The 144,179-nt window shown below is 42.1% G+C and overlaps 4 protein-coding genes and 1 pseudogene across 5 annotated transcripts; 4 read left to right on the top strand and 1 right to left on the bottom strand.

The window, feature by feature from the left end:
- Positions 1–15,355: 15,355 nt before the first annotated feature.
- On the bottom strand, positions 15,356–25,720 carry LOC119816439 (cytochrome P450 4A14). The gene is made up of 12 exons (XM_038333088.1): positions 25,484–25,720; positions 23,970–24,102; positions 23,040–23,084; positions 22,458–22,585; positions 21,570–21,694; positions 21,077–21,231; positions 20,583–20,689; positions 20,311–20,501; positions 18,885–19,018; positions 18,008–18,072; positions 17,811–17,887; positions 15,356–16,303 (listed from the first exon to the last, which is right to left on the bottom strand). Exons 1-12 carry the CDS (start codon positions 25,676–25,678, stop codon positions 16,135–16,137), a joined length of 1,524 nt encoding a protein of 507 aa, XP_038189016.1. The 5' UTR covers positions 25,679–25,720; the 3' UTR covers positions 15,356–16,134.
- A 7,550-nt stretch (positions 25,721–33,270) lies between these two features.
- Positions 33,271–44,072, top strand: LOC119816440 (small ubiquitin-related modifier 2-like). 2 transcript variants are annotated; one of them, XM_038333089.1, is made up of 2 exons: positions 33,271–33,467; positions 43,052–44,072. In XM_038333089.1, exon 2 carries the CDS (start codon positions 43,476–43,478, stop codon positions 43,761–43,763), a length of 288 nt encoding a protein of 95 aa, XP_038189017.1. In that variant the 5' UTR covers positions 33,271–33,467; positions 43,052–43,475; the 3' UTR covers positions 43,764–44,072. The 2 variants fall into 2 exon arrangements, with proteins under 2 accessions (XP_038189017.1, XP_038189018.1); XM_038333090.1 differs by lacking the exon at positions 33,271–33,467 and adding an exon at positions 33,985–34,195.
- A 7,187-nt stretch (positions 44,073–51,259) lies between these two features.
- On the top strand, positions 51,260–62,439 carry LOC119816441 (cytochrome P450 4A10-like). Its single transcript, XM_038333091.1, has 13 exons — positions 51,260–51,842; positions 53,355–53,499; positions 54,166–54,210; positions 54,635–54,762; positions 55,631–55,755; positions 56,121–56,275; positions 56,689–56,795; positions 56,895–57,085; positions 57,182–57,315; positions 59,051–59,115; positions 59,258–59,334; positions 61,670–61,843; positions 62,187–62,439. The coding sequence occupies exons 1-12, from the start codon at positions 51,654–51,656 to the stop codon at positions 61,836–61,838; spliced, it is 1,530 nt and encodes a 509-aa protein (XP_038189019.1). The 5' UTR covers positions 51,260–51,653; the 3' UTR covers positions 61,839–61,843; positions 62,187–62,439.
- Positions 62,440–76,159: 13,720 nt separating this feature from the next.
- On the top strand, positions 76,160–130,065 carry LOC119817231 (cytochrome P450 4A10-like). The gene is made up of 13 exons (XM_042055298.1): positions 76,160–76,348; positions 77,540–77,684; positions 78,309–78,353; positions 78,768–78,895; positions 79,751–79,875; positions 80,251–80,405; positions 80,825–80,931; positions 81,031–81,221; positions 81,318–81,451; positions 94,110–94,174; positions 94,317–94,393; positions 96,609–96,782; positions 129,647–130,065. The coding sequence occupies exons 1-12, from the start codon at positions 76,160–76,162 to the stop codon at positions 96,775–96,777; spliced, it is 1,530 nt and encodes a 509-aa protein (XP_041911232.1). The 3' UTR covers positions 96,778–96,782; positions 129,647–130,065.
- LOC119816436 lies at positions 119,021–130,065 on the top strand (annotated as a pseudogene).
- Positions 130,066–144,179: the final 14,114 nt, after the last annotated feature.

The following is a 144,179-nucleotide window of genomic DNA, read 5'->3' as shown; positions in this document are numbered from 1 at the left end:
TGTTTTGTTACATGTAATTTTACTATGTTAAAGTTAAAGCCTTTCTTTTTTGTTTAAACAGAAAAAGGGGAAATGATGGAGGAGTGTTTATGTGTTACTTTCATTATTAATAAAGAAAACTGCCTTGGCCCTTTAAGAGAAAATTAGGTAGGTGGAGTAGACAGAACAGAATTGTGGGAACAAGGAAGTAGAGTGGGGGAGACGCTTCAGGCATTCGCCATAGTGAGTCTCCATGCTGCTCCTCTCCGAGATGGACGCAGGTTAAGATCTCTCCTGGTAAGCCACACCTCGTGGTGCTACCCAAATTACTAAATATGGGTTAAAGGAAGATGTGAGAGTTAACCAATAAGAGGCTGAAACTATGGGCCAGGCAGTGTTTTAAAAGAATACAGTTTCCGTGCAATTATTTCGGATAAAGCTAGCCGGTTGCTGGGAACTGGGCGGCGGGAACTCAGCCACGCTGCTCCTTCACACTACATACGTCCAATTCCCTCCACCTTTTGTTGGAATCTCCTGCATACCTAGATTCTAACTACTTCCTCTCTCTACCCAGAATCCAGCCTATCCCTGCTGCCTAGCTAGTGGCCATTCAGCTCTTTATTAAATCAGTCATAGCGAATGTATCTTTACACAGTGTACAAATATCCCACAGCAACCAGCACCATCTGTTGAAGATGCTCTGCTTTTTGCATTGTATATTTCTGGGTTCTTAATCAAAACTCAGGTGTTTATAGGTGTGTGAATTTACATCTGGGTCTTCAATTTGGTTCCATTTATCAACCTGTTTGTTTTTATGCCAACACCATGTGGGCTTTATTATATAGCTCTGCAATACATATTGAAATCAGGGTTGGTATACATCTAATAGTTCTTTTGTTGTTCAGGATTGTTTTAGCTATTCTGGATTTCTATTTTTCTATATGAGGTTAAATATTGTTCTTTCAAGATATGCAAAGAATTATGTTGGAATTTCGATGGGGATTCCACTGAATCTGTAGGTTGCTTTTGGTAAGATGGTCATTTTTATTATGCTTACTCTACAATTTCATGAACATGGGACATCTATCCACCTTCTGATAAATTCTTTAATTTCTTTCTTCAAAGACTCAAGTTTTTTTTTTTTGGTTTTTTTCGAGACAGGGTTTCCCTATAGTTTCTAGAGCCTGTCCTGGAACTAGCTCTTGTAGACCAGGCTGGCCTCGAACTCAGAGATCTGCCTACCTCTGCCTCACAAGTACAAAGACTCGAGTTTTTGTCATACAAGTCCTTCACTTTCTTGATTGAAGTTATCCTCAAATATATTATATTATTTGTGCCTGTTGTGAAGGGTGTCGTTTTCACGATTTCTTTCTCAGCCCATTTGCTATTTGTATATAGACAGAGTACTGAGTGTTTGAGGTAATTTTGTGTCCAGCCACCTCACTGAAGGTGTTTATCAACTGTAGGAGTTTCCTGGTAGAATTTTTGGGATCATCTATGTATACTATCATATTATCAACAAATAGTAATACTTTGACTTCTTCCTTTTCAGTTTATATACCATTGATCTCCCTTAGTTGTCTTATTGCTCTATCTGGAGCTTCAAATACTATATTGAATAGATATAGAGGGTAGACAGCCTTGTCTTCTTCCTGATTTTAGTGGAATTGCTTTGAGTTTCTCTCCATTTAATTTGATGTTGGCTATGGGCTTGTTGTAAAATGCCATTATTGTGTTTAAATATGTCCCTTACATCCCTGATCACTCTAAGAATTTTATCATGAAAGAGTGTTGGATTTTGTCAAAGCTTTTTTAGCATCTAATGAGATGATCATTTGGGTTTTTTCTTTCAGTTTTCTTATATGGTTAATTACATTGACTAGTTTTCATATGCTGAATCATCCCTGCATCTCTAGGGTGAAGCCTACTTCACAATGGTGAATTACCTTTTTGATGTGTTCTTGGAATCTGTTTGTTCGTCTTTTGTTAAGTATTTAGCATCTATGTTTATGAGGGAAATTGTCTATAATTCCCTTTCTTTGTTGGATCTTTGTATGTTTGGGTGTCAGTGTGACTGTGGCCTCATAAAACGAATTGGGCAATGTTCCTTCTGTTTCTATTTTGGGATGCACGATTAAAAACTCAGAGATATAAATTTAGGTTCAATCTGAAGACCAGAAAAGCAAAGTAGCCAGCCACTAGCTCTTACCTTGACTTCAGTCCAAAATGGCGATCCTGCCTCCAGGAATCTTAGAATTAGACTGAGACTGAGAGCTGTCTCCTCCTGTTTTAAAATCCTCTCTAGGGCTGGAATTAAAGACATGCCCCACTGGGATTGAAGGCATGCTCTGCCTGGTTTCTATGGCTACTAGGATTAAAAGTGTGTGTTAACACTGCCTGATATGTGAGGCTAACCAGTGGCTCTGTTTTTTCTTCTTCTTTTTCCACCACCTTTTAAAATAGATATTTATTGAGCTCTACATTTTTGTCTGCTCCCCTCCCTGCCTCTTTCCTCTCTCCATCAATCCTCCCCCAATGTCCCCATGCTTCCAATTTACTCAGAAGAATCTTGTTTTTTCCACTTTCTATGTAGATTAGATCTCTTAGTGTCCTCATTGTTGTCTAAATTCTCTGGGATTTTGTTTTGTAGGCTTTTTTTGCTTTATGTTTTAAAAACCAACTGTGAGTGAGTATATTTGATAATTGTCTTTCTGTGTCTAGGTTACCTCACTCAAAATAATGTTTTCTAGCTCCATCCATTTTCCTGCAAAATTCAAGATGTCATTTTTTTTTCTGCTGTGTAGTACTCCATTGTGTAAATGTACGACATTTTCCTTGTCTGTTCTTCAGTTGAAGGGCATTTAGGTTGTTTCCAGGTTCTGGCTATGGACAAACAATGCTGCTATGAACATAGTTGAGTACATGCTGTTTTACTCTCTGATCATCAGGCAAGCTTTATTTATTAAAATAAAAAGTGAAATGCCACTAAAATTTTTGGGATAATTTGACCAGTATTGGCATTAACTCTTCTTTAAAAGTCTGGTACACTTCTGTGCTAAAACTGTCTGGTCCTGGGCTTCTTTTGATTGGAAGATACTTTTTAAATTTTATTTTATTTATTGATTTTAATTGAGCTATACATTTCCCCACTTCCCTTCCTTCTCTCTCCCCTTATACCCTCCCCCATGCCCTCACGCTCCCAATTATTCAGGAGATCTTGTCTTTTTTTTCTTCCTAGATAGGTCCATGTATTTATCTCTTAGGGTCTTTTTTATTGTTTAGGCTCTCTGGGGTTGATGACTATAGGCTGGTCAGTTTTGGAGAAAGTTCTGTGAAGTGCTCAGAAGGTAATTTCTTTTGAGTATCTGTTAGGTCCATTTGGTTCATAACATCTATTAGCTCCAGCATTTCTCTGTTTATTTTTTATCTAGATGACCTGTTCAATGGTGAGAGTGGAGTATTGAAGTTTCCCACAATATCAGTGTGGGAAGGTCGATATGTGATTTAAGCTTCAGCAATGTTTCTTTTACAAATGTGGGTGCCCTTGTGTTTGAGGCATAAATGTTAAGGATTGATACATTATCTTGCTGTAATTTTCCTTTAATGAGTATGAAGTGTTCTTCTCCATCTCTTTTTAATAATTTTGGCTTGATGTCTATTTTGTTAGATATTAGAATTGCTACACCAGCTTGCTTTTTAGGTCCATTTGCTTGGAAAACCATTTCCCAACCCTTTACATAAGGTAATATCTATCTTCGATGTTGAGTTGTTTCTTGTATGCAGCAGAAGGATGAATCCTGTTTTTTCATCTATTCTGTTAGTCTGTGTCTTTTTATTGGGGAATTGAGTTCATTGAAAATGAGAGATATCAGTGACAAATGACTGTTAATTTCTGTTATTTTTTGTTGTTTCTGTGAGTGTGTGCACGAGTGTGTATATCTCTCTCTCTCTTTGTGTGGTGAGTGTGTGTGTATGTATGTGTGTGTTCCATTCCTTTGGTTTTGCTGATGTGAGATTATTTATTTTCTCTATTTTAATGGGTTTAGTTAACCTCCTTGAATTGGACTTTTTTCTAGTATCTTTCATATGACTGGATTTGAAAATAGATATTGTTTGAATTTGATTTTTAACATGGATTATCTTGATTTTTCCATCTATGGTTATTAAAATTTTTCTGGATATAGTAGTCTGAGCTGGCATCTGTGGTGTCTTAGAGTATGCAAGACATCTGTTTAGGCCCTTCTGGTTTTTAGAGTCTCCACTGAGAAGTCAAGTGTAATTCTAATAGATCTTCATTTAAATGTTACTTGGTCTTTTTCCTTGCAGATTTTAATATTCTTAATATTGTTGCTTTGTTCTGTATGTTTAGAGTTTTTGTTATTATATGACAAGGAATCTTTCTTTCTGATCCAATAATTTGATGATCTGTTAGCTTCTTGAAACTTTATAGACAGCTCCTTCTTTAGGTTAGGAAAAAATTTTCTTCTATGATCTTGTTAAAAATATTTTCTGGAACTTTGAGCTGGGATTCTTCTCCTTCTTCTATTCCTCTTATTCTTAGGTTTTGGTTTTTTTCATAGTTTACCAGATTTCCTGGATTTTTTCATATCAGGAATTTTTTTAGATTTAACATTTTCTTTCTTTTTCTTTCTTTTTAAACAATATTTTTATTTTACATAATAATCTCAGTTCCCTCTGCCTCCTCTCCTTCTGCTTCCCCACCTTCACCCTATACCCCATCTACTCCTCTTAGTGGGTAAGGCCTCCATGGGGAGTCAACAAAGTCTGGCACATCACATTGAGGCAGGACCAAGGCCCTCCTCTGTATCTAGGCTGAGCAAGGAATCCATCCATAGGGAATTGGCTCCTAAGCGCCAGTTCACACACTAGAAATAGATCCTGGTCCCACTGTCAGTGGCCCCACAAACTGCCCAATCCACACAACTGTGACTCACATTTAGAGGGCCTAGTTTTGTTCTATATAGGTCCCCTGCTGTCAGTCCAGAGTCAGTGAGCTCCCACTAGCTCAGGCCAGTTGTTTCTGTGGGTTTCCCCATAATGATCTGGATGAAGGTTCCATTTATCTCAGCCATCCCATTCCCTCAAGTTCTTCTTGCCAACCCCTTCTGCCCTCTTCCTTCCTTTCTATCCCCCCACGTAAGGCTCCAAATTTACTAAGGAGATCTTGTCTATTTCCCCTTCCCAAGGGGAATCCATGTATATCTCTCTTAGGGTCCTCTTTGTTGTATAGCTTTTCTGTGGTTATGGACTGTATTCTGGTTATGTTTTGCTTTATGTCTCATATCCACACAGACCTCGGACACACCTTCCCATTCCTTCTGCTTTTTTCATGGGTTCTTTTCCCCAGCAGCAACTTTTGCCTAGGAGCCAAACAGAGATTAAATGAGGTCCAAATGACAATCATGGAGAACTCAGTCACAACTGGTGGTAAGACATATGAACTCCTCTTTCTTGGTTTGACACTATAGCATTCTTCCTTCTGTTTGTTTGCTCTGCTGTTTTGGGCTTGGCTACCTCAGGACACTTCCTCCTGCCCTGTGTGTCTATCTCTTGCATCTTTTAGATCCCATGAAAACTATTGTCCTGATGGTGAATGGGCCAATTTTATCAGAGAGCTGAGCTCAAAAAGAAGCAGCCATGTAACTTGGCCAACATCTTAGCTAATATCATCAAGAAGGTGACACCATTGAACTTGGCTAGTTAAATGGCTTGGCTAGTGATGTCATCTAGATGGCAGCAACCAAATAATTGAGCCACCATCTTGACTAGTAATGTTGTCAAGAAGGTGGCAACATTTGATTGGTCACCATCTTGGTTAGTGACATCATCAAAATGATGACACCTAAGTGATTCCCTTCCAGTACCACTGAGCCTCCAGGTGATCACACACACCTAGAATTTCTTGCTATAGGCATTCAGTCACACCCCAGTCATCTGCTCCCAAATTTTTCTTTTGGTTTTTACTTTCCTGGACTCCTAAATGGATAGTGGAAATGAGACCCAGATGGGACTTCCACACAAGCTCTCTTGTACCAGATCACTGTGGTGGGTTGTTGGGAGACATATCTTAGCACTGTCCCTCCAAAACTGCCAAAAATTAAACCTTGATTCAGAAGGCAACCCATGTTCAGCTGGCCAGAATAAACCATAGAGTATTTTTGGCTGACCCAGATGAGGACAGAGAGACACAGGAAGGAATAGGGAGAGGCCTAAAAATTTGGTGAGCTTTTTAATCTGGGAAGGTGGAGAGACGGGTCAGCTGATCATTTCACCATTGCGTTTTGGTTTATACCCTAATATCTGACTTCTGAGTTTTATTTATTAACAGAACAATGAGAGTAGCCATATTAGTAGATCCTTTGTATTTTTACATATTGTCTTACAAAACATAGTTACTGTTTTTTCCTCTGAATTAATTTATTTAGGAGATAGAACACAGTCATTCAAAATTGTGAAATACAATGTAAACACAGAAAATAAGGTCGGAAAATAAGATGAATTGTTATATTCAATTTGCACAATAAATATTCTTCTCTTTTTATTTATTTATTTTAATCCCAACTGCAGTTTCCCCTCCCCCATCCTCCCATTCCTACAATAAATATTTTTAATGAAGCAAATGTAGACTTTCCAAAGCTTCATTAGACACCAATTCACACACAATTAATTTTTTTCTACCTAAATTAACTGGTTTTGAAGTCAAATGATTATACTTATGTACCAACTACATATCATTAAATAGAAATATATCTTAAGTATATTTAAATATATAGTATGATGTAAGAGGGGAAGCCTTTCTACAATAATTCATTATCCTTCTGGCCTTGGTGTTCAATAAAAAGGATGTTGGAGAGCAACAATATATATTACACAGATTATCCACCTTTAATGATTTATTGGTGAATTTCATTTTTTGATACAAAATATGTTAAGGTCAGAATGGTGGCTAGTTTTGGTAGACTTAGAATTTTCTAACTTTATGTTACCTAGCTGTTTGAGCTTTTTGAGTTAGGAGACTTGGGAGTGTCTCCAGCCACGTATTGCCAACACTGACCAGCCACCAGGGGGAGCTGACACCTTTGAGATAGCTAGACCCAGGAGGGTGTATGTGAATTTGCAGCAGCCAAGAGTTGAGTCTTGGAAAAGCACAGTTTCCAGTCAGGACCCAAATGATAGGGTGCTGGGCACTGGACAGGCTGTTGCCAGAAGGGACAGCTGTGGTAGCTGAGATGGGATTGGCCTGCTTGTGTGGGAGATTGAAGACAGATGCATGTTCCGTGATCTTGATGCTTGCTCAATCTGTATTTTCAGGCCTCTTTCCTCTGAGATAGAATACACACACACACATGCACACACACACACACACACACGCACACACCAAGATTCCTTTGTTCCATACTCTTCTGGCTTTCATTTTGCTCCCCAGATGCCCTTAATTTTGTTTTAGTTGCTGCTGTTATTTGTTTTACTTTGTGGTTGCTATGACATAGACAGGCTAAAGAAAAAGAGCATTCTGGTGCAATCTCCCTCCAAGTTCTTTTACATGTTTTTGTGTTTGTGTTTGATAATCTCTAGATTGCAAGGACTTAAATCCAAGTTACGTGTGGTAAATTCCAGAGAGGTTTTCCTAATTCATAGTCTAACTGGTAGGCCCCTTTAAATGGGAAATTCACCCCATGATCTGTCACATTTGTTTCCTAGCTAGATTGAGAAATATGATTGGGGGGGTGGCTGACAAATTTATGAATTTGAAGAACCAGAGGATGGTAGAAATAACATTTAATAAAATTTTCAGAGACTAAACACACAAGGGAGCCAAGACACTCCCTAGCCTATATAAGCATTAGCAGTTACCTTAGGCTTCCCTGGCTTGTGATCTTTATTTATTTTTGATGGAGGTTCTACACAAGCAGGTCAAGATTCACCAGAAAATGCAGAATCAATCAAGGTCAAAGGGTATCAAGGTCATGTGGAGTCACATGGATATGACCAGACTCAACAGGCTCTCTTTCACCATTGCTAAAGAATGAAGAGGTGACACAGAGAGCTTTTCTCCAGGAAGAGCAACTATGCCGGTAGGTTGATTCTTTCCTCATGGTCATTTGTGAAGGAAAGAAAAATAAAATAACTTGCAGGTGATGCTCTTGGGTGGGAATACAAAGGGTTCCATTATGTTCCCTTAGTCTTAATAGGTGGTAACAAAGCAGCCTGAGATAGCATCCATTTGACCCAGACTTTAAAGAAGAAAACACTTGACGTATTTCTTTATTTGAGCCTGCCATAAAGTTAGGCTGAAGGATAAGAAAGCGACCTCTATTGGGAGATATCAATCATTATCCTATAACTTGATCTTTTTGTAGAAGTGTTTCAGGTTACCTGGCTCCACTTATATAAACACTGACTGTGGGTACCAGTCTTCCAAACAGTTGATCCTCACTGCCAAATGTAGACAAGGTGGATCTCATATTAAACACTAGTAAAGACTTATACTTCTGTTAGTTTGATTCCTCTTGATCATGAGTAGCCACTACCATGCATCATGACTTTACAAAGTTTAAAGCACATAACCCTTCAGAATCAAACATTTATCCCTGATACCATTCTAAGGGAGGAAATGGTTTTGATCTCTGGCCAATACCCATTTCTGATGCATGCCCCAGCAGATAGGACATACCTGGGCAAATCCATGAAGGTTAGAAAGAGGACAGGTGTTCTGGGTCCAGCCTATTGCTACTCGACTCAACACAAACCTGTTCAGCATATACCACTGGGTTCCTTCTTTGTCCCTTCTGATCTTTCAGAACAGGTAACAATTTGACATGATCTTCTATATTATAGAGGAGCAAATGTGTCTTTTGCAGATATATTGATGAACTGTTACATACTGTGTGAATTCATCAAGAAACTTGCTCTGGAGAGGATCCAGAGGATCCTACTTCAGATCCTTGTGTGCTTGTCTCCAAACATCCTTCAAAACCTGTGAGAACAAGGTAAAAAGTCCCCATTGCTGAAAACACTGTGTTCTTTGGCCCAAGATATGGAAAAATAAGGCTGGGACTGAGCTGCAAACTCTCTCCTTTCTGACTGGTTTTCATGGTATTGAATGAACTACAGAGGATTCTGGGAAAGAACTATCCCCACACCAACATCTGGTACTTTGGAAAGCAAATAGGCCCAGCTGGGAAGGCCACTGTTGTTGTTCTGCGCCTGTCAAGTTGTCTTTTAATATCTGTATCTACCCCACTCCCCCACACACATAGGTTACTCCTGCTGTCAGATTCCATGCCAGGAACTCCTCACCCCTGTAATAGACGGTATAGTCTAAAGCTTCTAAGACTAAACATTGCTACAGCAGTGTGGCCTAATACTTACAGGTGAGCAAAAGAATTAAATATTTATATTCCACTCACTTAGGCTCAGAGAATATTGAGCAAAAAAAAAAGGAAAGAATTTAAGAGCCAGAGGAAGGAGTATAGTATTGTATAGCTATTTCTTCTGAATAGAAATACTCCATTATAGTACAAGAAGTCAACACAACAGAAGTCCCGGGAAACTCCCTACAACTTAAAAAGGTTCACAAGGCCCTTCTTCAAGACTGTGCAAGCTGGAACAACTACAAGGGAGAAGAGACTGACCAACTGACCTGCCTAGAAGTTAAAATCAAAAGCTCAAAATTCCATTAACCACACCTAGTTTGGATGGGCTTTTTGGTGATTCAGATAACTTTGGGTCACCCATGCTTGCTAAGTCACCCCTTGCTAATACTTCTGTAAGTAACCCCAATAAACTTACTGCTTCACTGAGCTGAGCTTGGCTGTAATCCTTCTTTGTTTGTTGTCAGTGTCCTATCCAGTGTAAATAGAAATTAGTTCAAGTTATCTTAGGAAAACAGTCACAAAGTCAAACTGTTGATATAGCTCAGCTAAATCTTCAAAACACTCTCCTCCTTTATTTTATTGAAAATATATTTTTAATAAAATATATTATGATTGTGGTTTCTACCCTTCTAAACCTCTGAGGTCCTTCCCACTTCCCCTCTCAACTGAATCCATACCCCTTCTGTCTCTCATTAGAAAACAGACATCTGAAGAATAAAAATCAAATATGATAAAACAAAAAAGAAAAAGAGTCAAAGAAAAAGCATGAGAAACATATATAGATACAGAGACATACCTTCATACACATAGGAATCCCATAAAAACATGAAACTAGTAGCCATAATATTGGAAAGGACCTATAAGGTGAAAAAAAATCTCTAACAAAATATTACAAGATGAAGAACCTCCAAAGATGCCACTGAGTTTTTCTGTTAGTCATCGACAGCTGAGCATGGAGTTTGCCTTGAGAGTGATTTGTATCCCCAGTGAGACTCATAGGGTTTCTACTGCTATGAAGAGACATCATGACCACAACCCTCATAAAGGAAAACATTTAATTGAGGCTGGCTTTCAGTTCAGAGGTTTAGTCTATTATCGTGGTGGGAAGCAAAGCAGCATGCAGGTAGAAATTGTGCTGGAGAAGGAACTGAAAGTTCTACACCTTTATTCACAGGCAACAGGAAGGAATCTGTATCCACACTGGGTGTAGCTTAAGCATATGAAACCTCAAAGCTCACTCCCGCAGTTGTATCCTTCCTCCAACAAGGACACACCTACTTCAATAAGGCCATACATCCTAATAATGCCACTTTCTATGAGCTTATAGGAGCCAATTAAATTCAAACTACCACAGGAAGAAAACTATTTTTCATTTGCAAGTAGTTATGGATGGGGCTTGTGTCTACTTCCCCACTCAGCAATGGGAGTCCATCTGGTGCAGATCCATGTAAGCCCTATACATGCTGCCACCGTACCTGTGAGTTCACATGTTCATCAGTCCTGCTGTGTTTAGAGTATCTTGGTTTTCTTGGTGTCCCACTTCCCCTCTGGCTCTTATGATCTTTCTACTTCCTCTCCTTCATGGTTTCCTGAACTCTGAGGGGAAAGATTTGATGGAGACATTCATTTAGGACTAAGTGTTCCAAGGTCTAACTCTCTGTACATTGTCTAGCTAGGGATCTCTGTATTTGTTCCCATCAACGGCATGAAGGAATTTCTCTGATGAAGTCTGAGCAAGGCACTAATCTATGAGTATAGCAGAATGCCACTAGGAGTAGTTACATGTTCCTGTAACAGAAGAGTAGTCTTTTGTTTTCACTTGGGTTCCTGGCTTATCCAGCCTCAGGTTCTTGGCTACCTGAGCAGTGTTGGATATGGATGAATTTCATGGGCTGGACCTTAAATCTGAATCAGATATCAGTTGGTTACTATCACAAGCTTTGTGCCAGTCTTGCAATAGCACATCTTGCAGAAAGGTCATCCTTGTAGATTGAGGAGCTTGTAACTGGACTGGTATTTACCTTTCTCCTTTGGCAGAGTGAAGAGTATGTTATGGGACCATGAACACAAACTAGTCCACAGGAGTGAAGGCACTAGGTAGGCATGGGCTTTACTTTGTGTTCAATAAATTGTATAAATGTTGTCTATGCAGTAGGGTCTTACCATATGTTTGTGGAGAGCAACCAATAGGCTTGGCAATAGCTTGAGTTGTTTGGGGTTTCTCATGGAAAAACTTTGCCCAACAATTCAATTAGATGTAACCCATTCCTGGCACTGAAGCATCATTTGGTGATGAGCGATCTGGTTACCTCTGTCTTTCCCATTATTTGACAATTTTATTTAGATTGCCTCATACCTGAATATATTTTAGAAGGGCTCTACTGTATTAGGTTTCCATATGACCCCTCAAATGGCCTTTAGTTTTAGCTATCCTTTTTCTTATCCTCCCTCTGTATCCCTCTTCCATCCCCATCCTTGTTTGCTCCTCCAGTTCCATCTCCTTCCATCCATTCATAACTATCTATTCTATTTCCCTTTCCTAGGGAAAGTCATTGCTTCCTCCCCCATTCCCATACTCTATACCTAACCTCCTTGGTTATATGGATTGTAGTTTGCTTATCAAAGACTTAACAGCTAACATCCACAGATAATACATACTATATTTGTCTTTCTGGCCCTGAGTTACCTCATTCAGTATATTTTCTTGTTCTATCCATTTATCTTCAAAATTTATTATTTCATTTTTAATAAGTGAATAATATTACATTGCAAAAATCTAGGCTGTTTCCAGTTTCTGGCTATTTCTAGTTTCTGACAATTATGACTAGAGCAGCAATGAACAAAGTTGTCTCTGTAATAGAATGAAGGGTCCTTGAGGTATATACCCAAGAGTATTATAGCTGGATCTTGAGGTAGATCAAGTCCCACCTTTCTGATTTGCATAGTGGCTACACAAGTTTGCACTCCCATTAGCATTAGATGAGTATTCTCCTTACTATGCATCCTCTCCATCATGAGCTGTCATTTGTTTTATTGCTCTTGGTCATTCCTGGTGCTGGTGTAAGATGAAATCTCAAAGTAGTTTTGATTTGCATTTCCCTGACGACTAAGGATGTTGCACATTTATTTGTTTCTCGGCCATTTGCGTTTCCTCTTTTGAAAATTCTGTTTAGATCTTATACCCCATTATTTTTTTAATTGGTTGTTTGTTTTCTTGATGTCTAATTATTTTGGTTATATATTTCAGATATCAGACCTCTACCAGATATGTAATTGCTAATCTTTCCCCATTCTGTAGGCTGCTACTTTGTCCAAATGATGGTGTCCTTTGGTATACAGAAGCTTTTCAGTTTCATGGGGTCACATTTACTAATTGCTGATACTAAGGCCTGCTATTGGTACTCTGTTCAGAAAGTCTTTTCCTGTTCAAGACTATTCTCCACTTTCTCTTCTATTAGTGCATCTGGTCATTTGTCTATTTGTAATTGAGTTTTAAACAGAGGGGTAAGTATGGATCTATTTACAATCTTCTAAATGTAGGGCATCCAGTTGGACCAGCATAATTTGTTGAAGATGCTAGGTTTCGTTTCCCAATATGTATTTCTGGCTTCTTTATCAAAGATCAGGTGTCAGTAGGAATGTGGATTTATTTCTGTGTCTTCAATTTGATTCCATTGATCTATGTGTCTATTTTTATACCAGTACCACACTGCTTTTATTACTATATGTCTGCAGTACAATTTAAGGTTGGAGATGGTGATACCTTCAGCAATTCTTTTATTACACAGATTTGTTTTGTTTGTATTATTCTGTCCTGTTTTTTGTTTGTTTGTGTGTTTGTTTTTTGTTTCTCTCTGCGTGTTTCCATATGAAGATGAGAATGTTTAGGGTCACTTATGTATACTAGCATATCATCTTCCAAAAAAGTACATTGACTTCTTCCTTTCCAATTTGTATCCCTTTGATCTCCCTCAGTTGTCTTATTGCTCTAGCTTAGGTTTCAAGTACAATATTGAATTATTATGGAGACAATGGACAGCCTTGTCTTGTTTTTAATGGGAATGCTTTGAGTTTCTCTCCATTTAGGTTGATTTTGGGTGTGAGCTTTCTGTAAATTGCCTTTATTATGTTGATGTATGTGCCTTGTATCTCTAGTCTCTCCAGGACTTTTGTCATGAAGGGGTATTGGATTTTGATGAAGGTCTTCATTGCAGCTAGTGAAATGATCATGTGTTGTTTTTCCCCCAGAATGTTTATATGGTGAATTACATTTATTGAATTATATACATTGAACCATCTCTGCAACTCTCTGATGAAGCTAACTTGTTCATTGTGAATGATCTTTTTATGTGTTCTTGGATTTTGTTTGCAAGTATTTTACTGAGAATTTTTATGTATATGTTCATAAGAGAAATTGTCTCATATAAATTGTCTGTTTTTCAGAGTAGTTGTAGCCTTTTAAAAGTGAGTTGACAGTGTCCCTTATGTTTCTATTTATGGAATAATTTGAGAAGTATTGCCCTTACTCTTCTCTGAAAGTCTGGTAGGACTCTGTGTTAAAATCATCTGGTTCTGGGCTTTTTTGTTGTTAGGAGACTTTTTTATTATTGTTCCTAGGTCTAGTTAAATTGCTTTTCTGTTCTTGAATTAACTTTTGTAGGTGGTATATATCAAGAAAACTATCTATTTCTTTTAGATGTTTTAGTTTTATGGAGTACAGGTTTTTAAAGTATTTTCTTACGAGTCTCTAGATTTCCTCAGCATCTGTTGTTATACCCTCCTTTTCATCTCTAACTTTGTTAATTTGATTCTTCCCACTCCATCTTTTAGTTAACTTGGCTATTGATACTCTTGAAGGACCAACTCTTTGTTTTCTGTTATTGTTTGTTTGATTCTATTTTATTGACTTCAGTCCTGAATTTGATTATTTCTTGCCATCTACTCCTTTTAGATTTTCATTTTCTTTTTGTTCTAGAGCTTTCATGTATGCTGTTAAATTACTAATAGGAGATCTCTCCAATATTAGGGACTTAGTGGTATGAATTTGCCTCTTACAATTACCTTCATTATGTTCCATGGATTTGAATATGTTGTTTTCATTTTCATTCAATTATAGAAGGTTTTTATATTCCTTCTTGATTTCTGTCTTGGCCCCCTTTTCACTCACTAATGCATCATTCAGGTTTCATGAGTTTTTAGTTTTGGTTGTTGATATCCAGCATGATATCTGATCCATGGCGATCAGATAGGATGTTTCCAGTTTTGTTGTATCTGTAGAGACTTTTCCAAGTACGTGACCAGCTTTGGAGAACGTTCCATGAGGTGTTGAGAAAAGGGCCTATTCCTTTGTGTTTGGGTAAAATGCCCTGAAAATATCTGTTAGCTCTGTTTGGCTTATGACATCAGTTATCTCCAGAACGTTAGTTGAACTTTTGTTGGGATGACTTGTCTACTGGGGAGCCTGTGGTACTGAAGTCACTGTGTGAGAGTCAGTATGTAGTAGTTATACTGCAGAGTCAACTGTAGTAGTTATACTGCAGAGTCAGCTGTAGTAGTTATACTGCAGAGTCAGCTGTAGTAATGTTTTATGAACTTGGGTGCTTTTGTGCGCGGTGCATGGATGATAAACACTTTACTTTATAGTTGGTGCTGTTATCACCAAAGAATCCAGGTCCAGATCATGTGAATTTAGCAGGAATTCTCCGAATCTCCTTACTGAATAACTAGAGTACTCTAAGCAAATAAGGTCAGGTTAAAATCAGAAAACTCCTTAGCTTCACCAGATCATCAGTCTGATTTATAGTCAGCCAACTCAAAGGGTCAAAAAGCAAAGAAAACCCCTCAAGAGCTGAGAATTCTACCACACTCTAACAGTAGGGACCAGACAGTAACAAGATTCCCTGATGGCTGGCTTGCTAAAGCCTCTTTGGGACACTTAGGTTCATGCCTGCCTCTGAAACAAAAATAGGGAACAGAAGTAGATGAAGTAAAATGGATTTATTTTCAGCTTGGAGCAAAGTAGGAAAAACTATTCATTTCTCTATAACAGTATTATTATTTCATAAGAAAATTGGAGCAAACACCCTAAACACACATTAACTTCAACATGAGACAAATAGAAAGAATATGGAGAGCCTCTGCTTGTGAATCAAGTTTCTCTTCTGGGTGATGCAGACTTTTAATGTTAATTTTCTCCCAGCATGTGATTCCTAAGGACATTTTAGTTCATGGTGTTCACTGTCTCAAGAGTCTGAGAGCCAAAGGGAGAGGCACAAGTGTCTCCATTTAAAATGTTTCTTTTTTTTTCGAGACAGGGTTTCTCTGCAGCTTTTTTAGAGCCTGTCCTGGACCTAGCTCTTGTAGACCAGGCTGGTCTCGAACTCACAGAGATCCGCCTGCCTCTGCCTCCCGAGTGCTGGGATTAAAGGCGTGTGCCACCACCGCCCGGCAAAATGTTTCTTCTTTCAGGGTGATGGTTATAAAGGGTAAACTGAGGACAGGCAGGTGTTCAGGGGTTGTGTGGCCAGTCAGAGACACAACCATGTGGCAGACAGGCACACACACAACTGGGGAAGAGTCTAGGGAGAGTTCGAAAAAGCGCAGGAAGATGGGATGACAGGAGATATCACAGACAGCAGAGGGACAGGTGTCAGAAAGAAAGCAAAAGAAATACAGATAAGCCTGGGACAAAAGCAGGTGACAAGCAGAAAGCCCTGAAGGCAGCAGGTCCCTAGATTAGTCCTTTTCTCCTCCAGAATTATCTTAGCTTCTTGAGACGCAGGTGGATCCCATCCTTGGACTTCAACACAAGTCTTAACATGGGGACTGGGATCCTGGTGGGATCTGGCAGCAGCTCAAAGCGGAGCAGAGTCAGGGCCACGGCCACCTTCATCTCATTCATAGCAAACTGTTTCCCAATGCAGTTTCTGAACCAAGCAGAGACATAAAGTGAGATGTGTCCTCAGACATGTTGGGCATTAGGGTTCCCCCTCATGGTACCTGCCTAATCATTTTCCATATAGGTCACAGACCTAAATCCTTCCCTTGCTTTAAGTTCACACAGCCACCTAAATCCCTTGTCTTCATGAATAGATTTCTTACCTATGACAAATTTTCACTCCTCTAAGGCTACGTCTAACCCTAGACCTGCTCCTGGTTGTACGAAATGTCATTTGAACAGTGCCAGCATTGTGGGGCATCAAGTCCAAGCACATGAATTATTTAATGAGGTAGTCATTAGGTTATCCAATTCTTTCCACAAAGTTTTTTGATCTCCACTGTGAACACCCTATTAGGTATAAGATGAGGATGGATAGGTCACCATACTGGGGATTATCATCTATGCATAAAAACTGAATTGATCCTATAACAGGAGTCAAATATCAGTGGTAGAAACTTCTGGTGAATGCATCTGATTTAGAATCTTCAAGTTTTTCTCCATCTTCCTCCTGCTCAGTTGTCGGGCTCCAATCCCTCATTCCTCTCAGACTGCCACCATTTGCAGCCATCTGATCGGACCCCAGAAAATCCCTTATTTACGTTTTTGCTGTCTTTGTTGTCCACACACTTCTTCCTATGCACTCCATTAGGTAGAACAGCATCCAGATGTCCCAGCCATAACCACACTTAATACAGGATTGTTGAGTATCTAGTCTCACTTCCTATTTCAGATCACACTACTGAAGCTGCCAGAGATGCTCCTCATTACCTCACTGTTCAAAGGACAAGCTAAGAGCCAACTAGCTCTGTATCCTCTGTGGCTGATGTCCCTTCCCATAAGCATGACTTTGCAAATTGGGAAATACAAGCTGCAAACATTTGTCTATGCAGTAAAATTTTTGTGAGGGTAGAAGCCAAAAATGTGAGACGATAGCCTCTGGTGTCCATCCTACAATGAGCTGTGAACTCTTTTATATATATAATTACTTTAACAAAAATGCTCATAGAATTTCTAGAATTTTCTATATATCACCTTTAAAACTTAATATATATTTATTACATATATGTTTTTAGGTACATATATTTCAGGGATTCATAGAAGCATCCAACTGTTGAATTAATAAGAAAAACTACTGGGCTTTAATGGGAATTTTGGGAAGGAAAAATTTTCCCTTTAATGTCATTGAAAACTAAAATTCTTGGTTTAGCTTACATAAGGAATACGATTCTGAAATATGAAGTTCAGCATTTGTGAAAATACCAAAACATACTAATTTTTCTTACAAGTATTTCAGTGACCACTGGGCAGTGCGTTAAAACCCTCTGTGGTATACTGAATTGTCACCTTTCTTTTTGGCACACATATACCTGACACTATCTGTCCACACATACCCATAATACACAAAAGTAGGCCAAATGAAACATAAGCAATCAGAAATAGAAAATATTAATGTGTGCCTGGGACTCCCTTTCCTCCCAACCCTTTCCCATCACCTTGCTCCTCCTGAGAAGGGCAGGAAAGCATGGCTGTGCCTAGAAGAATCTGGTGCAAATCTAGAAGGGTCAAAGACCTGCAGAGAGAGCACAGGGACCAGGACAAACTGAAGTCAAGCCCATTTCCAATGCAAAAGGACACAGAATGTCTGAAGTTGCAATTGAGTGGCTCTTCTCTCTTCTCAGGGCCTTCATACCTTAGGGTTTGGCCAAAAACGTGGGTTATGGTGAAGGCCATAAATGCTGATTGAGACTGTGATGCCTGTGAGGGGAAGACATGGAGGGAAACATAATTAAGCCAAAAAAATGGAGTTCTAGACTCACATCCAATAGGAGACTGGCATGCACTTAAGAAGTCATCACTTAGAGCTGATAATCCTTTGGGAAATAGGGAGCTTAGCAAAGTGTGCTTTAGAGATCCATGAATATGGTGATAATAGAGAGCAATGAAGTATGGGAACATCTGCTTCTAGTAAGTGAAGTGTCAACACACACTCATCAAATGTCTTACATGTACCATTGAAGAACATACATTAGCTCACAGAACACTCACAAGTCTCTCCCCACCGAAGTTTCTAAAGGTGCTGTTTTATGCCCATTTTTCATATGAAATACTAAATTCTCCATGAGGCCCGTTATCTTTTCTTATGTTTACACTGCTAGCATGTGGCAGAGGTGGTATCATACCCAATGATCAGTTCACTAATATGTGTTTTCCTATGGAGATAAGGAGCCCAGAACTTATCACTGGCTCCTCTCTTTCATCAACTCAAAATTTCCTGAGACACTGGGAAACATTGCACCAACACCTAGGATTCCATTATCTTTTTCATTTGCTTTTACTCATGAATAAAGCTGTATAGCCACAAGACTTGTGTTGTTCTTTTTCAACCCTGAATATCTCAAGTGACTGCAATTTCAAAGCTGAGAATGACATTTAACTAGGGGGTGGCATTTCTTCCAGAAGACTTCCTCAGTCTCAATTTTATGACCTCAGCTCAGCTTCAAAATAAGGATCCAATTTATTAAGACAGCAGAACACACATGAGGACTTAGGCAACTGGTTTTGATTACCTTTGGGTAAGGAGAGTCCATCAGGGAAGGTGACAGGTGTGTTGAGCTCTCGACTCACACCTGGTACAGGTGGGTAGAGTCTCATGGCCTCCTTGATGCACATGGTGGTGTAGGGCAATTGGTCCAGGTGGTCCCTGAAATAAAAGCCACCCTGAAAAGCCACACAGAACGGGGGTACAAGAAAAATATCATCCTGAGCAAGGCCACCCAGGCCCAGAAAGACAGACATGGTATGTACTCACTTATAAGTGGATATTAGCTGTTAAGTAAAGGATAACCACACTACAATCCACAGACCCAGAGAAGTTAGGTAAAGGGGAGAGGTCTAGGGTGGAAAATGGATCTCCCTGGAAAGGGTAAATAGAATAGATTTTGTGGGTGGACTGGGGGCAGGTGGGGATGAGGACAGGCAGGATCAGGTGGGGAGGAAGGGAAAGAGAGAAGATATAGGGCTTGAATCAGCCATCTTCTGTAACCAGGCAAGTCTCCCAGTGGTGGGACTGGGACACCAATATAGCCACAAAAGCTATGACCCACAAGGTGTCTTGCCATCAAGATACACTGGAACAATGGTGGCTCAAGGCTTGTGGGGGTGGCCAACAAAAGGTTGGTCTAACCTGAAGCCCACACCTCTATAGAGAGCTCATGGCCAACACTGCCTAGGCAGTCGGAATCAGGAAGCTGGATTGTTCAGAGACCCAGGATAGAACCAAACATGACTGAACAAAAAAGTCAATGAAATTATTCCTAATGATATTCTGCTATCATTGTGAATCATTGTCTTGCTCAGTCATCACCAGAGAGGCTTCCTCCAGAAGCTGATGGAAAGAGAATCAAAGACCCATAGCCAAATATTAGGTGGAACCCAGAAGAAGAGGGGGAGGAAGGCTTATAGGAGTCAGATAGGTTGAGGACACCACAAGAATACAGTCCACAGACCCTGCTAATCATGGCTCATAAGGGTTTCTCAGAGACTGAAGCAGCAACTACAGAGCCTGCATGGGTCTGAACTAGACCCTTTGCATACATGATGTGATTGTTTAGCTTAGGGATTTTGTTGGATGCCCAACAGGGTAAATAGGATTATCTCTGACTCTTTTGCCTACTCTTGAGGCCCTTTTCCTCCTACTGGGTTGGTCTGGTCCAGCCTTGAAATGAGGGTTTATGCCTAGTCTTACTGTATGTTGTTATGCAGTGTTTGCTTGATATCACTTGGAGGCCTGATCTTTTCTGAAGACAAATGGAGAATTAGTGGGTCTAGGGGAGTGGGAAAGTGAAGAGGTGGGAAAAGGACAGGAAGTAAGGAAGGAGGAGAGGCTGTGGTCAGGGTGTATTATGTGAAAGAAGAATAAAGAAAAAGAAAACAATTTAGAAAAGATCTCTCTTATAAGAAGACAGGGTCTCCTTCATCTTGAGTTTTTCTCACCAGGTGACAGAGGTTCCATCACCCAGGACACTTTGAACCTCCTCTCTGCATCTCTGTTGGTGCTCAGGGTGTGTGGCCAGAGCATAGAAAATCCAGGATATTCCACTGGCTGTGGTGTCATGGCCCTCGAACATGAATGTATCCACCTCTGCACGCAGGTCCTCATCAGACAAGCTCTTCCCATCCTCCATCTGAGTAAAGGCACAGGTAAGAGCAACGTTGGTATCTAATCTGTGTTTCTGGACCAAACCTCATCCCTGAACTCCACTCACTTTGGAAAGCAAGAGGATGTCCAAGAAATCCAAGCGCCTCTTCTTCTTGACTTTCTCCAGCTCTTCCTCGTTCTGAAGCTGAGCTTTCCTCATCTTGATCACTCCATCTACCCCATGACAGCATTTGTCAGAGAGATATCAGAGCTTATGTAATTCACAGGATCCCCGAGCCCAATCTGCATATCCCAGGGAGCATGTGCATGTGGGAATTTGGTCATGATTGAAGGCTGCACAATCTCATATCCTACAAGACTCCAATCAATATCATGGGCCACAGAGCCATGTTAAAGGCTGTTGGATGGATCTCCTGCAGTGTCACCAATGCAATGTAATGAAACTGGGAATTCTTGTAATTCTAGCTCCCAGAAGTCATATCTTAGTAGTGACTAACATGAGTCCTACAGAGGCTTCTGGAAAACTCACTGTATCTGAGATGTATAATCATATCTTTGCAATGAGCCTGATAAAGGAAGAAAGGGGTGGAAAGGCAGAACCTGTGTGCTCATGTGCAAGCTGGCAGGCATGGTGGAACAAACGGCCGTCAGAGGACATTTTGTAGATGGTGTTATTCCAATAAAAGACACTCCTTATTCGATGGAAAGTCAGGGTGTTCAGATCCTCAACGGCCTTAGTGTAGAACCTGGAATTTCTGAGGATAAGAGATACAATGTACTTGTTATGGGATTGTCTGACCCAAGAATAGAGTGGGCTCTACAGTCAACCTTTCAACTCTGGGACACACAACACCAAGGCACACATCACTTGTGTCTTATAGGTATTTGAATCCTTGAGCATTTAGAGAATGAGCTTCTACATTTGCTAGGGTTCTACTGTGTTTTGTTGGGGCTGGCTTGAAATTAGAGCTTGGCCTATGTCTGGGTGAGAATCTTGCTTTCTATAGAGGCAACTGCCTTCGTTACCACGAACCTCTTCCTAAGCCCCGGCAGACTGGTAAGACCAAAGACTACAAATGAAGATTTCACTCACTCATCCAACTGGACACTGCCCTTGTAACTGAAAGCACACTTCATAACAGTGTCCAGCGTCATCATGGAGATGTAGTGAAAGACCTCCAGAGGGTAGTCCTGTCCACCGAGCTTCTCCCATTTGTCCTGTGGTGACAATGAAACAATTGTTTTCTTCAGAAGACCTGTGTTCAGGCTAAGATTTTTCAGTTTATCTACAGATAATCAGTCTGGAGTACCTGACCATCAAGATCATATGCCTGTAGCAAATTAAAGGCATGAAGCGAATGTTTGTAGTCTGATGCCTACTTCTTCCAAACCTTTTAACAAAACAACATGCCCTCTCATTCTGTCCAGTTATTATTTGTTTTTTAAAACAAATATAATCTTTTAGTTTACAAAAAGGCTCCTTTTGTTTCTGAGAGTGAATTAGACTTGAAAACCTAGTGCAAACACTAATAAAGGCATAAAATGTGTGAAGGTAAGGAAGATGCGGGCCTAAATGAACATGCCTCATGAGTGGTTTTAATTCTGTTTCACTTATCAAAAGTTTGTTAAACATGGTGAGAACAGAAATCAGGCCTAATAAAGGTGATGATATGTCAGAGATAGATGTGAGGATGTGGACCTTGTGACTACTTTGTTTGTGGCTCACTCAAGATTATGCAGAAGCCCTTGGTCCAAGACATTTTGTCCTATAACATCTTGAAGCTGCCACTGTCCGGTCCAGCCAAAGACGAAGAGTGTTATCCACTCTGATAAATAGGAGTAATTCAATTTATGCATTTGTGGAACACTTACTTTATAGCATGAGTTTTTAGTCTATGCAGCAATCTGAAATTGGGGTGCGGTCATCGTGAGTGTGCTGTGAGTGCATGTGAAGAAATGAGAAAGAACCAGAGTAACTCACTAGCATTGTATTGACGGAGTCCGCCATGATTCTGACGTAGGGTTTGAGGATATCATAATGGAAGGCTGGAGTCAGCATCCGCCGGTGCTGGAACCACTTCTTCCCATTCAACAGAAGCAAACCGTAGCCTGGGCCGGAGACTGGTATGTGAATGTGTCCAGTAGAAGTGGAATCAAGGGTACCCCTGGGATCATTTGGTCAGATTCATTGGGATGGAATAAGGAAAGAAAATTCCAGTAATGGTGGGATTTCTTAGCCAAAAACAGGGAAAGTGAGACTCCAAGTTTGTCTAATAAATCTTCTGTGACTAAGAAAGAAGTGAGATAAAGGATGAAAACAGGTTGGCATCAGATCAAGGAACATATATGCATGTCTGGCCATGAATGTCTGAAGAAATAATGTGGCAGAAACTGGATATCATGAACACTTATACCAGCAGTAGGAAGGACTAAGGACTGACTAGAAGAAGAGAAATGAAGTCTTAGTTAGGGATGGATCATGATACTTTTGGCCAGGCACCTATTGTTCTCCATTAGCCAAAGAGCAGTCAGGAAAACACATCATTTATTTTAATATACTTACCAATCCAGGGAGCAACTAATTGGTAAATACCAGAAGCTTTTGGATCTGAAAAGTAACATAGATATTGCAGACCAGATAAACAAGATAATGTTCAAACTACAAGCTTTTATGAATTCTTCAGTTTTTCAGAATTTTAAACTTTATATATATATATATATATATATATATATGTATGTATATATATATGTATGTGTGTGTGTGTGTGTGTGTGTGTGCACTTGCTACAGTGTCTGTCTGGTGTTCAGAAGACAACTGTGAAGTTGGTTCATTCTTCTCACTTTCAGTGTGGGTTTCAGGGCTCAAACTCAGATCATCAGTCTTCAGCAGCAAACTCCTTGACCAGCTGAGCCATATTAGCAACCATGCCATTAGTTCTTGGTGGATTTCTGCTGACAGTTTTTCCTTATCACCCCTCACTGCTTCCCATTCCTTTCTGTCTTTGTCTTGCCAGTTATCGGGGTTTAGGAAGACAGACTTCATTGCACCAGCAGCTGAATGTCTCTGTCACTATGATGTTTAAAAAACAAAACCAAACACCTCTCAAAGCCAACCAATAACAAAAAGACTTGAGTTTTTTTCTATAATGGGCTGTGGCTTAGTAATCCTTTGTGTCAGATAAGTAAGCAATTAAAGATTTTGAATCCAGGTCTCTAGATATAAATTTTGTTCTTCACCTACAGAGAAATTTGTAAAACACATTGACTCAATTTGTTTTAAAAGAAAAAATAAGAAAAAAAGAAATTAAGACCTGTGCAGCTATTTTAAGCTATGTAAGTATTTTTGATTATATGTTGGTCTCTGGACAGGGAGAACGGTAGCAGATACCAGTGAGACATCAATGGCTGAATGTCACTCTTTTCTAAAATGCCACCGACTTGGGGTATGAATGTTGGGTGGAGATATGCTGCAAGGAAGCTATTGGACTCTTACCTGATCGCCCCACTATCACCTTCACATAGTCAGGGTCATAGATCAAGACTCGTGCACGACTCCCTGAGAGCCACTGCAAGCAGGCACTTGGGAATTTCTCTACCCACGTAAGAATCTGCTGGAGCTCCTTATCCTTTTGGAGCAGATACCAGGAAAAAGACAAATTAATGAAATTATTCTTTGACATCTAGTATTTTGTTTGGTAGGGGAGAGGCAGGACTGTCACAGGGATATAGCCTCTGAAATGTTCATAAAAAAAGACAGAATTTGGGGTCAGTTTGACAATTCATGTTTTCTTTCATCCAGACATTTGCTGTGTCAAGAATTTCCCTGGCCAGATCCTGAAGTCTTGTTAGACGGAGGTAATGATTTGTAAAGGAGTTATGGAGCTATTGATCCGTAAAGAAGTTGTGGGACAGAACTAACGGGAGATCACCAAGTCCAGTTGGAATGGGACTGATGGAACATGCGACTAAACAGGACTCTCTGAACGTGGCTGATGGTGGAGGCTGACTGAGAAACCAAGGACAATGGCGATGGGCTTGGACTCTACAGCAGGGACGGGCTCAATGTGAGCCTTGTCAGTTTGGTTGCTCACCTTCCTGGACCTGGGGGGAGTTGGGAGGACCTTGGACTTAACATAGTGAAGGGAACCCTGATGGCTCTTTGACCTGGAGAGGGAGGGAGTGGGGGTATGGGTGGAAGGGAGGGGAGGGAAGGGGGAGGAGGAGGGGAGGAGATGGAAATTTTTAATTAAAAAAATGAGGGAAAAAAGAATTTGTGGGGATAAGAGCCTCAGCATTCTGTAGGAGCTCTAAATTTATCTATTCTTAAATGTGACCAGTGTGCAATCCTGAGGACCTCTTCATACAGTCCCTTACCAAACTGTACCCCACTGAGGGCTAGTAGCAGTCAGCCATCCTTACTGCTTCTACACACTTGGGGATGGAGGAGACTAGTGAATATAGCCAGTTTCGGGGATGTTTTGAAGCCTTTGAGTTGCTTGCTTCCTGGACTTAAGGACTTCTACTGCAGGATGGGATGTTTCACCTCCCCACAGAACTTCCAGTAACTTAGAGGCATCCTTTCTGAATGGGATGTTTTACCTCTCTTTAGAATATCCTGTACTGTAATCATAAGTTTCCCTCAAAAAGGACAGTTTTAATCTTAGAGGAAACCGATACATAACATGGCCCCCAAATCATCATGTCTAGAAGCTCTCTCAGTCTTAACAAACCTAGATAGTTGTTCTGTGTACCCGACATCACTCACCTACTCTATAAGGACAAGCTGTTTTCCCATGCCCTTGTACATCCTGAGTCTATTGACAACACACATCTTCTTAAAAGGGTGTGTGCTCCTCATGGTTAAGGTAAGCTCACTCTTAGAAGTGAAATGAATATTCTTCATTCAGAAACCATATGCTCATCACACAGAAAACTACCCCATGGACAGAAACTAAACTATCAGAGTGCCAGCTTTTCATGTCCTTCCACTCTTTCCCTTCTTCCTACCTTCTGGCGGTGCCCCCAAAGCCAATGGGAAGGAGTGGATGGGAACTTCTGGAGGGTCTTGAGCAGCCACTGCCTTCTTAAGTAGAACTGGACTGCCTTGAAAAGCACCAGAAATAGGCTGAGCAGGAAGACCACTTGGAAGAACCCAGAAACACCATCCAAGCTTCTGGTGGGACTAAATATAGAGAAACCCATGGTCAGTGGCTTCTGGATCACTAGCGTCACTGAACCTTTTGAACACCCACATTTAAGTAATGAGAAAGTTGATCCGCCTACTTTTGGGAGGGATAATGGAGAAGACAGACAGGTATTGACCTCAGGTTCCAAAGTTTATTAATATGAGACAACATTGGGAAACAGTGAAAACAGGGCCTTAGCAACAGACCTTGGTCATTGCTATATAACCACGCACTTTCCTGTCTCTCTACTGCTCACAAATATTTATTGAGCACCTAATATATGTTATATAACATCCTATTTAATGAGATGGAGTTATGGAGTAGACATAATTAAACTTGATATTCAGAGATTCATAATCTAACTTACCAAACATTTAACAGGGGTAGCTGCTTGCACAGATGAAAATGATTACAAGGAGTAAATTGGTGTGTTCAGACGAATGTAGTTGCAGAGAGTTTCTACACATAGTGATCCTTGCTGCTGGACCCCAAATCCAGCTGTTTCTTACATTTTACTTAGGGCTTATCCCAACCCTTCTCCAGTTATGATCTGGGAGGAATGTGTCAATGGGTGGAACACTGCAGCTGCATTTAGGAGGGCTCAACCCCAGGTTAGCCTCACCACACATGTAGCCTGCTACACAGTCTTTCTGTGCCTCAGTATCTTGACTGGGTAGGATAATAATACCTTCCCCAAATACTTAAAATGGTCATTGCCATCACTTATGTCAAGACATATTTCTTGATCTCAGTTTGCATTAATTCTATTAAAGAAATCAGTGAAATTATACATGTTATGGTTTGCCTGAAAAAAACCCAGGATTAATAAAGCAAAATTATAAAAATGAGATCTTGAAGAATTAGTAACCCGTGAACTGTACAGTGTTGGGATGATTTCCAAAATAATTTATGGATGGTATACTTAAGCAGAGAAGGGATGCTTGGATTGTGAGCCTAGCCATTAACATAGAGTTGGATGAGTAAAAAGATGGGGATGATCTGGGAGGAGATGATGAAGGGAAATAATATAATCAAATATATTTTACCAAAATAGTAAATAAAAAATAAATTTTAAAATGGCAAAAGTTAAAAAGAAAGAAGACAAGAGGTGGTATGATCTCTTTGATCATGATTATCTTCCCTAAATGAACTCAAATTTTACAGAATCCATAGAGTCCTACACAAATTTATTTCAACAGGAGTTTCTATGAATCCAGCTTATTTTATCCTTCCTGGAATATGTGTTTGCCCTAACCTGGTTTATCATCTATCCAAATGTTTTCTTGAACACACTCCTACTTTGTCTTCCCCTGTAACATAACATGTATTACATAACCCATATATTTTCTTTCTTTCTAAAATCCTGAGCTCCTGTCAAAACCAAAGACAGAGGGAACATGCAACTGTGCACATTCCATTTGTCTAAACATTTACCAACTTTGTGGTCATTTTACAACTTCAAATATTTGTTGAATGAGTGACTGATTGAAAGATCAAGGTATGATGTGAACATTTAGCAAAGCCATATGATCCCGTCCCCCTGAGTGGGTCGTCCTGTACCTTTACTCCCTTCCTACTTGGATCACTGTCCACTATGCATTTAAAGACTGGGCGACTGCAGAGGAAAGAGCTTTGGCATCCAAGACTACGGCTGAATTCTAGTTTTTGACTGTTTCCTTTTCTAAATCAGGGTTCTTTATAGTTTGGCTCACATTGCCTCACCCTGTCTTTTGTGTGCCATGAGGAAGGGAGAGATAACGCTTACGGGTTTCAAAGATTTCAATAAATCACACATAAGTGGGGTCACTGACTGACAGGGCTGCAGGACAAAGACTCAGGAGTCTTGCTTTTCCTGGCAGCCCTGAGAGGGGCAGAAGGGGGATTTATAAGCATAAAACTATAAACTCAACTGTTCCAAGTTAGAGGTACAATTTTCACAATCAAGAGTCAAAGACTAGGGACTATCCCTATGTATTCCATCATTAGCAACTGACACAAGTGTAAACTTTTTAGTCCACCCAATCAGATCCATTGTTTTCTTTGCTGTTAGGAACATCCATAATACTTTAGGGAATTAAGGGGGCATAACAGACTATTTTTATATTGTCTAAAGGTGGATCAGTCATTGCAAAGTTTTCAGCTCCCCTATGGCCTGAGAACCTGAACTTTGTGCCACCCTACAATTAAATGGAGTAAGAAGTCAAAATGGCAGTACTCAGCACAAGATGCTTTTGCCTGCTCCCCTCAATGTTCTGATAATAATGAACATGGAGTGAGTAGGTTTTGCATTCAGGGCACTGCTACAAGGCAGTTGCCCTGCTTCCTCCCTCAACAATCCTCCAAAAAAATGTTGTTAAAACTATCAGGGAGTGACATTGGAGGTTTACTACGTCTTTATCTCTACAACACATTCTCCGTATTTCTAGTATTTTCATAGATTTAGCAGTTGCCTTCCAGGGACCTACATTCTGTTCCCAGGCTCTATGTAATAGCTCACAAGGAACCGTCTGTAGTCCCAGTTCAAGGGGATTTGACACCTCTTCTGGCCTGTGTAGGCACTATGTGCATGTGGTACACAGACACACATGGAAGCAAAATGCCCATGAACATTAAATAAATAATTTTTTAAAATCAGGGAATCATCAGAAAAATGGGTGACTGGAAGTGATTCACTTCTTTCCAATTTTAAAAAAAAATAAACAGGCTAGCCCCCCAACCTTCCTAGACCTGGATGGAGGGGGGAGGAACTTGGACTTCCCACAGGGCAGGGAACCCTTACTGCTCTTCGGACAGGAGAGGGAGGGGGAGTGGAGGGGGCAGGGAGGGGGAGGTAAATGGGAGGCAGGGAGGAGACGGAAATTTTTAATAAAAAGGAAAGAAAATAAAAGAAAAAAATAAAAGTCTAAGTTAAGATAAATTTTAATCTACTAGACATATATGCACCAAACCCTGAGGCACCAAATTTCATTAACAGATCTAAAACCAAAGATTGGCTCCAACACAGTAACAGTGGGTGGTTTCAACACCCCACTCTCACCATTACACAGGTGATTTCTGCCACAAAGAAACCCTACACAGATAAACTCTGAAGTTATCTGATATCACACACCAAAAGGACCTGGCAGACATATGTATTCCACCAAAACTCTTCTAACCACCCCACCGGCTTCCAATGCTATATGGAGTCATTTCCCACATTCTCACAGCTCTTGAGAAGCTTCAAACTGGCAGATGTGCAACTCACAGCAAAGAGATGCTGTAAACATGAAAAAGCAAGACAGCATGACTCCTCCTCCTCAGCTATTGAGCTCAAAGTTACTGAAACAGGTAAATGTTAGGTGATGATGTCAAAGATTTTCTGGCAAAATATGACCAATTACCTGAAAGAACAAGCAGATGAATCAAATTCATGACCTCATGACCTGGAGAAGAAAGACAGAAATGAAAGAAAAGGAAAGAAGAATGAAAAGCATCAACTAAGACAGTTTACTATCACGAAACCAACACTGTGAAAGATACTTGAAAATATTATACACAAAGAATAAATAAAGACAATCTCAATTATATGAAATAATACATTTTATGAAAGGAATAGATAAAGGCAAGCTAGGAAAATCTATGGTAACACAGTAAACCAACCGGAGCCCAATAGAGAAGAATGTAGAAAACAAAGCTTCCTCCAGTACTGAGGACTCTAGAGATGAGTGAACAGCCATGTGGCGGGATACTCCACTCTTTAAGATCTCCACAGTGGGACAAAACTCTGGATCCCTCCCCAACTCTCTCGGCTTTTCTAGCAGTCCAGCAGGAGACTTTTCTGCAGGTAGGCTCCCCTCAAACCCATTCACCTGGCCTTTCAAGCTACTAGCCCCATCCATCCCCCAAACTTGCGTATCCTCCCACTCTTCAACTGGACCTAGGGAGCCCAGCCCAATGCTCCACTGTGAATCTTTGCCTCTGCTCTCATAAGTTGCTGCATGAGGGTTCTATGGTGACATTTAAGACAGCCATCAATGTGACTACAGGACAAGGGTATTTAGTAAACCCTCTCCATTGCTGCTTAGGGTCTTAGCTGGGGTCATCCTTGTGGGTTCTTGGGAATTTCTCTAGTGCCAGGTTTCTTGCTGGCCCCATAATGGCTCCCTCAATCAAGATATCTCTTTCCTGGCTCTCCATCTCTGTCTTTCCTCCATCTTGACTATCCCATTCCCTCAAGTTCTACTTCCCTCCTTCTCTCCTACTCCTATTCTACCTTCCCTTCTCCCAACCACACGCTCCCAATTTCTCAGGAGATCTTGTCTATTTCCCCTTCTCAAAGGAATATATATATATATATGTATATATACATATATATGTATATATACATATATATGTATATATATTTCTTTTAGGGTTCTCTTTGTTACTTAGCTTCTCTGGGGTCATGGACTTATTATCCTTTGCTTTACAGCTAGCGTCCACTTTTGAGCGAGTACATAGCATGCTCCTCTTTATGGATCTGGGTAACTGCACTCAGGATGATTTTTTCTATTTCCACCTATTTGCATGCAAATTTCAAGATGTCATTTTTTAAAAACTGAGTAGTACTTCACTGTGTAAATCTACCACATTTTCTTTATCTATTCATCAATTGAGGGGTATCTAGGTTGTTTCCAGGACCTGGTTATTACAAATAACGCTGTTATGAACATAGTTGAACAAATGTCCCTGTAGTATGATTAAGCATCCTTTGTGTATAAGCCTAAGAGTGGTATTTCTGGATCCTGAGGTAGGTTGATTCCCAATTTTCTGAGTATTGCCACACTGATTTCCATAGCTGTTGTACAAGTTTGCATTCCCACCAGCAATGGATGAGTGTTCCCTTTATTCCACATCCTCTCCAGCATAAGCTATGATTGTTGTTTTTGATCTTAGGCATTCTGACAGGTGTAAGATGGTATCTCAGAGTTCCTTTTTATTTACATTTCCCTGGTGGCTAAGGATGTTGAACATTTCCTTAAGTATCTTTTTGGCCATTTGAGATTCTTCTATTGAGAATTCTCTGTTTAGATCCGTACCCCATTTTAACTGAATTATTTGATATTTTGACATCTAATTTCTTGAGTTTATTGTATAATTTGGAAATCAGTCCACCGTCTGATGTGGGGTTGGTAAAGATCTTTTCCCATTCAGTAGGTTGCCTTTTTGTCTTTTTGACCGTGTCCTTTTATTTACAGAATTTATTTATTTTATTTTATTATTCTCAGTTTCAGGAGGTTCCATTTATTTATCGTTGCTCTGTGTCTGTGTTACTGGGGTTATATTTAGGAAGTGGTCTCCTGTGACCATACGTTGAGGCTACTTCCTACTTTCTCTTATATCATATTCAGTGTTATTGCATTTATATTGAGGTCTTAATCCATTTTGACTTGAGTTATGTGCATGGGGATAGATATGGAACTATTTGTATTCTTCTACATGTTGACATCTAGTTATGCCAGCACCATTTGTTGAAGATGCTTTCCTTTTTTCATTGCAAAATTTTAACCTCTTTGTCAAAAATCAGGTATAAGTTAATATCTGAGTATTCAATTCGATTACATTGGTCAACCTGTCTGTTTTTATGCCAATACTAAGCTGTCTTCATTACTGTAGCTCTATAATAGAACTTGATGTCAGAAATGGTGATGCCCCTGGAAGTCCCTTTATTGTACAGGATTGTTTTAGCTATCCTGGGTTTTTGTTTTTTCATTTAGAGCTAAGTATTGTTTTATAAGGTCTGTGAAGAATTGTGTTTGGATTTTGATGGGGATTGCATTGAATCTATAGATGGCTTTTGGTAGGATTGTCATTTTTATTATGATCCTACCTATCCAAGAACATGGGAGATTGCCGCGCACTGCACCCCCCATCTGTGCTCTATGCGTTAGAACCCAGTTTGCGAGCTTCGGGCAAGGGGCTGGAGGTTGAGGAAACACACGCAGAGACAGACCAACACACGGACCTCCAATCTCTAGTACCAAAAATCCCCTCTTTAATAGCACCATGGAGGTTTAAATACCCCGCAGTCAATGGCCAACAGATGAAAATCCCATCCTCTGATCCTCTAGGCAAAGTACAGCTTTTAGTCACTTCAATTAGAAGGCTCTAGTAGGGAAGAGCAGCCGAAGGCCAGGACTCATTAGTCCCAACAAGAGATCTTTTCATTTTCTGGTATCTTCTTCAATTTCTTTCTTCAAAGACAACGTACCACTTGAATAGGTCTCTCACTTATTTGGTTAGTGTTACAACAAAATATTTTATGGCTATTATGAAGGGTGATATTTCTCTGATTCCTTTCTCAGCATCTTTATCATTTGTATATAGGGGGACTACTTATTTTTTGAGTTGATCTTGTACCCTACTACATTACTGAAGGTATTTTTTTCAGATGTAGGAGTACTCTGGTAGAGTTTTGGGGGTCACTTATGTGTACTATCATATCATCTGCAATTAGCAAAAGTTTGACTTCTTCCTTTCCAATTTGTATTCCCTTGATCTCCTTTAGAACAAGCTGGTATAGCTATCCTAATATCTAGCTAAACAGACTTCAAACTAAAATCCATGTTACAGAGGGAAACATGGTAGATACAGATAGTCAGCTGTTTTGCTGATGACTTTCACCTGAACACTTATCTGTGTGCCAGACAGGGTGGTAGGGAGTGTGCAAAAAAAAAAAAAAAAAAAGAAAAAAGAAAAAAGAGACACCAATCTTGGCTTAAAATACCTCAGTATTGTTTATCAGATGTCCAGTAAGTATGGTTAAATTACCCTTGTCCTTATTTTGGTGATGAGAAACTGATAACGGAGAGGCAACATGTTACTGTCAAAAGGAAAGCAATCATTGAGTCTATGGTGAGGTCACCTTCTGTATTGGATGACAAGACTCCCTCCCCAGAAGCTGCTGACATGCTCCCAAATGTTTTCTCCTCTGCCTTCCCTAATAACAAGGGATGCATTTCTCAACCCACAGGACCAAAGGTCCTTTCTTTCTGTCCTAAATCCCGTGCTCTGTCAAAAACCAGAGCAAAGGCGAATGCAACAATTTACACTCCCATCCCACTGGATTTTATCCCAGTTTCATCACTACTCTTGATATCTACATAGTGCTCTTCCCCTCTGACTTTGGACTCTTGGATGGTGACCTTTTGCCCCAGAACATATTTTTTTTTTACCCCTAAAATGAGGGAATAGATGGAAGAGTTTTGGAGTTTGAACTTGACTCTCAGTTACAGTTGTGTCTTTTTTCTCTCTTATTTATTTATTAAAAAATTCTACCTCCTCCCATTTCCCTCCCACTCCTCCTCCCCCTCCCTCTCTAGACCTAAGAGAAGTCAGCATACCCTGCCCTGTGGGAAATCCAAGGTCCTTCCCCCTCCATCCAGGTCTAGGAAGGTGTGCATCCAAACAGACTAGGCTCCCCAAAAGCCAGTACATGCAATAGAATCAAATCCCAGTGCCATTATCATTGGCTTCACAGTCAGCCCCTGTTGTCAGCCACATTCAGAGAGTCTGATTTGATCACATGCTCGTTCAGTCTCGGTCCAGCTGGCCTTGGTGAGCTCCCATTAGATCAATCACACTGTCTCAGTGGGTGTACCAATCCCTCGCGGTCCTGACTTTCTTGCTTATCTTTTCCCTCCTTCTGCTCTTCATCTGGACCTTGGGAGCTCAGTCCAGTGCTCCAATGTGGATCTCTGGCTCTATCTCCACTCATCGCCCGATGAAGGTTCTATGGTGATATTCAAGATATACATCAGTGTGGCTATGGGACAAGGCCAGTTCAGGTACCCTCTCTTCTGCTGCCCAAGGACCTAGCTGGGGACATCCCTTTGGACACCTGGGAACCCCTCTAGAGCCAAATCTCTTGCCAACCCTAAAATGGCTCCCTTAATTAAGATATATTCTTCCCTGCTCCCATATCCGTCCTTCCTCCATCTCAAACATCCCACTCCCCCAAGCTCTCCCCAATCCTCCTCTTCTACCTTATCTCTCCCCCTCTCCCCTGCCCCTCACCCCACCCCACCCCCATGCTCCCAACTTTTGGTGGGACATCTTGTCTACTTCCAATTTCCAAGAGGATAAGTGAGTGTTTTTCTTTGGGTTCACCTTATTATGTAGCTTCTGTGGGATCATGACTATAGGCTTAATGTCCTTTGTTTATGGCTAGAATCCACTAATGAGTGAGTACATACCACATTCATCTTTTTGGGTCTGAGTTATCTCACTCAGTAAAGTGTTTTCTATTTCCATCCATTTGCATGCAAAATTCAAGATGTTATTGTTTTTTACCGCTGAGTAGAACTCTAATGCGTATATGTGCCACATGAGAATTTTATATAATGTAATTTGATCATATTCATCCCCTCTCCCAATTCCTCCCAGTCCTGTGCCCCACTTCCCTAATACTCCTCTCTGTGTCTTCTTCTCCCACCCTAAACCTGTCAAGTTAAATTTGTGCTGCCCATGTACTCCTGGGTGTGTGGCCATTCACTGCAGCAGGTTGATCTAACAGGTATTTTTTTTTTTAGGGCTCACTTTGTTACTTAGCTTATCTAGGATCACGAACTATAGGTTCAATATCCTTTGTTTATAGCTAATATCCACTTATGAGTGAGTACATACCATATTAACATTTTTGCATCTGGGTTCCCTCACTCTAGATGGTGTTTTCTAGGTTATCCATTTGCATTTAAAATTCAAGATGTCGTTTTTTCCCCCACTGAGTAGTGCTCTAATGTGTAAATGTGCCATATTTTCTTTATCCATTTTTAGTTGAGGGGCATCTAGGTTGTTTCCACGTTCTGGCTATTAAAAATAATGCTGATATGAACATAGTTGAACATATATCTTTGTAGTATAATTGAGCATTTTTTTATACTTTCTCAATTGAAGGATTTTTTTGTTTGTTTTTTAATAAAGTCTATATTCTTCCACATCTTTTCAAGTTTCCTTAGAATCATCATTTTATGTTTTTTCTTAGGCATCCCATTGATTTCTTTCATAACACTTACTGGAAAGATATTCTTTATTATGTTAGTTGTTTCTTCATTCTTATTGCAGTATGTGTGGTTGATCACTTGCTTCTGTTGACTTCGTAGGATAGTTTTTTATTCTTTTTTCTTTTTTTGTCAAGAGACTTTCTCCTGGAGATGTACCCAGGTGACATTAGGGTAGTAACATGGGCTTCAGTTCAAGCACTGTAGTCTCCAAGAAGCTTCTTCACCTACAATATCAACATTGATGACACCTGTGTATGTGCGTGTTTCAGTGGACTAGACCACAAGTATTTGTGTCTTTTTTCCTGACAGGTCCCCTTAGGAAGTTAACCTCTCCATAGCTGTGAGGGCATCACATGCTTTTGTGACTCAGGGTGGGTAGGTCACATTTTAGTTTCTGTTGTTTACACCAAGTAGGGCTGATTTCATGAACCCAGGAAAGCAAGGCATGAATGACACAGCCCTGGAAGGGAGGATGCTAGTCCGTGTCTGAGAGCCTCAAGGGAAGAGGCTGCTGAAAGATCACAAAGGCACATCATGGGGTGCATAGTAGTGGAAAAGACCGTGTACCAGTGTCGGGGGACTGTGTGCAGCAGGGTTTCTCTGTGTAGTCCTTGATGCTCTGGAGCTCTCTTTGTAGACCAGGCTGGTCTCATGTAGATCCACTTGCCTGTGCCTCCCGAGCGCTGGCACTAAAGGTTTGCATTACCTTGTCCAATGTCTGTAAGTTCTGATCAGACAGAACACAGCAAGCCTGGCAGCAGGAATGTGGTACTCTTCAGTGTCTGTGTTGTCCCTGCATGGCTCCGGGGACAGACCTGACTGGGGTGTTGAGGGAATGAAAAATGACAAACACATATACAGAGACACAGACACACAGGTATAGCTGGGATTCAGTGGACTTGGGTCTCTGGTGGAGAAGCTGAAGTTCCCCTTCACAAGCTCAGTGTGTTTGTTTATATGGTTGAACAGAGAGGCAGGGTTTTTCACACAATCAAGGGGGGGGGGCAGGTTTAATTAATCATGGTAGTCAAAGATTCTTTAGCAGAGCTTTCTTCATGCTCTCCAGGGGAGAAAGACATGATGGTGCTTTCTGCACACGCTACCAATCTCTGCACACTGACCAGAGGAGCCTTTGCTGTTCCTCTGAGCCTCACCTCAGGAAAGTGAAAGCTTTGCCATTTTCCTACAGGTTTGAGGCTAGGCTCCTTGACATGCCATGCCCGTGTCAACAACACACATTCACTCCAGGCTTCATCTATTCAGGGCTTTTTCCACTCCCCACAGTTGTCTGAGGACCACGCAGGGGCTAAGGTACAATAGCAGGCTCAGCTAGGAGACCAGTTAATGTTCATTGGCTGCACACTGTTTCTTCATGGGGACTTTACTCACTGAATTGATCAGGGCTGTCTGCCCAGGTACTCCTAGGGCTTCTGGTGGAAGGACAGGGCCTCTAAGCTGTTTTCTATGGTCCTGGTAGAGCAGGCTGCTTTGTGGAAATTTAGGAAGTTGATTGGTGCTGATTGGTTACATTGTGGGAATCTGGAGAAAGGGTGGTGCTGAAGATGGTGTCCTGCAGGAGAAGGCTGAGTGGTGGCTGTGCCCGAGTTAATGCTGTAGTGTAGTGAGATTACCTGAGAGCGCTGCAAACTGGGCTCTGGCTTCGCTAAGAGCGAGTGTTTCAGATGCTTGTGTGTTGCTTTTCATTGGTTAACGAATAAAGAAACTGCCTTGGCTTGATAGGGCAGAACGTAGGTAGGTGGGGAAGATGGAACTGAATTCTGGGAGGAAGAAAGCATAGTCAGAGAGGAACACCACGGAGCCACCAGAGTCTCTTTCTTAGAAATGTCTTTATGTGGTTTTTGGTATCAAGGTAAATGTAGCCTCATAAAAATAGTTTGGAAATGTTTCTTCTGTGTCTATTGTCTGGAAAAATTTGAGGAATATTGGTATTAGATCTTCCTTGAAAATCTTGTAGAATTCTGAGCTGAAACCATCTGACCCTGGGCTTTTTTTTTGGTTAGGAGACTTTTGCTGACTGTTTCTATTTCTTAACAGTTGTAGGTCTATTTAATTTGCTTATCTGCTTTCATTGTGTCCCATAAATTTGGGTCTGTTGTGTGGTCATTTTCATTGAATTTTAGGAAGTATTTGGTTTCTTTCTTTATTTCTTCCTTGACCCATTGATGATTCAAGTGAGCATTTGTGGAGGGCCAGATTTGAACTGCATAGAAACTCTGTGCAGGGGAGACTTGAGGTAACATTCTCACTTACAGGCTTGGCAAACCAAGTCAGGAGGAGGCAAACCTCTCCCATCAGTAGAGTGCCTTGCCAATGGTCAGTCCTTGAGAACACAGATGTGCACTGTAGTTCAAAGGCTCTGATTAGGTTGTGGTTTGTCTTCTGAGGAGGTGTTTTTACATATTATATTACAGAGTTTTTTCCCATAACACCGAGCTTTTTGTTTAGATTAGCTAGGGCACGAAGCTCTTGAAATTATTTGCAACCAAGTTACTAGTCTATGAAACTATTTTCATGTATTATGGGATCCTAGTTTGAATCGTGATTTGAGCATTATAAAAAGAGCACTGGCTTTGCAATAAAGTATGCAGTTGTATCTCCTACTCTGCATGCCCTGTGTCCTGATTTCTGCGGCACTACCCAGGGTCATCCATAACCGAGGAAGTTGGGGAAGGGTCCCAACAAACATTGTCTAATTTTCATTTGTTTGAGGAAGGGCAGAAGAGGCCAGACTGAATACTCAGTACCTGACCAAGGGGAGAACTGGGCAGAAACATGAGCCCAAATCGTCAAACTCAGAATGTTCAAGCAGTACAGAAAGTCTCAAGCTGCCCATGCTGAGAGAACAGAGGAAAGTGAGAGCACAGAACAGAATGCCAAGGACACACACTCTGACCACAGGATTCCAAATGGGATTAAATGTATAACCAGAAAGTGATTCTACTGCCTGGAAGCAATGACCCACACTGGCTGAATTCACAGTCCTGAGCATTCCCCTGCATGACGCATGCAAAGTGTCATTCATGCCAGCACTCTCTGCACATGCACAGCACATGCCACCCACAGATGGACATTGCATGCCCAAGAATAGGGAGCCTCGTGTGTGTTTGAAAAGTCAGAAAGATGGGGGCTGGACAGATAGCTCAGTGGTTAAGAGCACTGACTGCTCTTCCAGAGGACCCGGGTTCAATTCCCAGCACTCACATGGCTGCTCACAACTGTCTGAAAATTCATTTGCAGGGGATCAGACACCTTCACACCAATGCACATAAAATAAAGTTAAATAAACCATAAAGTTTTTTTTTAAAAAAAGGAAAGTCAGAAAGATGAATCTGTGGTCATCTGTGATGGCCACCAGTTCCAGTGTCCACTCACCTCACCCAGGTCACAATACATGCACACATGCACACACACAAAAGTGCCCATACACACATCAGATTCAGAGGTCTTGGCTTTATTCCAATTGATACCTACAATAAAGGAGAGCTGATATTAATGATGGAGTTTTGAACAAAAGACATCAGAGTCAGGAAGCCTCAACTAAAGTTCCTCCTAGATCAATGTACCTCAGGAACCTTACCTTAATATTAAAATGCAGTCACAGCTTTCTCTTATCAGAGAAGGGTGCCTCCAACCTGTCCTGACCTCACAATGGCTGAAACACCTATGATCTAAAATAATATAGTTTAGATTCAGGCGCCACCCAGAGGCACATGATGGTTATGACTGCAGAATCAGCACTGAGTGCTAACTTCTGAATCCTTACTACATTTGTTCAAAGATGTCTGTTTGGTGCTAGGACAAAAGGCAGGTAGCTTAGGGCTCATAACCAACAGGCACAGTAATATGGAAAGGTTGCGTTCAGCTTCAAGTATACAAGAGTATCTAGGCATTGATGGGGCTTAACAATAGTTAACAAGTGTCCTAAGGAAGATCAGTCAAGATGTAACCTTCTTGCAAGAGGAAAGCATCTTTGTTAGGAAGAAAGTATGCGCCACATAACCCAGGACACCCTAGAGCAGTGGTTCTCAACCTTCCTAATGCTGCAACCCTTTAATACAGTTCCTCATGTTGTGGTGACCCCCACCATAAAATTATTTTCACTGCTACTTCATAGCTGTAATTTTGCAACTTTATACCTGTAATATTGCTACTGTTATGAATAGTAATGTAAAAATAATCTGTGTTTTCTGAGAGTCTTAGGCTAATACCATGAATGGGTCGTTCAAAAAAAAAAAAAAAACCACCTGCATTCCTTTTGAGTTTGGGTGCCCTAGAAACTTCACCAAGTCCCAGGGACAGAATTCCTAGCTCCTGCCTGTGATCCTAGTTTCTAGTGTTGTCCCTTCCCTATGGGGATAATTCCTTGACTGGAACCTCTTACTGACCTTAGACCTTCAACTCCCAGGGAAATACCAATCAGTCATCATGTGGGCTCCACCCTGACCTCTACCCCACTGGGGTTAACTCAGGGATTGGAACCTCCTACTGACCTTAGACCTTGAATCCTGGAGATACTGGTACCCATAGCTATCAAGCTTCTGGTGCAAGGACTGCCAGGGACAGACACTCAGTTATCACGTGGGCCCCACCCTGACCTCTACCCCAAAAGTCCTTCTTTGCACAGTCATGCCTTGTGGAAAAGAGTTCCCGTTCTCCCAGGATCTCACCTTAATGCTACTGCAGCTCCTTCCCTAGCAATACTGTGAAGGCCAGAGCACTGTGTGACTATGAGACACCAGTTAGGAAGGACAAGAGTCCCACAGAGACGTCCTAAGGAAGTCCTCACACCAGTAGAGACACCGCTCATGGTCTGTCACTTTGGTGGAGGGAGTCTGCTTTTACAATTATTCTTTATTTTGTACAGATTCCGTTGAATCAGCTTTTCTTCTTTTTCATTATATTTCAGATACACACAAAGGCAGTTAAAGACATGCACATCAATGAAGGCCCACATTCTATCCAGCCATCCCTCCTTCACATCCCTCCTCCACAAATCTCAAGACAATTGCCATTGTCTTCACTAAGGTTTTTCAAGGCCTGGACTGTATGGTTCTGAATTTTTGCTTGTTTGGTTTAGAAAGACATAGAGTAATGAGAAAGAAATTAAGTTTCTAGAGACAGCCAGATATTCAAAAAAATGTTTGTAGAATGAAGAAAAGAACTCCAGAGTCCAGGCATTGAGTCATTAGACACACGTGTTTACAAGGGACTGCCTTCCATGAGACTGTCATTGCCAATGCTTTCACATCTATAAGTCCCCCAAAAGCAGGGATTCATGATGACTCCACATTCAATCTAGGAGAGCAATGTCCCTGGAAAAGCCACAGCCTGTGCTATCCAAGCCATGATCTCCAAAGACCTGTTTCCCAGAGCCCAGTGTGTTCAGGTGGAGGTGAATGCCCTTTTTAGAGCAGAGGACCAGCTGGGGAATATTAGTGAACAGTTCTGAGGGATCCAGAGAGAATTCAAAGCACAGCAAACACAGGGCTGTGACCACCTTCATCTCGCTCATGGCAAACTGCTGCCCAGTGCAGTTCCTGCAACAAGGAGCAAAAAGAGGCATCGAACTGTTGCCTACCCAGTGTTCTTAGAGACCCACAAAAGACATAGTAACTATTTTTTAATTCAGTATAATGAATGATTGATTTGTTAACCTGGGATTAAAGAGCAAATCTTAGAATCATGGTGAGGGCCCTATTGGGTATTGTCCTGAAAGACCCGGATAAATCCAGACCCTTCTAGCAGAAAAAATAGAGCCAAAAATCTAAGCAGGGAAAGAAGAATCTAAAATCTAGATTAACTGTTTCAGTGACTCTGTTTCAGGAACTAGCAGAAGATAAAGTTAGAGTATAATCTTGAGAAACGGGGAGTTACCCCCTTGTGATTACCACTGGTATTTTCGAAATTTTTCAATGATCACTGGTATTTTCAGAATTTTCCAATGATGCCCTCCCTACCCCCTTTGGATTATTGTGTTATGGTTTCTTCCCTTTAATACTCCTTCTCCCAGCTACTCGGGATCGAACTCTCTACCCCTGCGTGGGAAATGAGTTTCGACCCCAGTGCACTGGTTCCTGTCCTGTCAATAAACCTCGTGTGATTGCAGCAAGGAGGTCTCTCATGAGTTCCTGGGGAGTCGTGTTATCCTGAGCCTTGAGTGAGAATCTCCCTGTAGATGGAGCGGCGGGCTCTGTCCCGCTACCCGGCTAGCTTTACACCCAAAATAATTACACGGAAACTGTATTCATTTAAACACTGTCTGACCCGTTATTTGTAGGCTCTTATTGGCTAATTTTCATATCTTGCTTTAACCCATATTTAGTAATCTGTGTAGCACCATGAGGTGGTAGCTTACCAGGAAGATCTTAACCTGTATTCATCTTGGAGAGGAAAGCTATGGCGACTGACTACGGTGACTGCCTGAAGCGTCTGCCTTCTCTCTCCCAGAATTCTGTTCTGTCTAGTCCGCCTAAGTAATTTTCTGTCCTATTAAAAGTCCAAGGCAGTTTCTTTATTAACCAATGAAAGTAACACATAAACAGATGACTCTTCTCCATCATCTCCCCACTCCGGGGGTCTTTTAGTCCCATTGGGAGTTTCGGCTTGCACTCTCTCACATAATGGAACACTACCCCACCCATTTCCCAGGAATAAGAAAAAATACCAAAAGTCCCCATGTCACAGAGCACTCCATAACGATGCCTCCCCAATGATGGCCTTTAATTTTGCACTCTCAGTCTTGAAGGCCTGAGAATGTTGTCTCTCTCCCTACCTAGGCCCCTGCAGAAAAAGGCCTGCAGATAAAGGGGTGGTATCCTGTCACATTCTCAGGAGAAAAGCACAATGGGTCAAAGACCTACAAGATAGGATATTTCTTAAATACTCACCTAATCCTGGCAGAGGTAACCCCACAGCCCACATCCTGTCTGCCCTCCAAGCCCAGAGATGCAGTACCTCTGAGTCAGGCCACACAGCACTGTTCCTGTGGAGGGCATAGATGTGCACAGAGATCAGGCTGCCTGTAAACAGTAAAGAGGTCTGATGACAAGGGGTCATGAGGTAGCCAGGCTCACCTCCACATTAGGCTTGAATCCCCTGATGTCCCTCTATCTGGGACACTAGCCTCTGTCTGTGCACTGACAGTGACTTTGAGCTGGCACTGACACTGGTCACATTCAAAGTAATTTAATCATAATCAACAGCTCCAGCAGCCAGGTACTGAGTTCAGTGTCTCACCCAGACATCTGTGGAATAGAAACAAGAACAGTGAACCCAGGCAACCGCAAAGTCAGATAGGCAGCAGCTGTTTATTGTAGCCTTTGACTGTTAATCGACTAGCTCTCAGGAATTTATTATGCTATGAATAATAATGAGATAAGCTTCATTTGATGCCTACTACATGTCAGGCTCAGGTCTGACCATTTTTATGAAGCCTCAGCACAGAGTGTACATGTGCTGCATCATAGTCTATGGGAATCATCTCCTGGAGTTATCCAGGGTGCAGTCAGAGTAGGCACAGGGTGCATGAAAATCCTGATGATCGTTCTCTCTTTCTAATTCTGACAACAACTATGAAAAACATCTTTCCCACTCTGTTTTCATTTTTATGCTCATAGTTACAGTGTAGTTGTTAAGTAGTACCATAGTAGAATGATTTTATATGGTTTTAATAGAAGAAAAAGAAAAATTTCAAGTTAAAAGAACCCCTTCCATGGGAATAATAAAGCAATTGTATCCACTGATTAGCCGTGCCTGGGTTCTATTTCACAAACAGTCAAAAAGAAAGCCCAACTTTCAAAATTGCTGCTTCAAAGGAATACCATGCTGGATTCTTTTGAAAGACAAAATAATAGTTCTTGCTACTTCAATCCATAGAATGTTGAATTGACATAACCACCCTGAAATCCAGAGAAAAATGAATTTTTATACTCTCTTTACACAACTGGCCCTACTTTACAGAAGAAAAGTGGAGGTGTGGGCACAGAGGAAGGTTTACTCATACTCTGTGAGGCTGGTTCTTGAGCCCAGGGTTCTGCACACAAAGCCTCAAGCTCTTCAGCTAGTGATGAATTCTTGTGGCATTTTCCACATGCATGTTGGCATATTGACTAGTGTTGTGATTATGCAGGTCGTGTTTGGGTAACTGTATTGTTGAGGTTTCATGGATACAACTTTCCTGCCATATCTAGAAGACCCTCCCTAACAGCAGGCATCTGGTCTTCTGACTCTTACACTGTTTTCTCCATGACCACTTCTATGATGTTCCCTAAGACTTAGGTTGTAGATTGAGTTGTATATGTACTAACGAGGTCTAAGAACCCCATAATCACTTATTTTCTGAATTTTAGCAGAGTATCTGTCTGTTGGAGAAGAAGATAACGAGGAGGAAAAGAAAAACAATAGGTAGTGGAGGAGGAGAAGAGAATGAAAGAGAAAAACAAGAAGGAAAAGGAGGCAAGGTGGAGAAGGAAGAAGATTTGCTAAGAAATGGGAGTGAAATCTGTCTATGGTTATAAGGATGAGTATTTACAATACAGATAGAAATTACATTGGTTTATAAAATTGATAGTAGAAAGTTCTCCTCCAAGGATAAAAAAAAAAAAAAACCTTGAGGGGTGGGGGGAAGGAGCGCACGGCGTGCTGGCGCCCTCTGCCTCGTCCACCGCTGCCACCTCCTTCTTCTGCCGCTCCTGGTGCTGCCTGTGTGCTCTTTCAGTGCAGACCTGGTGCCTCTTTTGTGAAGCGACAGCTGAGGAGACTCCGGCGTTCACCATGGCTGACCAGAAACCCAAGGAAGAAGTCAAGACGGAGAACAACGACCATATTAATTTGAAGGTGGCAGGGCAGGATGGTTCTGTGGTGCCGTTTAAAATTAAGAGGCATACACCACTTAGTAAACTAATGAAAGCCTATTGTGAACGACAGGATTTGTCAATGAGGCAGATCAGATTCCGGTTTGATGGGCAGCCAATCAATGAAACAGACACACCTGCACAGTTGGAAATAGAGGATGAAGATACGGTTGATGTGTTCCAGCAGCAGACAGGAGGTGTCTACTAAAAAGGGAACCTACTGCTTTATTCCAGAATTTTGTTATAGGCCAAGAATACATTCGCAATTAGAAAGCCACAATTTGGTTCCACCACATCCTGACTACTATAGAGTAGTTTTCTGTATTCTTTCATTTTCCCTGTGCCCATTTCTTTATTGCACATAAAGTAACTGGTGTATGTGCACAGGCATATTGCACTTTTTTCTTTTTTCTTTTTCTTCTTTTTAAAACTCAATGGCCAATGTTCTGTTTTGATTGACAGCAGATGGAGGTGGTCCGGGGGAAAGTATGGTTCTGTGAAAATACCCTCTGCTCCATTAGAGGCATGCTCATTCAGCATACCCCCTGCTCCATTAGAGGCATGCTCATTCAGCTCTTATCTTTATATTCCAGTAAGTATTTTTGCTCTCAATGTTTTAACAAAAGAACCCAACCACAAAATCCTTGCATACCTTGTTCATTTGGAGAATTTTAATATTTTTCATTTATCATTGTAAAACCAAGGGCAATTTTATAACTTTTTTTGTATGTAGCTGTTACATGTAAGGCAATCTGTCTTTAAGTAGGGAAAATTACTCTTGAACAAAATGATCCTAGATAGTTTTCCCTTCAGGTCAAGCATTTTGTTGTTTAAATAAACTTCTTGTTTAAAATGAAAAAAAAACTTGGTAATGTGGAGAGGAAATGTGCATGAAGACTCAGTCCTATACACTGAACTACAGGCCACTAAGGAATGCTGAGGACAGGAAAGAGCACATCAACTAAAAAATAAATTCCAAATAGTCAGCCCCCAAACTTTCACACATGTGACATTTTATGGACTGATCAGTGGTAATTTATGCATTTAGGATCAAACATACATGCATATAAATATAAATGCAGTATGATGTGTGTGTTATAACAGATGAAGAAAAAGAGGAAATGAATTTGAAAGAGAGAAAGGGGATTTATGGAAAGGACAAAGAAAAGGAAAGAAAGGGGAGAAATGATGTAATCATAGTCTAAGAAATAATTTAGGAATAGGCTATGGATCTCAAAAGTGAGTTCTCAAAAGTAGAACTAAAACTTCCAGAAAATGTCTTTTAAGAGTGTTCCACATTCTGAGCAATCAGGGAAATGCTAACTTTGAGACTCATCTAATGCCAGACAGAATGGCTAAGATCAAGAAAACAACTGACAACAAATTCAGGCAAAGATGTAGAGAAAAGGGTCAAACCCTGGTAAATCAACCTGCTGCAGTGAATGGCCACACACCCGGGAGTACATGGGCAGCACAAATGGAACTTAACAGCATTGGGGTGCTTGAGAGGAGTATTAGGGAAGTGGGGCACAGATTTGGGAGGAACTTGGAGAGAGGATGAATATGATCAAATTACATTATATTAAATTCTCGAAGAACTCATAAATAATTTTGAAGAAAAAAGACACAACTGTATTGAGAGTTAGGTTCAAACGCCAAAACTTGTCCAATATATTTTCTCATTTTAGGGGTGAAATATAGGTCCTTGAGCAAAACAGGGAAAAGGTCACCATCCAAGATTCTGAGGTCAGAGGGGCACAGTACCATGTAGATACCAAGAGCAGTCGTGAAACTAGGATAAAGTTCAGTAAGATGGGAGTGTAAATTGTTGCATTCCCATTTGCTCTAGTTTTGACAGGGCATGGGATTTAGGAGAGAAAAAAAAAGGACCTTTGGTCCTGTGGGTTGAGAAATCAATCCCTTGTTGTTAGGGAAGACAAAGGAGAAAACACTTGGAAGCATGTCAGCAGCGTCTGGGGAGGGAGTCTTGTCGTCCAATACAGAAGGTGACCTCACCATAGATTCTCAGAGATTGATTTCCTTTTTTACAATATCACTTTGCCTGTCTGTTATCAGTTTCTCATCACTAAAATAAGGGCAGTGGCAGGGGTAAAGTCACCATACTTCCTGAAAATCTGTTAACAATACTGAGGTCTTTTAAGCCAAGGTTGGTGTCTCTTTTTCTTGTTATGTGCACACTCCCTACCACCCTGCCTGGCACACAGTAAGTGCTCAGGGGAAAATCACCAGCAAAACAGCTGACTAGATGTATCTGCCATGTTTCTCTCTATAACAAGGGCCAAAAACAAGTAAATCAAGCTCTATTCCTCTGGAATCGTGCATGAAGGTAGAAACAAACATCTCACAAAGCCCCAAGTCCCAAGATGTCCTTGTAAAGAGGGACATGATCTCCTAGTAAAGGAGGACACAATATCTACTGTTGTAGTTCCTCACAGGAGATCAAACCTAAGCTTCACGCCAAAGTGCATTGAGCAGTTCCTGTTCAACACACAAGCATCTGAAACACTCATTCTTAGAGAAGCCAGAGCCCAGTTTGCAGCGCTCTCGGGTAATCTCACACTACAGCATTAACTCGGGCACAGCCACCACTCAGCCTTCTCCTGCAGGACACCATCTTGAGCTCCACCGTTTCCCCCAAGAATCCCACAATGTAGCCAATCAGCACCAATCAACTTCCTAAATTTCCACAAAGCAGCCTGCTCTACCAAGACCATAGAAAACAGCTTAGAGGCCCTTTCCTCCCACCAGAAGCCCTAGGAGTACCTGGGCAGACAGCCCTGATCAATTCAGTGAGTAAAGTCCCCATGAAGAAACAGTGTGCAGCCAATGAACATTAACTGGTCTCCTAGCTGAGCCTGCTATTGTACCTTAGCCCCTGCGTGGTCCTCAGACAACTGTGGGGAGTGGAAAAAGCCCCTAATAGATGAAGCCTGGAGTGAATGTGTGTTGTTGACACGGGCATGGCCATGTCAAGGAGCCTAGCCTCAAACCTGTAGGAAAATGGCAAAGCTTCACTTTCCTGAGGTCAGTGTGCAGAGATTGGTAGCGTGTGCAGAAAGCACCATCATGTCTTTCTCCCCTGGAGAGCATGAAGAAAGCTCTGCTAAAGAATCTTTGACTACCATGATTAATTAAACCTGCCCCCCCCTTGATTGTGTGAAAAACCCTGCCTCTCTGTTCAACCATATAAACAAACACACTGAGCTTGTGAAGGGGAACTTCAGCTTCTCCACCAGAGACCCAAGTCCACTGAATCCCAGCTATACCTATGTATCTGTGTCTCTGTATATGTGTTTGTCATTTTTCATTCCCTCAACACCCCAGTCAGGTTTGTCCCCGGAGCCATGCAGGGACAACACAGACACTGAAGAGTACCACATTCCTGCTGCCAGGCTTGCTGTGTTCTGTCTGATCAGAACTTACAGACATTGGACAAGGTAATGCAAACCTTTAGTGCCAGCACTCGGGAGGCACAGGCAAGTGGATCTACATGAGACCAACCTGGTCTACAAAGAGAGCTCCAGAGCGTCAAGGACTACACTGAGAAACCCTGTCTGGAAAAACCTCCAGAGGGTCCTGATGCACACAGCCCCCAGACACTGATACACGGCCTTTTCCACTACTATGCACCCCATGATGTGCCTTTGTGATCTTTCAGCAGCCTCCTCCCGTGAGGCTCTCAGAAACTGACTAGCATCCTCCCTTCCAGGGCTGTGCCATCATGCCTTGCTTTCCTGCATTCATCAAACTAACCCTACCTGGTGTAAACAACAGAAAATAAATTGTGACCTCCCCATCTTCAGACACAACAGCATGCTTTGTCTTCTCAGCTATGAAGAGACTAACTTCCTAAGAGGACCTGTTAGGAAGAGTCTGCAAATACCTGTGGGTAGACCACTGAAACACACACACACACAGAGAGAGAGAGAGAGAGAGAGAGAGAGAGAGAGAGAGAGAGAGAGAGAGAGAGAGAGAGAGAGAGAGAGAGAGAGAGAGAGAGAGAGAGGTATCCTCAATATTGATATAGTAAGTCAAGAAGCATCATGGAGACCATAATGCTAGAACTAAAACCAGTGTTGCTACCCTACTGATACCCTGGGTACCTTTTCAGAAGAGAGTCTCTGGAAAAAAAAAACCCAAAAAACCCAAAACTCTCTTACCAAAGCAGCAGAGGCAAGTGGTCAAACACACACAGCAATGACAATGAAGACAAAGCTAACATAATAAAGAATATTTTTCCAGTAATTGTTACAAAAGAAATCAATGGAATACCTTAAGAAAAACGACAAAATATGATTCGAAGGAAACTTCAAAATATGTGGAAGGATACAGACTTTATTAAAAAACAACCCAAAAATCCATCACTTGAATGGGAAACTATAAAAAGAAATACAGATCATAAAAAGAACCAAACAGTCTGGATATGGGCTGGGGGGCTTGGTCGAGCCTAAAATGGGTATGCCAGACTTCTTGACTCCCCAAGTGAGGCCTTACCCACTCTGAGGGGTAGATGGGAGACAGGTGGGATAGTGAGAGAAAGGTTGAAGGAGAACTGGGGTTGGTATGTAAAATGAAAATGATTTTTTAAATAAAAAACCACAGAGAACTCAAGAAATGAAATAAAAATACTACTGAGAGTTTCAATAGCAGATTATATCATGCAGAAGGAAGAATTCAGAGTTTGAAGACAGGATTTTAAAACAACCGAACTAGGAAAGAGAGAGAAAGAGAGAGAGAGAGAGAGAGAGAGAGAGAGAGAGAGAGAGAGAGAGAGAGAGAGAGAGAGAGAGAGGGGGGGGAAGAAATAGGAAAAAGACAAAGAATAAAGAATATAAGCTGAACAAAATTCTCTAGATAATGATATGTGCATTATAGGAGTTACAAAATGAAAGAAACCTACTTTGTGGGAGCTGGTGAGGTTGCTTAGTGGTTAGAGATTCCTGCTTCCAAGTTGATGGCATGAGTTTCATCTCTGGAACCCACATAATAGGAGAGAACTGACCCTGTAAGTTGTGCTCTGACCTCCACACACATGATGGCATGCATGTGCAACATACATACAAATAAATAAATAAATAGATAAATAAATAAGTCTAGTTAAATAATAGCTTAAAGCCTTCCAAATGTTGAGAAATACATTGGTATTATGTATAATAAATCCAAAGACTCTGTTCAGATTAAACTGATATAGTCTTGTCAAAGTTAAGCTATATTCAAGCTTTCAAAAGCCCAAGGCAAGAAATTCTAAAAACAAAAGACATAAGCCAAGTCACACACAAGCAAGGCTGTAGTAGACTAGCGTTAGAGTCCAGAACAGAAACGTTTCAGAAAAGGATTAAAATTTCCAATTAAAAGAATTGTGTTGGCTGAATAGATTTTAAAAGTCAAATTCTGCTGTGTAGTACTCCATTGTGTAAATGTACCACATTTTTCTTATCCATTCTTTGATTGAGGGGCATTTAGGTTGTTTCCAGGTTCTGGGTATAACAAACAAAGCTGGTATGAACATAGTTGAGCACGTGTTCTTGTGGCACGATTTAGCATCCTTTGGATATATACCCAAAAGTGGTATTACTGGATCTTGAAGAACACAGCAGAAAAAAATAACAACAGTTTGGATTTTGTAGGAAAAGGGATGGAGGTAGAAAACATCATTTTTGAGCGAGGTAACCCAGACACAAAAAGACAATCATCACATGTACTCACTCATACATAAAACAAAGAAACATAAAACAAAGAAAAAGACAATCATCACATGTACTCACTCATACATAAAACAAAGAAACATAAAACAAAGAAAGCCAGCCTACAAACCACAATCCAAGAGAACCTAGACAACAATGCAGATACTGAGAGACACATACATAGTTATAATCTACATGGGAAGTAGAAAGTAGACAAAGATAAGATCTCCTGAGTAAATTGGGAGCATGGGGACTTTGGGGGATGGTTGAAGAAGGGGAGGGGAGAGGCAGGGATGGGAGCAGAGAAAAATGTAGAGCTCAATAAATATCAATAAAATAAAATAAATAAAAAAGTCAAATTCAACTATATGCTATAAACTTCATAAGACGGTGTGGAAGAATGGAAAGAAACCACTGGTTCCAGAAAAACAACACAAGACAGGGATGAGGAAGGAAGATCTGAAGTTCATGGTGCTGAAAAGGTACCCATGACCCTGGTTCCATGGGTCATTATGACAAAAAAAAATTGTCAGAAAGAGTCCACAATCAGAAAAACATGATGTCAAGGAAAACCAGGTTCATGTTGTCTGTGACCCCACAGAAATGAGCCCAGACCTAACTGAAGCAGTAGAAATAATAAAATCATAAACATCAATGATTGTGGAGGCCCAAAGGGGCCAAAGGTCAAAGAGTTTAGGAGTTGCTTTTAGTTCATTCAAGGTTATCCTGCTTCTAACTCAAACAAAGGTCCCACCTAGTGGTAAATCAGAGTTCTGCTCTCTGAAGGCAACAACAGGTGTGGCTGGTTGTCAGACCTCACACTCCTGAAAAAAGGAAGTAGTTGGTTCCTACCTAAAATAAAAAGTTGGATCTAAGGACCCAACTACATTCCAGTTCCCTTTATGGAAATAACTTGGGATTCCACCCGAGGAGTGGTTTGCCTACAGAGAGATTGGTCTAGGGCATGAGAAATGAATGTACCCCATGACTTTCAATCTGTATGCAAATGCAGTCCTTCTGTTCTACTCCTACATTTTGAAATCAGGGGTATATTAAGCTGTTGGAAATTAAAACGCAGGGGAATTTTCAGTAGTCACTGAAATTCCCTCCTGAAACTATCTTATATGTTTCTGCATTTTATTATTTTCTTTCACATCTTTGTATTCTTTACTATATTTCTAAATTCCCACGCCTCCACTCTGGAAGAGGGTACTTTTGTCAAGGCTGGCCACGGACAAATGGTGACCTTGGAAGATATAATGGTTAACATAGCAAAAATAAAGAAAAAACTATGTGTGTGCTCATGCATGTGTGCATTTGTGTGTTGACATGTTCATGGAAAATCCCCTGAGGTAATGCTCAGATTTATCCATTCAAAAGAAACTGGAGCTGGAAGATGTGCTCTGATTCCATTTAGGATGCTCAACCCCTTCTGGGTAGCAGATGAATGGCCCAGAAATGATGCAAGACAATCACCAGAGCCTTTGGCATCACAAGGCATGGGCTGCCCATGAGGCCTAGAGGGAGAAGGGCAGCAGTGCCTGGATGCTCTGCAGTATGAACTAGCAACCACTCACAATCCACCTAACATGGACAGTTCAGGAGAAACTATGTAGGTGGTGGGTTTGCTGTGGAAACTCAAGGAACTCTCAAGAGCAATAAGTGAAAACACAGAATTAAGACATGAAACCTGGGGAAAGAGGAACTTTATGGAGACCCCAAGTCATACACTACTACAACAGATAGTTATTTTTATACGAGAACTTTGTTTTCTATTTATTTATTGTTTTTATTGCTCTATACATTTTCTCTGTTTCCCCCTTCCTCCCCTCTCCCTTTCTATTCTCTCCCTTGATCCCCATCTTCCCAATTTACTCAGGAGATCTTGTCTTTTTCTCCTTCCAATTTAGATCCATGTATGTCTCTCTTGGGGTCCTCTTTGGAAAACTAATTTTTTTATTTTTTAAATAAAAATTTAGATGAAAAAAATTAAAAAATAAATGGATGAATATTGAAGGAAATGATAATAATTGTGCCTACCTAATATGTACAGTATCCATATGTTGAAATATCACACTGTACACTATAAATGTATACAAAAAGATACAGTGAAAAGAAAATAAAATAGAAAACAAATAAATGATTTGATAACACAAAGAGAAGAAAGTGGGTGCAGGTCTGGCCCTTAGTCACCAGCAACTGACAAATCATTTCTCTGCCTCTCAAGGTAAATCATTCACCTTAACTGACCAACTGCACTATGAGAGCAACCTCTGTCTGCCTTAACCTTTCTCCCTCCCACTGATAGACAGGCAGTCCTTAAAGGATTTATAGAGGAGGTAGAAAGGATTCGTGACAGTAAGGGCAGTCTGTGACCCAGGACTGACTGCACCATGAGTATCTCTGCTCAGAGCCCCACCAGATTCACAGGCAGCATCTCTGGCTTCCTGCAAGTGGCCTCCGTGCTCGGTTTGCTTCTGCTGCTGTTCAAAGCAGTCCAGTTCTACCTGCAGAGGAAATGGCTACTCAAGGCTTTCCAGCAGTTCCCATCCCCACCCTCTCACTGGTTCTTTGGACACAAGGTATGAGGAAAGGGAAGGGTGGGAGGGAGATCAGGGAGGACGGAGGTACAGGGAGGATGGAGGTGCAGGGAGGATAGAGGTACAGGGAGGATGGAGGTCTCAGAGACTGGCCATCAAATTCACAAGATAAAGCTCACTGTATAAGAAGTCCACATACTTCATGAGACACAGAGCTCAGCTTGAGACACATTCCAGCATTAAGGTGGCTCCACCTGTCTGGCTGTAGCCAGCTCTGTACTGAGAGCCCTGCACATGAAGGCTGTGGGTGAGCCTACCAAGTCTCCTCTTCTTCAACAGCCTCTGCTGTTCTCACACAGCTTCTAGGTGGTTCCCTGCATACTCACTATGGTTATTCTCTCCCAAGCTCAGGGTTTGCTGGGAACACAGAAGTCAGTGAGATGGAAGCCTGGCCCCGTGGGGTTCTTGGTGTGGCAATGGCACACATCTCAGGAGCTGTCAGGCACAGGAAGAGTCACATTGCTGGGATGAGTGGGTAGCTGGCCCAGATGATTCCCCACCACCACAAAGGAATTTTCAAGATGGATGGATTACGACAAAAATCCTGACGTCATGGAACAAAAGGGAGTAAGGCTGTGTAGTTTCCTCACGTGAGGGCACTGACGTCAGAATTTCCTCAGGGTCTGTTTAGTTCCCTATTCTCCTTCCACACACCCTGTGCTGTTAGCTATTTGGATAAACACACCACAGTGCTCAGGTGAAGAGCCAGGCACGTGTGTCTAAGATCTCTCAAGGAGGAGATGGTGCAGCACCCTGTGTATTATGAGTGGAAGGTATCGACTCCTTGCACTGCTACACAGAAAATATGTCCCAGAGTCAAGTAGGAGGATACATGAAGAAGCATTCAACAAAGGATTGTGCAATAGAAGCCTTAGAACAACACTGGGATGTGTACTTGCATGCAGAGCTGAGGATCCACCCAACAGCACTGTCAAAACAGCTCAGGACCGATCCCCAGTGTAGCAAAGCTCTGAGCGATAGCACAGATGGTCCATCAAACTGTTCCAAACCCCAGATGCACCTGTAGAACTATGTTCCTGTGCTTGTTCTGTTCTTGTCTCCAGCCAAAAACCTAACTAGAGTCCTATAACAGGAGGACCGGGCTGCTTGTCGTCCTAGCCTCCTGGCTATCTTAAACCCAAAATAATAACACAGAAACTGTATTCATTTAAACACCGCCTGGCCCATTAGCTCTAACATCTTATTGGCTAATTCTTACATCTTAATTTAATCCATTTCTATTAATCTGTGTATCGCCACGTGACTGTGGGTTACTGGCAAGATTCTAACCAGCATCCGTCTCAGGCGGGAGATCCATGGTATCTGCCATTCTGCCCTTCTTCCCAGCATTCAGTTCTATCTACTCCGCCTAACTAAGTCCTGTCCTATCAACTAGGCCAAGGCAGTTTCTATAGTCATTATCTAATGAAAGCAACACACAAACTGAAGGAACTCCTGCACCAGAGTCCCACCTCTTTATCTTTCCCTCAACAGCAGTTCGAGGGTGATCAGGAGCTACAGGTGATTATGAAGACTGTGGAGAACTTCCCAAGTGCCTTTCCTCGCTGGTTCTGGGGGAGCCAAGCTTATCTTATTGTCTATGACCCTGACTACATGAAGGTGATTCTGGGCCGGTCAGGTGAGCATATACCATTCTGACGAAATTTGTGCCATTCTCTTTGTAACTAGCCCATGGCTGTCGAATTCCACAAGACTGTGTGGCATTATGCCATTGCCCTACATACTCTACCTACCATCCTCCTAGACAACAACCCGGAATGTGGCCAGCAGCACTCAGAACTTAAATTTCAAGCCTTTAGTCAAAAGTCTTTATCTTTCTTTGCTATTTAACCAAATTATAATCAAATAATTTGCTATTTAATCAAAGATGAAAAGTCATATAACTGAAAAGTATACCTCAAATGCATTATGGATTGAGTTTGAAATCTCAATTGTTAACCTGCCTAGAGTTACTGGATAACTAACTCATGATCTACTGTAGCACACACACACACACACACACACACACACACACAGTCGCACCTGTTCTTTTCTCTGAGTATGGGCACGTGGCCTACTCCTAACCAATTCACCATCCGTGCTCCAGAGGAATGCAGCTACTGCTGCAAGAATCCTGCCTTCCTAAGCCTGACTGTTAGGCAAAGCTAGAAGGAGCTATGAGGAAACGGACAGTGAACAGGACAGTCTGCCAACAGACAGCTCTTAAAAGATCCCAGAAGTCCGTGGCTTCCACCACAGCTGCCTCGGAGCTGCCTACTTATCCCATTCCTTGTTTCTCTTTCAGATCCAAAGGCACATGGAGCCTACAGATTGCTGGCTCCTTGGATTGGTATGTGTGTCTGAATGGAGAATGTGGTCTGGCCCCAGTTAGAGCATCCAAGACCTGTGACTCTGTTTCACAGAGAACAAAATGTGACCGGCTACCATTGCCTTGATCTAGCCCTCCTCTCCCTGGCCCAAGTGAAGTAGAAGCTAGGTGTCTGACCCTTCACTGCTCCAAACAGTCCTAGCTAATCATTCATGCCGCCACCTTCCCCCGAAATTCTTTTGCAATTTTTATCTCACAAATGTAATCATCACAGACTGTATACCAGTCCCACAAGCTAGAAATTTCAGGTTCTGAACTCTACCATTCTTAGGTCTCATTATCAGTTCCACTCCACAGAGCCCCCTACCCCCAATACACACACATAGTTTATCTAACGGGCTCTCTGATTCCAACTCACACACACGTACACCCATCTCTGGCCCAGGCTATGGTTTGCTCTTGCTGAATGGACAGCCGTGGTTCCAGCACCGGCGCATGCTGACCCCAGCCTTCCACTATGACATTCTGAAGCCCTATGTGAAAACCATGGCCGACTCTGTCCGGTTGATGCTCGTGAGTTTATTTGATTTTCTTCTCCTCTACTCCCCTCAGCCCTGCTGTGCGTTCTACATCAGCACCTGCTTCTGCTAGTACTAAAACAGCTGCTTCTCCTCCTCCTCTTCCTCCTCCTTCTCTTATTCCTCATACCCCCCTCTCTCTTCTCTCTCTCTCTCTCAATCTCTTTTTTCTCTCTCTGAGTCTCTCTTCACCTATTCAGAATGTAAACCAACAAGCTCCACATGTATATTCTAGTATGAATACAGGTTCTTCCAACATAGGTAGAACAGAAACATTCCAGGTACCAGAATATGGCCATACTTTGCCCAAAGCAAAGAGCATCATTCTAGATAGAGACTCCAGTTACCTCTTCACATCCTCAAGAACGTGAAGAACGTCAAGTTCAGAGGAACTTCCTAGGATGATACCAAGCCAGTGTTTCTCTGTGTCTCACTGCCTCTGCAAGGACTTGAATGATAGCTCAGGGAAATGGACACCAGACTCAAGCTGTCATAGCCAAGCAGGCCATACCACAAACTTTCAACCATAATCTGGATTCTGACTCAGTTGTGCTCCACAAGATTTTGATGAATACGTAGTAACTGAAGTCAGAGGCAGCTTCTTTAGAAGTGCATGTAGTGGCTTCCTAGGCTTCTTTATGCTCAATACATGGAAGTCCTGCCATTGTCTCAGGATGGGTCAGCTCTCCATATACTGACATACCTTCTTTACCCCGAAAACAGCATCATTTGTCAGATAAAACATCTTTATGTTATCTAAATTGAAGGACATAGAGAACACATCTGAAAATACATGGAAATTATACAGTATATGAACACAAGTCTTCTGTGGAAATTAGGTCAGTGTTTCCCTCCCACTGCAGGATAAATGGGAACAGCTGGCTGCACAGGACTCCTCTATAGAGATCTTTCAACACATCTCCTTGATGACCCTTGACACCGTCATGAAGTGTGCGTTCAACCACAAGGGTAGTGTCCAGGTAGATGGGTGAGTTAAGAGCATTCAACTTCATGGCCTTTGGTCTCACCTACTGGAATGACCTCATCTGACATGCAGGAGGTGAGGCAGTGTGGATACTTGCCGCCACAAAAAAAATCAAGAGTCTGAGCCAGATCAATTCCTGACACACTCCAACCCTGTCCCAACCACAGATCACTGATCCCTACCTAAGGTGGATGCCTACATATTCATGCACCTTCTGTAGTCTTGAAAATTACAAGTGTTATAAGGCAGAATTAATGTGTATACCAATGCCGTCTATCTCAAATATACATCCTATCTCTTCCCAGAGTCCATCTATCTGCAGGTCAGACCTCTCCACAGTCTAATCTATTCTGTATCTTCTTCCTCAGAAATTACAAGACCTACATCCAGGCCATTGCAGACTTGAACAACCTATTTTATTCCCGTGTGAGGAACCTCTTTCATCAGAATGACACCATCTACAGTCTGTCCTCCAATGGCCGCTTGGCTGACCGTGCCTGTCAAGTTGCCCACGATCATACAGGTTCTGTCTGTAGCTCATGTCTCCCCTCCTTTCCCAGGACTAGCTCTTAGGGGCTGTTGATGACTTCTGAGGCAGATCTAGGCCCTTCACTGCCCCTATAGTGCCTGGGTCACACACATGTAGATATTCTTAAACTGGAAATGTTTGAGTTGGGATGTCAAAATTCCAGGGACTGTGTGGGTGTCATTATATTGGTAAAGGTGAAATCCAACTGAGCATCTCAAGCAAAGCTTACTTAGCCCATGGTCCTGAGAGGAGGTCTTGTCTGCATCAGATGGTACTGGTCTTCTAACCCTATCTACTCCTTACTTGCCGATCCATGTATAGCACATAGCTATGGGCAAGGAGACACAAGGTACTACATGGGGTTACTGTAGCTCTGGGGTCTATGTGATACTAATGTTCTGGAGCAGATGGAGTGATCAAGCTGAGGAAGGATCAGCTGCAGGATGAGGGAGAGCTGGAGAAGGTCAAGAAGAAGAGACGTTTGGATTTTCTAGACATCCTCTTGTTTGCCAGAGTGAGTGTGTATCAGAGCTGTGTGTATCACAGAGAGTCTGCCTGGGAGCACACAACAAGGAACAAGCACAGCTCTGATGACACCTGTTGCCTCCCTCAGACGGAGAATGGGGATAGCTTGTCTGACAAGGACATACGTGCTGAGGTGGACACATTCATGTTCGAGGGCCATGACACCACAGCCAGCGGACTCTCCTGGATCTTCTATGCTCTGGCCAAACACCCTGAACACCAACAGAGATGCAGGGAGGAAGTTCAGAGCCTCCTGGGGGATGGATCCTCCATTACCTGGTAAGCGTTCAAAAGGTGGAAGAACCTTTATTCTTTGGGTAGGGAGGAGCTGCTGGTCTCCAGTCTACCTGAACTTCAGGTTGGACCTTGTTTCAGGGATCACCTTGACCAAATGCCCTACACCACCATGTGCATCAAGGAGGCCATGAGGCTCTACCCACCTGTCCCAGGCATTGTCAGAGAGCTCAGCAAACCTGTCACCTTTCCTGATGGGCGCTCTTTACCCAAAGGTATGAGTTTCTAAGGCCTGTTCACCTAAACTCATTCCAGAGATAAGGGAGGATCAGCAATCTGTGTTTCAATAGTCCTGAATCCTGGTTGGTGCCCATTTCCTTTTCAGCAGATAAGTTCCTCTTACTCATAAAGTTTATTTTCTAATGTGGGACATAAGCATAAATGATCTCCTATAAAGTTAAGTGATTTCCAATTCTGCTGCTTTGCATGAATAATTGTAAGCTTTGCTTATTTATCAGATATCACTCCTTTTGAATCCAAGCCCTTATCATGATGCATCCATTCCAGTTTGGGAACACTGGTATTCTTTGATTCTTATACTCTAGACTCATTCCAGATGACAACAACACTATGTAATTTCATAGCCAATTTCATCCCTCATATGTCCTTACTGTCACATGTGTGTGCTTTCATGTTGCAGCTGGGAACGCACATGCATGTTTGCACATACAAGTGGAAACCAAAGGTCATTTATTTCATTCTTCACAGACCATACACCTTGATATTTTTGAGGTCAGGAGGTCTTTCTGTGATCTATAACTCACTTAGGCTAGGCTGGATGTCCAGTGGGTGCAGGCATTCAAGGACAAATACGTGCCAGTACACACAGCTTTTCATATGGTTTCTGCAAATCAAATATAGGTCCCCATGCTTGTACAACAAACACTTTTCCAGTTTATCTGACTCTCCACCCCAAATGCACATCTTTTTATCATCCTCTATAAATGATACTATTTGCAGAAATTTTATCTATAAAGAACTGCTATTTATATATTTATATAAATATTTATATCAGTATACAATGTGGCTACAGACCCTTCTAAGGCAATTGGTGGCTCTCTATCACCTGATGGTAAGACCATATTGCTGAATACACAACTTACTTATGTTATCAAGCACAGAGAAAATGACCTGGTGCCCAACTAGCAACTGTAATCCTTAAATCAAATATTGAATAGGGTTTTCCTTCAATCTTCTTTCACTGATGTTCTGCATTTATACATGCACAGCACAAACAAATAAACACACACACACATAATGACTCAATCCTTGGAAAATTCTTCTCAAAGAAACCTTTGAATATGGTATTCTGACTTTATCTCTCAAATGTTATTTACTGGGATATACCAAAGAAATAAAGAATCAGACAGAGGCTAGGGAGATGTGTTTCTTTCCTGGGTCAAAGCAAAAGAAGGAGATGTCATATATCATATATGGTCCAGTCCCTGAGAAGCACTCAGGTTGATGGCAGAGATGAACTGGTGAGCAGATACTAGACGACACTTTGCAATGTCAGGAGCTCACCCTTTGTCTCACACCTCATTCTCTCACAAACCTACTTAGGCCACATGCTACTTTGCTGGTGAGCTATAACCCCTCTCTGAAATATTATTAATTCACCTGAAAAGCCACACTAAAAAAAAATGGAGGGGACCATATTGGGGACTGAATTCTTGGACATCTTTGCAGAAAACCTTCATCAAACTTAAGTTCTAAGCTGATTCTCTTCCAAAACTCAGGTTCATATCTTTCTTCCTTCTCTTCCTCTAACTCCATTTGTATACTCCTCATTTGTACCGCAAGTTCATTTCCAAGTCACCCACATCTACCCATAGTGATGATGTTTATTAGCGAGACCTTTTGTGCAGGCATGTCCCCTACTGCCTCGGGGACCAAGGTTCACATCCTGGGTATAACCCACCATCTCCCCTATTCCTTTCTGCCCCACAGGTATCTCAGTCATCCTCTCCATTTATGCACTCCACCACAACCCAAAGTTGTGGCCAAACCCAGAGGTAGGAGGCTCCACAGGAGGGCTGGGGGAGATCCCTCCAGACCAAACCCTGCTGACCCCACCACTAGCATCTTCTCCCCTGGTGGGATGAAGGCAGAAGTTTCACTTCTACTTGCCCTGACAAATGTGCCTTCTCCCTGCAGGTGTTTGACCCTTCCAGGTTTGCACCAGATTCTCCCCGACACAGCCATTCATTCCTGCCCTTCTCGGGAGGAGCAAGGTGAGACATCCTGTATATAATGATGGAATACACTCTGCAGGGTATTTGCAGCATACCTTGATGTTTTTGACCTCGTGCATACATGACATCTCCAGGTATATTCTATTGGTAGATATGGGGGGGAAAGCTTCTTGGGAATTGTCTGTGCACATAAGGAGGGTAGCATTGCAAAGAGACACAGTGAAGACCTTGACTCACTGCACTTCCCATTGGCCAGCCAAATTTTTCTGTCAGTGGATGCCACAGACTTGCAAATGTTCTCATATGTTAGCAGCAGGACTTTAGGTTGATCATTTTCCTGTGATTTTAACTTTGGGTTTCCAGTTTTTCAAGTTTCAGGGTTCTTATGTGTCATGCCTTTTCCCATACTTCAGTCAGGCCAAGCATCCTTCCTGAGAATCACTGTGGAAAATGATAATTTTTTGGGGGGTGTCAGCCTTGGACAACTGTCCAGTCATATGCTTGAGGTGTTACAGAAAGTCTTTTAAGGGACTGTTTATTCCACGTACATGGCTTCCACCTGTGCAATCTCTCCCACTCAATCAGAGACTCAGTGCCAATGTACATACCCCTCTTGTAATTGCCAAAGGCCAATCCTCAACAGATACTATATATTCCTTTACATTACACTTAGAGGCTATGTGATCTGTCTTTAGCAAAAGCATTAAAATGGAGGAGAATAAAATGTTTCTGAGAACATAGAATTTGTTAAGGTTACTGGTGAGTGAAATATAAAACACTATTGAAATAGCTACTGAACCAATTGAAGGCTTTCCAATGGCTTCTAGTAAAATCCTCAAGTCTCCCATGGGATCTGACTCACTGTTAGCTTTAAAAGACAAATTAGAAGCAAGTTTTTCTGAGCCTGTTTTTCATAGGCTCAGAATTCATGAATTCCTCAGGTGGCAAATCAGATTTCACAGAGCAGGCTATAAGCCAGTTGTTCTTCCAACATAGGCTGTCTAGCACTGATGTATTTGAAGTTGAATGCTCCCCCCACCACTCATGGAAAATCATGTCACTGACACTAGAAGACAGAGAGTCTTGGGTAACTCAGCTTAAGTTGTAATGAAATATGCTGCTGCTGCTGCTGCTGGGCGTTTTCTGAGACAATCTCAGGCTTGCCTGGAGTTCATGATCCCTTGCCTCAACATCCCAAGCTCTGAGATTAAAGTACAGGCCACCACATGTTGCTTTGGTCAGATGCTTTGTAACTTCCATTGTATTTAATTACATTTTTATTCTTTAAATTCAAATGAATTACATTTTAGAGCCATGTAAAGATGATTAAATTTAAATTTAAAATAAATTATTAAAGCATTCTTGTATAGAACAGGTACTGTAGAATTTTATAGAACCTGTTCTATAGTAGATAAAAACGTGGGAATGAATGATATTCTCCTACTCCTTCCTCCAACTCAAAACTGTATTAAACAAAGAAAAATATATTTGTAGTCAAAATATGTTCTTCCTCAATTCTTTCATTCATTTATTGAGCAGTTTGGGAAATGCGTTGTTTCTAACATCATCCCATTCCCTCACTGTGGCATGTCATTAAATGTAACACTGATGGGGCCATGAATGCCCCAAAAGTACACAGAGACACAAAGAAATGAGAGGCAGCTGCTCATTGGCCTGAGCTTTGGTACTATGCAGCCTGAGGGACAGGAGACATTGTCAACACTTCAACAACTTGATCTGAAGTAGGAAGTCGGATGGCAGAAAATAGATGAGGGCACCAGCCTGTCAAGGGTATGACTGCAGCTAGGCTTCTGAATATAGTCCTGCCTGATGGGGGTACAGAGGATCATTGTGGAGGTGGAGTCAGGGAGACCAGGGAATTCCAGGACAGAAAACTGAAGCAGGAATAAGAGACATTTCTGAAGTATAGGTAGATGGTTACAGATGCTGATTAAGGAGGCAGAGGTACCCTAAGTAGGAACCAGATGGGAAGCCAATTGAAGATCTCCAACACAGTCTCCCTTAGAAACTTTGCTACTGAAATCTGACTCCACTCCTTGGAAGCCATGCCCGAGATCCACCTGGAGGAATAAACTAAGCAATGATTAACTTCGTAAATAACTCACAAGTTTGAGCTCCAATGCTTAGAATATTGGCCTAATAGACTTCACAACTCTAAAAGAACTAATTACATAGAGGCTGAATCAAAAGTCAGGAGAGCCACAGCCTGGGGAAGACGTGGGCATGACCTGTAATGACAGAGGTTAGACTGGACCTGTGAAAGTAGCCCCTTAATGCTGTTCTGGGCTATTTCAGGGGCCTCTGCCTGCTCAGGTCAGAGGTCATTGAGTTTCATTGTCCCTTTCTGACCCAGGAACTGCATTGGGAAACAATTTGCTATGAATGAGCTGAAGGTGGTTGTGGCCCTGACCCTACTCCTCTTTGAGCTGCTGCCAGATCACACCAGGGTGCCCATCCCCTTAATGAAACTTGTGTTGAAACCCAAGAATGGGATCTACCTGCATCTTAAGAAGATCCACTAATTCTGGTAGGTACAAGGACAGACTCGATGAGCATGCTGTCTGACATCCCGTCTTCATGTCATCTGTTCCTGTCACCATCTGGCTTTCTATCTGCTCAGCTTTCCTCTTCTCCAGTTTGCTCCCGTGCCTCCTGCCCCCCCTCTCTTTCTCTCCTTCCTATAGATTCCCTATTTGTCTGTCGGTCTAATACTACCCACATCTGCTCCATGTCTTCTCTGTCCTCCAGCCTCCTCTCCTTGCCTTTTATCTTTCTGTCATCTTGTTTTTTCCCTACATGACTTCCTCATTACGCAATTAATCAACTGTCACAACATTGTTGGTCTGAAATAATTGGAAGTTGTCTTACAGCTCTGGATCTCAGAAGTCTGAAACGGGTGTCCCTTGAAGAAAACCAAGTCATTTGTATGATAAACCTTCTGGAGAGTTCTACAGAGACTTGTCTTTCTCCACTTTTCAGTATAAACCATCATTCCTCGGCACTGGACTCTCACCCTGCTTGAAAGACAGCATCCTCTGAATCCCTCTCTTTTAATTTTCTTCCCTTTTATAAAGACTCTTGTAATATAATCAAGCACACTAATAAAATCCAAGACAAATGTGCCAACTTTGTATGTTTTTCTCAGTCCAACATACTAAGCCCTTTTGAATTATGAGAAAACATCCATGGGTTCAAAACTTAGGGCTTGAACATCATTATGAAGCCTGGTATAGTCTTTACATGACTGCCATCCTGCATAGTCTCCCTCTACCTGACAGTCCTTCACACATGTTTCTCCATCTTTTCTTTTTTTGAACGATATTGTTCCCAGTGTCACACACAGTGTTTGTCATGAACTCACGTTCAAACTGCTCCTGGATCAGAATCCATGATGCCATGGACAGATTTCCCTGGTATGCCATGTCCTTCTTCTTAGAATGGCTTCTCTTGAAGCCCCTGTCTGTAACCAGGACTTCCTTCCTGGTTGCTAACCTTCCAGTTTGCTTGGCTAGTGCAGAGTGGTTCTGAGGAAGGGCAGAAGAGGTCATAAGGAATACTCAGTAGTACCTGACCAAGGAGAGATCTGGGCAGGAACATATCCAAATTGTCCCTCACAAAACTTTCAAGTAATCCAGAAAGTCTCATGCTGGCCATGCTGAGAGAACAAAGGAAAGTAAGAGCACAGGACAGAATGCTGGGTACCCAGGCAAGGGCACACACTCTAACCACAGGATTCCAAAAGGGATGAAATGTGCAACCAGAAAGTGATTGTACTGCCTGGGAGAAACGGGCAAGACTTTTTCTCAGGTCACTGTCGTGAGCAGTCCCCCTCATGAGGTACACAAAGTCCCGTTCATGTAAACATCTATGCACACCCATCACACATTCCACCCACACATGGGCATGTGCATGCCCAAGAAGAGGGGAGCCTCAGGTGGGTTTGTAAAGTCAGAAGGATGAATCTCTGGTCACCTGTGATGGCCATCAGTTCCCGTGTCCAAGCTCTGTCACCCAGGAGGTCCCGATACGCAACACACAAACACACACACACACACACACACACATCAGATTCATAGGTCTTGGCTTTATTCCAATTGATACCTACACTAAAGAAGAGCTGACATTAACGATGGAGTTTTGATCAAAAGACATCAGAGTCAGGAAGCCTCAGCTAAAGTTCCTCCTAGATCAATGTACCTCAGGAACCTTACCTTAATATTAAAATGCAGTCACAGCGTTCTCTTATCAGAGAAGGGTACTCCAACCTGTCCTGACCTCACAATGGTGAAACACCTATGATCTAAAATAATATAGTTTAGATTCAGGCGCCACCCAGAGGCACATGGTGGTTATGACTGCAGAATCAGCACTGAGTGATAACTTTTGAATCCTTACTACATTTGTTCAGAGATGTCTGTCTGGTGCTAGGACAAAAGGCAGGTAGCTTAGGGGTCATAACCAACGGGCACAGTAATATGGAAACATTGCATTCTGCTTTGAGTATACAAGGGTATCTAGGTCTTGACGGGGCTTAACAGTAGTTAACAAGTGTCCTGAGGCCTATCTGCTGATATGTAAACTTATCCCGAGAGGGAAAGCATCTTTGTTAGGGAGAAAGTATGTGCCACATAATCCAGGACACCCTAGAGCAGTGGTTCTCAACCTTCCTAATGCTGCAACCCTTTAATACAGTTCCTCATGTTGTGATGACCCCCACCATAAAATTATTTTCACTGCTACTTCATAGCTGTAATTTGTAACTTTATACCTGTATTATTGCTACTGTTATGAATAGTAATGTAAAAATAATCTGTGTTTTCTGAGGGCCTTAGGCTAATACCATGAATGGGTCATTCAAAAAACCCATCTGCATCCCTGTTGAGTTTGGGTGCCCTAGAAACTTCACCAAGTCCCAGGGACAGAATTCCTAGCTCCTGCCTGTGATCCTAGTTTCTAGTGTTGTCCCTTCCCTATGGGGCTAATTCCTTGACTGGAACCTCTTACTGACCTTAGACCTTCAACTCCCAGGGAAATACCAATCAGTCATCATGTGGGCTCCACCCTGACCTCTACCCCACTGGGGTTAACTCAGGGATTGGAACCTCCTACTGACCTTAGACCTTGAATCCTGGAGATACTGGTACCCATAGCTATCAAGCTTCTGGTGCAAGGACTGCCAGGGACAGACACTCAGTTATCACGTGGGCCCCACCCTGACCTCTACCCCAAAAGTCCTTCTTTGCACAGTCATGCCTTGTGGAAAAGAGTTCCCGTTCTCCCAGGATCTCACCTTAATGCTACTGCAGCTCCTTCCCTAGCAATACTGTGAAGGCCAGAGCACTGTGTGACTATGAGACACCAGTTAGGAAGGACAAGAGTCCCACAGAGACGTCCTAAGGAAGTCCTCACACCAGTAGAGACACCGCTCATGGTCTGTCACTTTGGTGGAGGGAGTCTGCTTTTACAATTATTCTTTATTTTGTACAGATTCCGTTGAATCAGCTTTTCTTCTTTTTCATTATATTTCAGATACCCACAAAGGCAGTTAAAGACATGCACATCAATGAAGGCCCACATTCTATCCAGCCATCCCTCCTTCATATCCCTCCTCCACAAATCTCAAGACAATTGCCATTGTCTTCACTAAGGTTTTTCAAGGCCTGGACTGTATGGTTCTGAATTTTTGCTTGTTTGGTTTAGAAAGACATAGAGTAATGAGAAAGAAATTAAGTTTCTAGAGACAGCCAGATATTCAAAAAAAATGTTTGTAGAATGAAGAAAAGAACTCCAGAGTCCAGGCATTGAGTCATTAGATACACGTGTTTACAAGGGACTGCCTTCCATGAGACTGTCATTGCCAATGCTTTCACATCTATAAGTCCCCCAAAAGCAGGGATTCATGATGACTCCACATTCAATCTAGGAGAGCAATGTCCCTGGAAAAGCCACAGCCTGTGCTATCCAAGCCATGATCTCCAAAGACCTGTTTCCCAGAGACCAGTGTGTTCAGGTGGAGGTGGATGCCCTTTTTAGAGCAGAGGACCAGCTGGGGAATATTAGTGAACAGCTTTGAGGGATTCAGAGAGAATTCAAAGCGCAGCAAACACAGGGCTGTGACCACCTTCATCTCGCTCATGGCAAACTGCTGCCCAGTGCAGTTCCTGCAACAGGGAGCAAAAAGAGGCATTGAACTGTTGCCTACCCAGTGTTCTTAGAGACCCACAAAAGACATAGTAACTATTTTTTAATTCAGTATAATGAATGATTGATTTGTTAACCTGGGATTAAAGAGCAAATCTTAGAATCATGGTGAGGGCCCTACTGGGTATTGTCCCACGGGGAGTTTTGGCTTGCACTCTCTCACATATTGGAACACTACCCCACCCATTTCCCAGGAATAAGAAAAATGCCCAAAGCCCCCATTGTCACAGAGCACTCCATAACGATGCCTCCCCAATGATGGCCTTTAATTTTGCACTCTCAGTCTTGAAGGTCTGAGAATGTTGTCCCTCTCCCTACCTGGGCCCCTGCAGAAAAAGGCATATAGGCAAAGGGGTGGAGTCCTGTCACATCCTCAGGAGAAAAGCAAAATGGGTCAAAGACCTACAAGATAGGATATTTCTTAAATACTCACCTAATCCTGCCAGAAGTAACCCCACAGCCCACACCCTGTCTGCCCTCCAAGCCCAGAGGTGCAATACCTCTGGGTCAGGCCACACAGCACTGTTCCTGTGGAGGGCATAGATGTGCATAGAGATCAGGCTGCCTATAAGAAGAAAAGAGGCTGATGACAAGGGGTCATGGGGCAGCCAGGCTCACCTCCACATTAGGCCTGAATTCCCTGATGTCCCCCTATCGGGGACACAAGCTTCTGTCTGTGCACTGACAGTGACTCTGAGCTCTTGGTCACATTCAATGTATTTTAAACATAATGATCAACAGCTCCAGTAGCCAGGTACTGAGAACAGTGTCTAACCCAGACATCTGTGGAATGGAAATGAGAACAGTGAACCCGGGCCACTGTGAAGTCATATAGGCAGCAGCTGTTTATTGTAGCCTTTAACTGTCAATTGACTAGCTCTCAGGAAATTATTATGCTATGAATAATAATGAGATAACCTTCATTTGATGCCTACTACATGTCAGGCTCAGGTCTGACCATTTTTATGAAGCCACGATACACAGCAGACACACTGTACATGTGCTGCATCATAGTCTATGGGAATCATCTCCTGGAGTTATCCAGGGTGCAGTCAGAGTAGGCACAGGGTGCGTGAAAATCCTAATGATTATTCTCTGTTTTTAATTCTGACAACAACTATGAAAAGCATCTTTCCCACTCTGTTTTCATTTTTATGGTCATAGTTACAATGTACTTGTTAAGTAGTACCATAGTAGAATGGTTTGATATGGTTTTAACAGAAGATAAAGAAAAATTTCAAGTTAAAAGAACCCCTTCCCTGAGAACAATACAGCAACTGTGATTAGCCACCCCTTGGTTCTACTGCACTAATGGTCAAAACAAAAGTCTGGCTGTCTAAATAGCTGCTTCAAAGGAATACCATGTTGGATTCTTTTGAAAGACAAAATAATAGTTCTTGCTACTTTAATCCATAGGAAGCTGAATCGACATAACCACCCTGAGATCCAGGAGAAAAAAAATGAACTTTGTACTCTCTTTACACAATTGGACCTACTTTACAGAAGAGAAAGTGGGCACAGAGGAAGGTTTACTCATACTCTGCGAGGCTGGTTCTTGGGCCCAGGGTTCTGCACACAAAGCCTCAAGCTCTTCAGCTAGTGATGAATTCTTGTGGCATTTTCCACATCCATGTTGACATATTGACTGGTGTTGTGATTATGCAGGTCGTGTTTGGGTAACTGTGTATTTGAGGTTTCATGGATACAACTTTCCTGCCATATCTAGAAGACCCTCCCTAACAGCAGGCATCTGGTCTTCTGACTCTTACACTGTTTTCTCCATGACCACTTCTATGATGTTCCCTAAGACTTAGGTTTGAGTTGTAGATGTGCTAATGGGGGCTAAGAACCCCATGATCCCTTAGTCCCTGTATTTTTAGCAGAGTATCTGTCTGTTAGAGAAGAAGAAGATGAGGAGGAAAAGAAAAACCAAAAGAAGGAGGAGGTGAAGAGAATGAAAGAGAAAAACAAAAGATGGAAAAAGATGAGAGGGGGAGAAGGAAGATTTGCTAAGGGATGGGATAGAAATTTGTCTATGGTTATAAGGATGAGTATTTAAAATACAGTTAGGAATTACTTTTGTTTAGAAAATTGATAGTAGAACATTCTCCTCCAAGGATAACACAAAAAGACTTGGTAATGTGGAAAGGGGATGTTCGGTAGGACTCAACCCTATGTACAGAACTACAGGCCACTAAGGAATGCTGAGGACAGAGAAGAGTACATCAACTAAGAATCAAATACCAAATAATCAGCCCCCAAACATTCACACAACTGATATCATATGGATTGATCAGCTACGATTTATGTATTTATGATTACACCCACATGCATATACATATAAATGTAGTATGTATGTGTGTGTAACAACAAATAAAAGAAAAGAGGAAATGAATGTGATGCAAGAGAGAAAGGGGATTTATGGGAAAGACAAAGAAAAGGAACAAAAGGAGGAAATGATGTAATCATAAGCTAAAAAATAATCTAGGAATATGCTATGGATCTCAAAAGTGAGTTCTCAAAAGTAGAGATAAAACTTCCAGAAAATGTCTTTTAAGAGTGTTCCACATTCCAAACAATTAGGGAAATGCTAACTTTGAGACTCATCTAATGCCAGACAGAATGGCTAAGATCAAGAATACAACTGACAACAAATTCTGGCAAAGATGTAGAGAACAGTGTCAAACCCTAGGAGATCAACCGTGCTGCAGTGAATGGCCACACACCCAGGAGTACATGGGCAGCACAAATGGAACTTGACATTTTTGGTGTGTTGGAAGAAGACACAGAGAGGAGTATTAGAGAAGTGGGGCACAGATCTGGGAGGAATTGGGAGAGGGAATGAATGTAATCAAATTACATTATATAAAATTTTCAAAGACTCATTAATAATTTTAAAGAAAAAAGACAACTGTAACTGAGAGTCTGGTTTGAACTCCAAAACTTTTTAATCTATTCCCTCATTTTAGGGGTGAAATATAGGTTCTTGAGCAAAAGAGAGAAAAGGTCACCATCCAAGAGTCCAAGGTCAGAGGGGAAGAGCACTATGTGTATACAAAGAGCAGTCATGAAACTGGGATAAAGTTCAGTGAGATGGGAGTGTAAACTGTTGCATTCCCCTTTGCTCTAGTTTTTGACATAGCATGAGATTTATGGGAGAAAGAAAGGACCTTTGGACCTGTGGGTTGAGAAATCCCTTGTTGTTAGGAAAGGCAAAGGAGAAAACACTTGGGAGCATGACAGCATCTTCTGGGGAGGGAGTCTTGTAGTCCAATAGGGATTTGACCAGTACCACCATGGACTCTCAATGATTGATTTCCTCTTTGCAATATCATTTTGCCTCTCTGTTATCAGTTTCTCATCACTAAAATAAGGGCAGGGGTAAACTAACCTCTGAGCTACTAGGTCAATCAGTTTATAACTAATGTAGACCTCTGCGTGATTTCTTTAAGGCTAAACAGCTGTGGGTCCTGTTGGGATAGAACACCTCAGACAACAGAATGGTGCCCAATGTGTGGACAACTGCATCCACATAAAGCCTGAGAGAGATTGGGAAGTAATTCTAGACATAAAGTAATGGTGTTAAGCATGGCTTATGGATAACAGCAATTTCTTGGGTGAGCTCTGTTTGCTATGGGCAAACGCTCTCATTTTAGAGAGGCTTCCTGACTCAGCTTTAGCTGCAAAAACTTTGCAGCCTTTTTTAAGAGACTCTGACACAAATCACTTAAATGGTGTTTATAAATAACCTACAGCATGCTTATTTGTTAGCGGCACAGACCTTGAAACGCAATAAACATGGCTCCAACTGGTACCTCCACCACGAGGAATCTCAGAAAGCTAAGGAATGGGTGGATCCAGCCATCAAAGCCATGGCTTTAATCCTAGCCATACCACTTAGCAAATCAAATACTCATATGGTCAGAAAAAGAGAGATATATAGTAAAGAGAGTTTCAGGTGAAGAAAACCTCTAAATGCTTTACAGTGTGTTTAAAACAATGGCGATGAGCTTGAACACTACAGCATGGATGGGCTCACTGTGAGCCTTGTCAGTTTGGTTGCTCACCTTCCTGGACTTAGGGGGAGCTGGGAGGACCTTGGACTTAACATAGTGAAGGGAACCCTGATGGCTCTTTGGCCTGGAGAGGGAGGGGGTGGGGGTATGGGTGGAAGGGAGGAGGGAAAGGGGAGGAGGAAGGGAGGAGATGGAAATTTTTAATAAAAAAAATGAGGAAAAATATATGTAGGTTTTAGAAAAAAAGAAAAATAGGATATAGTCCTTAAAATAAAGAAAGAGAATAGTTGGGTGTGGTGGCACACAGATTTAATCCCAACACTTCAGAGACAGAGACAGGCAGACTTCTGTGAGTTCAAGGTGTGGTGGCACACAGCTTTAATCCCAACATTTGGGAGGCAGAGGCAGACAGAACTCTGTCAATTCAAGGTGTTGTAGCACACACCTTTAATCCCAGCACTTGGGAAGCAGAGGCAGGCAGGTCTCTATGAGTTCAAGAACACCCTGGTCTAAAGAGTGAGTTCCAGGACAAAGATACAGAGAGAAACCCTGTTTTAAAAATGCAAAAATTAAAAAATAAAAGAAATAAAAGTTAAAATAAAGCCACATAAACATGAAAAATATACAGAAAGTCTGAATACTGTATGTTATATTGTACTCTTTGAATTGTTTGAATGTTGAGGAAAGAGCAACAGCTACAAAAGGATATTTGTTTCTAAATGCTGATGAATTAATACAAGATAGGTATTTTGAAAATACCTTGACTTCAAAATTGAAGTCAAAATGTATGTTACTTTGGAGAAGAGGTTTTGCTTTTGTTTCCACAGGAAATGAGAGACTGTAGATTCATTCTGAGTTAAGAAAAATCAGGTTTGATCAAGGAAGACCACCTGAGAAATCTCCAGTAGGAACATATAGCCCAGATGTCTGAATTATACATCCAGAACAGATTTAAGGCTGCTATCTGAAATGATCAAGCCTCATGGGATACTCCAGTCATGACTTGATCATTATTCTAAATTTTCTTTAGGCCTCCAAACAGCAGGAAGTAGCCTAAAAATCTACACCCACATTCCCAAAATAATGGACTATGGATATTTTTCTTTGATTAGAATATTGGTTACAAGTTGTTATGGATAATAGGAGAAAAGCTAAACAAAAGATATTATATTCAGAGTAATTGTTTTCTTTTAAAAAGAGGGGGTGCTGCGGGACAATGGTCTGTACTCTGTCACTTATACTTTAAATAAATGCTGATTGGCCAGTAACCAGGAAGGAAGTAGAGGTGGGGCAATGAGAATTCTGGGAACAGGGAAGCACAGTCTTCAGTTGTCATCTAGCCTCAGAGGAAGCAAGATGTGACTGCCTCACCAAAAAAGGTGCCAAGCCACATGGCTAACATAGACAAGAATAATGGGCTAATATAAGTTATAAGAGTTAATAAGAAGTCTGAGATAATAGGTCAATCATATGTGTGATTTCTTTAAGGTTAAACATCTGTGCAATGTGTTATGATAGAAAACCTCAGACAACAGTAAGTATACGTACTGAAAATCTGATAAACAATACTGAGGTCTTTTAAGCCAAGATTAGTGTCTCTTTTTCTTGTTATGTGCACACTCCCTACCATCCTGCCTGGCACACAGTAAGTGCTCAGGGGAAAATCACCAGCAAAACAGCTGACTAGATGTATCTGCTGTGTTTTCCAAGGGCCAAAATTAAGTAAATCAAGCTCTATTCCAGTGGAATCATGCATGAAGGTACAAACAAACATCTCACAGACCCCAGAGTCCCAAGATGTTGCTGTAAAGACAGAATTGGAGGACACAATATCTACTGTTGTAGTTCCTCACAGGAGATCAAACCTAAGCTTCACGCCAAAGTGAATGCATTGAGCAGTTCCTGTTCAACACACAAGCATCTGAAACACTCGCTCTTAGAGAAGCCAGAGCCCAGTTCGCAGCGCTCTAGGGTAATCTCACACTACAGCATTAACTTGGGCACAGCCACTACTCAGCCTTCTCCTGCAGGACAGCATCTTGAGCTCCGCCATTTCCCCAAGAATCCCACAATGTAGCCAATCAGCACCAATCAACTTCCTAAATTTCCACAAAGTAGCCTGCCTTACCAAGGCCATAGGAAACAGCTTAGAGGCCCTTTCCTCTCACCAGAAGCCCTAGGGAGTACCTGGGCAGCCAGCCCTGATCAATTCAGTGAGTAAAGTCCCCATGAAGAAACAGTGTGCAGCCAATGAACATTAATTGGTCTCCTAGCTGAGCCTGCTATTGTACTTTAGCCCCTGCATGGTCCTCAGCCAACTGTGGGGAGTGGAAAAAGCCCCGAACAGAAGAAGCCTGGAGTGAATGTGTGTTGTTGACACAGGCATGGCATGTCAAGGAGCCTAGCCTCAAACCTGTAGGAAGATGGCAAAGCTTCACTTTCCTGGGGTGAGGCTCAGAGGAACAGCAAAGGCTCCTCTGGTCAGTGTGCAGAGATTGGACAAGGTAATGCAAACCTTTAGTGCCAGCACTTGGGAGGCACAGGCAAGTGGATCTACATGAGACCAGCCTGGTCTACAAAGAGAGCTCCAGAGTGTCAAGGACTACACAGAGAAACCTTGTCTGGAAAAACCTCCAGAGGGTCCTGATGCACACAGCCCCCAGACACTGATACACGGCCTTTTCCACTACTATGCACCCCATGATGTGCCTTTGTGATCTTTCAGCAGCCTCATCTCTTGAGGCTCTCAGAAACTGACTAGCATCCTCCCTTCCAGTGCGGTGTCATTCATGCCTTGCTTTCCCGGGTCTATCATATCAGCCCTACCTGGTGTAAACAACAGAAACTAAAATGTGACCTCCCCATCTTCAGACATAACAACATGCTTTGTCTTCACAGCTATGGAGAGATTAACTTCCTAAGGGGACCTGTCAGGAAGAGCCCACAAATACCTGTGGGTAGACCACTGAAACACACACACACACACACACACACACACACACACACACACACACACAGGTATCTTCAATATTGATATAGTAAGTGAAGAAGCATCATCGAGACTATAATGGTAGAACTAAAACCAGTGTTGCTACCCTATGCCTCCTGAGTGCTGGCAGTAAAGGTTTGCATTACCTGGGTGCCTTTACAGAAGAGAGTCTCTTGAAAAAAAAAAAAAACACTCTTCTACCAAAGCAGCAGAGGCAAGTGGTCAACCACACACAGCAATGACAATGAAGACAAAGCTAACATAATAAAGAATATTTTACAGCAATTATTACAAAAGAAATCAATGGAATGCCTTAAGAAAAAACACAAAATGATGAGTCTAAGGAAATTTGAAAAGATATGGAAGAATTCAGACTTTAGAAAAAAAAGAGCCATGAGGTGGTGGCCCATGCCATTAATCCCAGTTCTCAGGAGGGAGAAGCAGGTGGATCTCTGTGAGTTCGAGGCCAGCCTGGTCTACAAGACCTAGTTTGAGGACAGGCTCCAAAGTAACATAGAGAAACCCTGTCTCAAAAAAACAGAACAAAGCCGGGCAGTGGTGGCGCACGCCTTTAATCCCAGCACTCGGGAGGCAGAGGCAGGCGGATCTCTGTGAGTTCGAGACCAGCCTGGTCTACAAGAGCTAGCTCCAGGACAGGCTCTAAAGCTGCAGAGAAACCCTGTCTCGAAAAAACAAAAAAAAAAAAACCAGAACAAAGGAAAAAATGCCAAAAAATCCATCACTGAACGGGAAAATATAAAAAGAAATACAGATCATAAAATGAACCAAACAGCCTGGATACAGGGGGACGGGTTGGGGGGATGGGATTGTTCCAGCGTCAACTGGATATGCCAGACTTCTTGACTCCCCAAGTGAGGCCTTACCCACTCTGAGGGGTAGATGGGGGGTGAGATGGGAGACAGGTGGGATAGTGAGAGAAGGGGAGAGAGGAGAACTGGGGTTGGTATGTAAAATGAAAATGATTTTTTAAATAAAACACCACAGAGAACTCAAGGAATGAAATAAAAATACTACTGAGAGTTTCAATAGCAGATTACATCATGCAGAAGGAAGAATTCAGAGCTAGACAGACAGAGAGAAGGAGGGAGGGAGAGAGAGACAGACAGAGAGAGAGAGAGAGAGAGAGAGAGAGAGAGAGAGAGAGAGAGGGAGGGGAGAGAGGGAGGGAGAGAAAGAGAGAGGAAAAGACAAAGAATAAAGTATATAAGGTAAATAAGACTCTATGGATAAAAATATGTGCATTGTAGGAGTCCTACTTCATGGGGGCTGGTGAGGTGGCTTAGTGGTTAGAGGTTCCTGATTCCAAGTTGATGGCATGAGTTTCATCTCTGGAACCCACCTAATAGGAGAGAACTGACCCTTCAAGTTGTGCTCTGACCTACACACACATAATGACATGCATGTGCCACACACATACAAATAAATAAATAGATAAATAAATAGGTCTAGTTAAATAACAGCTTAAAGCCTTCCAAATGTTGAGAAATACATTGCCATTTAAGTATAATAAATTAAAAGACTGTTTAGATTAAATTGATATGGTCTTGTCAAAGATATGCTATATTCAAGCTTTCAAAAGTCCAAGACAAGAAATTCTAAAAACAAAAGACATAAGCCAAGTCACAAGGCTGTAGTAGACTAGTGTTAGAGCCCAGAACAGAAACATTTCAGAAAAGGATTAAAATTTCCAATTAAAAAATTATGTTGGCTGAATAGATTTTAAAAGTGAAATTCAACTATACGTTGTCCAAAAAACCTCATGAGATGGTGTGGAAGAATGGAAAGAAACCCACTGGTTCCAGAAAAACAACACAAGACAGGGATGAGGAAGGAAGATCTGAAGTTCATGGTGCTGAAAAGGTACCCATGACCCTGCCTAGCCTGGCTCCCTGGGTCATTATGACAAAAAAAAAAAAAATCATCAGAAAGAGTCCACAATCAGAAAAACATGATGTCAAGGAAAACCAGGTTCATGTTGTCTGTGACCCCACAGAAATGAGCCCAGACCTAACTGAAGCAGTAGAAATAATAAAATCATAAACATCAATGATTGTGGAGGCCCAAAGGGGCCAAAGGTCAGAGAGTTTGGGACTTGCTTTTAGTTCATTCAAGGTTATCCTGCTTCTAACTCAAACAAAGGTCCCACCTAGTGGTAAATCAGAGTTCTGCTCTCTGAAGGCAACAACAGGTGTGGCTGGTTGTCAGACCTCACACTCCTGAAAAAGGGAAGTAGTTGGTTCCTACCTAAAATAAAAAGTTGGATCTAAGGACCCAACTACATTCCAGTTCCCTTTATGGAAATAACTTGGGATTCCACCCAAGGAGTGGTTTGCCTACAGAGAGATTGGTCTAGGGCATGAGAAATGAATGTACCCCGTGACTTTCAATCTGTATGCTAATGCAGTCCTTCTGTTCTACTCCTACCTTTTGAAATCAGGGGTATATTAAGCTGTTGGAAAATAAAACGCAGGGGAATTTTCAGTAGTCACTGAAATTCCCTCCTGAAACTATCTTATATGTTTCTGCATTTTATTATTTTCTTTCACATCTTTATATTCTTTACTATATTTCTAAATTCCCACGTCTCCACTCTGGAAGAGGGTACTTTTGTCGAGGCTAGCGTCTGAAAAATGGTGACCCTGGAAGATATAATGGTTAACATAGCAAAAAAAAAAAAAAAACCACTATGTGTGTGCTCATGCATGCGTGCATGCATGCATTTGTGTGTTGACATGTTCATGGAACATCCCCTGAGGTAATGCTCAGATTTATACAGTCAAAAGAAACTGGAGCTGGAAGATGTGCTCTGCATCCATTTAGGAGACTCAACCCCTTCTAGGCAGCAGATCAATGGCCCAGGAACGATGTAAGACATTCACCAGAGCCTTTGGCATCACAAGGCGTGGACTGCCCATGAGGCCTAGAGGGAGAAGGGCAGCACTGTCTGGATGCTCTGCAGTATGAACTAGCAACCACTCACAATCCACCTAACATGGACAATTCAGGGGAAACTATATAGGTGGTGGGTTTGCTGTGGGAACTCAAGGAACTCTCAAGAGCAAAAAGTGAAGACACAGAATTAAGATGTGAAACCTGGGGAAAAACTCAGTTTATGGAGACCACATGTCAAACACTGCTTCACCAGATAGTTATTTTTATACAAGAACTTTGCTGCTTATTTATTTATTGTTTTTATTGCTCTATACATTTTCTCTGTCCCCCCTCCTCCTCTCTCCTCTTCAGCCCTCTCCCATCCTCCCAATTACTGTGCCTAACTAATATGTGTATCATCTATATGTTGAAATATCACACTGTACCCTATAAATGTATACAGAAAAATATGGTGGTAAAAAGAAAAATAAAATAGAAAACAAAGGACTGTTTTTGATAACACAAAGAGAAGAAAGTGGGTGCAGGTCTGGCCCTTAGACACTGACAGCTGACAAATCATTTCTCTGCAGCTCAAGGTAAATCATTTACATTAATTGACCTAATGCACTGTGAGAGCAACCTCTGCCTTCCTACTGATAGACACACAGTCTGTAAATGATTTATAAAGGAGGTAGAAAGGATTCATGAGAGTGAGGGGAGCCTGTGACCCAGGACTGACTGCACCATGAGTATCTCTGCTCTGAGCCCCACCAGATTCACAGGCAGCATTTCTGGCTTCCTGCAAGTGGCCTCCGTGCTCGGCTTGCTTCTGCTGCTGCTCAAAGCAGTCCAGTTCTACCTGCAGAGGAAATGGCTACTCAAGGCTTTCCAGGAGTTCCCATCCCCACCCTCTCACTGGTTCTTTGGACACAAGGTATGAGGAAAGGGAAGGGTGGGAGGGAGATCAGGGAGGACGGAGGTACAGGGAGGATGGAGGTGCAGGGAGGATGGAGGTGCAGGGAGGATGGAGGTGCAGAGAGGATGGAGCGACAGGGAGAATGGAGGTCTCAGACACTGGCCATCAAATTGACAGGACAAAATCTACTGTATACGAAGTCTAAGTACTTCATGAGACACAGAGTTCACGATGAGACATACTCCAACATTAGAGTAGCTCAACCTGTCTGGCTGTAGCCAGCTCTGTACTGATAGCCTCCTCTTGAAGGTTATGGTTGAGCTTACCTAGTCTCCTCTTCTTCAGGCTGAGCACCTGCAACAGCCTCTGCTGTTCTCCTACACCTTCTGAGTGGTTACTTGACTAGTCCTTCATAGTTATTCTCTCCCAAGCTCAAAGCTTGCCTGGGAACATCAGTAAGATGGAAGCCTGGCCTAGTGGGGTTTTTGGTGTGGCAATGGCACACATCTCAGGAGCTGTCAGACACAGGAAGAGTTCACCTACGGGGATGAGTGGTAGCTGGTCCCGATGGATCCGCAGTCCCACAAGGGAATTTTCATCATAGATGTATTATGACTAAAATCCTGAAGTCATGGCACAGAAAGGAATAAGGCTGTGCAGTGTCCTCACATGAGGGCACCAATGTCAGAATTTCCTCAGGTTTGTTTAGTTCTCTATTCTCTTTCCACACACACACCCTGTGCTGTTAGCTATTTGGATAAACACACCATCATTTCCCTGTACCACAGTGCTCAGGTCAAGAGCCAGGCACACATGTCTGAGATCTCCCAGGAAGGAGATGGTACAGCACCCTGTATATTATGAATGGAAGGTATTGACTCCTTGCACTGCTACACAGGAAATATGTCCCATAGCCAAGTAGGATGATACATGAAGCATTCAACAAAGTTTTGTGCAATTGATACTCTTAGAAGGACATGGGGATGTGGTGCTTGTGTGCAGAGCTGAGGATTCACCCAACAGCACTGTCAATTCCAGCTCAGGATCAATCCCCAGTGTAGCAAAGCTCTGAGTGGTAGCACAGATGGTCCATCAAACTGTTTAAAATCCTAGCTGCATATGTAGAACTATGTTCCTGTGCTTGTTCTGTTTTTGTCTCCAGCCCAAATAACTAAACTGGAGTCCACCTCTTTATCTTTCTCTCAACAGCAGTTCGACGGTGATCAGGAGCTACAGGTGATTATGAAGGCTGTGGAGAACTTTCCAAGCGCCTTTCCTCGCTGGTTCTTGGGGAGCCGAGCTTATCTTAAAGTCTATGACCCTGACTACATGAAGATGATTATGGGCCGGTCAGGTGAGAGTTTATCATTCTGAATAATTTGTGCTGTCCTATTTGTAACTAGCCCATGGCTGTCCAATTCCACAAGACTGTGTGGCATTATGCCATTGCTCTACAAACTCTATTTACCTTTGTTCCAGGCAAAACCTCAGAATGTGGCCAGCAGCACTCAGAACTTAAATTTCAAGCCTTTAGATTTTATCTTTCTTTGCAGTTTAATCGAATTAAGATGTCATGTAAGTTGTTGCAGAACTGAAAAGAACACTTCAAAATGCATTATGGTTTGAGTTTGAAATCTCAATTGTTAACCTGCCTAGAATCACTGGATAACTAACTCATGATCTACTGTAATACACATGTGCATGCACACAAACACACACAGTCGCACCTGTTCTTTTCTCTGAGTATGGGCACGTGGCCTACTCCTAACCAATTCACCATCCGTGCTCCAGAGGAATTCAGCTACTGCTGCAAGAATCCTGCCTTCCTAAGCCTGACTGTTAGGCAAAACTAGAAGGAGATATGAGGAAACGGACAGTGAACAGGACAGTCTGCCAACAGACAGCTCTTAAAAGATCCCAGAAGCTCGTGGCTTCCACCACAGCTGCCTACTTATCCCATTCCTTGTTTCTCTTTCAGATCCAAAGGCACATGTAGCCTACAGATTCCTGGCTCCTTGGATTGGTATGTGTGTCTGAAATGAAAATGTGGTATGGCCCCAGTTAGAGCATCCAAGACCTGTGACTCTGTTTCACAGAGAACAAAATGTGACCGGCTACCATTGCCTTGATCTAGCCCTCCTCTCCCTGGCCCCAACGAAATAGAAGCTAGGCTTCTGACCCTTCATTGCTTCTAACAGTATGTTCCTGGTTGGTCTATCACGCCCCAACTCCTTTTCAAGTTTTATCTCACAGATATAATCATCACAGACTGTATGCCAGTCCTACAAGCAAGGGATTTCAGGTTCTGGACTCTACCATTCTTAGCTCTCATCCTCAATTCCACTCCATGTGGTCCCCTACCCCCAACACACACATAGTTTATCTAACAGGCTCTCTGATTCCAACTCACACACACGTACACCCATCTCTGGCCCAGGCTATGGTTTGCTCTTGCTGAATGGACAGCCGTGGTTCCAGCACCGGCGCATGCTGACCCCAGCCTTCCACTATGACATTCTGAAGCCCTATGTGAAAACCATGGCCGACTCTGTCCGGTTGATGCTCGTGAGTTCATTTGATTTTCTTTTCCTCTACTCCCCTCAGCTCTGCTGTCCTTTCTACATCACTGGCTGTTTCTAATCCTGCTGGAACTACCACAGCTTCACCATAATCATCATCATCATCTTCTTCCTCATCTTACTTCTCACACTCTCGTCTCTCTTTTTTCTCTCTCTCAGTCTCTTCACCTACACAGAGTGTACACTAACAACTTCCACATGTGTATTCTAGTATGAATACAGGTTATTGCAACATAGGCAGAAAAGAAATATTCCAGGTACAAAATATGGCCATGCTTATTCATTGCCCAAGGCAAAAGCATCGTGGTAGATAGAGACTCCAATTACCTCTTCAAGTCCTCAGCTTCTGAGGAACTTCCTAGGACAATATCGAGTCAGTGTTTTTCTGGGTCTCAGTGCTTCTGCATGGACTTGATTGATTTTAAAGGCAAACAGACACAAAATCCACACTGTCATAGCCAAACTCGCCATATCACAAACTATCAACAGAATTATCAACAGAGTCTGGATTCTGACTCAGTTGTTCTCCACAAGCATTTGATGAATACATAGTAACTGAAGTCACAGGCAGTCCCATTAGAAGTGTGCATAGTGGCTTCCTGGGCTTTCTTATGCTCAATACATGGAAGTCCTACCATGCTCTCAGGTTGGATCAGATCTGCATATACTGACACATCATCTTCTTTGCCCCAAAAACAGCATCATTTGTCAGATAAAACACCTTTATGTTATCTAAGTTGAAGGACATAGAGAACACATATCTGAAAATATACAGAAATTATACAATATATGAGCATAAGTCTTCTGAGGAAATTAGGCCAATGTTCCCCTCCCACTGCAGGACAAATGGGAACAGCTGGCTGCACAGGACTCCTCTATAGAGATCTTTCAACACATGTCTTTGATGACCCTTGACACCATCATGAAGTGTGCCTTCAGCCACAAGGGTAGTATCCAGATGGATGGGTGAGTGTCAACCGTTAAACTTCAGGGCCTTTGGTCTCTCCTAATGCAATGGCCTCATCTGACATGCAGGAGGTGAGGCAGTGTGGATACTTGCCTACACACAAAAAAAAATCAAGAGTCTGAGCCCATTCCAGATCAATTTCTGACACACTCCAACCCTGCCCCAACCACAGACCACTGATCCCTACCTAAGGTGGATGCCTACATATTCATGGCACCTTCTGTAGTCTTGAAAATTACAAGTGTTATAAGGCAGAATTAATGTGTACACCAATGACGTCTATCTCAAATATACATCCTATCTCTTCCCAGAGTCCATCTATCTGCAGGTCAGACCTCTCCACAGTCTAATATATTCTGTATCTTCTTCCTCAGAAATTACAAGACCTACATCCAGGCCATTGCGGACCTGAACAACCTATTTCATTCCCGTATAAGGAACCTCTTTCATCAGAATGACACCATCTACAGTCTGTCCTCCAATGGCCGCTTGGCTGACCGTGCCTGTCAAGTTGCCCACGATCATACAGGTTCTGTCTGTAGCTCATGTCTCCCCTTCTTTTCCAGGGTTAGTTCAAAGGGGCTGTTGATGACTTCTGAGGCAGATCTAGGCCCTTCACTGCCCCTATAGTGCCTGGGTCACACACATGTAGATATTCTTAAACTGGAAATGTTTGAGTTGGGATATCAGATTTCCAGGGACTCTGTGGGTATCATGATATTGGTAACATTTAGTGAGATCCAACCCAGCATCTCAAGCAGAGCTTCCTTGGCCCGTGGTTCTAAGAGGAATTCTGGCCTTTATCAGATGGTACTGGTCTTCTAACCCTGTCCACTCCTTACTTGCTGATCCATGTTTAGCACATAGCTATGGGCAAGGAGACACAAGGCTCTGGGGTCTATAGCTCTGTAGCTCTGGGGTCTATGTGATACTAATGTTCTGGAGCAGATGGAGTGATCAAGCTGAGGAAGGATCAGCTGCAGGATGAGGGAGAGCTGGAGAAGGTCAAGAAGAAGAGACGTTTGGATTTTCTGGACATCCTCTTGTTTGCCAGAGTGAGTGTGTATCAGAGCTGTGTGTATCACAGAGAGTCTGCCTGGGAGCACACAGCAAGGAACAAGCACAGCTCTGATGACACCTGTTGCCTCCCTCAGACGGAGAATGGGGATAGCTTGTCTGACAAGGACATACGTGCTGAGGTGGACACATTCATGTTCGAGGGCCATGACACCACAGCCAGCGGACTCTCCTGGATCTTCTATGCTCTGGCCAAACACCCTGAACACCAACAGAGATGCAGGGAGGAAGTTCAGAGCCTCCTGGGGGATGGATCCTCCATCACCTGGTAAGCATTCAAAAGGTGGAAGAACCCTTATTCTTTGGGTAGGGAGGAGCTGCTGGTCTCCAGTCTACCCGAACTTCAAGATGGACCTTGTTTCAGGGATCACCTTGACCAAATGCCCTACACCACCATGTGCATCAAGGAGTCCATGAGGCTCTACCCACCTGTCCCAGGCGTTGTCAGAGAGCTCAGCAAACCTGTCACCTTTCCTGATGGGCGCTCTTTACCCAAAGGTATGAGTTTCTAAAGCCTGTTCACCTAAACTCATTCCAGAGATAAGAGAGGATAGAAAAACTGTGTGCTTTAACAGTTATGAATCCTGCTGAATCCTACTCATTTCCTTTTTTTAAAATAAATTCCTCTAACTCATAAAGTACAATTTCTAATCCAGAACAAAAGCTTAAATGATCTCATTTAAGGTAAAAGGATTCCAATTCTGCTGCTTTGCATGAACAATTGTAAGCACCTCTCCTTTACTAGATAACACTCCCCATGAATCTGCATCCTTCTCATGATGCATCCATTCAGTTTGGGAACACTGACATTCTTTGATTCTCATTCTCTAGACTCATTCCAGATGAAAATACTATATAATTTCATAGCCAGTCTTATTCTTCATATGCCCTCACTGTCACATATGTGTGTTTTCATATTGTGGCTGAGAACCCACATACATTTTTGCACATACAAGAGGAAGCCAAAAGTCAACATCAGTTTCATTCCTCTGATACCATCCAACTTGATATTTTTGAGGTCAGGAGGTCTTTTGCTTATCTGTAACTCACCTCTTAGGCTAGGCTCGATGTCCAGTGGGTGCCTGTCCCCATGTCACCCGCAGTACAAGGACAAATATGAACATCATTTGGATATATACCCAAAAGTGGTATTGCTGGGTCTTGAGGAAGGTTGTTTCCTAATTATCTGAGAATTCTCCACATTGACATCAAAAGCAGCTGTACCAGTTTGCACTCCCACCAGTAATGCAGAAGTGTTCCCTTCCCCCCCAACCTCTCAAGCATAGGTTGTCATCGGTGTTTTTGATCTTGGCCATTCTGAGAGGTGTAAGATGGAATCTCAGAGTTATTTTGATTTGCATTTCTCTGATGACTAATGATGCTGAGCATTTCCTAAAGTGTCTTTTAGGGTTTTTATATTCTTCCATTGAGAGTTCTCTATTTAGGTCTGTACTCCATTTTTTATTGGATTATTTGTTCTTTTGATGACCAATTTCTTGAGTTTTTTTGTATATTTGGAGATCAGGGGCCAGTACCCAAAAAAAAAACGGTCTTTTAGTAGCACTATCAGCATCACAACAAGGCAGAGTTTTTGCTCTGGGGCTCCATCTTCTTCTGGAAACCTCAAGATCACTGCAACAAAAGGATTTGTAGGAAAATCTACTGTTCATCATGGAAAACTTAAACACTATTCATAGAGACATACATTCAATAAAGATTATGATATAGACAAAACAGAAGTGGAGAAAGTAAAGTTTTTTTTCTAAATTCTTTCTGTCCCATACCAGATATGACTCCCGATATGAGACAGAAACTCTGCGTGTTCCTTTTAACAACACGCTTGGATTTTAAAAAGTACAGAGCCATTGTTCATCTCCAAAACCAACTCTATATATTTATAAATATATATATATATATATATATTATTTAAATTATATGTATTCATTACATGATCTCATCACTCGTATTCCTTTTTCTAGATGATCATTATTGGATAGTTATTTTTCATTCTGTCAACATTCAAACATTTAGGGTCTCTTGAATTTTTGAAGATGTGTATTTTCCTGTAAAGATAAGAGCAAAACCCTGCCCCAACCTTATATGCTTTCCTTACCACCTATATGGTTGTCAGCATTGTGGATGAGCTCTCATTTCTCTTTTTCAAGAGGTTTCTCCTTTTCAAACCAAATCTTTATTAATTTTAATGGTATCCATAGCTCTTCTTCTCCTGCAGAAACAAGAGTGAAACCCCTTCCCCAACATAACATCTCCTGGTTTCCATTGTGAGGTCAACACATCCTTGAAATACACTGGTTGATTTTATTCAGAAGTTTTTTCCATTTTCCAATGCCTCTCTGCTGCTGTTGTTCCTTTCTCATTAGCATTAAAACATTCAAGGTTAATAAAGCATTATGCAATCTATTTCTGAGGGTATTTTCCATCCCTTTCTGTTTGTTCAGCATATCCTTTATAGTATGATTTGATCTTATATAACTGCCTGACCTGTAGGATTATTTGGTATAACTATAATGTGCTTTATATTATAATAAGCAAAAAAACATTTCATTTTCTTAGATACATATGTTGGACCATTGTCTGTCTTTATTTTGCAGGAATGCCCATGATGGCCATAACTTCTAATAAATGCATGATTACTGAATCATATTTTTCCAAGCTCAAGGCAGTTGCTCATTGAAAACCTGATAGCATATCTATGGTGTGATGCACATATTTTAATTTACCTAATTCTGCAAAGTGGAAGACATTCATCTGCCAGATTTCATTCTTTTGAGTACCCTTAAGGTTACTCCCTAAAGGCAATGGTGTTTGGTTATAGAAAGAGCAAGTAGGACATCTCTTTATAATCTCCTTAGCTTGTTACCATGTAATAGGAAATTCTTTCTTCAAACCTTTGGTATTGACATGATGTTTTTTATGAGATTCTGAGACCTGAAACACACTTCTAATCAATAACTGATCAATTTCTGCATTACCTTGTGCTAGAGAACCTGGTAGACCAGTATGGGATTATATGTGTGTTATGTATATAGGACAAAGCCTATTCCTGAATATGTCTTGCACATGGATACATAATGAAGTCAATTCCATATCATCTTGTATAAATTCAGCAGTTTCAATATGCAAGACAACTCTTTCAGCATATTGTGAATCTGTAACTATATTGAGAGGTTCTTTAAAATCCCTTAGTACCATAAGAATAGCATATAATTCTACCTTCTGGACAGAAATATAAGAGCTTTGTTCCACCTTTCTTAATTCTTCTGATTTGTAACCTGCCTTCCCTGATTTATTTGCATCAGTATAAAATGTGTGGGCTCCATTTATTGGTGCATCACATACAATTTGGGGATAAATACAAGAAGTTCTCTTTATAAGTTTAAATCTATAGATTTGAGATAATTGCTATTAAGTTCTCCCCAAAAAGTAGCACAAGCCTTTGCCAGGGTTAATTGTCTTCCCATAACTTTTTTTTATTTCATCAGCAGTAAAAGGCACTATAATCTCTGCTGAGTCTATAGATGCTAAATGACAAAGTCTAAATTTACCTTTTATAATTAAGTCAGAGGCCTTTTCCACATAAGTTTTTTACTTGGCTTATGTGGCAAAAAGATCCATTCTAAGATAATATTGTCCCTCTGCATTAAAATTCCTGTAAGAGAAATTCTGGAAGGCAATATGACTAGAATACAATTAAGATTTGGATTCACCCTATCCACTTGCGCCTCCTGTAATTTCTTCTCAACAATTGTCAGTTCCTTTTCTGCTTCAGCTATTAATTCTCTGGAATATTTAAGTCTTTATCACCATCTAAAGTAGTATTCAAATAAGCTATTATGTAAGATGTTATCCCGAGAGCCAGTCATGGAATGGAGATGTCTCCCAATAATCTTTGAAAGCCATTAACAGTCCACAACCGGTCTCTCCTAATCTGTGCCTTTTGTGTTCTAATTTTCTGCAAACCTATTCTGTAACCTAGGTAATTACCAGAATCTCCTCTTTGAATCTTTTCAGGAGCAATTTGTAATCCCCATTTAAGCAAAACTTTCTTTATTGCTTCAAACATCCTTTTTAAAGTATCCATATTTGAATTAGATAATAAAATGTCATCCGTGTAATGGTAGATTATAGACTTAGAAAATTGCTTATGTATTATTTCTAATGGCTGGCTAACAAATTATTGGCACAGAGTGGGGTTATTGAGCATTCCATGTGGGAGAACGGTCCATTGTTATCTCCTAGTAGACTGAGAATTATTATAAACAGGCACTGTGAAGGCAAATTTTTCTCTATCTTTTTCTTGAAAAGGTATAGTGAAGAAATAATCCTTTAAATCAATAACTATGAGAGGCCATTCCTTTGGTAACAGAGAAGACAGAGCAGAGAAATTCCATATTGTAGAGGGCCCATAGGTTGAATAACCTTGTTGATATCTTTAAGATCTGTCACCATTCTCCCTCTTCCAGATTTCTTTTTAACAAATACAGGAGATTTCCAAGGGCTGGTAGATTCTTCAATACGCTGAGCATCTAGTTGCTCTTGTACCGGCTATCCAAAAGCCTGCAACTTTTCTTCAGGTAGAGGCCACTGTTTAACACATATTGATTTCTCAGTTAACCATTTTAAAGACAGGGCCATAGTACCTCTGAAGGTGTATCAATTGCTTTGTGTTTTTGTACAGTCCAAATGGCTGGTGACCATCTTTCATAATATCTTCTAATAATGCAGTAATGTTAATCTGGGTATTCCATTGCTGCAATAGGTCACAACCCCACAAATTCACTGAAATATTAGCTACATATGGCCTCAGTCTTCCTCTCTGTCCTTCTGGCTGTAGGCATTCAAATCATCTCACACTTTGTTTTACCTGAGATAGGGTTCCAATTCCTAGAAACTAAACATCTGTCTCTTGAAGAGGCCAATTCAGATGCCAAGATTATGGAGTAATGATAATTACATCCACACCTATGTCTAGTAAGCCTTCAATAAAAATACCATTTATACACACTCTTAGCTTTTGTCTTTGATCATTTATAGAAGTCTGCCAGAATATATGTTTGGTATGTCCTACTGGAGTTTTTGACTCATCCTCCACATTTATTCTACCATTGAAACCAGTGTTGTTTTTTCCAGTAGGCATTGGATTTTTTAATTTTCCTGGAGAGAAATGTTCTCCACAGTAACTAGGAATGACTGGATCACGTACATCATGGGGGCCTGCAAGAGGCCCCCCACAGTGTTTCTCAATGGTATTGGGTTGCCTTGTCTATCTTTTATTGACCTACATTCATTGGTCTAATGTTGGCCTTTGTGACACCTCCTACATGTACTGAAGACTACATCCTCCTATTCCTACCATTCCCAGAAGAGACATTATTCCTAGGAATCCTTTGTCTACAATCCCTTCTCAGATACCCCGTTCTACCACAATTAAAACATTTGGTATTTTGATTCTTCTCTTACCATTTGTAATTGCTTCTCCTACCCAAGCTTCAGTACCATAGTCAGGTATCTCGACATTCATTGTATGCAAAACCCATTCATCCATGGGTGCTGATCTGATCTTTAAAGGCCCAAGAATCTTTTTGCATTCTAAGTTGGCATTCTCATAAGCCAAAGATTCAATTATTATATACCTAGCTTCTGGGTCAGTTACCCCTATTTGTACAGTAGGAGTTAGTCTTTGTTAATAGAAACTAAAATGTTCTCTCTGAACCTGTTTAACCCTAAGATATGATTCAACTCCCTTTCTTGGTTTCTGAATTCTTCCCAAGTCTTTAAAGCTGCTATGCTACATAGGGACAAGGTGTGGTCATCATAAGGAGCTTGATCCTGAGGATCAGAGTAAAGTCGCTCACCTAGAATTTGATCTAGGGAATTCTATAGTCTTTTTACTTTTTCCTGTTACTCTAACATTTTAGCTTCTTCTTTAAAACAGCACCTCTAAAACAACTAAGGTCCACTTTCTAGGACTGATGAGATTAACAGAGTATAGTCTTGTGGCATTGCTTTGTTACTGGAAGACCACGTTTTGACCATTTCTCTAACACAGGACAAATGTAATCTGTAAGCTACAATTGCTTGCTAAATTTCCTTTAGATCAGTAATACATATGGGCTCCCATGAATATTCTTTGACAACTTTAGGGTATTTGGGGCCAGATATTCTTTCTGATGTTATTACCAGAAAGTCAGGCAGAGCTCTGCAGAAGCTATCCCAGAGGTTTTTATGTACTGATGAGGCTAAATTTTGTCTTTGTACCTTTTGTTCCCTAGTCATCAAATTCGATAAGTTCCTTATTCTTTTGAAATCTATTTACCACTGTCTTTTGAAAAGTTTGGATCTCCTGTCCAGTGTTCTGTTCTAATGCCCTCATTAAGGATTCCAAGATATGAAGTCTGTCCATGAGAGATAATGTCTCATCTCATAATCTTCATAGCATGTATATTTCCTTCCTGGAGAGACATTCTATCAGTCAATCTCTCATACCCCTTCAACAGACTCCGATGAATACATTCAACAGTACAAATTCTTTCAAATAATGCTTCAGCACCAACTGTCACTGACTGGGTTTTATGTGCCAAATCGGTTGTATCCTTCTCCAAAGCGCTGAATCTTCCTTTTAATAAATCACTATCAGTCCATACCATTTCTAAAAGTACCTCAGTTGACTGAGTTTTGTTAGTTAAATTGTTCATATCCTTTTTCAGGGTTCTGACCACTTATTTGAGAATCTTGGTGTCAGTCTGTAAATATTGTACCATTTCTAAAAGCACCTCATTCTTATCAAACCATATTATTAAGGAAAAAATATTGAAGACAACTAATCCACAGAATAAAAATGTTATGTAGGAGTTAAATCATATAAGTTTTATAAAACCTTGTACATGGTGTAAGTAAAGAGGCTATTGAAACCCTGGATGGCTAGGTTGTCTGACATATTGCCATTTTAAATTATGATTTTATAATTTATAATTCAAATTATGAATCTTACCTACAGTTGATTTTGATCTGGAGTAGGTACAATAACCATTACCTGCCAGTAGGTATTGGAGGCCACCTACAAAACAAACCCTGCTGGGCCTAGTAGCATACTTTCAGTCACGTGGCTGGTCTGAATCTGATTTTAGAGTAAATGCTAAAGATATGCTGAAATTAAGGATATTATGTAACATAAATCACAGACTGTGTGCTCCGTGGATGTCTCTAGAGTAGTAGAATAGCAAATGCAGACAAATTGTTAGAAGCCGCAGAAATCCTTAATTATGTTTAGGTATGTTCCTTGTACCCGTGCTCTCTCCAAGACCTTTATCATGAAGGGATGTTGTATTTTGTTAAAAGCTTTTTCAGCAAATGAGATGATCATGTGGTTTTTATTTTTCAGTTTGTTTATATAGTGGATTACATTGACAGATTTTCATATGTTGAACCATCCCTGCATCTCTGGGATGAAGCCGACTTGATCATGGTGGATGATGTTTCTGATGTGTTCTTGTATTCAATTTGCCAGTACTTTATTTAGTATTTTTGCATCAATACTCATGAGTGAGATTGGTCTGTACTTCTCTTTCTTAGTATTGTCTTTCTGTGGTTTGGGTATCAGGGTAATTGTAGCCTCTTAAAAAGAGTTTGGTAATGGCCCTTCTTTTTCTCTTGTGTGGAACAATTAAGGAGTATTGGTATTAAGTTCTTCTTTGAAATTCTTGTAGAATTCTGAGCTGAAACCATCTGTTCCTGGGCTTTTATAATATTTGTATTTTTTATTTTATTTTTTATTTTATTTTTTTTTTAAGAAATGTCAAACATTTTATTTCAAGATAATTTTATTTTATTTTTTTTTAGGGTTTTTATTTTTTTTTTCTCATGGTTTATTTTTTTTTATATTTAAAAATTTCCATCTCCTTCCCTCCTCCTCCCCCCTCCCTCCCCTCCTTCTCCCCCTTCCCTCCCCTCCCCTCCACCCATACCTCCCCTCCCTCCCTCTCAAGGCCAAGGAGCCATCAGGGTTCCCCACTCTATGCTAAGACCAAGGTCCTCCCAACTCCCCCCAGGTCCAGGAAGGTGATCGACCAAGCTGAGAAGGCTCCCACAGAGCCCGTCCATGAAGAACAATCAGAGCCCAGAGCCATTGTCCTTTGCTTCTCAGTCAGCCCCCGCTGTTGGCCACACTCAGAGAGACGGGTTTGGTCGCATGATCCATCAGTCCCATTCCAACTGGAGTTGGTGATCTCCCATTAGTTCTGTCCCACCGTCTCCATGAGTGAACGCACCCCTCTCGTTCCTGACTTTCTCCCTCATGTTCTCGCTCCTTCTGCTCCTCATCGGGACCTTGGGAGCTCAGTCCAGTGCTCCAATGTGGGGCTCAGTCACCTTCCCCATCTGTCGCCAGCTGGAGGTTCCCTCACGGTCCTGACTTTCTTTCTCATGTTCTCTCTCCTTCTGCTCCTCATCAGGACCTTGGGAGCTCAGTCCGGTGCTCCAAGGTGGGGCTCTGTCATTTTCTTCATCTATCGTCAGGTGGAGGTTCTTCTTATTATCTTCTCAAGGATCCCAAACTTATAGGCTCGATGTCCTTTAATCATGGCTAGAAACCGAATATGAGTGAGTACATCCCATGTTCATCTTTATGGGTCTGGGTTACCTCACTCAGAATAGTGTTTTCTATTTCCATCCATTTGCCTGCAAAATTCAAGATGTCATTGTTTTTTACCGCTGAGTAGTATTCTAGCATGTATATATTCCACAGTTTCTTCATCCATTCTTCCACTGAAGGGCATCTAGGCTGTCTCCAGGATCTGGCTATTACAAATAATGCTGCTATGAACATAGATGAGCATATGCTTTTGTTGTATGGTTGGGCATCTCTTGGGTAGATTCCCAATAGTGGAATTACTGGGTCCTGGGGTAGGTTGATCCCAAATTTCCTGAGAAACCGCCACACTGCTTTCCAAAGTGGTTGCACAAGTTTGCATTCCCACCAGCAATGGATGAGTGTGCCCCTTACCCCACAACCTCTCCAGCAAAGGTTATTATTGGTGTTTTACAGATGAGTTGAGTCCATTTATATTAAAGGATATTAATGACCAGTGATTGGTATCTCCTGTTAATTTATTTTTTGTTGGTGGTGGTGTTAATTCGTTTTTTCCTTCTTGGGGATTTGCTGACTTGGGACCATCAATTGTCTTTGATTTTGTTGATGTAAACAACTTCCTTGGATTGGAGTTTTCCTTCTAATATTTTCTTAGGTCTGGGTTTGTGGCTAAGTGTTGGTTAAATCTGGTTGTGTCATGGAATATCTTGTTTTGTCAGTCTACAACTGATTGAAAGTTTTGCTGAGTATAATAGTGTGGGCTTGCATAATGTCTCTTAATGTCTGCATAATGCTTGTCCACAACCTTCTGGCTTTCATTGTCTTCAATGAGAAGTCAGGTATAATTCTGATAGGTCTGCCTTTATATGTTACTTGGCCTTTGCAGCTCATAATATTCTTTCTTTATTCTGTGTGTTTAGTGTTTTAATTATTATGTGGCAAGGGGACTTTTTTTTATCCAGTCTATTTGGTGTTCTGTTCATTTCTTGTATCTTCATAGGCATATCTTTCTTTAGGCCTGGGAAGTTTTCGTCTATGATTTTGTTCAATATATTTTCTGTGTTTTTGAGTTGAACTTCTTCTTCTTCTGTACCCATTATTCTCCAGTTTTGTCTTTTCATTATGTCTCATATTTCCTTGGTATTTTGGGTTAAGCTTTTGTTAGATTTAATGTTTTCTTTGACTGATGAGTCTATTTCCTCCATTGTATCTTTAGCTCATGAGATTCTCTTTTCCATCTCTTGTATTCTGCTGTTTATGCTTATGTTTGTGGTTCCTGGACATTTTCTCCATTATTTCTGTTTCTATAAATCCCTCAGCTTATTTTTTTCTTTATTGTCTCTATTTCAGTATTCAAGTCTTGAATAGTTTCTTTCATATGTTGGATTCCTTTTTCTTTGCTTTCTTTAAGAGAGTTGCTGATGTCTTTCAATTTTTGTCTTTTCCTCCATTTCTTTGAGGGAATTTCTCATTTCCTCTTTAAGAGTTTCAAACATTCCCCTGAAGTTATTTTTTAGGTCATTTTCTTCTTCATCATTTATATTTGGTTGTTCAAGTCTTGCTGTTGTAAGGTCACTAGATTTTACTGGTGTCATGTTGTTCTTTTGGGGGTTGCATGTATTCTTTCTTTTTCTACTCATCTTTTTCTCTAATTGGTGTGGTTGAGGATGTCTGATTCTGCTGATTAATCTTCTAGGTGCCAGTGAATCCAAGGCTCAGATTTTTGTTTCTGTTGGTACAGTCAGTGCCAAAGTTCTAGTTACCTCATTGGTCACTCTCTATTCCTGGAGGTCACTCAGAGCTCCCAGGCTCTGCTCCACTCCTGTGGAATTTGCTGTCTCAGGCCTGCTCTAGCCTAGGTTGTTAAATCAGACCAGTTTCTATTAATGTCCCTGGTCTGGATACATTCCTGCAGAGGTCCCTGACTTGGGGTTGGTCCTGTAAAAGTCTTTGGCTCTTATCTACTTCCTTGGAGTTCTCAGACTCAGGAGTGCCCAGACCCACTGAGATCTTGGCTCAGACCTATTCCCTCAAGAGGTCCCAGCCTCATGCCTGGACCCACAGAGATATCTGGTTCCTTCCTACTCCCTTAGAGGTCCAAGACTCACCCACAGACCTGCAGGGGTCCTGGCTCAGGTCTACTCTTTTTTGTGTTTTTGTTTTTGTTTTGGGGGGATTGTTTTTATTGTTTCTTTTATTGCTTTATAAATAATACCATTCAAAATTTCCACTTCCTCCTCTTCTTCCACTCCCCATTTCTCCTACCCCTCCATCCTAAGAGAGGGCAGGGTACCCTGTGCTGTGTGAAGTCCAAGGGCCTCCCCCCTCCATCCAGGCCTAGGAAGGTATGCATCCTAACAGACTGGGATCCCAAAAATCCAGTACATGCAGTAGAGACAAATACCAGTGCCATTATCATTGGCTTTGCAGTCAGCTCCCATTGTCAGCCACATGCAGAGAGTCTCATGCTTGTTGATCACATGCTTGTTCAGTCCCAGTCCAGCTGGCTTTAGTGAGCTCCCATTAGATCAGTCACACCGTCTCAGTGGGTGGGCTCACCCCTCACAGTCCTGACTTCCTTGCTCATATTCTCCCTCCTTCTGCTCTTCAACTAGACCTTGGGAGCTCAGTCCAGTGCTCCAATGTGGGTCTCTGTCTCTATCTCCATCCATGCCGGATGAAGGTTCTATGGTGATATTCGAGATATTCATCAGTATGACTGTGGGACAAGGCCAGTTCAGGCATCCTCTCCTCTACTGCCCAAAGATCTGGCTGGGGACATCCCCTTGGACACCAGGGAACCCCCCTAGAGTCAAGTCTCTTGCCAAACCTAAAATGGCTATGAATCCAAAGAAAAACATATACAGATCTTCCTGGAAATTGGAAGCACACAAGATTGCCAGGCAAAAGTTGGGAACATGGGGGTGAGCATGGGGTAGGAGAAAAGGAGAGGGGGAGAGAGAAGGGAGAAGGGGAGGATTGGGGAGAGCTTGGGTGAGTGGGATGTTTGAGATGGTGGAAGGGCCATTTTAGGTCTACTCTTTCAAAGGTCCCAGATTTAGGCCTGGACCCACAGCAGTCTCTGACTCTGGCCCACTCACTCAGTGGTTGTTCCCCTGTACCTGCCCCTATGGAGTTCGCTGCCTCAGGTCTGCTAGGGCCTAGATTGCTGGCCAGTCCTGCTTCTACAAATGACCCTGGTCTGGATTTGCTCCTGCTACCGTGGAGTTCACTGTCCCAGGTTGTCTTCAGGAGTTTGCTGGGTCACCTGCTCTGGCCTAGGTCATCTGCTCAGTCTTTTTCCAGTGGAGTTCACTGCCTCAGGCCTACTCTGGCCCAGGTCACTGGCTTAGTCCTACTCCTGTGGAATTTGTTGCTTCAGACCCAATCTGCCCCAGGAGCTGGCTCAGTCCTGCTTCTGTGAAGTTCATTGCCTCAGGCCTGCTCTAGTCAAAAATGCTGGCTCAGAAGTTTAGGTCTCTGGCTCAGTCCTACTCCTGTGGAATTTGTTGCCTCAGGCCCATTCCAGCCAAAAAATGCTGGTTCAGAGGTGCTCCTGAGAAGTTTGCTGCCTCAATCTTGCTCTGGCCTAGATTGCCAGCTCAGACTATTTTCTTTAAATGTTCCTGGTCTGGATCCACTCCTGCAGAGTTCCCTGGCTTAGGGTTGGTCTGGCAAAGGTCTCTAGCTCTGATCTACTCCTTTGGAGGTCCCAGACTCACACATGGACCCACAGAGGTTCTTGGTTCCTGCCTACTCCCTTTTCAGTTTATAAAATTTTTATCTATAAAGAACTTTTATTTATATGTAAGTCTGTAAAAATAAAGTGACTACAGGATCTTGCCAAGACTATTGCTTACTCTCCATAAGCTTGAAAATTACATATGAGACATCATTACTATGGTATTATGATTTTATCTCTCAAATGCTATTTGATAGGATGTACCCAATAGATAAAGAATCAGACATAGGCTAGGAAAGCATGTTTATTTACTGTGTCAAAGCAAATGAAGGAGATCAAGGAATCCCATGTTATGAGTCATATATGGCCCAGTCCCTGAGAAGTACTCAGGCTGATGGCAGAGGTAAACTGTTGACCAGATGACAGATCAACCCTTGCAATGACAGGAGCTTACCCTTTGATTCACACTTCATTCTTTCAAACTCCTTCTGCCAGTTACTACTTTGGTGATGATCTAAAATCCCTCTCTGAAATATTAAGTCACCTAAAACACTAAAATTATGGGAGCATCATTTTGAGGACTGAATTCTTGGACATCTTTGTAGAAATCCTTCATCAAACCTAAGTTCTAAGCTGATTCACTCGCAAAACTCAGGTTTGTATATTTCTTGCTTCTCTTTCTATAACTCCATTTGTATACTCCTCATTTGTACCTCAAGTTTATTTCCAAGTCACTCACATCTACCCATAGCGATGATGTTTATTAGCGAGACCTTTTGTGCAGGCATGTCCCCTACTGCCTCGGGGACCACGGTTCACATCCTGGGTATAACCCACCATCTCCCCTATTCCTTTCTGCCCCACAGGTATCTCAGTCATGCTCTCCATTTATGCACTCCACCACAACCCGAAGGTGTGGCCAAACCCAGAGGTAGGAGGATCCACAGGAGGGCTGGGGGAGATCCCTCCAGACCAAACCCTGCTGTCCCCAGGTCTAGCACCTTGTACCCTGGTGGGATGAAAGCAGCAGTATAACCTCTACTTGTCCTGACAAAGGTGTCATGTCCCTGCAGGTGTTTGACCCTTCCAGGTTTGCACCAGATTCGCCCCGACACAGCCATTCATTCCTGCCCTTCTCGGGAGGAGCAAGGTGAGACATCCTGAGTATATTGATGTATACTATGGGGATATTTCCAGCATACCTTGATGTTTTTTTACCTAATGCATACATGACATCTCCAGTTATATTCTATGGGTGGAAATGGGGGGAAAGCTTCTTGGGAATGTGTCTGTGCACAAAAGGAGAATAGCATCGCAGGAGAAACTGACTTCAAATGTTCTCATATATCAGGGGCAGGACTGTAACTTGATTTTTTTTATCCTGTGAATTTAATGTCAGTGTCCAGCTTTTCAAGTTCCAGAACTCTTAAGTGCCATGATTTTTTCTGCACTTAAGCCAGGCCAAGTATCCTTCCTGGGTACTTCTTGAATTTTAGAATCACTATGGAAAGTGATAATTTTGCTTGGGTGTTAGCCCTGGACAACTGTCCATCAGATGCTCATGGTGTTACAGAAAGTCTTTAAAGGAAAGTTTATTCCACATCCATGGACTCCACCTGTGCAGTCTCTCCCAGCACAATCAGAGACTCAGTGCCAATGTGCACATCCCTCTTATAACTGCCCAAGGCTAAACCTTGACAGATAATATATATTCCTTGACATTACACGTAGAGGCTGTGTGGTCTGTCTTCAGACGGAAAGCATTAATGAATAGGAGAATAAACTGATTTTTGAGAAAGTCCTCTGTTTATATATATATATATATATATACATAACTTATAGCATTTATTAAGGTTCTTGGTGAGTGAAATATAAATCTTGAAATAGATACTGAACAAGTTGGAAGGTTTTCCAGTGGCTTCTAGGAAAATCCTCAAGGCTCCAGTGAAACTCAACTTAATGTAAGCTTTAAAAGGCGGAGCACAGAAGGTTTTTCTGATCCTATACTTAATGAATTACTCAAGTGGCAAATGAGATTTCACAGAACAGGCTTCAAGTCAGTTGTTCTTCCAGACACAGGCTATCGAGCATTTGATGTACTTCAGGTTGAATGCTCCCCCCTCCATGCACTGAGAATCATGCCACTTACACTAGAAGACAGCAGAGTATTGGGTAACTCAGCGTTAGTTGGAATGAAGCATATTGCTGCTGGTGTTTTCTGAGACAGGCTCAGGCTTGCCTGGAGTTCTTGACCCTCTGCCTCAACATTCCAAGTTCTGAGATCCACATAGAGACCACTACACCTTGCTTGGCTCAGAAGCCTTTTTAAATTTCCATTGAATTACAATTTAGAGCAAAATAAAAATGTTTATTTTAAATTTAAAATAAATTATTAAGGAATTTATGTGTGTCAGGTGTGATGTTAGATAAAAAAAAAGGAGTGAAAGATACTCTCCTACTCCTGCCTCCAACTCAAAACTGTATTCCACAAACACAAATATATCTGTAGTCAAAATATGTTCTTTCACTCATTCATTGAGCAGTTTTCAAAATGTTCCATATTCCTGACATCATCGCATGCCCTGATTGTGGCTTATCATTAAATATCGCATTGATGATTCTGTGGATGCCCTAGAAAAAGGGGGAAATCGGCAAAGACATGAGAGGCAGCTGCTCTTTGGCCTGAGCTTAGGGAATATATAGTCTGAGGGAGAGGAGACATTATCAACACATCAACAACTTGATCTGAAGTAGGAAGTGAGATGTGTAAAAAAGAGGTGAGGACACCCAGCCAGTTGAAGGTTGGCTGCAGCTAGGCTTCTGAATGTAGACCTACCTGATAGAGGTACAGAGAGGATCATTGTAGGCAGAAACTCAGGGAGATGAGGAAGTCTGAAAAGAAAACTGAAGCAGGAACAAGAGACATTTCTGAAGTACATTAGAAGGCTAAACATACTGATTAAGGAGTTAGAGATACCCTAATTAGGAAGAAGATGGGACAGCAAATTAAGGATCCCTAACAGAGTCCCTCTTAGGAAGTTTCCTACTGAAATCAGACACCCTCGATCACACTGGATGAAGTAAACTAAGCAATGATTAACTTAGTAAATAATTCACAAGTCTGAGCTCTAATGCTTAGAATACTGGCCTAGCAGACTTCACAACTCTAAAAGAACTAGTTACATAGAGGCTGAATCAAAAGTCAGGAGAGTCACAGCCTGGGGAAGAAGTAGGCATGGCCTGTAATGACAGAGGTTAGACTGGACCTGTGAAGGTAGCCCCTGAATGCTGTTCTGGGCTATTTCAGGGACCCCTCCCTGCTCAGGTCAGAAGTCATTGACTTTCATTGCCCCTTTCTGACCCAGGAACTGCATTGGGAAACAATTTGCTATGAATGAGCTGAAGGTGGTTGTGGCCCTGACCCTACTCCGCTTTGAGCTGCTGCCAGATCACACCAGGGTCCCAGTACCCATACCACGACTTGTGTTGAAATCCAAAAATGGGATCTACCTGCGTCTCAAGAAGATCCACTAATTCTGGTAGGGACAAGGACAGACTCTATGAGCATGCTGCCTGACATCCCCAATTCATGTCATCTGTTCCTGTCACCATCTGGCTTTCTATCTGCTCAGCTTTCCTCACTCCTTTGCTCCCATGCCTCCTGGTCTCTCTCTCTCTCTCTCTCTCTCTCTCTCTCTCTCTCTCTCTCTCTCTCTCTCTCTCTCCTCTCTCTCCAACTCTCTCTCTCCAACTCTCTCTCTCTTCCTCTCTCTCCTTCCTTTAAATTCCCTATTTGTCTTTCTGTCTCTTACTACCCGCATCTGATCCCTAGTCTTCTCTGTCCTCCAGCCTCCTCTCCTTACCTTTTATCTTTCTGTTGTCTTCTTTTTCCTACATGATTCTTCACTGCACCAATAACCAACTGGCACAACCTTGGTGGTCTGAATTAACTGAATGTCATTATCTTACAGTTCTGGATCTCAGAAGTCTGAAATGGGTGTCACTTCCAGAAAACCAAGTTGTTGGTGAGGCCAAACTTTTGGAGAATTCTCTGGAAAGTTGTCTTCTTCCACTTTTCAGTATAAATCATTATTCCTTGGCACGGGACTGTTCTCTGAACCACTCTCTTCTAATTTCTTTCCATTTTAAAAAGACTCTTGTGACATCATCATGCCCACTAAAAAAACAAGGTAATTTCCCCCACCATAATATGTCTTTCACAACGCCACATACTAAGCTGTGTGGAATAATGAGGAAACCTTCCTGGGTTCCAAACTTAGGGCTTGAACATTTTGTGAAGCAATTGTGAAGCCTGGCACAGTCTTTACATCACTGTCACCTGGTTGGTTTGTCTACATCTCTGCTGTATATGCTACACCTGACTGTCCTTCACCCAAGTTTCTTCATCTTTCCTCTTTTGAACAATAAAAGTTCCCAGAGTCACACACCGTGTTTGTCATGATTCCACGTTGTTTGAAACTGCTCCTGGATCAGGATCCATGATGCCATGGACAGATTTCCCTGATATGCCATGCCCTGCTTCCTAGAATGCCTTCTCTTGAAGGCACTGTCTGCAACTAGGACTTCCATCCTAGTTCCTAACCTTCCAGTTTGCTGGCCTAGCACAGAGTGGTTCTGAGTAAGGGCAGGAGAGGCCAGACTGATTACTCAGTACCTGACCAAGGAGAGAACTGGGCAGGAACAAGACCCCAAATTGTCATGCACAGAATGTTCAAGGAATCCAGAAAGTCTTATTTGGCCATGCTGAGAGAACTTTTCCCTTGAAACTGAAAGCTCAGAACAGAATGCTGGGTACCCAGGCAAAGGCACTCACTCTAACCACAGGATTCCAAATGGGATGAAATGTGTAACCAGAAAGCAATTCTACTGTCTAGAAGCAATGAGCAAGACAATGAGTTCACAGTCCTGAGCATTTTCCTGCACGACGCATGCAAAGTGTCATTCATGCCAGCACTCTCTGCACACCCACAGCACATTCCACCCACATATGGACATTGCATGCCCAAGAACAGGGAGCGTCGGGTGTGTTTGAAAAGTCAAAAAGATGAATCTGTGGTCCTCTTTGATGGCCACCAGTTCCAGTGTCCACTCACCTCACCCAGGAGGTCCCAATACACACACATAAACAGAGAACATACTCTAGTGTTCAAGAGATCACACCCAAACATCTGAGTCAGAGATCTTGACTTTATTCCCACTGATACACATACTCAAAAAGAACTGGTAGTAATGCTGGAGTTTTGAACAAAACACATCAAAGTCAGGAGCCATACCTCAAGTTCCTCCTAGATTAATGTCTCTCAGGATCCTTTCCTCGGTATTAAAATACAGTCACAGCTTTCTCCTATCAGAGAAGGGGTACCTCCATCCTGTCCTGACCTCACAATGGCCAAGGTTCTGAAGATCTAAAATGATAAAGTTTAGATTCAGGTGCCGCCCAGCGGCACATGGTGGTTATGACTAGACAGTCAACACTGAGTGATAACTTCTGAATCCTTACTACATTTGTTCAGAGAGGTCTAGCTGGTGCTAGGACAAAAAGGCTAGGAAGTTGCTTAAGGCTTATAGCCAACAGGCACACTATACCGGAACCTTAGCATCTCATCTTTGAGTTCACAAGGAGATCTGTGTCTTGATGTGGCTTTATGTCACACTTTATGCCCCAGCAAATGTCCTGGGGCAGATTTGCCAAGATGTAACCTTTTAAGTGGGAAAGAATTGATAGTAAGAAAGTATATGACACATCACCCAATACACCCTAGAACAGTAGTTCTCAATATTCCTAATGCTGGAACCCTTTAATACAGTTCTTTACATTGTGGTGGGCCCCAACCATAAACTGTCATTTGGCTATTGGTATGAATCATAACAAATTCCTATTAATCTGTATATCGCCACGTGGCAGTAGCTTATCAGGAAAGATTCAGCATGTCTATCTCTGGCAGCTCTCTTCCAGCATTCAGTTCTCTCTTCCCCACTTACATAAGTTCTGCCCTATCAACTAGGCCAAGGCAGTTTCTTTTATCATAAACACACAATCAGAAGGAACTCCTAGACCACAGCACCTTCCCTAGAAATATTACGAAGGCTAGAGCTCTGTGTGACTAGGAGACACCACTGTTAGAAATGACAAGAGTCTCACAGAGACGTCCCAAGGAAGACATCACACCAGTAAAGACACTGTTCATGTTCTGTCACTTTGGTGGTGGGAGTTTGCTTTTATAGTTATTCTTTATCTTAATCAGATTTAGGTGAATCAATTTTTCTTGTCCATTATATTTGAAATACACACAAAGACAGTTAAAGACATGCATTTCAATGAAGGGCCACAGTCTATCCAGCCATACCTCCTTCACATTCCTCCTCCACAAATCTCAAGACAACATTGCCATTGTCTTCACTAAGGTTTTTCAAGACATGGAATATATGGTTCTGATTTTTTGTTTGTTTTAGAAAGACATAGAGTTACCAGAAAGAAATGGAGCTTCTTATGATAGCCAGTTGTTCAACAAATATTTGTGGAGTGAAGAAATGAGCTCCAGAGTCCAGGCATTGAGTCTTTAAATATACATTTTACAAGGGATCGCCTTTCATGAGACTGTCAGCCCCAAATCTTTTACTTCTATAAGTGCCCAAAAGCTGGGATCCATAATGACTCCATATTCAATCTAGGAGGGCAACGTCCCAGGAAAAACCACAGCCTGTGCTGTCCAAGCCGTGATCTCCAAAGACCTATTTCCAAGAGCCCAGTGATTGAAGGTGGAGGTGAACGCCATTTTTGGAGCACAGGAGCAGCTAAGGAATTTTGATGAGTATCTTTGAGAGATCCAGAGAGAATTCAAAGCGCAGCAAGCAAAGGGCTGCAACCACCTTCATCTCACTCATGACAAACTTCTACCCAATGCAGTTCCTGCAGCAAGGAGCAAAAAGAGGCATCAAGCTGTTGCCTACCCAGTGTTCTTAGAGACCCACAAAAAAGCAGCAACTATTTGTGGATGCATAATTATTGATTGATTGATTGATTGATTGATTTGTTGATTCTGGCTTGAAAGGCAAATCTTAGGAGCATGGTAAAAGGCTTCACTGAGTTTCTTCCCACTGGTAGTTTTGGCTTGCAGTCTCCCACAGAAAGGAATATCTACCCCACCCATTTCCCAGGAACAGGAAAAATAACAAAAGCCCCCCCCCCCCTTGTCACAGCATGCTCCATAACGATGCCTCACCAATGCTGGCCTTCAATTTCTCACTCCCAGTCTTGAGGGCCTGAGAATGTTGTTCCTCTTCCTAATTGGGTCCCACAGAAAAAGGCATGTAGGCAAAAGGGTAGCATCCTGTCACATTCTCAGGAGAAAAGCAAATGGGTCAAAGACCTACGAAATGGGACTTTCTTAAATATTCACAAAATCCTGGCAGAGGTAACCCCACTGCCCATACCCTGTGTGCCCTCCAAGCCCAGAGATGCAGTACCTCTGGGTCAGGTCACACAGCACTATTCCTGTTGAGGTCATAGATGTGCATAGAGATCAGGCTGCCTGTGAGCAGAAGAGAGGCTGATGACAAGGGGTCATGGGGCAGCCAGGCTCACCTCCACATTAGGCCTGGATCCCCTGATGTCCCCCTATCTGGGACACTAGCCTCTGTCTGTGCACTGACAGTGACTCTGAGATGGCACTGACACTGGTCACATTCAAAGTATTTTAATCAGCATAATCAACAGCTCCAGCAGCCAGGTACTGAGTTCAGTGTCTCACCCAGACATCTGTGGAATGGAAACAAGAACAGTGAACCTAGGCCACTGTGAAGTCATGTAGGCAGCAGCTGTTTATTGTAGCCTTTGACTGTCAATTGACTAGTTTTCAGGAAGTTATTATGCTGTTAATAATAATGGGATAAGCTTCATTTGATGCCTACTACATGTCAGGCTCAGGTATGACCATTTTTATGAAGCCACAACACAGAGTGGACACGCTGTAATGTGCTGCATCATAGTCTATGGGCATCATCTCCTGGAGTTGTCCAGGGTGCAGTCAGAGTAGGCACAGGGTGCGTGAAAACCCTGATGATTATTCTTTCTTTTTAATTCTGGCAAGTATGAAAATATATTCTTTCCTACCCTTCTACCCTCTATTTTAATTTTGTCTTATTTCAGCATATCATTACAATCTATTTGTTAAGTAGCACCATACTAGAATGATTCCATACAGTTTTAAACAGAAGAAGAGAAATATTTCAGGTTATAAGAACTCCTCTCCCAAGAACAATGCACCAACATTCACACACTGCTGTCCCTAATCTGGTCACTGTACTATATACAGATGGATGGCTATGAAAGTTCTTTCTTGCCTCTGTATCTTAGCACAGAAATTGATTCAGGATAGGCACTGAGTTTTGTGGACTAGAGGAAGGAAGGGAAAATAAGGGAGATGAATAAGAGATGGACAGAGGAAGAGATGGAGGTAAAGGAAGGAAGGGAGTGAGAAAAGAAAGAAAGAAAGAAAGAAAGAAAGAAAGAAAGAAAGAAAGAAAGAGTAAAATTTAAGGTTCTGCAATGCCAAGATTTTTAGGGATCATGGAAGTGTAGAAAGGTCTGCAAGCTGCCACCACCACGTGACCCAGGCTGTCAGCTCCCTGGTGTCACAGCCCAACCACACTTATGCTGCACATTTTACCTTTGTTGATTTGGGCCATGCAAGCAGTTGGTTATATTTGTTGAACAAGGAGCCTGCCTTAGAAGGAAAGTCTAAAAACCTCCCTGAGACCAAATGTCAGGTAGGGTGGACACCATGCACTCACCCTAACACCCAGGAGAATGTCCAGGGAGTCCAGATGTCTCCGCTGCTGGATCTTTTTCTGCTCCTTCTCATCCTGCAGGGCTGCCTTCCACTGCTTGATGATCTGATCTAGACTGAGAACATAGCCTGATTGGCTATGTGTCAGGAAGGGTGCAAAGGATCCCAGAGGAAGAACCAAGGTTTCCTAGCTGGCATAGGCGGCAAGGGAGAGGGGGTTGAAGGAAAGGCCCACCTGTATGGTCATGGGCTATCTGGCAGGCCCGCAGGAAGCGGCGGCCATGTGGAGTGCGCCAGTAAATGAAGTCATTATGGTACTGGAAGGATTCAATGCGCTGCTGCACCAGCAGTGTGAGCTCACTGACGGCTGTATAGTAGCTGTTGTCTCTGCACAAAAGAGGACAGAGGGAGAGAAGAGGCCTGAGCAGATTTCTTTTAGAAATCCCCTCTAAAATACTTCCCGCTCCTTTTCTTGCCTCCTTAAACCTCATCACTAACACCCAACGTATCCTCCAGCACGAGTAGGGCCTGGGTAAATTAAGGCAGGACCTCTCCAACCAGAGAGCAAGCGCCCTTCCACCTTCCTTATCTGGGAGCCTTGAGTAGAGGTGCCTCTGACCTGTGTCCTAGGCCGCTGTCTCCTTTGCCAAAGGTGCACTTCATGAGGGTGTCCATGGCCTAAGTCACAGAAGATGTCAAAGCTCTCATTTTCACTTGCCTTTTTCTCCTACTTGTCCTGCAAATCAAAAGAGAGAGAGAGACAGAGACAGAGATGAGAGAGGGAGAGAGTGAGACAGAGAGAGACAGAGAGAGAGGAGAGAGGGAGAGAGATCTTTTATGTCTGAATTTGTCCTATTGTGTATCTGCAATCCTTTTCTATCCTGGAGAGATTTTAAAATGGTAACCAGCTTTGTAGCAGCCGATACTGGGTGCAGGCTACTCCTCTCTGCTTTTCAAAAAGGCAGAGGTACCATTACCTGAGACCACCAGGTAGGAGCCAAGCTTACTCCTTTAACTCCAAGAAGTTTGCAGCCCATTGTGATGTTAAGTTGAGTGTATCACCACAATCCCTGGCATCCATGCCAGACCCCTGGCCTGAGAGTTGCATTGGTCTGGACTCCAAATCCCAGCATGCCAGGTCCTGACCCTCCCCCTGGGGTCACGACACTCCCACAGGGTTTTTAAGTGGGCACCCAGAGGAGGAACACCTGGTCCCGGGTTTGACATGTGCTACCTGGTTTTCTGTCTCTCCTGCCATGCTCTCGGCCACCTGAGAGTGCTGCATTTATCAAAACATAGGCATTTTAATTCGGTTTAATTTGGCCTGGTTGGATTTCTGTGTGCCGGAAGAGAGGATTTTTCTTAGCAAAAGGCGGTAGCACTGAGATGGTCCATTTATTCCCCCGTGAGCCCAGGACCCAGGACCGTGCTGAGAAATGCTCTTCCTGTGCACAAAATCCACCAGCCAAGATCGATCCGGTAAGCTCCTCTGTTAAGGTGCATGCCCAGTAGGGTTTGGGGTGCCCCATACGTTTTTCGGGTTCTCCAATAAAGTCACGGGCCTGTGCCAGAAACCTGACCTCCCAGCAAAAGTCAGACACTTTTGCTGAGGTGAATTCTGATTGATCCGGGACGCCGGACATTCAATTTTCACAGCCCCATCTTTGGCTCAAGAATTGTCTCAGCAGACACGCTGCGACACATTTGAGTCACTCAAGCACGCACTACAATGGGTTTCTTGCTATTTTAAGCTGATCCTAAATGCCCTTTGGCTGCCTTTTACAAAAATCTTTTTAAATTGGGGCTAGAGCGCTCCAAAAAGCCCGCGTTTTCAAACGTGGACCTGCGGGGAGCGGGGAGGACCTTGGAATTCCCATAGGGAAGGGAACCCTGACTGCTCCTGGGACTGGAAAGGGAGGGGGAGGGGGAGTGAGGGGAGGGGAGGGGAGGGAAGGGAAGTGGGAGGAGGGGAGGAGGTGGAAATTTTTAATATATATATATACATACATACACACACACACACACACACACACACACACACACACACACACACATATATATATATATATATATATATATATATATATATATATATGCCCGCGTTTTCTTTTCAGATGTGTGCTCTCGTTCTCACCCTCCCCTTCTGCTTTTCTTTCTCTGTTCATTCATCACCACGCGGTTGTCCCATGCCCATTTTAGCCTTTCTTTATCTGCTCATTCATGGACAGCACTTTGCCCAGCCCCAACTTCCACCCCGCCCCTCTTCATGGACAGGGGCCTGGCCGCTTTCTTTTGTGCCCAATGGGCTCTGGATGGTACTCAAAGGGGCATGCTCCCTGGGCTCCAAACTAGTTCTTGGCTCAAAAAGCAAGGGTCTGGGGTAGACAAACAACAGCTCAGGTACATGCTTGGTCTGCTCCCCCTCCCTTCCCTGTTGCCTGTCCTTTCCCCACCAGGACTAACTGAGCCAAGATTCTCCATCAGCTGTCTCCTTAGTCTAATGTTTTATCCTTATGTTTCTGTTCCCTCTTACAACGTCTAGTTAGCTGACACAGGTTTCTAAGACTGTCCTATTTGTTTTTCTGTCAAAATAATGTGGCCACCTGGGCTCTGATTCTTCTGCATGGACGGGCTCTGTGGGAGCCTTCTCAGCTTGGTCGATCACCTTCCTGGACCTGGGGGGAGTTGGGAGGACCTTGGTCTTAGCATAGAGTGGGGAACCCTGATGGCTCCTTGGCCTTGAGAGGGAGGGAGGGGAGGTATGCGTGGAGGGGAGGGGAGGGAAGGGGGAAAAGGAGGGGAGGGAAGGGGGAGGAGGAGGGGAGGGAGGGGGAGGAGGAGGGAAGGAGATGGAAATTTTTAAATATAAAAAAAAAATAAACCATGAGGAAAAAAAAATAATGTGGCCACAATATGTTTATATAAGTATGTAACTGTGTTTTCATGATGTGGATTTAAGTTTTTGTGTACATGTGTGCTTCCAGATTACAGCAGCTCTGGAAAATTACAAACAGGCGGGTAGCCACCATTGTAGAGTTCCCACGTGTGCTAGTATTCTACTCTACTAGCAATGATAAACTGTACTTAATTAGATAAAATACACATCTAAGCTTAGCTTATACACCCAGTTGAAAATACCAGGTAAAGGTACTTGGTTCTCAAGTGCCTTTACAAATCTGAGACCATGTTATTTTAACAACAAGAGCTTCTAACAGGCCAGAGACAGGCCAGCTTTTACAGCACCCTTGTGCTCCTCCAGGAAGACAGAAGACCTTCCACCTTGACTCTGGGTTTGGCAAAGCCACCCACAAAAGCAAAAAATAGTGGCCTTTTACCTTTCCAACTTCTGGGCGCTTCACCAGGGGAATCGATCTGCTCATCCTGCCAAGACAGGTAGACAAAATCTTCCCTACACAGAAGAAATCCTTTGGGCCTCTCGTACTCAGCAGCTAATGACAAGCTCTGATTCTAAGACTGGTGGTCTCCAAGGACTAAGGAGAGGATTTGGGACTGCACACTAGCTAAGAAGCTGTTCCAGTTTTTTGCTCATTTATTCCTCACAGATCTGTCTAAAGGCATTTGACAAATCAAGGCTTCATAGTCCAGGATTAAGAGGTTTCAGTCTTCAGAGGTTCAGAGTTCCCAATTTCCTTTCATTGCCTTCATCTTCATCCCTTTTAACCTAAAGCAATAGTCGTTTGCTATGAAATCTGTTCCAGTTCTCTTGCAGGTTCCTGAAAAACTTCTATTGCTACATCAGAATCAGGTCTGGTAAAAATCCAGGGTTCCCAATTCCTTTAACTGTTTTACTGCTACACTAACCCCAGTCAGTTTCAAGCATATGTTACAGGTAACACCAGCTGCCTAAGCCAAGATTGAGCCTATGCCCCTTTTTCCAAAGAGAGCCTAAAATGTTGGAATTATCATCACCTCAACTTCCTATATCCAAAGAGTCTGGAATATGATGTTAAGTTGGAAGTGTTAAGCCAGTCCCTGGCATCTATTCCAGCGCCCCCCCCCCCCCCACACACACACACATACACACACGGCATGGGAGTTGCATTGGTCTGGACTCCCCTGGCCTGGGAGTTGTGTTGGTCTGGACTCCAAATCCCAGAATGCCAGGATATTTAAGTGGGTGCCCATAAGAGGAACACGTAGTCCCAGGTTTTATATGTGCTCTTGGGTTTTCTGTCTCCCCTATCATGCTCTCAGCCACCTGAGAGTGCTGCATTTATTAAAGCATGGGCATTTTAATTCCATTTAATTTAGCTTGATTGAATTTCTGTGCACCGGTGGGGAGGATTTTTCTTAACACATATACACCCTTTTTTATCTGAGTAATAGCTAAATATGCCATGCAGAGCACTGTGAGGCCTGGAAATATCTCTGTGTGTGATGGCAGGAATCTGCCATGCTCTCCTGCCTGTGCATTCTTAGAAGACCTGATACCATTGCCTGCCCAGGCAGGGGGCACTGAGCCATGGGCATGGTCTCAGCCACTTTCCTCCTAACCCCTAGTGGGCATTCAAGCACCTGGGCCCACAAACCGCATTCAAGTGCTCTCTAGGTGATCCTTCTATAAAGGTCAGAGCCTTTTGTGCTGGTGACCAGGAAGTTGCAGCTTTACAACTGTGTGGGTTCTTTTTTCCAGTCCCACTGATTCAAGAAGACCTCTATTAAAGAATCATGCTTTTGCTTGCTTCTAGCAAACAGAACAAAAAGCTGCCTTAAACTCTGCTTGTGTGTGTGTGTGTGTGTGTGTGTGTGTGTGTGTGTGTGTGTGTGTAGAATTCCTTTTCAAGCTCTCTCAGGTTTTTATATGGATGTAGTTACCTACATTAGGGCACCAATTTGTTGTAAGAGCCCGATTGTTCTTTCCTGGCTGCCCAGACTCAAAATATCCACACAGAAACTGTATTAGTTAAATCACTGCTTGGCCCATAGCTCTCGCTTCTTATTGGCTGGCTCTTATATATTAATTTAACCCATTTCTATTAACCTGTGAATCACCACTAGGCTGTGACTTACCAGCAAGGATCCAGCTCATCTTTTCCTGGCAGCAGCTTCATGGCATCTTCTGACTTCTCCTTCTTTCTCCCAGAATTCAGTTTAGTTTTCACACCTAGCTCTATTCTACCTTATCATAGGCCAGTGAAGATTCTTTATTCATTAACCAATAAAAGCAACACACAAACAGGACTTTCTACATCAATGAATCTCAATATTGAGTTCTCAAAAGAATAAAAACAAACTAGAAAATTTCTTTTAAGAGTATTCAACATTCTGATCAGTTAGGGGAAATGTTAATTTTGAGACTCATCTAATGCCAGACAGAATGGCTAAGATCAAGAAAACAACTGACAATAAATCCTGCAAAGATGTAGAGAAAAGAATCAAACCCTGGTAGATCAACCGTGCTGCAGTGAATGGCCACACACCCAGGAGTACATGGGCAGCACAAATGGAACTTGACAGGTTTGGGGAGCAGGAAGAAGACACCGAGTGCAGTATTAGGGAAGTGGGGCCCAGATCTTGGAAGAATTGGGAGAGGGGATGAATATAATCGAATTACATTATATGAAATACTTTAAGACTCATTAATAATTTTAAAGAAAAAAGACACAAAAGTGTAAGTGAGAGTCAAGTTCAAACTCCAAAATTCTTTTATCTATTCCCTCATTTGAGGGGTAAATACAGGTTATGGAGAAAAGGTCACTATCCAAGAGTCCAAGGTCAGAGGGGAAGAGCAACAAGTAGATACCAAGAGCAGTCATGAAACTGGGATAAAGTTCAGTAAGATGCAAGTGTAAATTGTTGCATTCCCCTTTGCTCTAGTTTTTGACAGAGCCCAGGATTTAGGAGAGAAAAAAAGGACCTTTAGCCCTGTGGGTTGAGAAATGAATCCCTTGTCATTAGGAAGGGCAGAGGAGAAAACGTTTGGGAGCGTGTCAGCATCTTCTGGAGAGGGAGTCTTGTAGTACAGTAGGGAAGGTGGCCAGTACCACCATCGACTCTCATAGATTGATTTCCTTTTTACAATATCACTTTGCCTTTCTGTTATCAGTTTCTCATCACGAAAATAAGGGCAGAGGTAAACTAACCGTACTTACTGAAAATCTGATAAATTAGACAGAGGTCTGTGAAGCCAAGGTTAGTGTCTCTTTTTCTTGTTATGTGCACACTCCCTACTACCCTGCCTGGCACACAGTAAGTGCTCAGGGGAAAATCACCAGCAAAACAGCTGACTAGATGTATCTGCCATGTTTCCCTCTATAACAAGGGCCAAAACCAAGTAAATCAAGCTCTGTTCCACTGGAATCATGCATGAAGGTACAAACAAACATCTCACAGAGCCTAGAGTCCCAAGATGTTGCTGTAAAGACAGAATTGGAGGACACAATATCTACTGTTGTAGTTCCTCACATGAGCTCAAACCTAAGCTTCACGCCAAAGTGAATGCATTGAGCAGTTCCTGTACAACACACAAGCATCTGAAACACTCGCTCTTAGAGAAGCCAGAGCCCAGTTCGCAGCGCTCTAGGGTAATCTCACACTACAGCATTAACTCGGGCACAGCCACCACTCAGCCTTCTCCTGCAGGACACCATCTTGAGCTCCACCGTTTCCCCAAGAATCCCACAATGTAGCCAATCAGCACCAATCAACTTCCTAAATTTCCACAAAGTAGCCTGCCTTACCAAGGACATAGCAAACAGCTTAGAGGCCCTTTCTCCCACCAGAAGCCCTAGGAGTACCTGGGCAGACAGCCCTGATCAATTCAGTGAGTAAAGTCCCCATGAAGAAACAGTGTGCAGCCAATGAACATTAATTGGTCTCCTAGCTGAGCCTGCTATTGTACTTTAGCCCCTGCGTGGTCCTCAGACAACTGTGGGGAGTGGAAAAAGCCCCGAATAGATGAAGCCTGGAGTGAATGTGTGTTGTTGACACGGGCATGGCATGTCAAGGAGCCTAGCCTCAAACCTGTAGGAAAATGGCAAAGCTTCACTTTCCTGAGGTGAGGCTCAGAGGAACAGCAAAGGCTCCTCTGGTCAGTGTGCAGAGATTGGACAAGGTAATGCAAACTTTTACTGCCAGCACTCGGGAGGAACAAGCAAGTGGATCTATAAAGAGAGCTCCAGAACGTCAAGGACTACACAGGGAAACTCTGTCTGGAAAAACCTCCAGAGGGTCCTGATGCACACAGCCCCCAGACACTGGTACACGGCCTTTTCCACTACTATGCACCCCATGATGTGCCTTTGTGATCTTTCAGCAGCCTCCTCCCGTGAGGCTCTCAGACACAGACTAGCATCCTCCCTTCCAGTGCGGTCTCATTCATGTCTTGCTTTCCTAGGTTCATCAAATCTGCCCTACCTGGGGTAAACAACAGAAACTAAAATATGACCTACCCACCCTGAGTCACAAAAGCAGGCATTGTTCTCACAGCTATGGAGAGGTTAACTTCCTAAGGGGACCTGTCAGGAAAAAAAAAAAAACACAAATCTTGTGGTCTAGACCACTGAAACACGCACATACACAGGTGTCATCAATGTTGATATTGTAGGTGAAGAAGCTTCTTGGAGACTACAGTGCTTGAACTGAAGCCCATGGTACTACCCTAATGTCGCCTGGGTACATCTCCAGGAGAAAGTCTCTTGACAAAAAAGAAAAAAGAATAAAAAACTATCCTATGAAGTCAACAGAAGCAAGTAATCAACCACACATACTGCAATAAGAATAAATAAACAACTAACATAATAAAGAATATCTTTCCAGTAAGTGTTATGAAAGAAATCAATGGGATGCCTAAGAAAAAACATAAAATGATGATTCTAAGGAAACTTGAAAAGATGTGGAAGAATACAGACTTCATTAAAAACAAACAAAAAGTTCATCACTTGAGAAAGTATAAAAAGAAATAATATGCTCAATCATACTATAAAGATAAATGTTTAACTATGTTCATATCAGTATTATTGATAATAGCCAGGACCTGGAAACAACCTAGATGTCCCTCAACTGAAGAATGGATAAAGAAAATGTGGAAGTTTACACATTAGAGTATTACTCAGTGGTTAAAAAAAAATGACATCTTGAATTTGCATGCAAATAGATGAAACTAGACAACACCATCTGGAGTGAGGTAACCCAGATGCAAAAAGATGAATATGGTATGTATTCACTCATAAGTGAATATTAGCTATAAACAAAGGCTATTGAGCCTATAGTTCATGATCCTAGATAAGCTAAGTAACGTAGTGAGCCCTAAAAAACATAGATAGATCCACATGGAAAGTCAAAATAGAGAAGATCACCTGACAAAATAGGGGACATAAGGGTGGGAGGAAAAAGAAGGCAAGAAGTGGTTAAGGGGGGAAGAAGGGGAGGGTTGACGAGAACTTGAGGGAATGGGATAGTAGAGATGGGGGAAGGACAGATATGAGAGCAAGGAAAGTGATATCTTGATTGAGGAAGCCATTGTGGGGTTCGCAAGAAACCCGGCTCTAGAGAAATTCTCAGGAATCCACAAGCATGACCACAGCTAAGACCCTAAGCAATAGTGGAGAGGGTGCCCAAACAGGCCTTGCCCTGGAGTCAGACTGATGAATATCTTAAATATCACCATAGAACTTTCATCTAGCAACTGATGTAAACAGAGGCAGAGACCCATATTGGAGCACTGGCCTGAGCTCCCAAAGTCAAGTTGAAGAGTGGGAGGGAGGAGTGATAATATTAGCAAAGAGGTCAAGACCATGATGGGTATACCCACTGAAACAGTCTACCTGAGCTAACAGGAGCTCAACAACATCAGCCAGACTGGGAAGGAGAAAGCATAGGGCAAAACTAGTCCCTCTGAATGTGGCTGACAGTTGCATGGCTGGGGCAGACTGCAGGGCCACTGGAATGGGCACCAGAATTTATCCCTACTATTTGTACTGGCTTTTGGGAACCTATTCTCTTTGGGTGGATACCTTGCTCAGACTAGATATAGAAGGGAGGGCCTTGGACCTTCCCCAAAGCAATGTGCCTTACCCTGTCTGAGGAGTGGATGGGTGATTGGGGGTTTAAGTGGGGAAAATGGGAGGGGTGGAGGGAGTGGGAACTTGGGTTGGGTTTGTATAGTGATAAAAGATAGTTTATTTTAAAAAAATAAATAAAAATTAAAAATAGAGATTATGTAAAGAACCAAATAGCCTGGATACAGGGAGAGCGGACTGGTCCAGGCTCAACTTGATATGCTTGACTTCTTGACTCTCCAAGAGATGTCTTACCCCTTCTGAGGAGTGGATGAAGGTAGAATCAGAGGCAGGATGGGTTGTGGGAGAAAGGGAGGGAGGGTAACTTTGGTTGGTATGTAAAATAAAAAAAAACAATTTTTAATGGAAAAAGAAAAAGAATCAAACAGCCACCACACAGAACTCAATAAATGAAATAAAAATGCCAATGAGAGTTTCCATGACAGATTGCATCACGCAGGAGAATGAATTCATAGCTTGGACACAGGCTTTTAAAATACCAAATTACACAAAACAAAGAGAAAGAAATAGGAAAACAACAAAGAATAAAGTATATAAGGCGAACAGGATCTAGAAATAAAAATTTGTGCATTGTAGGAGTTACAGAATGAAAAGAAACTTACTCCATGGGGGTTGATGAGGCAGGTTAGTGGTTAGCAGTTCCTGCTTCAGGTAGATGCCAGGAGTTCCATCCCTGGAACCCACCTGATAGAAGGAGAGAACATAAGTTGTGCCCCAATCTCCACACACCTGATGATATGCATGTGCAACACACATACAAATAAATAAGTATAGTTAAATAATAGCTTAAAGCCTTCCAAACATTGAGAAATACATGAGCATCTAAGTGCAATAAATTCAAAGAACTCTGTGTAGATTAAACTGATATGGTCTTGTCAGAGATAAGCTATATTCAAGCTCTTAAAAGTCCAAGGCAAGGGACTGAACCAGCTACCTAGGACAGAGAGGGTCTGAGGAAGCAAGGTCCACCAGGAGTAGAAGCCAGGAGCAAATCAAGTGACAGGAGCCAGCCCAGTCCCGGTACATAAGTGAAACAGGATTGATCCAGTGACCTTTTCCAGAGTTGGCAAACTCCACCCAAACAGGTACATGGGAGTAACCGCTGAGCAAGTGAGTCAGAGCCAGAGACCACTGAGGATCTGGACGTGAATCTGGGACCTTCAAGGGAGTAGACCTAAGCCAGGACCCCTGTGATTCTGGGCATGAGTCTAGGACCTCTCAGGAACTAGGTCTGAGCCAGGACCTCTGTCATTCTTGTGTGAGTGATTCTGAGACCTCCAAGGGAATAGGCAGGAACCAGAGATCTCTGCAGGGCCAGGCATGAGTCTGGAATCTCAGAGGAGATAGGCCTGAGCCAGGATTTCTGTGGATCTGGGAATTGGTCTGGGACATCAAAGGGAAGAGGCAGGAACCTGGAACCTCTGCGGGTCCCAGCTTGAGTTTGAGACATATGAGGGAGTACACCTGAACCAGGTCCTCTGTGGTTCTGGGCACCCCCAAGCCTGGGAATTCTGAGACAGTCGAATGGAGCCAGAAACATTTTCATGATCAACTCCAAGCCAGGGACTTCTGCAGGAGGGGATCCAGACCAGGATTGACAGAAACAGGGCAAAGCCAGCAATCTAGGCCAAGGTAGGCCTGAGACAGCAAACTCGAAGAGACCAGGGCTGAACACAGGAGCACTGAGCAATCTCCAGGAACACAGAGTAATCAACGAGGTAACTAGAACTGTGGCAATGACTGTGCCATGAGGAAAAACCATCTGAGCTTCAGATTCACTAGCACCTAGAAGATTATTCAGCAAAATCTCGGACAGCCCCAACAACACTTATTAGAGGAAAAGGTGAGTAGAAAAGGTAAGAACAATGCAACACCACAAAGAGCAATACAACACCAGTAAAACCTAAAGACCCTACAACAGCAAGACCTGAACAACCAAATATGGATGAAGCAGAAGAAAATGCTGTAAAAAAAATAACTTCAAGAGAATGGTTGAAACTCTTAAGGAGGAAATGAGAAATTCTCTTAAAGAAATAGAGGAAAAGACAAATAAAAAAATTGGAAGACATCAGCAGCAAATCACTTAAAGAAAACCAAGAAAAAAATCAAACATGCACAAGAAACTATTCAGGACTTGAATACTGAAATAGAGACAATAAAGAAAACACAAGCCCAGGGAATTATAGAAACAGAAACCACGAGAAAATGATCAGGAACCAAAGACATAGCATGAACAGCAGAATGCAGGAGATGGAAGAAAGAATCTTAAGCTCTGAAGATACAAGAGAGGAAATAGACTCATCAGTTAAAGAAAACATTAAATCTAACAGAAGCTTAACCCAAAATATCCAGGAAATATGGTACGCCATGAAAAGGCCAAATCTAAGAATAATAGGTATAGAAGAAGGAGACGAAGTTCAACTAAAAAACATAGAAAATATATTTAACAAAATCATAGAAAAGATCTTCACTAACTCCACATCAGACAGGAATCTGATCTCCAAAATATACAAAAAAAACTCAAGAAATTTGTCACCAAAAGAACACATAATCCAATAAAAAAAAATGGAGTACAAACCTAAACAGAGAACTCTCAACAGAAGACTCTAAAATGGCTGAAAGACACTTAAAGAAATGTTCAACATCCTTAGTCATCAGAGAAATGCAAATCAAAACAACTCTAAAATTCCATCTTACACCTATAAGAATGACCAAGATCAAAAACACTGATGACAACCTATGCTGGAGAGGTTGTAGGGAAAAGGAAACACTTCTGCACTGCTGGTGGGAATGCCATCTGATGTAGGTGTGTCGTCTATCTATCTGATGATTTCATTGGTTAATTAATAAAGAAACTGCTTAGCCTGATAGGTTAGAACATAGGTGGGTAGAGTAGACAGAACAGGATGCTGGGAGTGAGGCAAGATGCCTCGGGCAATTGCCCTGCCTCTCCTCTTTCTGAGACAGACACGATGGAGCCAGCCGCCAGGTCAGACATGCTGAATCTTTCCCAGTAAGACACCACTTGTGGTGCTACACAGATTGTTAGAAATGGGTTAAGCAAGATGTGAGAATTAGATAATAAGAGGCTGAAACTAATAGGCCAGGCAGTGTTTAAATGAATACAATTTGTGTGTTGTTATTTCGGGTGTAAAGCTAGCCGTGTGGGAGCTGGGCGGCAGGAATGCAGCCCGTCGTCTCATCACTACACCATCTGTTACAACCCTTTGGATGTCAGTGTAGTGATTTCTCAGAAAATTGGGAAACAGCCTTCCTCAAAACCCAGTAATCTTACTTTTGATTACTCCAAAGGAGGCTCAATCATGCCACAAGGACATGTGCTCAACTATGTTCATAGCAGCTTTTTTTTATCATAGCCAGAACCTGGAAACAACCTAAATGCCCCTCAACCAAAGAATGGATAAGGAAAATATTGGACATTTACACAATGGAGTACTACACAGCAGAAAAAATAATGACACCTTGAATTTTGCAGGAAAATGGATGGAGCTAGAAAATATTATTTTGAGTGAGGTAACCCAGACACAGAAAGACAGTTATCACATGTACTCACTCATAGTTGGTTTTGAAACATATAGCAAAGAAAGCCAGCCTACAAACCACGATCCCAGAGAACATAGACAAAAATGAGGTCAGTAAGAGAGACTTATTATATAGCTCTAATCTACATGGGAAGCATAAAAAGACAGTATCTCTCCTAAGTAAATTGGGAGCATGGGGACCATGGGGGAGGTTTTAAGGGGGAAAGGAAGAGGCAAGGATGGGAGCAGAGAAAAATGTAAAGCTCAATAATAATCAATAAAAAAAGTCCAAGCCGGCCGGGCGGTAGTGGCGCACGCCTTTAATCCCAGCACTCGGGAGGCAGAGGCAGGCAGATCTCTGAGTTCGAGGCCAGCCTGGTCTACAAGAGCTAGTTCCAGGACAGGCTCTAGAAACTACAGGGAAACCCTGTCTCGAAAAACCAAAAAAAAAAAGTCCAAGCCAAAAAAATTCTTAAAACAAGAGACATAAGCCGAGTCACAAACAAGCAAGGTCCTACTAAACTAGCATTTGAGTCTAGAACAGAAACTTTTCAGAAAAAGATTAAACTTTCCAATCAAAAGAGTTATATTGTCTGAATAGATGTTAAAAGTGAAATTCAACTATATGCTGTTTATAAAACCTCATAAGATAATGTGGAAGAATGGAAGGAAACCCACTGGTTTCAGAAAAGCAACACAAGACAGTGATGAGGAAGGAAGATCTGTAATTCATACTGCAGAAAGGACACTCATGACCCTGACTAGCCTGGCTTCCTGGGTCAACAATGACAGAAATTTTGTCAGAAAGAGTCCACAATCGGAAAAAATGATGTCAAGGAGAAGCAGGTTCATTCCATCTATTACCCTACAGAAATAGAACCCAGACTGAACTGAAACAGTAGAAATAACAGAATCATAAACATCAATGATGACTGTGGAAGACATAAAGGTCAACATAGCAAAAAAACGTATATGTGTGTGCATGCATGTGTGAGTGTGGGCATTAGTGTGTTGACATGTTCATGGAAAATCCCCTGAGGTAATACCCAGATTTATATAGTCAAAAGAAACTGGAGCTGCAAGATGTGCTCTGCATCCATTTAGGAGGCTCAACCCCTTTCAGGCAGCAGATGAATGGCCCAGAAATGATGTAAGACATTCACCAGAGCCTTTGGCATCACAAGGCATGGACTGCCCATGAGACCTAGAGGGAGAAGGGCAGAAGTGCCTGGATGCTCTGCAGGCTGACCTAGCAACCACTCACAATCCACCTAACATGGACAATTCAGTAGAAACTATGTAGGTGCTGGGTTTGCTGTGGGAAGTTAAGGAACTCTCAAGAGCAACAAGTAAAGACACAGAATTAAGACATGAAGCCTGGGGATAGAGCCTCCATGTCATACATTATTTCAACAGGATGGTTATATCTATATGACAACTGTTGTAGGAAGGCTGCTTGTTGCTTCCAGTCTCTCAGCCCCAAAATAATCACACAGAAACTGTATTAATTAAATCACTGCTCTAGCTTCTTATTGGCTTAATCTTATATCTTAAGTTAACTTATCTCCATTAATCTGTGGATCACCATGAAGTTGTGGCCTACCAGAAAAGTTTTAGCATGTCTGTCTCCAGCGGCAGCTCCATGGCTGCTTTCTACTCTGCCCTTCTTTCTTCCAGCATTCAGTTCTGTCTTTTCTGCCTACCTCTGTTCTGCCCTGCCATAAACTCAAGCCAGATTTCTTTATTAACAAATCATATTCACAGTATACAGAATAAAATCCCACAACACCTCCCCTTTTCTGTTTAAATAAAAAAAAGGTTTTAACTTTAACATAGTAAAATTACATATAACAAAACAGGTATCAAGCATGAATTACACTTACAATATTTATATCTCCTTTATCTTTAATCACAACTAAGGAAAACTATAACTATAAATAGTTCAACTACATCAAAGACTCCAGAAGGATATAATATTACCTACATTACCAGGAAGTGTATTGTAAACAACTTCCAAAACTCTAGAATTGGCAGAGACATCTCACTGCCTGGAGAGTCACCCAAAGTTCTTCTGTACCACTGGGGCATCCATCTTCAGCCTACAGACGCATAGTATTCAGCAAACTTTTACATGAAGCAGAAAATTTCAAAGACGGTTCTGCCTATAGTGGCAGTTTGTCAGTCACTTTCTTCTGTGTTCTACAGAATGTCTGGCAGACTCTTTCATGTAGCAGGAACCCCAAAGGACCATCTCACCTTTAGGCAAGTTCAGCAATCATTTCTCTGTGGGTCCAGTTCACATAGCATACCACCAAGCAGTCCAGGCAAGAGCAGTTTCTTCCCCAAATGGCTGACCAACTCCATAAGGATCCTCTCCAATGCCTATTCATCTTCCTCTTGAGGTAGATTGGTGCTGCCAGGAGCATATGTGTCTCATTGTCATGAAAAGTCCTAAGTTCTTAAAACATTTAAATGCCATATTCTGTAGGTCTTTGAAAAGTTTGAGAAACACCTATATAGTTTAATTATATTTCTATATGTCTAGGAAACCTAAATAACATGATTACAAGCTTGACTATTATAGATTACTCTCTATTTACCTATATTTCTTAATTATACATTACATTTTTAAATGAGCTTCACAATCACAATACCTTAATCAAGAGCAGAAAAATATATATACACAGTAAAACAAAATTGACCTTAAATTTGTATCAATAAACCAAGATCCATACCCTTGCAAATCTTTACAGCATATCCCCCATTTAAATGTAAAGAAATGATTATAAACAATATTTGGAAATTTGGGTATAGTTCTCTAGACTACTTCATGTTGACTGGGGTGCTGTTAATCAAGTTTTTCATGGTGTATCCTGTGTGCTAGGTTCATCAAAGTCAGCAGTTGGGTGAAGTAATTTTGGGGGGATGTTCATGGCAACCTTTCAGGGGCTCTTGGTCCATAAAACCATATTTGTCTCTAATGATTCCACAGGAACTGTTTTGTGGAAACAAAAGAGGAGCCTTTTTTCTTATTTTTCTTACTGTATTACTTTTTACTTATTAATATTTATTTTATTATCTTTACACCTTTAATCTATTTATATTACATTGACTGTCCCTTTACTCTTTTTCTTCTCTCTCCAAAGCCTATGTACATTCTTTAAACACTGTGACTTGTTCAGAGTTTTTTATGTCTAAATCTGCCCTGTTGTGTATCTATAATTCTTTACTGTACAGGAGCGCTGCTTAAAATTCCAAGTGCTTCTTAAAAACTTAAGCTGCAGCATTACTAGGTCAAATATGGCACTTCCAGCTTGCTCAGCCCAGTCCAATATGACGGAAGAGGTCCGTTCATTACCTTTGAACCACATACATCACTTCAGTTCTAAGTATCAGCAGCTCTATGTCAAGCCATTAAGCAGTTTGTAAGACGCTGCTTACAAACCTCAATTAAATGCTCCATAGCTGGACCTCTTGAGAAAGACTTAGAGTTGCACTGGCAACAAGGCACATAAAGCTGGCATTTCAAAACTGCAATGTTTCCTGCTATCACTGAATCAGGAAAACCTCTCTCAACGGAGCTGTGGCATGCCACCAGCAAACAGCAAGAAACTGTCTTAAACTCTGTATTTTTGTGTCTAGAATTACTTTATAAGCTTTCTCTGGTTTTATGTGGATTCTGGTTGGCCATGTGGGTGCCAATTTGTTGAAGGAAGGACATTTTCTGGTTCCAGCTGCTCAGCCCCAAAATAATCACACAGAAACTATATTAATTAAATCACTGCTTGGCTCATTAGCCTTAGCTTATTATTTGCTAACTCTTGTATCTTAATTTAACCCATCTCCATTAATCTGTGCATCACCACGAGGTAGTGGCCTAAAAAGCAAAGTTTAATCACGTCTGTCTCTGGCAGTGGCTCTATGGCTTCTCTCTACACTCCCTTCTTTCTCCCAGCAATTAGTTCCATCTTCTCTGCTTACCTCTGCAATGCCCTGCCATAGGCTCAAGCCAGCTTTCTTTATTAAACAATCATATTCACAACATACAGAGGTAAATCCCACATCAGACAATACTGTTTGATTTTTAAAAACAATAAATAAATCTTTAGATTAAAAAAAATGAATGGATGACTAATGAAGGAAATGATAATTACTGTGCCTAATACGTGCAGTATCCATATGTTAAAATACCACACTGTACACTATAAATGTATATAGGAAAATATGGTGAAGAGAAAAAATAAATAGCAAATAAATAAATGTTTTTGACTAACACAAAGACAGGAAAGTGGGTGCAGGTCTGGCCCTTGGCCACTGAAGATGACAAATCATTTCTCTGCCTCTCAAGGTAAATCATTCACCTTAACTGAACAGCTGCACTGTGAGAGCAAGCTCTGTCTTCTTTAACCTTGTTCCCTCCCACTGAGCGACAGGCAGCCCTTAAAGGATTTATAGAGGAGGTAGAAGGATTCATGAGAGTGAGGGGAGCCTGTGACTCAGAAGTGGCTGCACCATGAGTGTCTCTGCTCAGAGCCCCATCAAATATGCAGGCAGCATCTCTGGCTTCCTGCAAGTGGCCTCCGTGCTCGGCTTGCTTCTGTTGCTGTTCAAAGCGGTCCAGTTCTACCTGCAGAGGAAATGGCTACTCAAGGCTTTCCAGGAGTTCCCATCCCCACCCTTTCACTGGTTCTTTGGACACAAGGTATGAGGAAAGAGAAGGGTGGGAGGGAGATCAAAGAGGATGGAGGTACAGGGAGGATGGAGGTGCAGGGAGGATGAGGTACAGGGAGGATGGAGGTCTCAGAGACTGGCCATCAAATTGACAGGACAAAACCTACTGTATAAGAGAAGTCTAAGTACTTCATGAGACACAGAGCTCAGCTTGAGACACATTCCAGCATTAAGGTGGCTCCACCTGTCTGGCTGTAGCCAGCTCTGTACTGAGAGCCCTGCACATGAAGGCTGTGGGTGAGCCTACCTAGTCTCCTCTTCTTCAACAGCCTCTGCTGTTCTCACACAGCTTCTAGGTGGTTCCTTGCATACTCACTATGGTTATTCTCTCCCAAGCTCAGGGTTTGCTGGGAACACAGAAGTCAGTGACATGGAAGCCTGGCCCCATGGGGTTCTTGGTGTGGCAATGGCACACATCTCAGGAGCTGTCAAACACAGGAAGAGTCACACTGCTGGGATGAGTGGGTAGCTGGCCCAGATGATTCCCCACCCTGCAAAGGAATTTTCAGGATGGGTGGATAATGACTAAAATCCTGAAATCAAGGCATAGAAAGGAATAAGGCTGTGTAGTGTCCTCACATGAGGGAACCAATGTCAGAATTTCCTCAGTGTTGAGACTAATGAGTCCTGGCCTTCAGCTGCTCTTCCCAGCTGAACCTTCTAATTGACTGTGCCTAGCTTAGAGGATCAGAGGATGGGATTTTCACCTGTTGGCCATTGACTGCAGTGTATTTAAGCCTCCATGGTGCTATTAAAGGGGGCTTTTGGTTTCAGTGTTTGAAGGTCTGTGTGTTGGTCTGTCTCTGCGTGTGTATTCTCAACCTCCAGCCCCTTGCCTGAAGCTCGTGAACTGAGGTCTAGTGCATAGAGCACAGACCGGGGCCGCGGTGCGTGGCTCCTCAGGATCTGTTCAGTTCTCTATTCTCCTTCACAACCCATACTCTAAGCAATTTCATAAACACACCATCACTTTCCTTCACCACAGTGCTCAAGAAACAGGCACACATGTCTGAGATCTCCCAGGAAGGAGATGGTGCAGCACCCTGAATATTATTAATGGAAGGTATTGGCCCCTGGCACTGTCACCCAGGAAATAAGCACCAGAGCCAAGAAGTAGGATACATGAAGAAGCATTAACAAAGGATTTTCAATGAATGCTCTTAGAAGGACACGGGGATGTGGTACTTGCATGCAGACCTGAGGATCTGCCCAACAGCACTGTCAATTCCAGCTCAGGACCAGTTCCCAGTGTAGCAAAGCTCTGAGTGATAGCACAGATAGTCCATCAAAAAGTTCCAAACCCTGGCAGCATCTGTAGAACTCTGTTCCTGTGCTTGTTGTGCTCTTATCTCCAGAACAAAAAAAACTAAACTAGAGGCCCACTTCTTTATCTTTCCCTCAACAGGAGTTCGAAGGTGATCAGGAGCTACAGCTGATTATGAACACTGTGGAGAACTTCCCAAGCGCTTTTCCACGCTGGGTATGGGGGAGCCAAGCTTACTTTACTGTCTATGACCCAGAATACATGAAGTTGATTCTAGGGTGATCAGGTGAGTGTATATCATTCAGAAATATTCGTGTTGTCATCTTTGTAAGTAGCACAAGGCTGTCAAATTGAAGAACACGGTAATACTAGACCATTGCTGTACACACTACCAACCACTCTCCCAGGAGACAGCCCAGAATATGGTCAACACCACTCAGTACTGAAATTTCAAGTTTTTAGCCAAAAGTCTTTATCTTTCTTTGCTACTTAATCAAATTAAGATGGTAATTCATGTAAATTATTCTAGGTCTGAAAAGAACACCTCAAATGCATTTTGGTTTGCATTTGAAATCTCAGTTGTTACCTGCCTAGAGTTACAGGATAACTAACTGATGCTCTACTGTAACACACACACATACACACACACATCATAGTCGTACCTGTTCTTTTCTTTGAATATGGGCACATGGCCTGCTCCTCACCAGTTCACCATCCATGCTCCATGAATCCTGACTTCCCAAGCCTGACTGTTAGGCAAAGCTAGAAGGAGATATGAGGAAACGGACAGTGAACAGGACAGTCTGCCAACAGACAGCTCTTAAAAGATCCCAGAAGTCCGTGGCTTCCACCACAGCTGCCTACTTATCCCATTCCTTGTTTCTCTTTCAGATCCAAAGGCACATGGAGCCTACAGATTGCTGGCTCCTTGGATTGGTATGTGTGTCTGAATGGAGAATGTGGTCTGGCCCCAGTTAGAGCATCCAAGACCTGTGACTCTGTTTCACAGAGAACAAAATGTGACCGGCTACCATTGCCTTGATCTAGCCCTCCTCTCCCTGGCCCAAGTGAAGTAGAAGCTAGGCGTCTGGGTCTTCACTGCTCCAAACAGTCCTAGCTAATCATTCATGCTGCCACCTTCCCCCCCCCCCCGAAATTCTTTTGCAATTTTTATCTCACAAATGTAATCATCACAGACTGTATACCAGTCCCACAAGCTAGAAATTTCAGGTTCTGGACTCTACCATTCTTAGGTCTCATTATCAGTTCCACTCCACAGAGCCCCCTACCCCCAATACACACACATAGTTTATCTAACGGGCTCCCTGATTCCAACTCACACACACGTACACCCATCTCTGGCCCAGGCTATGGTTTGCTCTTGCTGAATGGACAGCCGTGGTTCCAGCACCGGCGCATGCTGACCCCAGCCTTCCACTATGACATTCTGAAGCCCTATGTGAAAACCATGGCCGACTCTGTCCGGTTGATGCTCGTGAGTTCATTTGATTTTCTTTTCCTCTACTCCCCTCAGCTCTGCTGTCCTTTCTACCTCACTGGCTGCTTCTAATCCTGCTAGGACTACCACAGCTTCACCATAATCATCATCATCATCTTCTTCCTTCCCTTCTTACTCCTCACTCTTCTTTTGCTCTCTCAATCTCTTCACCTACACAGAGTGTACACCAACAAACTCCACATGTGTATTCTAGCATGAATACAGGTTCTTCCAACATAAGCAGAACAGAAATATTCAAGGTATGAAATATGACCATACTTGCTCATTGCCCAAGGCAAAAGCATCTTGGTAGATAGAGACTCCAATTACCTCTTCAAGTCCTCAGCTTCAGAGGAACTTCCTAGGACGATACCGAGTCAGTGTTTTTCTGGGTCTCAGCTTCTGCATGGACTTGAGTGATTTCATAGACAAACACACACAAGATCCACATTGTCAAAGCCAAACTCGCCATACCACAAACTATCAACAGAACTCTGAACTGAGATTCAATTGTTCTCCACAAGCTTTTGAGGAATACATAGTAATTGAAGTAACTGGTGGTCCCATTAGAAGTGCCCATAGTGGCTACTTGGGCTTTCTTATGCTCAATACATGGAAGTCCTGCCACTGTCTCAGGTCGGGCTCAGCTCTCCATATACTGACACATTGTCTTCTTTACCCTGAAAACAGCATCATTTGTCAGTTAAAATGCATTAACCAGTTGCACACTTTTGAATCTTGTTTCCTACCTTATGGGTTTCTAAATTTAATTTTGAAGTAATTTACAAGATTTGATTTGCAATCTGTATAATATATTATCTAAATAAAGGACAGAGAACACATATCTGAAAATATAGGGAAATAGTACAGTATATGATCACAAGTTTTCTGTGGAAATTAGGTCAATGTTCCCCTCCCACTGCAGGACAAATGGGAACAGCTGGCTGCACAGGACTCCTCTATAGAGATCTTTCAACACATCTCCTTGATGACCCTTGACACCGTCATGAAGTGTGCCTTCAGCCACAAGGGTAGTGTCCAGGTGGATGGGTAAGTGTCAACATTTGAATGTCAGGGCCTTTGTCTCACCTACTAGGATGGCCTCATCTGACATGCAGGAGGTGAGGCAGTGTGGATACTTGCCTCCACAAAAAGGTCAAGAGTCTGAGCCCATTTCAGATCAGTTCCTTACACAATCCAACCCTGCCCCCACCACAGACCACTGATCCCTACCTAAGGTGGATGCCTACATATTCATGCCACCTTCTGCAGTCTTGAAAATTACAAGGGTTATAAAACAAAATTAATGTGTGTCTCAATGCTCTCTGTCTCTATGATACAGAAAATCCAAGAGTTCATTTTGTCTTCAGGTCAGATCTCTCCATAGTCTAATCTATTCTGTATCTTCTTCCTCAGAAATTACAAAACCTACATCCAGGCCATTGCGGACCTGAACAACCTATTCCATTACCGTGTGAGGAACATCTTTCATCAGAATGACACCATCTACAGTCTGTCCTCCAATGGCCGCTTGGCTGACCGTGCCTGTCAACTTGCCCATGATCATACAGGTTCTGTCTGTAGCTCATGTCTCCCCATCTTTTCCAGGGTTAGCTCAAAGGGGCTGTTGATGACTTCTGAGGCAGATCTAGGCCCTTCAGTGCTCCTATAGTGCCCGGGTCATACACATGTAGATATTCTCAAACTGCAAATGTTTGAGTTGGGATATCAGAATTCCAGGGGCTGTGTGGGTGCCATCAGTTTGGTAACGTTTAGTGATATCAGACCCAGCATCTCAAGCAGAGCTTCCTTGGCCCGTGGTCCTGAGAGGAGGTCTTGTCTGCATCAGATGGTACTGGTCTTCTAACCCTGTCCACTCCTTACTTGCTGATCCATGTATAGCACATAGCTATGGGCAAGGAGACACAAGGCTCTACATGGGGTTACTGTAGCTCTGGGGTCTATGTGATACTAATGTTCTGGAGCAGATGGAGTGATCAAGCTGAGGAAGGATCAGCTGCAGGATGAGGGAGAGCTGGAGAAGGTCAAGAAGAAGAGACGTTTGGATTTTCTGGACATCCTCTTGTTTGCCAGAGTGAGTGTGTATCAGAGCTGTGTGTATCACAGAGAGTCTGCCTGGGAGCACACAGCAAGGAACAAGCACAGCTCTGATGACACCTGTTGCCTCCCTCAGACGGAGAATGGGGATAGCTTGTCTGACAAGGACATACGTGCTGAGGTGGACACATTCATGTTCGAGGGCCATGACACCACAGCTAGCGGACTCTCCTGGATCTTCTATGCTCTGGCCACACACCCTGAACACCAACAGAGATGCAGGGAGGAAGTTCAGAGCCTCCTGGGGGATGGATCCTCCATTACCTGGTAAGCGTTCAAAAGGTGGAAGAACCCTTATTCTTTGGGTAGGGAGGAGCTGCTGGTCTCCAGTCTACCTGAACTTCAGGATGGACCTTGTTTCAGGGATCACCTTGACCAAATGCCCTACACCACCATGTGCATCAAGGAGGCCATGAGGCTCTACCCACCTGTCCCAGGCGTTGTCAGAGAGCTCAGCACACCTGTTACCTTCCCTGATGGGCGCTCTTTACCCAAAGGTATGAGTTTCTAAAGCCTGTTCACCTAAACTCATTCCAGAGATAAAGGAGGATCAGAAATCTGTGTGTTTAACAGTTCTGAGTCCTGCTGGGTACCCATTTCCTTTTTACTAATAGATTACTCTAACTCATAAATACATTTTCCAAAGTGGAACATAAGCTTAAATTATCCTCTGTAAGGTAAAAGAATCTCCAATTCTGATGCTTTGGATAAATAATTGTAAGTGTCTCTCCTTTACTACATAACACTCCTATTAAATCTGTATCCTTCTCATGATGCATCCATTCAGTTTGGGAAAACTGACATTCTTTGATTCTTATACTCTAGACTCAATCAAGATGATAACACTATGTAATTTCATAGCCATTCTTATCCTTCATGTGTCCTCACTGTCACATGTGTGTGTTTTCATGTTGTGGCTGAGAACACTCTTGCACATTTCCACATACAAGTGGAAGCCAAAGGTCAACATTAGTTTCATTCCTCAGAAACCATCCAACTTGATATTTTTGAAGTCAGGAGGTCTCTCACTGATCTGTAAGTCACCTATTAGGCTAGGTTGGATGTCCAGTGGGTGCCCGTCCCCACTTCACTGGTAATACAAGGACAAATATGTGCCACTAACACAGCTCTTCATATGGGTTCTGCAAACCAAGCATAGGTTTGTAAGTTTCTACAAGTTCTTCACCAGTTCATCTCTCTCTCCAATGCTAATTGTCACATCTTTTATCATCCTCTACCCTTGATGTTATTTGGAGAAATTTTACCTATAAAGAACTTCTACTTTTATATAAATCAGTAAAAACAAAATGACTACAGGCTCTTGTCAAGGCTATTGCTTACTCTCCATAAGCTGATGATGGTAAGAACCTATTGCTGAAGACACAACTTACCTATGTCATCAGTCACAGAGAAAATTATTGCCCAATTAGCAGCCCCGATTTTTAACCCAAATATTGAATAGGCCTTTTCTTCAAGCTTGTTTAACTGATAATTTTACATTTTTACATACATATATACATATATATCATGATTAAATCTTTGAAAAATTATATATAAGAAATTATTAGATATGGTATTATGACTTTAACTCTCAAATGCCATTTGATGGGATGTACCCAACAGATAAAAAATTAGACAGAGTCTAGGGAAGCATGTTTCTTTCCTGGATCAAAGCAAATGAAGGAGATCAATAAATCCCATGTTATGAGTCATATATGGTCCAGTCCCTGAGAAGCACTCAGGTTGATGGCAGAGGTAAACTGTTGACCAGATACTAGATTGACCCTTGCAATGTCAGGAGCTCACCCTTTGTCTCACACCTCATTCTCTCAAACTCCTTCTGTCAGTTACTACTTTAGTGGTGTTCTATAACCCCTCTCTGAAATAATATTAACTCACCAGAAAAGGCACACAAAAAAAAACAGAGGGGACCATATTGGGCATCTTTGCAGAAATCCTTCATCAAACCTAAGTTCTAAGCTGATTCTCTCCCAAAACTCGGGTTTATGTCTTTCTTGCTTCTCTTTCGTTAACATCATTTTTATACTTCTCATTTGTACCCCAAGTTCATTTCCAAGTCACCCACATCTACCCATAGTGATGATGTTTATTAGCGAGACCTTTTGTGCAGGCATGTCCCCTACTGCCTCGGGGACCACGGTTCACATCCTGGGTATAACCCACCATCTCCCCTATTCCTTTCTGCCCCACAGGTATCTCAGTCATGCTCTCCATTTATGCACTCCACCACAACCCGAAGGTGTGGCCAAACCCAGAGGTAGGAGGATCCACAGGAGGGCAGGAGGACATCCTTACAGACCAAACCCTGCTGTCCCCAGGTCTAACACCTGGTACCCTGGTGGGATGAAAGCAGCAGTATAACCTCTACTTGTCCTGACAAAGGTGTCATGTCCCTGCAGGTGTTTGACCCTTCCAGGTTTGCACCAGATTCGCCCCGACACAGCCATTCATTCCTGCCCTTCTCGGGAGGAGCAAGGTGAGACATCCTGAGTATATTGACAGACTATACTGGGGGGATATTTCCAGGATACCTTGATGTTTTTTACCTCATGCATACATAATATCTCCAGGTATATTCTATTGGTGGATATGGGGGGAAAGTTCCTTGGGAATGTGTCTGTACACATAAGGAGGGTAGCATTGCAGGAATCACTGTGAAAATTTTGACTCATTGCTCCTCCCATTGGCCAGCCAAATTTCTATGTCAGTGGATGCCACAGACTTGCAAATGTTCTCATATATCAGGGGCAGAACTGTAAGTTGATTTTTTTTTTATCCTGTGAATTTAACATCAGCTTCCATCTTTTCAAGTTTCAGAACTCTTAAGTGCCATAATTTTTTCTGCACTTAAACCAGGCCAAGTATACTTGCTGGGTACATCTCGAATTTTAGAATCACTGTGGAAAGTGATAATTTTGCTTGGGTGTCAGCCCTGGACAACTGTCCATCAGACGCTCATGGTGTTACAGAAAGTCTTTAAAGGAAAGTTTATTCCACGTCCATGGACTCCACCTGTGCAGTCTTTCCCAGCACAATCAGAGACTCAGTGCCAATGTGTACATCCCTCTTGTAACTGCCCAAGGCCAAACCTTGACAGATAATATTTATTCCTTGACATTACTGGTTTTTGAGAAAACCTTCTGTCTTTTATAACACATAACATTTGTTAAGGTTCTTGGTGAGTGAAATATAAATCTTGAAATAGATACTGAACAAGTTGAAAGCTTTCCAATGGCTTCTAGGAAAATCCTCAAGGCTCCAGTGAAACCCAACTTACTGTTAGCTTTAAAGGGAGGAGCACAGAAGGTTTATCTGATCCTATATTTAATGAATTACTCAAGTGGCAAATGAGATTTCACAGAACAGGCTTCAAGTCAGTTGTTCTTCCAGACACAGGCTGTCTAGCATTTGATGTACTTCAGGTTGAATGCTCCCCACTCCATGCACTGAGAATCATGCCACTTACACTAGAAGACAGCAGAGTATTGGGTAACTCAGCGTTAGTTGGAATGAAGCATATTGCTGCTGGTGTTTTCTGAGACAGGCTCAGGCTTGCCTGGAGTTCTTGATCCCTCTGCCTCAACTTTCCAAGTTCTGGGATCCACATAGAGACCACTACACCTTGCTTTGCTCAGAAGTTTTTCTTAATTTCCATTGTATTACATTCCATTATTTATTCCTTAAATTTAAGTGAGTTACAATTTAGAGCCAAATAAAAATGTTTATTTGAATTTAAAATAAATTATTAAGGAGTTCCTGTGTGTTGGGTGTGAAAAAATGAAATGAAAGATACTCTCCTACCCCTGCCTCCAACTCAAAACTGTATTCCACAAAGACAAATATATCTGTGGTCAAAATATGTTCTTCCTTCATTCTTTCCCTCGTTCACTGAACAGTTTTCTAAATGTTCCATGTTCCTGACATCATCACATGCCCTGATTGTGGCTTATCATTAAATATCGCACTGATGATTCTGTGGGTGCTCTAGAAAAAGGGAGATATCAGCAAAGAAAGGAGAGGCAGCTGCTCATTGGCCTGAGCTTTGGTACTATGCAGTCTGAGGGAGAGGATACATTGTCAACACATCAACAACTTGATCTGAAGTAGGAAGTGAGATGGGCAGAAAAGAAGTGATTAGACCCAGCCAGTTGAAGGCTGGCTGCAGCTAGGCTTCTGAATGTAGCCCTACATGTAGAGGTACAGAGAGGATCATTGTGGAGGGAGAGTCAGGGACATCAGAAAAGTCCAGGACAGAAAACTTAAGCAGGAACAAGGGATATTTCTGAAGTACAATTAGAAGGCTAAACATGCTGGTTGAGGAGTTAGAGGTATCCTAATTAGGAGGAAGATGGGACAGCAAATTGAGGATCCCCAACACAGTCCCCCTTAGGAACTTTCCTACTGAAATCTGACTCCACTCCTTGGAAGCCATGCCCTAGATTTCTCTGGATGAGGTAAAGTAAGCAATGATTAACTTTGTAAATAAATTACAAGAGTGAACCTTAATGCTTAGAATGCTGGCCTAGCAGACTTCATAACTCTAAATGAACTAGAGTCAAAGTAGCCTTGAAATACATAGAGGCTGAATCAAAGTCAGGAGAGCCACAGCCTGAGGAAGAAGTAGGCATGGCCTGTAATGACAGAGGTTAGACTGGACCTGTGAAGGCTGCATGTGAATGCTGTTCTAGGCTATTTCAGGGGCCCCTCCCTGCTCAGGTCAGAAGTCATTGACTTTCATTGCCCCTTTCTGACCCAGGAACTGCATTGGGAAACAATTTGCTATGAATGAGCTGAAGGTGGTTGTGGCCCTGACCCTACTCCGCTTTGAGCTGCTGCCAGATCACACCAGGGTCCCAGTCCTCTTACCACGACTTGTGTTGAAATCCAAAAATGGAATCTACCTGCGTCTCAAGAAGATCCACTAATTCTGGTAGGGACAAGGACAGACTCGATGAGCATGCTGCCTGACATCCCGTCTTCATGTCATCTGTTCCTGTCACTATCTGGCTTTCTATCTGCTCAGCTTTCCTCACCTCTTTGCTCCCATGCCTCCTGGCCTTCTCTCTCTCTCTCTCTCTCTCTCTCTCTCTCTCTCTCTCTCTCTCTCTCTCTCTCTCTCTCTCTCTCTCTCTCTCCAGCTCCCCCTTTCTCTCTTTCTCCCTCTCTCTTTCTATTTTTATCCTTATTCTAGATATCCTATTTGTCTCTCAGTCTCTTTCTACCTGCATCTGATCCCAAGTCTTCTCTGTCCTCCAGCCTCCTCTCCTTGCCTTTGATTTTTCTGTCATCTTATTTTTGCTACATGATTTTTCATTGCACCAATAATCAACTGTCACACCCTAGGTGGTCTGAAATAACTGAATGTTATTATCTTACAGTTCTGGATCTCAGAAGTCTAAAATGGAATAAAAACAAGTTTCTGGAGAGTTCTCTGGATATTTGTCCTCCTGCACTTTCATTTTAAATCATCATTCCTTGGCACTGGACTGTCACCCTGTTCTAAAGCCAGCCTCCCCTGAGCCCCTCTCTTCTAATTTCTTTCCCTGTTGTAAAGACTCTTGTGACATCATCAAGCCCATTAAAAAATCCAAGGTAATTTTCCCAGCTTACTATGTATTTCAATGCAATATTCATGGGTTCCAAACTTAGGGCTTGAACATCATTTTGACGTCATTGTGGAGCCTGTCACCTGGTCGCTTTGTCTACATCTCAGCTACAGTCTCTCTCTACCTGACTGTCCTTCACACAAGTTTCTTCATCTTTTCTCTTTTGAACAATAAAAGTTCCCAGAGTCACACACAGTGTTTGTCATGATTCCACATTGCTTGAAACTGCTCCTGGATGCCATGGACAGATTTCCCTGGTATGCCATGGCCTGCTTCTTAGAATGGCTTCTCTGGAATCTACTGTCTGCAACCAGGACTTCCTTCCTAGTCCTTCTACTTAGCTGGGCTAGCACAGAGTGGTTCTGAGGAAGGGCAGGAGAGGCCAGACTGAATACTCAGTACCTGACCAAGGGGAGAGCTGGGAAGGAACATGAGCCCAAATCGTCAAACTCAGAATGTTCAAGCAGTACAGAAAGTCTCATGCTGGCCATGCTGAGAGAACAGAGGAAAGTTAGAGCACAGAACAGAATGCTGGGTACCCAGCCAAGGGCACACACTCTAACCACAGGATTCCAAATGGGATAAAATGTGTAACCAGAAAGCGATTCTACTGCCTGGAAGCAATGAGCAAGACTGGCTGAGTTTACAGTCCTGAGCATTCCCCCGCATGACGCATGCAAAGTGACATTCACGCCAGCACTCTCTGCACACCCACAGCACATTCCACCCACACGTGGACATTGCATGCCCAAGAACAGGGAGCCTTGGGTGTGAAACAAAACGATGAATCTGTGGTCCTCTTTTATGGCCACTAGTTCCAGTGTCCACTCACATCATGCAGGAGGTCCCAATACACACACACAAACAAGAGTACGTACTCTAGTGTTCAAGAGATCACACCCAAACATCTGAGTCAGAGATCTTGGCTTTATTACCACTGATACACATACTCAAAAAGAACTGGTAGTAATGATGGAGTTTTGAATAAAACACATCAGAGTCAGGAAGCCTCAGCTCAAGTTCCTCCTAGATTGATGTCTCTCAGGATCCTTTCCTCAGTATTAAAATACAGTCACAGCTTTCTCCTATCAGAGAAGGGGTGCCTCCATCCTGTCCTGACCTCACAATGGCCAAGGTTCTGAAGATCTAAAATGATAAAGTTTAGATTCAGGTGCCACCCAGCGGCACATGGTGGTTATGACTAGACAGTCAGCACTGAGTGATAACTTCTGAATCCTTACTACATTTGTGCAGAGAGGTCTAGCTGGTGCTAGGACAAAAAGGCTAGGAAGTTGCTTAAGGCTTATAGCCAACAGACACACTATACCGGAACCTTAGCATCTCATCTTCGAGTCTACAAGATCTGTGTCTTGATGTGGCTTGATAGGAGTTAGCAAGTGTCCTAGAGCAGATTTGCCAAGATGTAGCTTTCTTTCAAGTGTAAAAGAATTGATAATAAGAAAGTATGTAGCACATAACCCAGGACACCCTAGAACAGTGGTTCTCAATATTCCTAATCCTGTAACTCTTTAATACAGTTCTTCATGTTGTGATGAGCCCCAACCATAAACTGTCATTTTGCTATTGTTATGAACCATAATGCAAACATCTGTGTTTTCTGGTAGTCTTAGCCAACCAATGTAAAAGGGTCATTTGAAACCTTCTACACCCATGGAGTACAGCTGCACGACCCTTCACCAAGTCCCAGGGATAGAATTCCTAGCTCCTGCCTGTGATCCTAAATTTTAGTGTCCTTCCTTCCCTGTGTGGCTAATTCCTGGATTGGAACCCCCTATTGACCTTAGACCTTAAACCCTAGATATATAGGTTCCCATAGCCATCGAGATGCTGCTGCAGGGAATTGCAGGGAAATACACTTAGTTATCATGTGGACCCCACCCTGACCTCCACCCCAAAAGTCCATTTTTGCACAGTCATGCCTAATGAAAAGGAGTTCCCTTTCTCCTAGGATTCCACCTTAACGCTACTGCAGCTCTTTCCCCATAAATACTGTGAAAGACAGAGCACTGTGTGACTATGAGACACCACTGCTAGGAATGACAAGAGTCTCACAGAGACCTCCCAAGGAAGTCATCACACCAGTAAAGACACCGCTCATGTTCTGTCACTTTGGTGGTAGGAGTTTGCTTTTACAATTATTCTCTATTTTGTACAGATTCAGTTGAATCAACTTTTCTTTTTTCCATTATATTCCAAATACACTCAAAGGCAGTAAAGACATACACATCAATGAAGGGCCACATTCTATCCAGCCATCCCTCCTTCACATCCCTCCTCCACAGATCTCAAGGCAACATTGCCATTGTCTTCACTAAGATTTTTCAAGGCCTGGAATGTATGGCTCTAATTTTTTGTTTGTTTCTTTTAGAAAGGCAGAGTTATGAGAAATAAATGAGGCTTCTTGTGACAGCCAGATGTTCAACAAATGTTTGTGGAGTGAAGAAATGAGCTCCAGAGTCCAGGCATTGAGTCATAGACACATATGTTTACAAGGGGACTGACTTCCATGAGACTTTCAGTCCCAATGCTTTCACATCTATAAGTCCCCCAAAAGCAGGGATTTATGATGACTCCACATTCAATCTAGTAGAGCAACATCCCTGGAAAAGCCACAGCCTGTGCTGTCCAAGCCGTGATCTCCAAAGACCTGTTTCCCAGAGCCCAGTGAGTTCAGGTGGAGGTAGATGCCCTTTTTAGAGCAGAGGACCAGCTGGGGAATATTAGTGAACAGCTCTAAGGGATCCAGAGAGAATTCAAAGCACAGCAAACACAGGGCTGTGACCACCTTCATCTCACAAATGGCAAACTGCTACCCAGTGCAGATCCTGCAGCAAGCAGCACAAAAGGGCATCAAGCTGTTTGCTACCAAGTGTTCTTAGAGACCCACAAAAAAGCAGTAACTGTTTGTGGATGCATAATGATTGTTTTTTGATGTGGGCTTAAAAGGCAAATCTTAGGAGCATGGTAAAAGGATGATACCCACTGGGAGTACTGGCTTGCAGTCTCCTACAGAAGGAAATATCTACCCCGCCCATTTCCCAGGAAAAGGAAAAAACAGCAAAAGGCCCCCTTGTCACAGAGTGCTCTATAATGATGCCTCCCTCAATTTTCACTCCCAGTCTTCAGGGTCTGAGATTGTTGTCCCTCTGTCTACCTGAGCCCTGCAGAAAAGGGCATATAGGCAAAGGAGTAGCATCCTCTCATATTCTCAGGAGAAAATCACAATGGGTCAAAAACATACAAGACAGGACTTTCTTAAATCCAATTCACTAATGTGGGATTCTTCTCTATGTGCTATGAATATTTTATTATCATTTGTTGTGAAAGAAGCTATTAGCTACATCCACAAAAACACAGACAATAGATGACTCACAGCAACAAATCCCAAAGAAAGGGAGAAAAAACACAAACAAAATTACTAACAACAAAAACTAAAATAAGAGGAACTAGCAATCGCTGGTCATTAATATCTCTTAATATAAATGGACTCAACTCACCTATAAAGACACAGGTCTAGAGATTGGATATGAAAAACAGAATTCATCCTTCTACTGCATACAAGAAACACACGTCAACCTCAAAGACAGACATTGTCTCAGAGTAAAAGGGTGGGAAAAAATTTTCCATTGAAAAGAGACAAGCTAGTGTAGCTATCTTAATATCTAACAAAATAGACTTCAAACTGAAATCAATCAAAAGAGACAAAGAAAGACATTTCAAATCAGTCACAGAAAAAAAAAATCCATCAAGAGGAAATCTCAATACTGAACATCTATGCCCCAAATACAAGGGTACCCTCATATGTAAACGACACACTATTAAGGTATAAATCACACATTAAGCCACACACACTAATATGGGAGACTTCAACACCCCATTCTCACCACTGGACAAGTCTGCCAGACAGAAAATTAAGAGATAAATAAGGGAACTGGAAGATGTTGCAACTCAGATAGACTTAACAGACATCTATAGAAGATACCATCCAAACATAAAAGAATATACTTTCTTCTCAGCACCTCATGTAACCTTTTCATAAATTGGCCACATACTAGGTTTAAAAAAAACCCTCAACAGATACAAAAATATTGGAATAACCCATGTATTTTATTGGATCATCATGGCTTACAATTAGAATTCAACAGCAACACTAATTTCAGAAAGCCCACAAATGGAAATTAAACAATGCTCACTGAATCATCAATGGGTGAAGAAAAAAATAAAGAAAGAAACCAAATTCTTCCTAAAATTCAATGAAAATGACCACACAACAGACCCAAATTTATGGGACACAATGAAAGCAAAGTTAAGAGGAAAATTCATAGCACTAAATGCCTACATAAAGGAGCTGGAAAAATCTCACACTAGTGAGTTAACAGAACACCTGAAAACTCTAGAACAAAAAGAAACAAATTCACCCAGGGGGACTAGATGACAGGAAATCAAATTGAAAGCTGAAATTAACAAAATAGAAACAAAGAAAACAATACAAAGAATCAATGGGCAAAGAGTTGATTCTTTGAGAAAATCAACAAAATAGACAAACCTTTATCCAAACTAACCAAAAGGCAGAGAGAGAATATCCAAATTAGCAAAATCAGAAATGAAAAGGGGGACATAACAACAGACATGGAAGAAATCCAGAAAATTATTAGGTTCAAAAACTTGTACTCCACGAAATTGCAAAGCATGATGGAAATGGACAATTTTCTGGATGAATATCACTTACCAAAATTAAATCAAGACCAGATAAGCAAATTAAATAGACCTACAACTGTTAAGAGATAGAAACAGCCAACAAAAGTCTTCTAACCAAAAAAAGCTTAGGGCCAGATGGTTTCAGCTCAGAATTCTACAAGATTTTCAAAGAAGATCTAATACCAATATCCCTCAAATTGTTCCACACAATAAAAACAGAAGGAACATTGCCAAACTATTTTTATGAGGCCACAGTTATCCTGATACCCAAACCACATAAAGACATTACTAAGAAAGAGAATTACAGACCAATCTCCCTCATGAATCGAATCCAAGAACACACCAAAAAAAATCATCCAATGAAAAATCCAGTCGGCTTCATCTCAGAGGAGCAGGGATGATTCAACATATTAATATGTCAATGTAATCCACCTTATAAATAAAGGGGAAAACCCACATGATCATCTCATTAGATCCGAAAAAGACTTCGAAAAATACAATATCCTTTCATGATAAAGGTCTTGGAGAGAGCAGGGATACAAGGAACATACCTAATCATAAGAAGGGCAATATACAGCAAGCCAACAGCCAACATCAGACTAAATGGAGAGAAACTCAAATGATCCCACTGAAATCAGAAAAAAGACAAGTTTGTTCACTCTCTCTATATCCATTAAATATAGCACTTGAGCTTCTAACTAGAGCTGTAAGACAAGAGGAGATCAAGGGGATACAAATCAGAAAAGAAACAAAACTCTCACTATTTGCTGATGATATGATTGTTTACATAAAGATTCCTAAAATACCTATCAAGGAACTTCTACAATTCATAAACACCTTCAGTAAAGTAGCAGAATACAAGATTAACTCGAAAAAAATCAGTAGCCCTCCTGTACACAGATGAAAAATAGGCTGAGAAAGAACACAGAGAAAAATAACCCTTCACAATAGCCAAAAATACCATAAAATATTTTGGAGTAACTCTAAACAAACAAGTGAAAGACCTGTATGACAAGAACTTTAAATCTTTGAAGAAGGAAATTGAAGAAGACACCAGAAAATAGAAAGATCTCCCATGCTCTTGGGTAGGTAGAATTAACATAGTAAAAATGGTAATCTTACTAAAAGTAATCTAGCAATTCAATGCTATAACCATTAAAATCTGAGCAAAATTCTTCACAGACCTTGAAAGAACAATACTCAACTTCATATGGAAAAATACCAGGATAGCTAAAACAATTCTGTACAATAAAAGAATTTCTGGAGGCATCATAATCCCTGATTTCAAACTCTGCTACAGAGCTACAGTACTGAAAACAGCCTTGTGTTGGCATAAAAACAGACAAGAGTACCAACAGAACTGAATCAAAGACCCAATTATCAATCTACAAACCTACGAACACCTGATTTTTGACAAAGAAGCAAAAAATATAAAATGAAAAAAGAAAGCATATAAAACAAATGGTGTTGGCATAACCGGATATCAACATGTAGAAGAATGAAAATAGATCCATTTCTATTGTCATGCACAAAACTCAAGTCCAAATGGGTCAAAGACTTCAACATAAAACCAACCACACTGAACTTCATAGAAGAGAAAGTAGGAAGTACACTTGAACGCATTGACACAAGAGACCACTTCCTAAATATAACCCCAGTAGCACAGAGCACAGACACTAAGAGAAGCAATCAAAAAAATGTAATTTTACTATGTTAAAGTTAAAACCTTCCTTTTTATTTAGACAGAAAAGGGGTGATGGTGTGGGATACCCCTCTGAATGCTATGAATATGTTTTTATTACCATTGGTTATTTAAAAAGTTGTTACAAGCAATGGCTTAGTAAAGTCAGGCAGGAAATCTGAACAGATATACGGAGAAAAAGTAGGTGGAGTCAAAGTGATGCCATGTAGCTGCAGAAGGAGAAAGACACCAGCCATCAGCCAGAACCTTACCGGTAGGCCACAGCCTCATGACAATACACAAATTAAAATAAATAGGTTAATTTAAGATGTAAGAGTTAGTTAACAAGAAGCCTAAGCTATCGGCCAAACAGAGTTGTAACTAATATAGTTTCTGTGTTATTATTCGGTTCTGGGAAGCCAAGAAACAGAAGAGCCATCTCTGCCTACAATCACCAAATCCTACCAGAGGTAACCCCACAGCCCACACCCTGTCTGCCCTCAAAGCCAAGAGATGCAGTACCTCTGGGTCAAGCCACACAGCACTGTTCCTGTGGAGGGCATAGATGTGCCAAGATATCAGGCTGCCTGTGAGCAGAAAAGAGGCTGATGACAAGGGGTCTTGGGGCAGACAGGCTCACCTCCACATTAGTCCTGAATCCCCTGATGTCCCCCTATCTGGAACACAAGCCTCTGTCTGTGCACTGACAGTGCCACTGAGCTCTTGGTCACATTCAAAGTATTTTAATCATCATAATCAACAGCTCCAGCAGCCAGGTACTGAGAACAGTGTCTAACCCAGACATCTGTGGAATGAAAACAAGAACAGTGAACCCAGACCACTGTGAAGTCATATAGGCAGCAGCTGTTTATTGTAGCCTTTTGACTGTCAATTGACTAGCTCTCAGGAAGTTATTATGCTGTTAATAATAAGAGATACCCTTCATTTGATATTTGCTCCATGTCAGACTCAGGTCTGACCATTTTTATGAAGCCACGACACAGAGCAGATACACTGTACATGTGCTGCATCATAGTCTATGGGAATCATCTCCTGGAGTTGTCCAGGGTGCAGTCAGAGTAGGCACAGGGTGCGTGAAAACCCTGACCATCCTTCTACTCTCTTTTTAATTCTGACAACAACTATGAAAAATATCTTTCCCTCTCTGTTTTCATTTTTATGCTCATAGTTACAATGTACTTGTTGAGTAGTACCATAGTAGAATGACTTGATATGGTTGTTTTCGCTGTTGTAGTTGGTTTGGTTTGGTTTTTTTTTTTAAACAGGGCTTCTCTGTAGCTTTTGGAGCCTGTCCTGGAACTAGCTAGTTCTTATAGACCAGGCTGGCCTCGAACTCACAGAGATCTACCTGCCTCTGCCTCCTGAGTGCTGGATTAAAAGCTTAAAGGCATGTACCACCACCGCCCAGCTGATTTGGTATGAATTTAACAGAAGAAAAAGAAAATTTTCAAGTTAAAAAAAAAACCCTTCCCTGAGAACAATACAGCAACTGTGATTAGCCGTGTCTGGGTCTTACTGCACTAATGGTCAAAAAGAAAGCCCAACTTCAAAATCACTGCTTCAAAGGAATACCATGTTGGATTCTTTTGGAAGACAAAATAATAGTTCTTGCTACTTCAATCCATAGAAAGTTGAATCAACATAACCACCCTGAAATCCAGAGAAAAATGAATTTTTATACTCTCTTTACACAACTGGCCCTACTTTACAGAAGAAAAGTGGAGGTGTGGGCACAGAGGAATGTTTACTCATACTCTGTGAGGCTGGTTCTTGAGCCCAGGGTTCTGCACACAAAGCCTCAAGCTCTTCAGCTAGTGATGAATTCTTGTGGCATTTTCCACATCCATGTTGACATATTGACTGGTGTTGTGATTATGCAGGTCGTGTTTGGGTAACTGTATTGTTGAGGTTTCATGGGTACAACTTTCCTGCCATATCTAGAAGACCCTCCCTAACAGCAGGCATCTGATCTTCTGACTCTTACACTGTTTTCTCCATGACCACTTCTATGATGTTCCCTAAGACTTAGGTTTGTAGGTTGAGTTGTAGATGTGCTAATGGGGGCTAAGAACCCCATGATCCCTTAGTCCCTGTATTTTTAGCAGAATATCTGTCTGTTGGAGAAGAGAAGATGAGGAGGAGGAAAATAAAAACAATTGAAGAAGGAGGAGGAGAAAAGAATGAAAGAGAAAAAAGAAGGAGAAGAGGAGTAGAAAAAGGAAGAAGTATTCATAAGGATGAGAGTGAAATTTGTCTATGGCTATAAGTATTTACAATACAGTTAGAAATTACATTGATTTAGAAAATTGAAAGTAGTAAGTTCTCCTCCAAGTATGATAAAAAAGAGACTTGCTAAAAAAGTCCAACACTATACACAGAACTACAGGCCACTATGGAATCTAAGAACAAAGAAGAGGACACCAACTAAGTATCCACTACAAAAAACTCAGCCCCTGAACATTCATACAAGTGACATTATATATACTGATCAGGTGTGATTTATGTATTTAGGATCACACATACACACATGCATATACATATAAATGTAGTATGTATATGTGTGTAAAAACAAATGAAGGAAAAAAGGAAATGAATTTAGAAGAGAAAAGGGGGAATTATTGAAAAGGACAAAAAAGGAAAAAAGGGGGAAATGATATAATTATACTCTTAAAAAATAATTTAGAAACAGCCTATGAACCTCAAAAGTGAGTTCTCAAAAGAAGAAATAAGACTTCTATAAAATGTCTTTTAAAAGTGTTCAACATTCCGAACAATTAGGGAAATGCAACTTTGAGACTCATCTAATGCCAGACAGAATGGCTAATATCAAAAATACAACTGACAACAAATTCTGGCAAAGATGTAGAGAACAGGGTCAAACGCTGGGAGATCAACCATGCTGCAGTGAATGGCCACACACCCAGGAGTACATGGGCAGCACAAATGAACAGGTTTGGGGTAGGAGAAGAAGACACAGAGAAGAGTATTTGGAGAGTGGGGAACAGAACTGGGAGGAATTGGGAGAGGGGATGAATATGATCAAATTACATTATATAAAATTTTCAAAGGCTCATAAATAATTTTTTTAAAAAAAGACACAACTGTAACTGAGAGTCAAGTTCAAACTCCAAAACTCTTCCATATATTCCCTCATTTCGGGGTAAAAAAAAAAATAGGTTCTGGGGCAAAACAGGGAAAAGGTCACCATGCAAAAGTCCAAGGTCAGAGGGGAAGAGCACCATGAAGATTGCAGTGGTAGTCAAGAAACTAGGATAAAGTTCAGTGAGATGGGAGTGTAAATTGTTGCATTCCCCTTTGCTCTAGTTTTTGACAGAGCACGGGATTTAGGACAGAAAGAAAGGACCTTCGACCCTGTGAGTTGAGAAATACATTCCTTGTTATTAGGGAAGGCAGAGGAGAAAACATTTGGGAGCATGTCAGCAACTTCTGGGGAGGGAGTCTTGTTGTCCAATAGGGAAGGTGACCTCACCATAGACTCAATGATTGATTTTCTTTTGACAGTAACATGTTGCCTCTCTGTTATCAGTTTCTCATCACTAAAATAAGAACTAGAGTCATTTAACCATACTTACTGAACATCTGATAAACAATACTGAGTTCTTTTAAGCCAAGATTGGTGTCTCTATTTCTTGTTATGTGTGCACTCCCTCCCACCCTGCCTAGCACACAGTCAAGTATTCAGGGGAAAGTCACCAGCAAAACAGCTGACTAGATGTATCTGCCATGCTCTTAACAAGGCCAAAGCCACGTAAATTAAGTTCTGTTCCACTGGAATAGTGCATGAAGGTTGAAACAAACATCGCACAGAGCCCAGAAACCAAGATGTCCTTGTTATGAAGGAAATGGAGCCGAGTGGTGATGGCGCACACCTTTAATCCCAACACTCAGGAAGCAGAGACAGGCAGATCTCTGTGAGTTCAAGGTCAGCCTGGTCTACAAGAGCTAGTTCCAGGGCAGGTTCCAAAACCTGTCTTGAAAGACTAAAAATAAAATACATAGGAAAATGATGGAGGATACAAGAGGACACAATATCTACTCCTCACAGGAGATCAAACCTAAGTTTCACGCCAAAGTGAATGCATTGAGCAGTTCCTGTTCAAAACACAAGAATCTGAAACACTCACTCTTAGCGAAGCCAGAGCCCAGTTTTGCAGCGCTCTCAGGTAATCTCACACTACAGCATTAACTCGGGCACAGCCACCACTCAGCCTTCTCCTGCAGGACACCATCTTGAGCTCCACCGTTTCCCCAAGAATCCCACAATGTAACCAATCAGCACCAATCAACTTCCTAAATTTCCACAAAGCAGCCTGCTCTACCAAGGCCATAGAAAACAGCTTAGAAGCCCTTTCCTCCCACCAGAAGCCCTAGGAGTACCTGGGCAGACAGCCCTGATCAATTCAGTGAGTAAAGTCCCCATGAAGAAACAGTGTGCAGCCAATGAACATTAACTGGTCTCCTAGCTGAGCCTGCTATTGTACCTTAGCCCCTGCGTGGTCCTCAGACAACTGTGGGGAGTGGAAAAAGCCCTGAATAGATGAAGCCTGGAGTGAATGTGTGTTGTTGACACGGGCATGGCATGTCAAGGAGCCTAGCCTCAAACCTGTAGGAAAATGGCAAAGCTTCACTTTCCTGGGGTGAGGCTCAGAGGAACAGCAAAGGCTCCTCTGGTCAGTGTGCAGAGATTGGTAGCGTGTGCAGAAAGCACCATCATGTCTTTCTCCCCTGGAGAGCATGAAGAAAGCTCTGCTAAAGAATCTTTGACTACCATGATTAATTAAACCTGCCCCCCCCTTGATTGTGTGAAAAACCTTGCCTCTCTGTTCAACCATATAAACAAACACACTGAGCTTGTGAAGGGGAACTTCAGCTTCTCCACCAGAGACCCAAGTCCACTGAATCCCAGCTATACCTGTGTGTCTGTGTCTCTGTATATGTGTTTGTCATTTTTCATTCCCTCAACACCCCAGTTAAGTCTGTCCCTGGGGCCATGCAGGGACAACACAGACACTGAAGAGTACCACATTCCTGCTGCCAGGCTTGCTGTGTTCTGTCTGATCAGAACTTACAGACATTGGACAAGGTAATGCAAACCTTTAGTGCCAGCGCTCGGGAGGCACAGGCAAGTGGATCTACATGAGACCAGCCTGGTCTACAAAGAGAGCTCCAGAGCGTCAAGGACTACACAGAGAAACCCTGTCTTGAGAAACCTCCAGAGGGTCCTGGTGCACACAGCCCCCCCGACACTGGTACACGGCCTTTTCCACTACTATGCACCCCATGATGTGCCTTTGTGATCTTTCAGCAGCCTCCTCCTGTGAGGCTCTCAGACACGGACTAGCATCCTCCCTTCCAGTGTGGTGCCATTCATGCCTTGCTTTCCTGGGTTCATCAAATCTGCCCTACCTGGGGTAAACAACAGAAACTAAAATATGACCTACCCACCCTGAGTCACAAAAGCATGTGATGTTCTCACAGCTTTAGAGAACCTAACTTCCTAAGGGGACCTGTTGGAAAAAAATAAAAATACTTGTGGGCTAGACCACTGAAACACACACATACACAGGTGTCATCAATGTTGATATAGTAGGTGAAGAAGCTTCTTGGAGACTACAGTGCTTGAACTGAAGCCCCTGGTACTACCTTAATAACATCCTGGGTACATCTCCAGGAGAAAGTCTCTTGACAAAAAAGAAAAAAGAATAAAAATATATCCTATGAAGTCAACAGAAACAAGTAATCAACCACACATTCTGCAATAAGAATGAAGAAACAACTAACATAATAAAGAATATCTTCCCAGTAAGTGTTACAAAATAAATCAATGAAATGCCTTAATAAAAATATAAAATGATGATTCTAAGGAAACTTGAAAAGATGTGGAAGAATTAAAACAAAAAAATCCTTCACTTGATTGTTTCCAGGATCTGGCTATTACAAATAATGCTGCTATGAACATAGTTGAACAAATGCTTTTGTAGTATGATTGGGCATCTCTTGGGTAGATTCCCAATAGTGGAATTGCTGGGTCCTGGGGTAAGTTGATCCCGAATTTCCTGAGAAACCGCCACACTGCTTTCCAAAGTGGTTGCACTAGTGTGCATTCCCACCAGCAATGGATGAGTGTACCCCTTACCCCACAACCTCTCCAGCAAAGGTTATTATTGGTGTTTTGGATTTTAGCCAATCTGACAGGTGTAAGATGATATCTCAAAGTTGTTTTGATTTGCATTTCCCTGATAGCTAGAGAGGTTGAGCATGACCTTAAGTGTCTTTTGGCCATTTGAACTTCTTCTGTTGAGAATTCTCTGTTCAGTTCAGCACCCCATTTTTTAATTGGGTTAATTGGCATTTTACAGTCTAGTCTCTTGAGTTCCTTATATATTTTAGAGATCAGACCTTTGTCAGTTGCAGGGTTGGTGAAGATCTTTTCCCATTCAGTAGGCTGTGGAATATATACATGCTAGAATCCTACTCAGCGGTAAAAAACAATGACATCTTGAATTTTGCATGCAAATGGATGGAAATAGAAAACACTATTCTGAGTGAGGTAACCCAGACCCAAAAAGATGAACATGGGATGTACTCACTCATAATTGGTTTCTAGCCATAATTAAAGGACATCGAGCCTATAATTTGGGATCCTTGAGAAGATAATAAGAAGGTGAACCCCCCAAAAAAGATATAGTAATCCTCCTGGATATTGGAAGTAGACACGATAGCCAGGCAAAAATTGGGAACTTGAGGGTTGGGCGAGACGCGGCCAAGGGAAGATGGGGAGAGAAAAGCGTGAAGGGGAGAATGGGGGGAGCTCGGAGGAATGGGATGTTTGGGATACAGGAAGGGTGGATATGGGAGCAGGGAAGCATATATCTTAATTTAGGGAGCCACCTGAGGGTTGTCAAGAGACTTGACCCTAGAGGGGTTCCCAGGTTTCCAGGGAGATGCCCCCAGTTAGTTCCTTGGGCAGCTGAGGAGAGGGAGCCTGAAAAGGCCAGTTCCTATAGCCATACTGATGAATTTCTTGCATATCACCATAGAACCTCCACCTGGCGATAGATGAAGAAAATGACAGAGCCCCACATTGGAGCACCGGACTGAGCTCCCAAGGTCCTGATGAGGAGCAGAAGGAGAGAGAACATGAGAAAGAAAGTCAGGACCGTGGGGGAACCTCCACCTGGCGATAGATGAAGAAAATGACTGAGCCCCAATTGGAGCACTGGACTGAGCTTCCAAGGTCCTGATGAGGAGCAGAAGGAGAGAGAACATGAGAAAGAAAGTCAGGAACGTGAGGGGTGCGTTCACTCATGGAGACAGTGGGACAGAACTAATGGGAGATCACCAACTCCAGTTGGAATGGGACTGATGGATCATGCGACCAAACCCGTCTCTCTGAATGTGGCCAACAGTGGGGGCTGACTGAGAAGCAAAGGACAATGGTGCTGGGCTCTGATTCTTCTGCATGGACGGGCTCTGTGGGAGCCGTCTCAGCTTGGTTGATCACCTTCCTGGACCTGGGGGGAGTTGGGAGGACCTTGGTCTTAACATAGAGTAGGGAACCCTGATGGCTCTTTGGCCTGGAGAGGGAGGGAGGGGAGGTATGGGTGGAAGGGAGGGGAGGGAAGAGGAAGAGGAGGGGAGGAGATGGAAATTTTTAAATATAAAAAAATAAACCATGAAAAAAATCCTTCACTTGAGAAACTATAAAATAAATAAATATGCTCAATCATACTACAAAGATATATGTTCAACTATGTTCATAGCAACATTATTTGTAATAGCCAGAACCTGGAAACAACTTAGATGACCCTCAACCAAAAATGGATAAAGAAAATGTGGCACATTTACACATTAGAGTACTAC

This window comes from Arvicola amphibius, chromosome 6 (genome assembly GCF_903992535.2).
Source record: "Arvicola amphibius chromosome 6, mArvAmp1.2, whole genome shotgun sequence".
Taxonomy (NCBI): Eukaryota; Metazoa; Chordata; class Mammalia; order Rodentia; family Cricetidae; genus Arvicola; species Arvicola amphibius.
Note: the sequence above shows the minus strand (reverse complement) of the source record. Positions and strands in the feature narration are given on the sequence as shown.

Bases quoted from the DNA above. Each gene is read 5' to 3' on its own strand.
- LOC119816439 (XM_038333088.1), bottom strand. From the start codon at position 25,678: ATGGGTTTCTCTATATTTAGTCCCACCAGAAGCTTGGATGGTGTTTCT. The intron at 22,586-23,039 runs GTAAGTATATTA...TCTCCGGCCCAG, and splicing joins ATTAGTTGCTCCCTGGATTG to GCTACGGTTTGCTTCTGTTG. The intron at 21,232-21,569 runs GTGAGTGAAATC...TCTTATCCTCAG, and splicing joins GGCAGTGTCCAGTTGGATGA to AAATTCCAGGTTCTACACTA.
- LOC119816440 (XM_038333089.1), top strand. From the start codon at position 43,476: ATGGCTGACCAGAAACCCAAGGAAGAAGTCAAGACGGAGAACAACGAC.
- LOC119816441 (XM_038333091.1), top strand. From the start codon at position 51,654: ATGAGTATCTCTGCTCAGAGCCCCACCAGATTCACAGGCAGCATCTCT. The intron at 54,211-54,634 runs GTATGTGTGTCT...TCTCTGGCCCAG, and splicing joins ATTGCTGGCTCCTTGGATTG to GCTATGGTTTGCTCTTGCTG. The intron at 57,316-59,050 runs GTATGAGTTTCT...TCTGCCCCACAG, and splicing joins TGGGCGCTCTTTACCCAAAG to GTATCTCAGTCATCCTCTCC.
- LOC119817231 (XM_042055298.1), top strand. From the start codon at position 76,160: ATGAGTATCTCTGCTCTGAGCCCCACCAGATTCACAGGCAGCATTTCT. The intron at 76,349-77,539 runs GTATGAGGAAAG...TTCTCTCAACAG, and splicing joins ACTGGTTCTTTGGACACAAG to CAGTTCGACGGTGATCAGGA. The intron at 94,394-96,608 runs GTGAGACATCCT...TTTCTGACCCAG, and splicing joins CCCTTCTCGGGAGGAGCAAG to GAACTGCATTGGGAAACAAT.